At 39.4% G+C, this 144,179-nt stretch overlaps 2 protein-coding genes across 5 annotated transcripts; one reads left to right on the forward strand and one right to left on the reverse strand.

The window, feature by feature from the left end:
- Positions 1–20,546: 20,546 nt before the first annotated feature.
- Positions 20,547–97,270, reverse strand: LOC126335263 (nonsense-mediated mRNA decay factor SMG8). 4 transcript variants are annotated; one of them, XM_049998310.1, is made up of 17 exons: positions 95,208–97,270; positions 93,870–94,032; positions 87,845–87,967; positions 87,614–87,765; positions 80,109–80,393; positions 72,251–72,441; positions 64,507–64,613; positions 63,637–63,876; positions 63,161–63,393; positions 56,825–57,040; positions 56,508–56,629; positions 50,075–50,221; positions 45,369–45,600; positions 27,116–27,234; positions 24,716–24,896; positions 24,441–24,620; positions 20,547–20,828 (listed from the first exon to the last, which is right to left on the reverse strand). In XM_049998310.1, the coding sequence occupies exons 1-17, from the start codon at positions 95,249–95,251 to the stop codon at positions 20,708–20,710; spliced, it is 2,856 nt and encodes a 951-aa protein (XP_049854267.1). In that variant the 5' UTR covers positions 95,252–97,270; the 3' UTR covers positions 20,547–20,707. The 4 variants fall into 4 exon arrangements, with proteins under 4 accessions (XP_049854267.1, XP_049854265.1, XP_049854268.1 ...); XM_049998308.1 differs by having other exon boundaries at positions 50,075–50,236; positions 95,208–95,514; XM_049998311.1 differs by having other exon boundaries at positions 56,825–57,037; positions 95,208–95,501.
- Positions 95,301–95,978, forward strand: LOC126336033 (protein CutA homolog). Its single transcript, XM_049999513.1, has 2 exons — positions 95,301–95,316; positions 95,539–95,978. Exons 1-2 carry the CDS (start codon positions 95,301–95,303, stop codon positions 95,976–95,978), a joined length of 456 nt encoding a protein of 151 aa, XP_049855470.1.
- Positions 97,271–144,179: the final 46,909 nt, after the last annotated feature.

The following is a 144,179-nucleotide window of genomic DNA, read 5'->3' on the forward strand; positions in this document are numbered from 1 at the left end:
CTATGTATGGTTTCCATAAACAAATGGCTTTGTGAGATCACAGAAAAGTCGTGCAGCATTATTTTTCTTGTTTAATGATGTACTTATTTTCTCACTAAAACTATTCACTGCATATATATGGTGTTTTTCCTTCCTGAAAACCAAACTGATTGTTTACAATAATAGAATATTTTGGAATAAAGTTTTGGATTTGGACAACAGCAAGTTTTTGAGATATATTAGATATGACTGGGAGAATTGAGATAGGATGATAATTTCCCCTGGGCTCTCTGGATCCCTTCTTGAAGAGTGGCTTGACTTTAGCATATTTCAGTACCTCTGGGAAACCGCCCTCTTCAGAATATTGATTTATTATTTGAGCTAGTGGGTTCACAATTTTATTGTGTACTGCTTTAATATCTTTGGTTGGTATTCCAACCCAACCTTCACACTTTTTTTGTTTTCTAATCTTAGAATAGCATTTTCTGTATTCTATACAGAAACTTTTCAAAATTTTGTAAAGTTTTTAGAGTTTTCATTTAGGCCAAAGGAATTTACTAGAGACCATCCATCCAATTTAAATGACTCTTTAGTGGAAACCAGAAAGAGGAGGAAGCCCACAAGATAAACAGAGGTATGACCTTACCTAAGGTAAGTGGTTTTCCAGGAATGAATAAAAGCAAGAGCAAACAAAATAAAATCAACCCTTCCCCTTTTAATATACTGTATCACAATGTTCAGTCCTTAATAAACAAGTTACAAGGATTTGAAGTAATATTGGGATCTGACCTAAATGTTGATGTCATCTGTATAACTGAACACTGGCTAGAAAAGCAGCAAATAAGTACTGAAAATATTCCTGGTTTCCTTCAAGACAAGCCATTATGCAGATCTTTTCACAAACAAGGAGGAACAATCACATTTTTAAGGCAGGATTTAAGGTATAGAGCAATCCAAAAACATTCTGTAAGAAAAGGATCTTGAAATATCAATCAGTGAACTTTCTGTCATGTCACTCTATACAGATCCATCAACAGAAATTTTGAAAGACTTCTTATGTAACCTAGAAATGCTCTTTACTCTAGAACCATCCAAAAATAAGATCATATAGGGTGACTCCAACACTTATTTTTGTAACAATCAAATCATAAACTAATGTACATGACAAAGAGTTTCAATCTAATCCCTCTGTAAATACCCCAACAAGAATCTCTTTAAACAATGAACCTGCCCTTTTAGAGCAAATGTTCACCCAAGAAACCTACTACCCATATAACACTAAAGTAATAAATATGGGCTACAGTGATCTTGAAGTTCTGAAGGCCACCTATCAAAATAAGTGAGTGTAGATCCCTCAGTGACAGTGACATTATACACTTCTGCTACTTACTACGCCTCCCCCTGCGGGTTTGGGGGTTAGAATAGGCCCGCGGTATTCCTGCCTGTCGTAAGAGGCGACTAAAAGGAGTCTCAAACTTTTCGGCCTTATATGATGGTCCCCTGTTGGGTTTGACCTCCATCTCTCAAAATTTTCCGAAGAGCGAGCCGATTGGGGAAGGGCGCCTTACTTGGTGCATTGTGTCCATCTTGCGATCAGACCTTTCGCCAGCTTATACACCGTTGAACTGCAGTCCTGTCCGCTCTCCATCTCTTGGGCATGACTCTTTCTGCGTGCAGATAACACCTTGCACTGTGCAGTGCCTCTGTCTGTACCGACGGCGACCATGGACCACATGTTACCTAACATCCAGCACGGTAGCCAGTACGTTGTGGTGGGGCTGCCATGTACCCTGTTGGTTGTAGCCCCCTGACAACACAGGGATCGCTCTACTGACGCCTGCGCCGTTAACTCCCCACGTATGCCAAGGAATAGATGCCTATCCTCCTGGGGTATCGGGACTCCCGACAACGGCCATCCTGCCAGGTGGCTCTTGCCGTGGCTGGGTGGCGCCCGTAGGGAGGGCCCTTGGTCGGAGTAGGTGGCATCAGGGCGGATGACCCGCAATGAAGCGTGGTACATCGTCTCTCGCTGGTGGCCAGCCGCCAGCAGTCTCTAAGTGTTCTCGGGCTCAGTTTAATGCTCAGAAGTACGATCCGAAAACGTTCCCCTCCCTGGCCACACCGTGGGAGGAACTTAAGTCTCAGGATGGCAGTAGCAGTTATTTGCCCCGCTTCTTAGTTTGTACGAGGGCTGATGGGGAGTCTTTTCTCTCCACAAAGCCTCAGTTCTTCGTCGAGCATTTAGAGGACACGTTTGGGGAGGTGGAGGGCTTGTCAAAAATGCGCTCTGGGTCAATCCTGATACAAACGGCATCCTCTGCCCAGTCACGACGGTTACTCGCTTGTGACAAGTTGGGGGATGTTGCCGTTACGATAACACCCCATAAGAGTTTAAATATGGTCCAGGGAGTTATTTACCATAGGGATCTTCTTTTGAAGTCTGATGAAGAGCTGCGCGCCAATTTAGAGCGCCGAGGTGTACATTTCATCCGGCACGTTCATCGGGGTCCGAAGGAAAATCAGATTGCTACTGGTGCCTTCATCTTGGCCTTCGAAGGGGATACATTACCGGAAAAAGTCAAGGTGATGGTCTACCGATGTGACGTTAAGCCCTATATCCCTCCCCCGATGCGGTGCTTTACGTGCTGGAAGTTCGGCCATATGTCTTCTCGCTGTACTTCCAGCCTCACATGTCGAGATTGTGGACGCCCATCACATCCCAATACTCCATGTGCCCCGCCTCCCATCTGTGTCAACTGCGGGGAGCACGATTCACCTTGCTCGCCAGACTGCCGAATTTTCCAGAAAGAGCGTAAAATCATGGAATACAAGACCCTGGACCGACTAAGCTATACTGAGGCCAAGAGGAAATACGACCGACTCCATCCTGTGAGAATGACATCTTCCTACGCTGCTGCTACAACACCTGTGCTAGCACTGTCTGTTTCTCCAATTGTGGCCGGATCGACGAGTAATAAAACTCCTCCTGCCCCCTCGCCAGTGGGGGGCTCTACCCACCGGGTTGCTCCTGCGCCACCTACCTCAGGAGCAACACCATCCCACCCATCGGGGACGTCCATCCCCACTTCTAAGCCAGAGAAGTGTCCAACTTCTTCGGCTTCCCTTGGGTCCCTCCCTTCCCAGGTTTCCGCCAGCGAGAAGCCTGACGACCGACAATGGCGTAAGTGCCCGCAATCAGCTGGTCGTAGGGCTTCACTATCCTCCTCCGTTTCGGAGACTGAATCAGTGAAGCCCTCTCAGCCAGTGCGACCCAAGGAACGGCGTGAGAAACCCAAGAAGAGCTCTCAGCCCAAGGAACTCGCGGTGGCAGCCATCCCACCGCAACCTTCCAGCTCTGCGTCTGACGATGCGGTGGAGATTCTAGCATCCGCTGAGGACCTCGATCTCGCCGGTCCATCAGACGCCATGGAAAGCACTATCACAGGTGCTAAATCGGAGGCAGCAGGTGACCCAGCGGCGTAATCTCCCTTCCCAGTCCCATCAAGCCTTTCTCAGCCATGGACAACACCATCCTCCAGTGGAACTGCAGCGGTTTCTTCCACCATCTAGCTGAGCTCCGCCAACTTATCAGCCTTCACCCTTTCCTCTGCAGGAAACTTGGTTTCCGGCAATGCGAACCCCCGCCCTCCGTGGCTATCGGGGTTATTATAAGAACCGGGCAGCTTATGAAAGGGTGTCTGGTGGCGTCTGCATCTATGTCCTGAACTCTCTTCACAGCGAGTCTGTACCTCTCCACACACCTTTAGAGGCTGTCGCTGTTCGGGTGTGGACGCCACAGGCTGTTACCGTCTGCAGTCTTTACCTTCCACCGGATGGTGATGTCGCGCAACATGTCGTGGCTGCTCTGATGGCTCAATTGCCTCCACCTTTCCTGTTACTGGGCGACACGCCCATAATGATCTGTGGGGTGGGTCAGTGGCAGCAGGTCGAGGCGCCATCGTTGAGCATTTATTGGCGCAGCTCGATCTCTCGATCTTAAATGATGGTGCCTTCACACATTTCAGTGTGGCGCATGGCACATACTCCGCCATTGACCTTTCCATCTGTAGCCCTAGCCTCTTACCGTCTGTCCAATGGAGAGTGCATGACGACCTTTGTGGCAGTGACCACTTTCCGATCTTTCTGTCACTGCCACAGCGTCAGTCTTCTGAGCGCCCTAGCAGATGGGCTATGAATCAGGCTGACTGGGACTTGTTCTCCTCCACTGCCGCTATTGAGCCTCTCTCTAACGATGCCATTGATGCAGTGGTTCAATCGGTCACCACCGGCATCATTACTGCCGCCGAATCTGCCATTCCCCGTTCTTCTGGGTCCCCTCGGCGGCGGACTGTGCCTTGGTGGTCGCCTGAGATCGCTGAAGCAATTAAAGCTCGCCGGCGGGCGCACCAGCGTCACAAGCGACATCCCTCAATCGACCACCTTATCGCCTTCAAACGGCTGCGTGCGCGAGCCCACTGCATTATCCGCCAACGCAAGCAGGAGTGCTGGGAGCGGTATGTGTCCACCATTGGCCTCCATGTCACTCCATCGCAGGTCTGGGCCAAGATTCGCCGCCTCTATGGCTATTGGACCCCTGTCAGTGTCCCTGCGCTCTCACTGAATGGAGCAGTTTGTACTGACTCCGACGTCATTGCAAACCGCTTGGCAGAGCACTTTGCTATGAATTCCGCTTCTGCCAACTACCCCTCGGGCTTCCGCTCCATTAAGGAGCGGATAGAACGTCGGAGTCTTTCTTTTTGCACTCACCATCCTGAATTGTACAATGTTCCATTCAGTGAGTGCGAATTTCGAAGTGCCCTCGCCGCTTGTCCTGATACCGCTCCTGGGCCAGATAGCATGCACTCTCAGATGCTGAAACACCTTTCAGTGGACTGCCAGCGACGCCTCCTCGATCTTTACAATCGCATTTGGGTCGAGGGTGAGTTTCCGTCGCAATGGCGGGAAAGTCTTTTTGTCCCCATTCTGAAACCAGGGAAGAACCCTTTGGAGGTGGACAGCTACCATCCCATTAGCCTCACCAACGTTCTTTGCAAGTTGCTTGAATGGATGGTGAGCCGGCGCTTGAATTGGGTACTGGAGTCTCGGGGCCTTCTGGCTCCGTCTCAGGGTGGGTTCCGTAAAGGCCGCTCCGCCGCCGACAATCTGGCGAGCCTGGAGTCGGCCATCCGTACTGCCTTTGCCCGCCGTCAGCATCTGGTTGCTGTCTTTTTCGACATGCGGAAGGTGTATGATACAACATGGCGTCATCACATCCTTTCTACACTTCATGGATGGGGTCTTTGGGGCCCTCTGCCGATCTATATCCGCAATTTTCTGTCGTATCGTACCTTCCGCGTGCACGTCGCGGCCTCATATAGTTCCTCCCAAGTCCAGGAGAACGGTGTGCAACAGGGTTCTGTTCTCAGTGTGTGTCTGTTTTTAATAGCTATTAATGGGATCGCTGTGGCCGTGGGAAATACTGTCTCCGCTTCCCTGTATGCTGACGACCTCTGCCTTTACTACAGCTCTATTGGCACTCCAGGTGCTGAACGTCAGCTACAGGGCGCAATCCGCAAGGCGCAGTCATGGGCTGTAGCGCATGGTTTTCAGTTTTCCGCAGCCAAGACCTGCGTTATGCATTTCTGCCGGCGACGCACTGTTCACCCGGAGCCGCGGCTTTATCTTGACGGCGAGCTTCTTAAAGTGGTGGAGTCACATAGGTTTTTGGGGATGGTTTTTGATGCCCGGTTGACTTGGCTGCCTCATATTCGGCAGCTTAAACAGGCGTGTTGGCGGCATCTAAATGCTATGCGATGCCTGAGCCACACCAGGTGGGGCGCCGACCGATCTACTCTCCTACGGCTTTACCAGGCATTAATCCAGTCCCGTCTGGACTACGGGAATCTGGCTTATGGCTCAGCATCCCCATCTGCATTGCGGGTGCTGGACCCAATCCTCCACAGCGGGATACGCCTTGCCACTGGTGCCTTCCGAACCAGGCCTGTGGACAGCATACTTGTGGAGGCAGGTGTCCCTCCACTGTGGTTACGATGCCAACAATTACTGGCTGCTTATGGTGCCCATGTTTTTAGCTTGCCCAGGCATCCAAATTATCATGTCCTCTTCCCGCAGTCAGTCGTTCATCTGCCAGAACGTCGGCCCCGGTTGGGTTGTCCGATCGCCGTACGTATCAAACAGCTTCTTTCCGGGCTTGGGTGTTTCCCTGTTCCACCTCCTTTCCGGGCCCCTCTGCGTACACCCCCGTGGTGTGTGCCTTGCCCTTGCCTTCGGCTCGACTTGGCACAGGGCCCGAAGGACTCAGTCCCTCCGGAGGCCTTCCGACGCAGCTTTTATTCCATCCTCGCCATGTATCAGGGCTCTGGCGTTGTCTACACCGACGGTTCGATGGTTGCTGGTCTAGTGTTTATTAGGTTATGCACTAACTCTAAGGGACCATTCTGAACAACGTTCGTTGCCGGCTGGCTGCAGTGTTTACACTGCTGAGCTGGTCACCATCTTTCGTGCCCTAGAGTATATCCGCTCCTGCTCAGGTGAGTCCTTCGTTATCTGTAGCGATTCCCTGAGCGGTTTACGAGCTCTCGACCAGTGTTTCCCTCATTCTCATCTGGTGATGGCTATCCAGGAGTCCCTGCATATTCTCACCCGTAGCGGCAGGTCTGTGGTCTTTGTTTGGACCCCAGGCCATGTTGGTATACCCGGCAATGAAACTGTTGACCACCTGGCGAAAGAGGCCACCAGTGCGCCATCTCTGGAGATTGGCCTCCTGGCGGCTGATTTGTGGGCGGTCTTTCGCCGCAAAGTTCTCTCGTTTTGGGATGCTGAATGGCGCGGTCTGACCACCCCTAACAAACTCCGTGCCTTCAAGGACACGACGACTGTGTGGCGGTCATCCATGTGAGCCAACCGTAGGGACTCAGTCGTCCTTTGTCGGCTCCGCATTGGCCACACCCGACTCACGCACAGTTATTTACTGTGTCATGAGGATCCCCCTCTTTGTCGTTGTGGGGCGTCCTTGACGGTGGTCCATATTCTGTCGGAGTGCGCCCTTTTAACCGTGCTCAGGCAGACTTTTGCAATGCCTGACACGCTCTCTGCTCTTTTATCAGATGACTCTGCCATGGTGGACTTGGTCTTGTGTTTTATTCGGGCAGAGGGCTTTTATCCTTTAATCTGAGTGTTGTTTTTTTTGTTTTTTTTTTTTTTAAGTGTTGATTCTGGCTTTTAGCCTCTGATTTTAAACTGAGTTTTTAAAGTGTTCTTGGTGGTTGGCTTTTCCTCTTTTTCTCTACGGTCGGCCAACCACCGTCACACTGTGTGTTTTAATTTGTTTTGTCTGGTCTCTGTCAGAATATTTCATGTCCTGTTTCGTTTGCTGTCTTTCCTGTTGTTCGTTTTTTATTCTCTTCGGGTGGTTTTAGTTTTTATGGAACAAGGGACCGATGACCATAGTAGTCTGTTTCCATTAATCCCACAACCAACAACAACCAACCAACTTACTACGCCGAGATACACAGGATGCAGTGAACAGCGAGCCTGATACAAATAAAAATTTCAGTAACTTTCATGGTACATATGAGCATTATTTTGATTTAGTCTTTCCAGTTAAGAAGTATAGATCAAAAAAATCTGGTGATAATAGCTAGGATACAACTGGCATAAAAACCTCCAGTGTGATGAAAAGATTCCTGCACTCATATAAAAAATAGAAACCTGTATCATTAGAAATAAAAAAATTATATAAAAATATACAATATCTACCACAAAGTTATTATATATGCAAAAAAAGTGTGTGTGATAGAGAAAGAAAGAAACGTGCAAAGGTCATTGCAGAAGTCATGGCAATTATTTTTTTGTCTTGCAAATGGTAACAAATTAAAAAGTTCTGAAATATGCAAGCAGAAAGTTAGTTCACATGTAAATGTTACATGTAGGGAGACGGATGAACGCACACACTACCATAATAAAGATATAGCATGAGAAGAAAGATGTAAAAATATTCGTTGTCGCAAACATGTATTACTGTCAGTTGCAACAGTACAGGGCAGGGCAGGAACAGAGACCTGTGAAATCTTAAGAGTGCCTCAGAATAGTCTCCCAATGCCCTGGAAGACACCCTACATGTTTGGCCTCACTATGAGTGTATCATTGCATCTCATGCATTACTATTATCATAATGTCTTCATGTGTTCGAAAGCGTGCTCCACGCAATGGCTCTTTCAGGTTTGCTCACATCACGTTACTGGATTCTTGGGGAGACTCCTGGAATGTGAGTAGTTTGTGAAGTACTATTGTGTACTGCTGCAACTGACAATAAAACACATTTGCAACAGCAAACTATTTTTGTATTTTTTCTCATGCTATAACTTTATGGCGATGTGTGTGTTCACCCACCTCCCTACATGTAATGTTTGCACATGAACTAATCTTTCATTTGGATATTTCAAGATTTTTTTATTTTGTTACAGCCTTGGGAGAGCCAGTCCTGACAAAGCTCTACCATCTGGTGAGCAAGATGAATGAGACAGGTGAAATACCCTCAGACTTCAAGAAGAATATAATAATTCCAATCCCAAAGAATGTAGGTGTTGACAGATGTGAAAATTACTAAACTATCAGTTTAATAAGTCATGGCAGCAAAATACTAACGCGAATTCTTTACAGATGAATGGAAAAACTGGTAGAAGCTGACCTTGGGGAAGATCAGTTTGGATTCCATAGAAATATTGGAACACGTGAGGCAATACTGACCTTACGACTTATCTTACAAGCTAGATTAAGAAAAGGCAAACCTACATTTCTGGCATTTGTAGACTTGGAGAAAGCTTTTGAAAATGTTGACTGGAATACTCTCTTTCAATTTCTGAAGATGGCAGGGGTAAAATACAGGGAGCAAAAGGCTGTTTAAAATTTGTGCAGAAACCACATGGCAGTTGTAAGAGTCGAGGGGCGTGAAAGGGAAGCAGTGGTTGGGAAGGGAGTGAGACAGGGTTGTAGCCTCACCCCGATGTTATTCCATCTGTATATTGAGCAAGCAATAAAGGAAACAAAAGACAAACTCAGAGTAGGTATTAAAATCCACAGAGAAGAAATAAAATCTTTGAGGTTCACCGAACACATTGTAATTCTGTCAGAGACAGCAAAGGACTTGGAAGAGCAGTTGAACAGAATGGACAGTGTCTTGAAAGGAGGGTATAAGATAAACATCAAGAAAAGCAAAACGAGGATAATGGAATGTAGTCGAGTTAACTAGGGTGATGCTGAGGGAATTAGATTAGGAAATGAGACACTTAAAGTAATAAAGGAGTTTCACTATTTGGGGAGCAAAATAACTGATGACGGTCGAAGTAAAGAGGATATAAAATGTAGACTGGCAATGGCAAGGAAAGCATTTCTGAAGAAGAGAAATTTGTTAGCAACAAGTATAGATTTAAGTGTCAGGAAGTCGTTTCTGATAGTATTTGTATGGAGTGTAGCCATGTATGGAAATGAAACATGGGCGATAAATAGTTCAGACAAGAAGAGAATAGAAGCTTTTGACATGTTGTGCTATAGAAGATTGCTGGAGATTAGACGGGTAGATCACATAACTAATGAGGAAGTATTGAATAGAATTGGGGAGAAGGAGAGTTTGTGGCACAATTTGGCTAGATGAAGAGACCGGTTGGTAGGACATGTTCTGAGGCATCAAGGGATCATCAATTTAATATTGGAGGGCAGCTTGGAGGGTAAAAATCATAGAGGGAGACCAAGAGATGAATACATTAAGCAGATTCAGAAGGATGTAGACTGCAGTACTTACTGGGAGATGAGGCAACTTGCACAGGACAGAGTAGCATGGAGATCTGCATCAAACCAGTCTGAGGACTGAAGACCACAACAGCAACAACAAGCATTTTTGAGACAAAAAATAGTTGCCATGACTTTTGCAGTGACCCTCATATATCCAAATCAAAAACCAAGACATGGGTCACATTGAACATTATCAGGTCTGAAACAAATGCCATGCCAGTTGTAAAAGTATTAACCTAAATCTGGAAAGTGGACAAGTATCTGAATACACGCTGCGTTGATAATGGAAGATCTCCTAAAGCCTCAATGTTTCTCAAACAGGTCACAAAAGATGAGATCATATTGACAATGAGCTCACAAACGCAACTTTCATATGGTATTGATGATATTCCACAGTGCATTACAATACAAACAGGGAAGTATACTGTTGATACTCTGAGATTTGTTATTAATCACTACTTTTCAACCAGTACATTTTCCAATCTTCTGAAGGTCACTAAGGTCACACTGTTGGACAAAAAGGGGTCACAGACAATATTACAATTATAGGTCTGTAGCACAGCTTAGTGGCTTCTCAAAGGCCTTCATAAACTCTTTTACAATAGACTACTAAAAGTTACAAACAAATACAAATTACTATTGAACCATTAGCATGGCTTCCAGAAATCTAGATCCTCAGCTGCAGCTGTCTATAAGTATGTAAATGAAATGCTGAGAGCCACAGACCAAAAGGAAATAATTATTGGAATATTTCTGGACTTACTTAAGCATTTGACATTATAGATCATGCTCTCATACCACATAAAACAGAAAGTAAGGGTATTAGACGTAACCCAAATGAATTTTATTCTTAAACATGACATACAAACTGGTAACATCATAAGAACAACAACATACTCATTAGGGAAAACTTTCATCAAATATGGTGTGACAGAAGCATCCATATTACGTCCAATCCTCTCCCTTCTGTATATAGATGATCTGAATGACTCTGTTCATCCAAAAGAGAGAACACTGTTTGCAGATAACATTAGAATTTTGATAACAGGATCAAATAAAAATGGCCTTCAGTCATCAGCAGATAGGAAATTGATGAAACTGTCAGTGAGGTTTAATAGAAATAAGCTCATTATAAACACTGAAAAAATTGCAGCCATGAACTTTCATATATCCCATAAAAAGGAACAGAATGACCACCACTTGAAAATAAACAATGAAAGATTAAAAGCAATTATTTGAAATTTTTGGGAATACATCTTCAGGATGATCTCTTGAGCTGCAACAGGGAAACAGTAGTGCAGGTATATCATGCACATTTCCAATCAACATTCAGATATGGAATCATATTCTGTAGGAATTCACCATGTAGCCAAACTATATTCAAAACACAAAAATGAGCTATTAGAATCATCTGCAACCAAAAGAGACAAGATTCATGTCATTCTCTTTTCCACACATGTGACGCAATGTCTTCATAAGAGAATATAAATTCCCAGTGTGTATAAGAAACCAGCTCTGTACATAACCATGAAACAAAAAATTGCAATAATATTCGTACTCTCATGTCAGAACATCTGCCTACCAGAAAAGTGTCTTACAGAGTGTAACACCATTGTATAAGAACCTTTTGGCAAGCTTGTTCAAATAAAGACCTAAACCTGTTTCTGATGAACCACAATTTTTACTCTGTTAGTGAATATCTCAGATAATGACGTGTAACACAGTGTCCCACTCCAATGCAAAAATACTTATCACAGCAAATTCCTCTATCTGAAAAACATAAAATATCAAACATGTATAGTAAACTGCATTTATGTGATCATGTTTGACCGTAATTTTTATAGGAATTATTTGTCAGATGTCAACTACATATGCAGTAAACATTACTAAGACTGAATGTGTAATCATTGTTAATTTCTATTGTCTTTATGTATGCATGTTTTCAGACATCAATTATATATGTGGTAAATGTTACTTATATTGAATGTGAAATTGTGTTGTCCTTATGTGAAAAATTTGTAATGATTGTCTCTGCATTGTATTTTGACTTGTCCTGTATCTATACAACATGTCACAAGACTAAATAAAAATAAATAAATTTTGTATGAGCTAATTCTGGCAATACTGAGTTCCCTGAATAAAACCACCATAGGACATCATCTTGTTTTCCTAGCTGTGGTCAGTGTAGAACACATCTGATCCACTGAGTCCACACGTCCTTTTGTTCTATTATAATGAAGTACTGTATTAGAGGCTTACATGATTCTGGGTCAATTTCAGCAGTATCGTTCCAAGTCGACAAGAGAATTACAGCTTTTTTTTTCATTTCAGTTACAAAAGTTATCAAGGACATGTCGTACTGAAAACCAACTAGTGACAATCCTACTTTATGAGAAGGATCATTTACAAATTCTGGAGGTATCTCTTTTCTATTTGTTTTAAGTGTTCCTAGGAATGTCATCCACTTTTAAGCAAATATTTTGCTAGAGAAATACTTGAGTAGTATTTTCTGTAGTCATGTTGTGGTTAGACATTTTTATTGGTTCACATGTCACTATCCAAGCACGACTCTCGCCCCGTCCTCAGTTGGTAGAGCACTTGCCCAGCGAAAGGCAAAGATCCCGAGTTCGAGTCCCGGCCCGGCACACAGTTTTAATCTGCCAGGAAGTTTCACATCAGCGCACACTCCGCTGCAGAGTGACAATCTCATTCTGGAGTTTAAACTATCATCCTGAGAACTGAAACAGGTTCAGATCATTGGTAAACTAAAGTGAAAATAAGAATCGGATGATAGTGTTCTACAAAGAATTGGAAAAAAAAGTAGAGCAGGTATGTTAAGAACAAATATACAAGTAAGATGAAAGTCAATCAACGTACTGATGCCATGACGGGCCTTGAACATGCCTATATACAAAATGGGAGTACTGGTGTATATATAATATATATATAAACTGTAATAAAGCCTACAACAGCTGAAGCTCAAGTATTAATTAAACCTTATAAAACCACATAGAATGACTGATGACAGCATTTAAATGGACATTATCCATGGACCAAGGATAGGCAAAAGACATATAAAAGATAACATCATTGCTATGTAAAGGAAGCTAAACAAAGTAAGATAAACTGTTCAAAATTTCTTATTCTTAACAATAAATATGACCTCGGTGTAGCATTTACCATGAATAATGTCATTAAGCATCTTTTTATATTTAACAAGACAAATATCTCACATCTGGGAAGCATAAAAATCGGTGCAATGTGTGCCTAAGCTTTTATATAGGACTAACAGGGAGGGCTTTTAAAACTCACTTTCACAAACACTAACTCAACAAAGATGGTGAGAATTTTTATACAGCAACTTTTACAGAACATCTTAAAACTGAAAAATGGACTACCCCCTCTATATGGAAATTTTACATATAGTCAACAAAGGGTTCAAAGTGAACCTTGTAGAAGATGTTGAAAGTAATAAACATTCCCACTTTCACTCCAAGAATTTGCTGAGTGATCAGCTCACACTGAAAAACTGTTTTGTGATTGCATAGCTCTTCTGTTAAATGATTTACAGTGACCTACTTCATGTTCAACTATTGTTGTATCTGATTACACATTCAAAGCTGGCTTTCTCACAGATTTTTAATTAATTTTATTTTATCATTTCTATCCAATAAGTATTAATGTCTTTTATGAAGCACAGTTTTTTTTTTTTTTTTTTTTTTTTTTTTTTTTTTTTTTTTTTTTTTTTTTTTTGACATTGTTTTCTTGCTACAGCCATGAACTACTACTTATATTTAATGTGTAACTTCGCATGCTGGCTTGTTAAAACACCTACCAAGGTGTATTAGCTCTCATGCAGTAGCTTTTACTTAAGAGTCTAGATAAGCTACAGGCATGTTTCCACATCCCAAGTCAACTTCTAGACATGTGCTGAGGTTGGTGGCATCTCTGCTATTGAAGCTCGATTGCAGCTCCCTTACTTGTATTTCCTGCTAACACACATCTAGTGTGCCCAGTGGCCAGCCTCATCTCCAAGATACTGAACTATTCAATGTATCGTTGCTGTTCTAGTGGCCCAAGGCATCACCATAAACTGATAATAAAATTTGAACAGTTTACCTTCCTTTGTTTAGCTCCTTTCACATAGTAATGACGTTATATTTTTGTATGTCTGTTTGCTTAACTTTTGGTCCTTGGTTTATTGTCTTTACAAATGAGTTTGTTAATAATTTTAAGTGACTGAATAGGGTTTAATGCATACTTGTGTCAACCGTTGCAGGCTCTATTACAGTTTACATGTACATTAGTGCTCCCACTTTGTATACAGCCATGTTCAGTGCCATTCATGTCACCAGTATTTTAGTTGACTTTTGTTGCACATATTATGTACGAATTGTTTTGACAGCTCACTGTTTCACTGTTTGCCTCTCACCATGCGTATCATACATTTTTAGTGATGTCACACTGTTTTATTGATTCTGTAGCAAAGGTAAATTGTGTCTCTCAAGCTTAGCTATTTTATATTTGTTTTAACAAGCCTGTTTTACTTCTGTTGTTCAATCTTTGTACATTTCTTTTTAACATACTTGCTTTACATGTATATATTTTTAGCCAATCATTTGTAGGGTACTACCGTCTGATTCTTATTTTGACATCAGCTTACCAATGATTTGAGCCTATTTCACTTCTTCTAAAGATGAGAGTTTAAGCTGTTGAGACTCATGAAGAGAATCAAATAAAAATTGTCTTGTGCAGCTGATGACTGGCTTTTTAGCTTTGTTGAAATATTCTGCAGTTGCTGAACCTACAGCTATGAACAAAATCATGAATTTATTGTTCCTGTAAGCTTGGATAACTTTGGCATGGACACAGTCTGTCAAATGGCTCAACGATTGTCACATTAGGGATACTAGATAAAGAAGATATCGACAGGTCATATGATGACCAGAGCCACAAGCAAACTGTTAATGCAGCAGCATTACATGAAAAAGTAGGTCCCTTGTGAGATAGTGATTGGCAGGCAATGGAAGCTTTCCTACTATGTTTTACAAACAACACTGGTTACCCACAACTGTATAACTATGGCTAATAATGCACCAGTTTACATAAAGCTATACTACATAGCAAAGCGTCATCAATCCGTATAATGCACCAGTTTACAGAAAGCCATACTGCATAGCGAAGCATCATCAACCAAATTATGGAGGAGTTTACAGATCAATAATTAGCAAAAGGTATAATAGAGTCCAATGATAACCCCTGGGGTGCAGATATTGTTATCATTCCAAAAAAGTCATCACTGGTACTAAGAAGTATAGATCCTGTTATGATTACTGCTACCTCAATGTAAAGAACATGATGGATGCATATCCAATCCCCAATTTTATGGAAGCTTTACATAATCTAGGAGAGGGACATTGTTTTTCAACAACAGATCTAAGAAGCGGGTTATACCACAGAGCTAGTTCCAGAAGATAGACCAAAACCCGGCTTCACAGTCCATTGAGACATTACCAGTATAAAAGGATGAAGTTCGGCCTGAAAAGCACACCAACCACATTCTAGAAGTTATTGGATGGGATCTTACATGGTTGAAAACCAAAAACTGATGCTTAACAGACTAGTGCCAGTTTGTGCAAATCCAGGTAAACTAAATAAAAGCTTCTGGTTTCTCACTGACATATGACACTACCACTTTTTTTTACCTAGTTTACTAAACACACAAATCTTTCTACTTGTTTCTGTTGCCTTTTTACTTGGGTAATCATTGTTGCTACAACTGTCTCTTGGTCACTGATGCCTGTGTCAATGATAACATCCTCAAAGAGATCAGGGCTATTTGATGACATTACTTCTAATATATTTCATCTTGAGTGGGGTTCAGAACCATCTGTTCTAACAAGGAAAACTCCTCTTCACACCTCTTCAGATTTAGAATAAAATGGCTCTATGGATAACCCATCAAAAGGCGAACACACATCATGCACGAAAACAGGATGAATGTGTACTAAACTGTGAAAAAAGAAGCAAAATCAAAACAGTGAACGGTTCAAGCTGAAGATGTGCAAAACTGAGTGAATCTGAATAGCCACAGCATAGTGGTTATGTGGTCATGGTGTTCGACTGCAAAGGAGAAGATCCATTTTCATATCTCCCTCGTGCCTAATTTTTTTTTAAAACTTTTTTCACAAAACTATGAACTGTCCATCTGGTCATTGATGTGTCTGTTCACTGAATTCAAATTTGTGTTTGTGTCATGGTGTAACGCACATTTTACAAAAACATGGTGAAGGAGGGGACCTCCGAATGTATGTACTTCTTATTTGTTCTACACAAATACCACATGTTATTACTCTTGTATTATGTAACGGAAGATTTGACTCTTCAATTCCTTTGTGTAACATAGTTCACACCTGTATATTTGTTGTTTTCATTTCAGTGAGAGGTCTATGCAACATCTCACCTGCTCTCACTATTTACTTGCTACAGTAATATATTCTTACCATATGACTCATATTCTATAACCAATGTATAGTATGACAATTGCCAAGGCTACTGAAGAAGAACAGACATGTCAATGACTGGAGAGAGAGAGAGAGAGAGAGAGAGAGAGAGAGAGAGAGAGAGAGAGAGTGTGTGTGTGTGTGTGTGTGTATGTGTGTGTGTTTGGGGGGGGGGGAGGGGGAGGGGATGGGGGATGGCACAGTGGAAAGTTGAACACAGATCTCCCACTCTGCAGTCCAGCACCGTGACCACACAAGCATGATGTCATGATTCTTGCAACTCGCTCAATGTTGCACCCCTTGAGCTTCAATCGTTCACTGTCTATTTTGCTTCTTTTTTCACAGTTCAGTACACCTTCTTCCTGTTTTCATGCTTCAGTTTTTGACAGACTATCCACTGGGCCATTTTACCACTATATCTGTGGGGAATTTCCTTTGTAAGTAGTTTCCATCACAGAAGATATTAATTACGTTTCACAGGATGTATTGGCACACCCACCACTAACAAAACTGTAAATTTTCCAGTTGATTGTTAGGTGAGTAAAGTCTCCATCAATGATTACTGTATGACTGGGAAGCTTATGTACAAGCAAACTGAGGTTCTATCTCACATTTTAGATTACATCAGGAGATGAGTCTGGTGGTTCATAGATTGAACTCCTGTCAATTACTATGAAAAGTGGCCTTTCTAACAAGAAATCACAGATCCAGTCATACAACTGAGATGATACTTTATAAACATGTAATTTTATGAGAAGCTGCTTGGGAGGAACAATGTCAAAAGCCTTCTGTAAATCTAGAAATATCGAATCAAGTTGAGATCCCTTATCAAGAGCATTCATTACTTCATGTGAATAAAGACCCAGCTGAGTATTTCAAGAATGATAACTGTGAACAAAGTTATATACCAGCTACAATTTAATTTTTGCACAGCCTTTTACATAGGCATTACCTCACACCAGATATCCATCTAAATGAATAATCAGTGCCAATCTGTGGCGAAGAACAGAGTTGACCAACTGGTAGCAGAACATCCCTCTGAGCACAATGGGATTGACTTAAATAACTGCTTCATAATGACTGAAACTTCCTGGCAGATTAAAACTATGTGCCAGATCTAGACTCGAACTCGAGACCTTTGCCTTTCGCAGGCAAGTGCTCTACCATCTGAGCTACCCACGCACGACTCACACCCTGTCCTCACAGCTTCACTTCTGTCAGTACCTTGTCTCCTACCTTCCAAACTTCACAGAAGTTCTCTTGCTTGGGTAACTCAGATGGCTGAGCACTTGCCCACGAAAGGCAAAAAGGTCCCAAGTTTGAGTCTCAGTTTGGAACACAGTCTTAATCTGCCAGGAAGTTTCATTTCAGTGCACTCTCTGCTGCAGAGTGAAAATCTCATTCCAGAATCATTCTGGTCTGAGCTGCCAGAGTTGATTGTCATGTGTGTGTGAAGTGTGCCTGCTTGTGTGACTGAATGGTGTGTGTTTCACTTTCTGATGAAGTCTGTGGCCGAAATATTATGTGTAAGTGCCTTTTAATTGTGACCATCTGCAACCTTTCATTATTCCACTGAGGGGAGAGGGGGTTGTATTAGTGATAAAAAGTTTGAAATTATGTGCAAAGTTTGCTGTAAGTCAGTAATTGCTCCCATTATCAAATACTGGATAAATACAGTATGGGTAAGTTGTGCACCATGATTTATGGTGCCTGAAGACACAAACATACTTTTTAACTTTTATACTTGACTTAACAGTGATAAATCTTTAACGTAAGATAGTAGTTATTAATGAGAAGATTATGGCAATTTTTTAAATGTGATCAATAATTATATGACATAACAAAAATCTAATTTTTATTGCCCCTGGAAGCCATTAGATACGCAATTTGCAACTGGCCTGGATGACCGTTATACTATTTAGTAATACAGATTGTTACTCACCACATGGAGAAGTCTCTGAACAGCAGACTGGCGCACTGAAAGAGGACTGTTAGATATTACAAGCAACTCGATAGAGTTCAAAGACCTTCCTCAGATGCCAACAAATGCGCACACAACCCAATTCAGACCTCAGTGCATGGTTGTGTGTGTGTGTGTGTGTGTGTGTGTGTGTGTGTGATTAACTGCCTGCAGCACAGCCTCATTCAACAGGAATCATCAACCCTTCAAGGACCTTTTTAAGGGACTGAAGGCATGATAATTGCTTGGGGAGAGGGCAGGACTAATCACATCATCAACTGCTCACTTGTTGTCCGTAATGGATGAGGCTAGCCTCCCAGACTGACCAGCATTTTCTGTTGAATCACGACCAGCACTTCAACTTCATGCACCATTCCACAATGGCAGTTTTTATCAGACATACTGTCCCACACACATTCTTCTTTTTCTGATGGATGTCTACCAGTGTTTGTCCTCGGCAATCAAGAAAAAATAACAGCATGTTGGCACTGTTTGGACGGATTTGGTAATAATGTCACCACAGTTCACATTCCTACATTTAGCACACATCTGTTGGAAAGACAGGGTTTCCACACTAATTCCTTGTCTACATGATGGTTCCCACATTTAGCACACATATGTCGGAAAGGCAGGGTTTCCCACACTAATTCCTTGTCTACATGATGGTGCTTATATATCCACAACAGAGGCACATTATGTTGCATATAAGCTGCGGCAACACCCTCAAACAGAAACTTTCTAGTTGCACCTTATGTGTAGAAACTTCAGAAGGTAAGTTACACGTCTTCCCTCATTAAGACCATTGCGTGACAGTAGTGGCACACTGTCAGATTTTCCGCAGACACAATTCTGCTGTGGTATGGATAACAGACGTGTCACAGTGTGGAAGCAAAATAGCACAGAAATTTGAAACATACTTCAAAGTTGAAGTATGTGGGACAGTATGATTCTTACAGCTAAAATGTCTAAATTGCACACAGATGCACCGTGAAATTCTTGTGATCAAATACTATGTCAGGTCCAGTCGTAGTGAAATGGTGCCAACAATTTGACCAGGGCCAGACAGATGTGGGTGAAGCTGATGCGAAAGGTCAGATCTTGTGCTATGCGATTTCCATCTTTTTGGCAAGCTGAAAGAACATCTGGGGTGAAAGAGATTTTCCTATGATGACAGTGTGCACACAGTGCTTCTTGAACTGTTCTGTGACCTAGGAATAAATTTCTTTTTTCAACGAACTGAACAACTGCTAGAACATTCCGACCTTGTTTGCAGACTTGGTGACTATGCTGAAAAATAGTGTGATGCATTTGTGTCAGTTTGAAATGTAGTGCAGGATTCAGTAAAAAGGTACTTTTCCTAGCTTAATAAATCTTCAACAGTCTTCTTTCACTAACCCAGTCTGCTGCTCAAAGCCTCCTCTATGTAGTGAGTAGGAATCTGTCCTATTTCATATCGTTAATACTTTTTATAATTTTTGTTTCCATCTGCTCTGACAATAAACACAATACTTATGTGCATGTGAATCTCAGCCGTTAGTAAATTATTACTTATAATCCTTGCTTCAGCTGCTCCTATTGATAAATTGGTAGTCTTCTTCTGGCTGAAATACTGACATCATCCAAAACAAGTTTACATTCAGTATTTTCTAACCACATCCACATACATCACTATATGTGTACTGGCTATACAGGATGTGGTAAAATTTGGTCTGCAAGGACAACAGTGTACATATGAAAATTAAAATCAAACAATGGAAAATTGTGGATGGAATGTAACAATATTGTGGAAAGGGAAGATGCGACTCACAATATAGTGGAGATCCTGAGTCGCAAATAGGCCCAACAAAAAGACTGTCACAAATATAGTTTTTGGCCAGTAAGGCCTTCATCAAAATTAGGCAACATATACACATACACGCAAATGCAACACACACACACCTGAGTTTATAATTTTGGTTTTCGTGTGCTCTGACTATAAACGCAATAATAATGCGCCATATACTTTGAATCTCAAAGTCAATTCTTACTCATAATCCTTGCTTCAGCTGTTCCGTTGATAAATTGATAGTCTTCTTCTGACCAAAATACTGACATCATCATGAACATTTGTGTGTGTGTGAGTTGTGTTTGTGTGAGTGTTGTCTAATTTTGATGAAGGCTGTGATGACCAGAAACTATATTTGTGAATGTCCTTTTGTTGGGCCTATTTGCGACTCTGCATTCCGCTGTATAGTGAGTAACAACTTTCCTTTTCACAATATTGGTATGAAATAAAGAGCAAATACATTTCACCATTCATTTTTGGCAAAATACTGTATATTTTTATTTTGTATGTTCAGTCTGTTGAAAAGTGGTCACAATTTCCAACACACACACACACACACACACACACACACACACACACACACACACACACACAGTGATCTCAACAATGATCACAATACTAGCTGTAGAATCATTTTTCTTCAGGGGTGACTTCTGTGATTCCATAAACATCAGTGAGAAGGCGCCCATAGTTAAGTGGAACTGGTTCCTTTGGTGCAAGGTATGGCCCCTGATCACCAACATACACATATCTGGCAGCAATCAAGAATCAATACATTATTAACAACAGCAGTCTGCAGAAAACATGATAGTGTTTAATGCATAGTTTTACGGTCTTAGAGCTTTAGGTCTAAATTGCAAAATATAAAACACTTTGGTTAACAATATCAAAAATGAATGTTAGCCAATCCATATTAATTTCCATTTTCAAATTATGAAGAAATTTCAGGCACATAAATAAAGATTTTATTGCTTTGGAATACACAATTATTTGTTATTATCTAGGTAATGACATCTACATCTCAAAAACTAATGGAAAGCCCTGGTGGAACATAAATAATTTTAGAAGTACTGCTGAAAACTCAATGAATCGTAGAAGTATTGAGTCATCGTCAAGAAGCACTTATAAAAGACCGAAAACTTCGCTTGCTTCCAGATGAACCTCATTCAGAGCAACACAAATGCGCACACATACATGTGTGAAACAAACACAAACACACACACACACACACACACACACACACACACACACACACACAAAGGCTACAATGTCCCAGCATTAGAGCTGCAAAAATGTAGCCATACAGGTGTGTGTTGGTGGGTGTACATTAATACTTTGAAAAAGAATTCCTCTAAAAGCTAGCAGAGTTCTCAGTCTTTTTTAATGTGCTAAACCATTTATGTTAATAATATTTCCAATATTAAATTAATCAACTGAAACATACGCCCAGTCTTAATGTACTCTAAATTCTGCTGCAGCTATTCAGTTAGATATAGCTGCTGTTTCAAGATTGTGCACTTCTGTCAAATTGCCTGTTGAAGTAATTTGGTATAAATGATGGATAACATCACACATTGTACTGGACATTGATGACAGTTGGGCAACATGTGCATTATCATTGGATTAGATCACGACCAGATCTTGAGTGCTCATTGCAGGTGACACTCCCTTACTGAAGTACTTACTGGGCTCTGTATCTATGGCCCAATCAAGAATGTACCTCAAGTACACAAATTAGGTGAGACCCACCACTGCCACAATCAATCTTCAATTTATTTTATAGGCTTCCTGTTTCAGTGATATTATACATGATCATTAGGCCCTTCAATGATGCATTTCCTGTTGTATTCAATGGCTGCCATTGTCTTCATAAGATGTATTTTGTCACAAATAAAGGTTCAGGTTTGTCTAATTACCTGGTACAACATGTCAAACATAGGTTCATCCATCCTTGTTCAATGTTAAATGTACAGACTGAGTAACAACGATAAGTTACAACCCTGTCTCATTCCCTTCTCAACCTCTGCTTCTCTTTCATGCCCCTCAACTCTTATAATGGTTTACGACAAGTTGTAAATGGCCTTTCGCTCCCTGTATTTTATGTCTGCTACCTTCAGAATTTTAAAGAGAGTATTCCAGTCAATACTGCTAAAAGCTTTCTCTAAGTCTACAAATGTTATGAATGTAAGTTTGGCTGTCCTTAACTTATCTTCTAAGACAAATAGTAGGGTCCGTACTGCCTCATGTGTTCGTACCTTTCTCCAGAATCCAAACTGATCTTCCCCAAGGACAGCTACTACCAGTTTTTCCATTCTTTTGTAAATAATTTGTGTTAGTACTTTGCAACCATAACTTATTAAACTGATTGTTCAGTATTTTGCACACCTGTTGGAAACTGCTTTATTTGGAATTGGAATTGTTACATTCTTCTTGTAGTCTGTCTCATACACGTTGCACACCAGATGGAAGAGTTCTGTCATGGCTGGCTCTCACAAGGTTATTAGTAGTTGGTTGGTTGGTTGATTTGAGGGGGGAGGAGACCAAACTGCGAGGTCATTGGTCTCATCGGATTAGGGAAGGATGTCAGCTCTGCCCTTTCAAAGGAACCATCCCGGCATTTGCCTGAAGCGATTTAGGGAAATCACGGAAAACATAAATCAGGACGGCCGGACGTCGGATTGAACCATCGTCCTCCCAAATGCGAGTCCAGTGTGCTAACCACTGCGCCATCTCGCTCGGTATTAGTAGTTCTGACAGAATGTTGTCTACCAGGATTCTTGTATCGAATAGGTCTTTCAGTGCTCTGTCAAATTCTTTTTGCAGTATTGTACCCCCCTCTCATTTTCATCTGTCTTCTTCCACGTTACCTTAAGTTTATCTCCCTTGTATATACGTTCTATATACTTCTTCCACCTCTCAGCTTTTCCTTCTTTCCTTACGATTAGTTTTCCATCTGAGCTTTTGATATTCATACAGCTGCTTCTCTTTTCTCCAAACACCTTTTTAATTTTCCTGTAGGCAGTATCTATCTTTCCCCTAGTGAAATATGCTTCTACATACTTTCATCTGGCCTCTAGCCATCCTGCTTATCCATTTTGCACTTCCTGTCAATCTTATTTTTAGGCATTTGTATTCCCTTTTGCTGCTTCATTCGCTGCATTTTTCATATTTTCTCCTTTCATCGATTAAATTCAATATCTCTTATGTTATCCAGTGATCTATCTCTGCATTTCACGAAATCTTTGTCTATCATTTATAAGCCTAACTGAAAATGATTTTGTTTCATCTGTCATTGTTTTTAATGAAAACTGATTGTTAAATGATTTAATACATTTTTATGCATATTTTCCCAGGCAGAGCAAGCATTTTTCTCTGTAAATTCAGTCTGTTTCCAGTCTGGCATCCAATATTTTAAGGTTTGTGTCATATTACAATTGATATTTATTTTATCACAAATGAAACAAAATGAAAATGTATCATCATTACACCTCTGTCTATCATCTTGACTTTCCAAGACTGCTTGTAAAAGGTGTTACCAACACGCATTTCGAAATAAAGGTTTGGACACACCCTTGTAAAATTTTACCCAGTAACTTAGAATACTGAACTGGATTTTTAACCCTTATGGTTGTGGTGAGGTTATTGTGACAGTCCATTTTAAGTGATGGTTGGCAATTAGTCATAACAGTCTGTTTACAATGGCATTCTTGTTGGATTTCTGTGAAATAAGAGTTTCTTTTTTCATATTCTTACATCCTCCACCATCTGTTCTGAATTACACACTTGAAAACACCGTTATGAGATGAAAGAGAGGTTTTCCACTGCACATTACATATATAAAATAGCATGATTATAATTAAATAGTTTTCTTTAAATACTTAAAGGAATCAGACATAATTTTTCCTTACTCCACGTTAGATATCTTATTACAAAAAAGTCCTCTGTTTGTGACAGGATAAAAAATGAAACTAGAAAAACCAACAAATAAATAAAATGTGTATACAGAAAAGTATCTCCTGATAGAAACTACAGTCAAGACAGGAAAGATGTACCATGTAACAGGTAACTGCAGGTGCAGACAAAAACAAGTGATGACAAAAATCCTATCTTCCAGAACCAAATATTCTCACCTAGACCTGCTGCATCCTTTGGCCACTTAACTCCCCATGCAATACCTGAAAATTGCAGTTTCTGTCAACTTTTTCTCTATTTTTGGCAGACAAAGCAGCCTATATATTCTACTAATTTATATATTCTACTAATTGTGTCCACACCTGATGTCTCTGCCAGTTAAAACTACTTCCTTTAAAATACTACATCAGTAATAGAAATATGACCACATGAGATATTTATAAAAGGATACGGTAATCGGAGAACCCAATATGCACTTTGTGACAGCCTCAATGGTTGATCACAACCAGTTACAAATATAGGACATGGAGGTGGTGCTGGCTGGACACGTGGATTCAGAGTGACATGTACTGGCGCCTTCGGTGTCACTACATGCACTCGCATCAGTTGTGCTACTAAAGGTTTCGTTGTTCTGAAATAAACACACAGTATGTTGAAAGGTGATTATAATGACATCACATGCTAAAGGGCATATATCAATGTGTAAACAAAACATTTTTAACATACCTGCATGGACAAGGAAAATACAGTGGCATATCACTGCCTGTCACTTTGTTGCCATTATCTTTGACTAGACCAGAACCTGTAGTCTTTAAAACTTTATCTGGAGCTGCACACATAAAACGGTGACCCCTTGGGCATTCGTATTCCACTCCCACAAAGATTTTTACGACAAATTCAGAAAGATCTGCAAATTCATAATATATTATAAATCCATATCTAGTTTTAAGATTATAAAAATATGATGGGAAGCAATAAATAAGTCCTGTTGATTATGTCACATTATTGCTATTTTTCACTACAGGAAGCCAGAGAGAAACAGACAATGATAATGTTCTATATACCAGCAAAAGTGAGCATGGTTTCTCAGAAATACCGAAGAAGTCACTCTGAGAACATAACTTTTCAATTTGAATGGAAGTGAACTGGAAATTAACAGTTCTTATTAATTTGGAGACAAGACTCCTGCCCTTCTATGACCTTCTGCAGAGTGTGCAAGAATATCACATAATTTTCAATGTGATAAGGTCTGCAGCTGTGGTGAATTTTTTGAATGATTTTCTGATACCTTCAGCTGCCATTCTCTTTATTTTATGTATGATTGTACAATTTTGGCATAGACCATTTTCAGGTATCTAAAACAGAATCATTATATGGCTCTGAGCACTATGGGACTTAATATCTGTGGGCATCAGTCTGAAGCATTATACAATGGATACATTAGTGTCACTTGTGATTTTACCATAGGAACATGTCACAAATCGCTAGATATACTAGGCACTTTATAACTTACTTTATGGACAGTGCCTTAGTGGTATATTATGCCATATACATTCTTGCTCACTTAACTGCATGTAATTGTCACAACATAAAATAGACAAGGTTGTTTAAGTATGTTAAACCACTGACCTTGTACATGAGAGCTTTGCAACGAAGCGTCGAAAGTAACGTACTTCTGAATTAGCAAAATACCTTTTCTAATTTATTTTATGTAAATTACCTGCAGTCATAGGAGCAAGGACATACATAGCTTAATATACCAGTAAAGAATAAAATAAGTTATAGCATGCATAGTATACCTAAGACATATGACTTGTTCCTATGTTAAAATATAAGTGACACTAATATATCCAGTGTATAATGCTTCTGTCTTAGGTACTTGAAAATGGCCAAAAGCCGAAACTGTACAATTGTACATAAAGAGGATGGCTGCTGGAGACATCATGAAAGCATTAAAAAATCGCATAATGTAACTGTATGCAACTTATAATGGTGACATTGTGTGGTTTTTCACAGTTTGTACAATTTATTGTTCATTTACACACAAAGCAGAAAATGGGGAAAATGAGAAAAAATGCAAAGTTAAAACACGTTACTGTGTCAAAAACAAATACAATAGTTCTTAATGAGAAGAAAGGGGGGAGGGGGAGGGGGGTGTTTCTACTGAGGAAAAATTAGAACAACACATGCTGTTCCAATAAAAGAGATTATGACTGCAGAAACATAAAGCAAAATAATACAGACCTGTGTTATTTTATTCCTTGAGGAAATACTACTGAGTGGTGCATAAATATGCATCTGTATCTATAAACACTGTAAACATTCGTCGTTACTGAGTATACACTGTGTGAGTGTGATTTGGCCCTCAGTACTTCGTACCATCACCATGCTTCCATTTTACGAGCATGGTCTTATTCTATGCTGCTAAAAATGATGACTCATGTCACATGAAGTACTCTGATTGATGATGCCCTATTGGGTGAAACATGTCATTTTCTTAACAAATCAAGACCATTATGCAACTGTTTTTAATGTTAAGATGCAGTACAGTCACCAAGGATCCGTGCTCCTTTTTCTGCTCTCCGTTTTTAATACTTTGTGCTCTACAGTCAATGAGACTATGATTACTTATCAGCAACGTCTGCACAGGCGGCTGTTGGAAGGGCATGACCTTCACCTTATCCCTTCTAATGTAATACAAATTTGAAAAACCTGTATTTCCCCTGGCCTCTCCAGGGTACCATAAGGACAAAAATATGTAAGTATCACTTCAACTGATGTATAAACTCTATGGTGTACATTCTCTACTACCACCATCAAGTATGGAAGTAATCCCAATTTACTTTGTCTTTCATTTGTACTACACGCTACATAGAATTTATGTTCAGATCACCTATATTTTAATATAGAAAGGCTAAAATAATTTTTCCTTGGGGCCATTCTAATAAAATAAAAGATTAATGAGGGTTGTGAAGCCAACAGTTTGATGAGGTGCTCCTGAAATTAAGCCCACAGATAACAATGAGGCATAAGCAGTACAACTGAAGCAGTTCACTTTTTATAACTATAATGAAATGTCTTATAAATATAATCCAAACTAGTGAAGGTAGGAAAAATTAAAATCACCTTTGTTTCCCCCTTTTGATTTGCGTCCACGTAGAAGGTTGCTGGACATATGAGGACTGGAACATGGATGCTTCCCTCTGTATGAGTCACCAACAGCTGGCCAACCACTGTTGCGATCTCTGAAGGAAAAAATTGGAACAGAATTCCTTTGATACTGCTATATTGCTACTTAAAACTACTAAATGTGTAAAATTTCTTTTGCTCTTTTAATGCCTCACACACACACTTTTTCTTACTTACACTTTTATAATTTACACTGATGCAAAATCTATGCTTCAAGACAACTAGGTATATAGCGAGCCAGTAGCGGTCGTCTAGCACTAGGCAACAATGGGGCATTGCCACGGTGACATAAATAAAAGCTCACAATCTGACTGTCCGTCATGGATGTGCGAAGCACGTCCACTAGGGCTGCGTCAACTATCAGAGCTCTTCTCTCACCGTATGTACTGTGTACAAATTATGTCCAAGAGATGCAGTGTGTACTGTATGATTCAACATATATAAAGTCAAAGCTGACCCCACAAAAAATGTTGAGAGAAAGACTAACAGCATCATGAAGAAAAGTTCATTGTCACAGGAGGCTATCAGGAGCCTTAATTCATACTGTGCTGGCCCCCCTCAGGTAATATGCCATTGAAGAACCATGAGGAAGGAGTTCCTCTTAGACGAATTTTGAATAACATTGGTTCTCCAACACACTATGTAGCAATACACCTTGCTACTCTCTTGCCCCCAATAGTAGGTCAGTATGAGCATCACATTAAGAACTTGGTCGATTTCTTATGTCAATTAGAGGGAATGTGTTTGAATGATTCTGACATTCCGGTAAGTTTCAATTTGGTCTCTTTCTTCGCCCATGTTCCTCTGTCTGATTCATTACTTTTAATTGAAGTCAGGTTTGGTGTTGAATTTATGAACCTATTTCGACATGTGTTGACTTCCACTTACTTTTTATTTAATGACCAGTGCTATATGTAGAGAGATGGAGTTGCAATGAGAAGCCCATTGTCACCTATTATTGACAATTCATTTAGGGAAGACTTCAAGGAATGTGCCTTGGAGTCAGTGGCTTTCAAACCTGCGTGTTTCTTCAGATATGTAGATGATACTTTTATTTTTTGGTCTCACGGCAATGAGCATTTGAATGAGTTTTTAGAACATCTGAATTCAATCCATCCGAATAAGTGTTTCAGGATGGAGGTGGCAAAGAATGACTCACCCCTTCCTTGATGTGTTGGTCTGGAGAAAGGCTGATCGTATGTTGGGAAATGCCATTTATAGAAGGCCTACTCATGCTGACGCTGGCTTGTTATCTGTAGGCTGAACTTACCACCATCTGGTCAGCATGAAGGAGTACTTCATACTTGGCTCACAGGGCTCACGTCATATCAGAACCTGAGAGTTTCTCAGTTGAGTTAGCCCGTCTTGAGGTCACCTTTTATCAGAATGGTTACAGTGAAAGAGAGATCAGACATGTGTTGCACTGTCAACCAAACATGCACCATGTATGTAACGATAATACCAAGGTGGCACCAAAGTTTATGGCCTTTTTGTCTAAAGCAGAGAGCATTTCCAATAGGAATGTTTGTATTTTGTGGAAATATTATGTGAAACATATTTTTCTACCACCGTCTTAAGAGTAGGGTACTTTTAGGTTCCATTAAGGATTATCTTGGTTTGCATACAGTGGGTGTCTACCATATTGCCTGAGGTTGTGGCATATCATACCTTGGTCACATTATCAGGACAGTGTACTGAGCATAAAAATCACACGTTTACAACAGCTCAGCAACTCTGCTATTGCAGAACACTATCTTGGCACCAATCATCGTACAGAATATAACAACATGGAGATTCTGGTATGCACTTCCAGCTATGGGGATAGTGTTATTACGAAAGCAGTTAAAATGCAATTAGCAAGTGACCTTTTAAGTAGAGACGGAAGTTTTTGCCAAAATTCTTCATGGAATCCTGGTTCTCCCCATTAATTTTCACTATGAGTAGCTTTTGATGCTGGCCATCTTACGGTGCCGGCCGCATGTCCCGGCACGGCAGTCAAATAAGAGATACTGAGTTGTTATCATGTAACCAGCTATTGTTTCTAAGTGAGTGTGTTTGAATATCCACACAATTATTGGTGATTAAAGGTTATGAGAGAGAGAGATATATTCTATCAAGAATGATTTAAGCTTGGAAAAAGTAAATAGTTATAGGATTCCTTGCGAATGCGGCCATACTTGTTGTTGTTGTTGTTGTTGTGGTCTTCAGACCTGAGACTGGATTGATGCAGCTCTTCATGCTACTCTATCCTGCGCAAGCTTCTTCATCTCCCAGTACTTACTGCAACCTACATCCTTCTGAATCTCCTTAGTGTATTCATCTCTTGGTCTCCCTCTACAATTTTTACCCTCCACGCTGCCCTCCAATACTAAATCGGTGATCCCTTGATGCCTCACAATATGTCCTACCAGCCGGTCCCTTCTTCTTGTCAAGTTGTGCCACAAACTCCTCTTCTCCCCAATTCTATTCAATACCTCCTCATTAGTTATATCATCTACCCATCTAATCTTCAGCATTCTTTTGTACCACCACATTTCAAAAGCTTCTATTCTCTTTTTGTCCAAACTATTTATCGTCCACGTTTCACTTCCATACATGGCTACACTCCATACAAATACTTCCAGAAACGACTTCCTGACACTTAAATCAATACTCGATATTAACAAATTTCTCTTCTTCAGAAACGCTTTCCTTGCCATTGCCAGTCTACATTTTATATCCTCTCTACTTTGACCATCATCAGTTATTTTGCTCCCCAAATAGCAAAACTCCTTCACTACTATAAGTGTCTCATTTCCTAATCTAATTCCCTCAGCATCACCCGACTTAATCTGACTTCATTCCATTATCCTCGTTTTGCTTTTGTTGGTGTTCATCTTATACCCTCCTTTCAAGACACTGTCCATTCCGTTCAACTGCTCTTCAAAGTCCTTTGCTGTCTCCGACAGAATTACAATGTCATCAGCGAACCTCAAAGTTTTTATTTCTTCTCAATGGATTTTAATACCAACTCCGATTTTTTCTTTTGTTTCCTCTACTGCTTGCTCAATATACAGATTGAATATCATTTGGGAGAGGCTACAACCCTGTCTCACTCTCTTCCCCACCACTGCTTCCCTTTCATGCCCCTCGGCTCTTTATAACTGCCATCTGGTTTACGTACAAATTGTAAATAGCCTTTTGCTCCCTGTATTTTACCCCTGCCACCTTCATAACTTGAAAGAGAGTATTCCAGTCAACATAGTGAAAAGCTTTCTCTAAGTCTACAAATGCTAGAAATGTAGGTTTGCCTTTCCTTAATCTTTCTTCTAAGATAAGTCGTAATGTCAGTATTGCCTCACATGTTCCAACATTTCTACGGAATCCAAACTGATCTTCCCCAAGGTCGGCTTCTACCAGTTTTTCCATTCATCTGTAAAGAATTCACATTAGTATTTTGCAGCTGTGACTTATTAAACTGATAGTTCGGCAATTTTTGCATCTGTCAACACTTGCTTTTTTTGGGATTGGAATTATTATATTCTTCTTGAAGTCTGAGGGTATTTCGCCTGTCTCATACATCTTGCTCACCAGATGGTAGAGTTTTGTCAGGACTGACTCTCCCAAGGCCATCAGTAGTTCAAATGGAATGTTGTCTACTCCCGGGGCCTTGTTTAGTCTCAGGTCTTTCAGTGCTCTGTCAAGCTCTTCACACAGTATCGTATCTCCCATTTCATCTTCACCTACATCCTCTTCTATTTCCATAATATTGTCCTCAAGTACATAGCCCTTGTATAGACCCTCTATATAATCCTTCCACCTTTCTGCTTTCGCTTCTTTGCTTAGAACTGGATTTCCATCTGAACTCTTGATATTCATACAAGTGGCTCTCTTTTCTCCAAAGGTCTCTTTAATTTTCCTGTAGGCAGTATCTATCTTACCCCTAGTGAGATAAGCCTCTACATCCTTACATTTGTCCTCTAGCCATCCCTGCTTAGCCATTTTGCACTTCCTGTCAATCTCATTTTTGAGACGTCTGTATTCCTTTTTGCCTGCTTCATTTACTGCATTTTTATATTTTACCCTTTCATCAATGAAATTCAATATTTCTTCTGTTACCCAAGGATTTCTACTAGCCCTCGTCTTTTTACCTACTTGATCCTCTGCTGCCTTCACTACTTCGTCCCTCAGAGCTACCCATTCTTCTTCTACTGTATTTCTTTCCCCCATTCATGTCAATTGCCACTTCTTCAGTTTTAATCTATGGTTCATAACCAATAGATTGTGGTCAGAGTCCACATCTGCCCCTGGAAATGTCTTACAATTTAAAACTTGGTTCCTAAATCTCTGTCTTACCATTATATAATCTATCTGATACCTTCTAGTATCTCCAGGCTTCGTCCATGTATACAGCCTTCTTTCATAATTCTTGAACCAAATGTTAGCTATGATTAAGATAAGCTCTGTGCAAAATCCTATCAGACAGCTTCCTCTTTCATTTCTTACCCCCAATCCATATTCATCTACTATGTTTGCGACCTTACTTAAGTAATGCAAATAATGTGTTAACTATTAAGGAGGACTATTTTATATAGACACCTTTTGTAGACAAGCATATCCTTAAGTGTCAGTCCATAAACCTTTTTACAGCATAAAGTGGATTACCACAACAATGTGGTATTTTAAACCTCATGCCTCAAAAACACAATCATGAAATTTGTCAGCAGTGAAATTCAGTTGCCATCAATACAATCATCATAAAAACTAATTTCACTACATTATGTCTGTATATACATCTCTTAACAGTATGGAGACTATGTCAGTTTCAGCATGAAGACTATCTACTTTTTTTGTGTGTTAGATGCTGTGAAGGCACTGGTTGGGCTGGAGTTGTGGTTTCCTAGGTAATTAATATTATGTAACTAACATTTTTATGTAAAATGCAGTGATCACCAATGTAACCTGCGATTTCAGCTCTCTGGGAAAAGATGTTGCTAAAGAAAATCAAGTAGTGATTGGGGGAGTTGGGAACAGTTTGGACCAGAACCTCCGCTACGAAATTTAGGATGACATCAGGGAGATCACTGGGAATGCTATTCACATTACTGTGTCAATAGGACAACTCCTGGATGAAGTTTTCTGCTGAACATGTAAAAGCAAAGCATTAGGAGCTGCTCAGCAGATGGGAAAAGATGTTGCTAAAGAAAATCAAGTAGTGATTGGGGGTGTTGGGAACAGTTTGGACCAGAACCTCCACTACGAAATTTAGGATGACATCAGGGAGATCAGGGAGATCAGTGGGAATGCTATTCACATTACTGTGTCAATAGGACAACTCCTGGATGAAGTTTTCTGCTGAACATGTAAAAGCAAAGCATTAGGAGCTGCTCAGCAGAGTGGCATGATCACATCTGAATGTGTCTGATGTGTTGTCCCTCACACAGCATTATCTGTGTCTGAATATATCTGGTAAGAGGTTACTTGTAAATCTAATTTCCAAAAGCCTTCAGTGTAACCAGGGCACTACCTGCCCAATCTTTGTGATTTTCAATAATTTCAGTTGACCTTTTTTAGGGTTAATGTTTTTCAAAGATAGAGTTGTCAGTTTTACACTTTTCCACATACAACTGTTTCCCAATAGGCAGAGAAACAAAAATGGCAACATGGATCAGACAATTGGTAACAATCATAATAAATTTATACTTTTCTATCAAAATGCAATAAGTCTGTTACACAAGAGAGATGACTTCCTCATATCACTACAGAAAACTTAAAGATCTCAAAATATTTCTACAGATGTTGCAGACTTAGCACAAATAAATGGGAAATGATTGTATGTGGAGATTTTAAAATTGTTTTCATAAAGGATAGTTTTGATGAAGAGCATCTAGAGTTACTGATGTCCATACTCTTGTTTCGTCCCACTGAAACAGCCCAACAAGAATAAGAGCTCAGTGCAACAGCGACTGATAATTTATTTATAAACCAAAATATCTCTCATGAAATAGCTGTCAATCCTATAATAGATGGTTTATATAACCATAATGGTCATATGGCAGCAATATAGAACCCCATCAATCAGGTTTAACTGCAAGGGAACAGTACTATTCCACAGAATCATAAATGCTGATCCAAGTACGCTATCAAGAGAGTATTTACAGGATGAACAAGGGAAGTTTCCCATGGACACAAGTGCTTATGAAAATCAGTAAAGCTCACATACACTAGCTACAGAAAGCTGGTTGACACCTGAAATTGATAGCAGTGAGATTTTTGGGGAAAATTTAAATGTATATCAAAAGGATAGGCAAATGAGAAATGGAGATGGCATATTTGTCACAGCAGACAAACTCAAATCCATCAAGATATAAATTGAAGCTGTATGTGAGACTTTTTGGACAAGACTCAGTATCAGGGGTGGGCATAAAATGATAATTGGACCCTTCTATCAACCAGCAAACTCATCTCTTGATGTAACCAAAAACTTCAGAGAAATCTCAATTCACTTGAATAAAAAATTCTTGGGTTTCCAACTGTGTCACGTAATTAAAATTACACAGTCTTTCGGCCAAGCATTCCTTGGCCACTGTCAAGGGGTATGACTACCAGTGGGCTGCTGGTACACCCCTTATACACAATACTTGAAGGACTGTATCGTCACTGGTGCCTGCAGCATTGCCATATGTGGGCAAATGTTGATGCATCATTCAAAACACCTGCTTCAACCATGTGATCACAGGATCCCACATCATGCTGCACCATCTCTAGTTAGGGTTTTATTGGTGATTTTTATTTCAATGCCTTCTTTAATTACACAATCCCAGAAGCCACCTGTGTGAGGCATGATGGATGTTTCGTCAAACTTTATCCGGTGTCCGTTTTCTAACACGTACTCAGCTAAAACAGGTTTCTCAGGATAGCATAGGTGATAAAACCTCTCATGCTTCATTCTGCATTGTTCCAGTGCTTACTGTTTGTCCAATATAAGACTGGCCACATTCACAAAGTATCTTGTAGACCCAAGGCATTCTGAGACCTGTTGATTCTTTAACTTGTCTCAGTGACTGACTGATTTTGGTCGGAGGCCTGAAGATTGATTTGACCTTGTGTTGTTTCAGCAGTCAGCTTATCTTACCTGACACAGAGCCACAGAAAGTCAATACAGCAAGTTTCTTCTCCTGGTCCTCGTCAGTGGCCTTATAAGTCTTGCTTGAAATCACTTCATTTATTTGATTCACATTACAGCCGCTGTTCCTGAAGACCTTGTGTAGGTGGCTCAGTTCATGTGGCAGGTCATCAGCATCTGATATCATTCTTGCACAATGCACCAATGTTTGTAAAGAAGTGTGGTCCCGTGCCAGGTGATGAAGGCTGATAGTAAACAAGTAAAGATCAGTGTGGGTGGGCTTTCTGTAGACGCTGTGGGCAAGGCATCCATTTCGTTTGCGGCAAGTGAGAACGTAGAGAAGATGGTGGTGCACTGTGTTTCCTTGATGCTCTAAGTATTACAATTATCATTTATCCCTATGTAGGCAAGCATCAACAAAATATTTTCATATTCAGAGGATAAAAGGTAGTGATTGAAACTTCATAAGAAGGTCCTGTGGCAACGACAACATCTTTCTTTTAATGATTGCCACCCAACTCGCATATCACACCTGTGACAGTCTCTCCCGTATTTTGTGATACACAAAATGAACTTCCCCTCTTTGAACTTTTTTGATGTCCTCTGTCAATCCTATCTATTGCGCAGCAATACTCCACAAGAGGAGAGAACAAGCACAGTGTAGGCAGTCTCTTTAGTAGACGTGTTGCATCTTTTAAGTGTTCTGCCAATAAAACACAGTCTTTCGTTTGCTTTCCTTACAACATTATCTTTGTGATGGTTCCAATGTACGTTATCAGTAACTGTAATCCCTAAGTATTTAGTTGAATTCGCAGCCTTTAGATTTGAGTGATTTATCGTATAACTGAAATTTTGCAGATTTCTTTTATTACTCATGTGGATGACTTTTCATTATTCAGAGTCAACTGCAGCTTTTCACACTTTACATATATCTTGTCTAAATCATACTGCAGTTGGTTTTGATCAGTAGATGATTTTTAAAAGTTTGTAAATGACAGCATCATCTGCAAACAATCTGTGAGGGCTACTTGGATTTTACCCTTAATCATTTATATAGATTAGGAACAGCAGACAGCCTCCAACACTTCCTTGGAAAACACCAGATATCACTTCTGTCTTACTCAATGACTTTTCATCAGTGTCTATGAACTGTGAACATTATGGCAGAAAATTGTGAATCCAGTTGGACAACTGGGGCGATATTCCATGGGTGTGCAATTTAATTAGCAGTCAGTTGTGGTGAATGGTGTCCAGAAATATGGAATCAACTTGAGATCCCCTGTTAATCACACTCATTACTTTGTGTGTGTAAAGAGCTAGTTGTGTTCCACAAGAATGATATTTGGTGAATCTATGGTGACCTTTTCTCAATAAATAATTTTCTTTGAGATTATTTGTAATGTTTTGTATGTATTTGTACGTTTTAGTACCAGCAAACATTTCAGTACTAAAATGTTGAAAATGCTTTCCTTGGATTATGTGGTAAGTTTACATTGTCCATTTTCCACTATTTGGCACATATTTTCCGCATTCGACTTATGAAATTCATAACCTGACATTAAACCTTTTCGTGACAGGAATATGCATTTCACCTCATTCAGGAGAAGAAATAAAACATGTATTAAAACAAAGTACACCTGCAATGGACCCACAGGGTCTGAAATGCATCGAGTAGTTAATAAAACACGAAAAAGTTGTGACTGAAGGCGTTGTTTAATTCATACCTCCAATGTTGTGAATACAGTCACATTTTAAGCTGCAAAATATGGATAAAATTAAACTGTCCATTTTGTTCAACTGCTCTTCCAATTCCTTTGCTGTCCCTGACAAAATTATAATGTCATCAGCAAACCTCAAAGTTTTTATTTCTTCTCCCTGAACTTTAATTCCTATTCCAAATTTTTCTTTTCTTTCCTTTACTGCTTGGTCAATATACACATTGAATAACATCAGGGATAGGCTACAACCCTTTCTCACTCACTTCTCAACCACTACCACCTTTTCGTGCCCCTTGACTCTTACAACTGCCATCTTGTTTCTATACAAATCGTAAATAGCCTTCTGCTCACTACATTTTAGCCCTGCCACCTTTAGAATGCGAAATAAAGCATTCCAGTCAACATTGTCAAAAGGTTTCTCTAAGTCTACAAATGCTATAAACATATGTTTGCTTTTCCTTAAACCATCTTCTATGAGAAGGCATAGGGTCAGTATTGCTTCCTGTTTTTCTACACTATTTTGTAACCATGATTTATTAAACAGATAATTTGGTAATTTTCACATCTGTTAGCATTTGCTTTCTTTGGAATTGGAATTCTTATATTCTTCTTGAAGTCTGAAGGTATTTAATCTGCCTCATACAGCTTGCTCATCAGACGGAAGAGTTTTGTCATAGTTGGCTCTTCCAAGACTATCAGTAGCTCTAATGGAATGTTGTCTACTCCCAGGGCTTTGTTTTGACTTAAGTCTTTCTATGCTTTGTCAAACTCTTCATGCACTATCATAGCCCTTTCTCATCATGATCTACATATTCTTCCATTTCCATAATACTGCCCTGAAGTACATCTCCCTTGTATAGACCCTCTATATACTCTGTCCACCTTTCTTCTTTCCCTGCTTTGCTTAGGACTGGTTTTTCATCTGAGCTCTTGATATTCATACAGGTGGTTCTGTTGTCTCTAAAGGTCTCTTCAATTTTCCTGTAGGCACCATCTGTCTTACCCTTAGTGATACATGCTTTCACATCCTTACATTTGTCCTACATCCATTCCTGTTTATCCGTTTTGCATTTCCTGTTGATTTCATTTTTTAGATGTATATATTCCCTTTTGCCTGCTTCATTCATTGCATTTTTATATTTTTTTCCTTTCATCGATTAAATTCAATACATCTTTTTTTCTGCTAGCCCTCATCTTTTTACCTAGTTGATCCTCTGCGACCACCACTATTTCATCTCTCAAAGCTATCCATTCTTTTTCTATTGTATTCCTTTCCCGTGTTCTTATCAATAATTCCCTAATGCTCCTTCTGTAACTCTCTACAACCTCTGGTTCCAAAATCTGTCTAACCATTATATAATCAATCTGAAACCTTCCAGTGTCTCCAGGTCTCTTCCATGTATACAAACTCCTTTCACAATTCTTAAACCAAGTGTTAGCTATGATTAAATTATGCTCCATGTAAAATTCTACCAGTCAGCTTCCTCTTTCATTCGTTTCCACCAGTCCATATACACCTACTACTTTTCCTTCTCTTCCTTCGCCTACTATCAAATTTCAGTCCCCCATGACTATTAAATTTTCATCTCACTTAACTATCTGAATAATTTGTTTTATCTCAACATACATTTCCTCAATCTCCAACTTGTCCACAGAGCTAGTTGACCTATAAACTTGTACTACTGTGATGGATATGGGCTTCGTGTCTACCTTGGCTACAATAATGCATTCACTATACTGTTCATAGCACCTTATCCACATTCCTATTTTTTATTCATTATTAAACCTACTCCTGCTTTACCCCTATTTGATTTTGTATTTACAACCCTCCATTCAACTGACCAGAAACCTTTTTCCTCCTGCCAACAAACTTCACTAATTCCCACTATAACTAACTATAGTCTATCTATTTCCCTTTTCAAATTTTCTAACCTACCTGCCTGATTAAGGGATCTGACATTCCAAGCTCTGATCTGTAGAGTGCCAGTTTTGTTCCTCCTGATAACGATGTCCTCCTGGGTAGTCCCTGCCCGGAAATCCAAATGGGGGACTATTTTACCTCTGGAATATTTTACAAAAGAGGATGTCATCATCATTTAACCACACAGTAGAGCTGAATTCCCTCAGGAAAAATTACGGCTATAGCTTCCCTTGCTTACAGCTGTTCGCTGTACCAGCACAGCAAGGCTGTTTTGGTTGATGTTACAAGGCCAGATCAGTCAATCAGCCAGATTGTTGCCCCTGCTACCATTGAAAAGGCTACTGCCCCCATTCAGGAACCACACATTTGTCTACCTCTCAACAGAAACCCCTTCGTTGTGGTTGCTCCTACAGTACGGCTATCGGTATTGCTTAGGCATGCAAGACTCCCCAATAATGGAAAGATCCATGGTTCATGGTTCAGACCCTATCACAAAAGAAAAACTTTTCAGTTGAACCAAAAACTGGGGGGACAAAAAAGACAAATTCCAAGCATGTGAAGGTTGGCTTTACTGGTGCAAAAATTGTCACAGAGTTAGCCAAGTTGCTACTTCATGTGAAAAACTTTCCATTGCAGGTGTGGAGTTTGTTCACAACCAAGAAACCTACTATCCCATGCAACTGTATTGCTAGACAATGCCCCTAGCCACCCCACTAAGTCTGATTTTCAACGAGGTTACAAAAAAGCTACATTACTGCCCCCCTCCCCCCCCCCCCCCCCCAAAGTGACTTCAATAATGCAACAAATGGAGCAGACTTTTACTGAGTGGTTAAGATGACATTACAGGAGGAATTACGTCAGCCCTTTATTGGAGAAAACACAAGAGGGCTGAGATCTTTTTGGAGCAATGGAAAGCCTTGACATAAAAAGATGGAATTTGCACAGTTGCTCATGCCTGGGAAGAACTAAAAAAAAAAAAAAAAAAAAAAAAAAACACTCTACAAAAAGCATGGAAGAAAGTTTGTAATATCCTAAACCAAAAGTAAGAACTTCCAGAACTAATGAGTCAGACACTGCTGGTTTAGTCACTTATTTTCAAACTCTTCAGAATTATATCCAGTGCGCTGATGTGGAGGAAAGGCTGGTGCCGTTTGAAGAATCTGAAGATGATCAGATCACCGATTTTGTTTCGCAACAGAAAAGTGTTGGATATCATACACTATGCAGCAAAGGATGCATTTGAAATTGACCTCAAATATTTGGAACAACAGCTAACCACTACAGATATGGACATATTGTGGGCAAAAAAGTGGCATGATGCAGCCCCCCCCAAAGAAATTACTCTCTCTCTCTCTCTCTCTCTCTCTCTCTCTCTCTCTCTCACACACACACACACACACACACACACACACACACACACACACACAATTTTTAAAATAGATTTTCAGTGTCTAAAATTTTCTGTTTTCATTTCTCTTTATTAGGAATGTAATTTTTTACTTTGATTTATTACATAATTTTGAACTCTACTTTCATTCTCCTCTGAATATCCGACCTTTTTAGTATTCCAACCAGCACCTGGTCCCAAAAGCGACCATTGATCTAGGTTCTACTGCAGTTTATTTGTTGAATACTATGGAAATGCAGTCAATCAACAAGGAAGATTGGTTGTAAATGACATACAGTCCACCCCAGAATGTGGCTCATGTGTGTGGGACCTGTACCAAACAGAACTAACAGTGATATTGAACATACACTGAGGAAAGCAGCACTAATAGTCACAGGTTTGTTTAAGCCATGGGAGAATGTCATAGAGATGCTGAAGAAACTGAACTGGCATGCTTGAAGGTAGACAAAATCCATCACGAGATTGCTACTTACAAAGTTTCAACAACCAGCTTTAAATTATGACTCTAGGGACCTGCTACCGTCCCCTACAAAACACTCCCATAGGAGTGTTGATGACAAGGTTAGATTAATTACACCACAAAGGCCTTTCATTCTTCCCATGTTCCACATGGAAATGGAATGAGAAAAAAGCCCTTATAACAGGTACAATGGGACATATCATCTGCCATGCACTTCACAGTGTTTTTCAGAGTGTAGGTGTACGTGCACAAAATGAAATCTTAATTTACACATAGATCCCTTGCAATGTTCAGACATTCACACAACTTTTCTGGTGGTTTAAACACTGTATCAATACACAGATAGATACCCCTACAGAAATTCCAATCACCATATAAAGCAGACAAGAGAAGTTATCAAAAGATCTGTTACGTTTTCTGCTCCCAGGAATAACTAAAATGTTTTCACTTTTTCATTCTATATCTAATACAGAATGGAGTCTATACCTAATTTAGATGGAAATAAAAGAAAGGTTCATGAGTGGGATTAAATTCAAGGCGAAAGGATATCAATGATAAGGTTTACTGATGACATTGCTGTCCTCATTGAAAATGAAGAACAATTACAGGAACCACTGAATGGAGTGGACAGTGTAATGAGTACAGTATATGGATTGAGAGTAAATTGAAGAAAGATGAAACTAATGAGAAGTAGCAGAAACAAGATCAGAGAGAAACTTTACATCAGAATTGCAGGTCGCGGAGTAGACGAAGATAAGAAATTTTGCCACCTAGGCAGCACAATAACCCAGGATGGAGGGAACAACGAGGACATAAAAAGCAGACTAGCACTGGCACGAGGTGCATTCCTGGCCAAGAGAAGTCTGCTAATATCAAAAACAGCCCTTAATTTGAAGAAGAAATTTCTAAGAAGGTGCATCATTGTATGGCAATGAGAATGCAAAATTTCATTTAACCTTATATTTGAACTGTTTAATCCTGATTACAATGATGCAGCCTGTTTTGCTAGAATCCAAAGCAATTAAAACTTACAGCTAATTGAAGTTATGAATCATCATACAATTAAAAACATTTTGAGCTAATTGGTAGCATAGGAGGACTGTTACCACACATCCAAAAGACAATCCCAACTTTCTGATAACATAGTTAAATTATCAGATATAACTTAACTTGCATTATAACATACATTAAAAGTCCAGATCGTCAAAATTTCAATTGCCTATTTCACTTTAATGCACACAAGATTCGGAACTTCGATGATATATTTTTGTTGCTATATTTTTTCTGAATCAGGCAACTCCTTTCACTAATTTATTCTGTCATTAACTAAGATTTTGAATAATTTGGGATCATAAAAGATTTATTTCAAATGGAAGCCATACTCATAAATAGGTGGTTTTAGATGACAAAAGAATAATAATGTTCTATATACTTTTACAATTTACGAAGTTAATCTGATACATTTGTTCATAAGCCAAATAATAATGAATTCTTAGAGTCCATACAGAAGAGTAAAATCTGATCTAACTGATTTTCAAAGCATTAAGTAGTTTCAGAAATCACATCATACTCTTACACTAGTCTTTAAATAGCAAATGTTTCCCAAAAATAGTCAATCTGCGACTGGTGAGTAACTGAGTGTCACATCCATGATGGATCACATTACAATTTGGCAAGCAATGATGTAACATCTCTCTGTTAGTTCGTGAGAGTCTGCAGCCAGGAAGTAACTGGAAAACATCTCTGTACCTTAGAGTCTGTGGCCAGCCAGCACACAGACATCAAATCACATATTAAGTTCGTGACAGGTAATCACATGAGTGATATCTATGTACAAAAGGTCCACCACCAGTATTCATATTTGCCACAAATATGTCAATTAATGTAAAGAGTTTGCAGCCATGAAAGTTCTTTTATTTTTGTAGCATCTTGTGGGAAATAATAGAGTTCTAACTTCAAAGTGCTAACATTCCACAAACACAGGTATTTACTGGGCAGTGTTATTATTTCTGGTAGACACACTGCAAACTATATTGTTTGCACCATTCATTTCATGTTCCTGTCACTTTATATTACACTGCTGTGAAATTCAACAAGTACCTTGGATCTGATTAATGAGTGGGAGAGTTCTCTTCCGGAGGTGTGTGTGAAGGAAGAGATGTGTGTCTCTCTACCTGTATAAACTGTTATTTGTAAAACCGTAACTGGCCACCAACAATGTTATGGTGCAGATAAAGTGGAATGAAACACTTTTAAAATTCATCTATCATGTGCTGTACATCATTTGGCACTATCCTTCATAGTATCAGTTTCCAGAATACCTTTTCCGTACATCAAGACACGGGACTTCAAGATACGAAAAACTGAGTGCATTGTCAACTACAGGCAAGGGGAGTGTCGCAATCAGGTGAAATGAATCTGTGAACCACAGTACTTGAAAGATGAGCCTGATCATTTAAGAAATGCCTTCAGAAGAAATGCCTACTCTGGGAAAGAGATAAATAAAGCACTACATCCTATAAGGTCTCTACTGAAAAGGAACCAATTAAAGAGAAAAATTTCCTTCCATTGGTAAAAACTGTAACTGACCGCATCAGCAGAGTACTTCAAAAACACATACACTCCTGGAAATTGAAATAAGAACACCGTGAATTCATTGTCCCAGGAAGGGGAAACTTTATTGACACATTCCTGGGGTCAGATACATCACATGATCACACTGACAGAACCACAGGCACATAGACACAGGCAACAGAGCATGCACAATGTTGGCACTAGTACAGTGTATATCCACCTTTCGCAGCAATGCAGGCTGCTATTCTCCCATGGAGACAATCGTAGAGATGCTGGATGTAGTCCTGTGGAACAGCTTGCCATGCCATTTCCACCTGGCGCCTCAGTTGGACCAGCGTTCGTGCTGGACGTGCAGACCGCGTGAGACGATGCTTCATCCAGTCCCAAACATGCTCAATGGGGGACAGATCCGGAGATCTTGCTGGCCAGGGTAGTTGACTTACACCTTCTAGAGCACGTTGAGTGGCACGGGATACATGCGGACGTGCATTGTCCTGTTGGAACAGCAACTTCCCTTGCCGGTCTAGGAATGGTAGAACGATGGGTTCGATGACGGTTTGGATGTACCGTGCACTATTCAGTGTCCCCTCGACGATCACCAGAGGTGTACGGGCAGTGTAGGAGATCGCTCCCCACACCATGATGCCGGGTGTTGGCCCTGTGCGCCTCGGTCGTATGCAGTCCTGATTGTGGCGCTCACCTGCACGGCGCCAAACACGCATACGACCATCATTGGCACCAAGGCAGAAGCGACTCTCATCGCTGAAGACGACACGTTTCCATTCGTCCCTCCATTCACACCTGTCGCGACACCACTGGAGGCGGGCTGCACGATGTTGGGGCATGAGCGGAAGACAGCCTAACGGTGTGCGGGACCGTAGCCCAGCTTCATGGAGACGGTTGCGAATGGTCCTCGCTGATACCCCAGGAGCAACAGTGTCCCTAATTTGCTGGGAAGTGGCGGTGTGGTCCCCTACGGCACTGCGTAGGATCCTACGGTCTTGGCGTGTATCCGTGCGTTGCTGCGGTCCGGTCCCTGGTTGACGGGCACGTGCACCTTCCGCCAACCACTGGTGACAACATCGATGTACTGTGGAGACCTCACGCCCCACGTGTTGAGCAATTCGGCGGTACGTCCACCCGGCCTCCCGCATGCCCACTATACGCCCTCGCTCAAAGTCCGTCAACTGCACATACGGTTCACGTCCACGCTGTCGCGGCATGCTAGCAGTGTTAAAGACTGCGATGGAGCTCCGTATGCCACGGCAAACTGGCTGACACTGACGGCGGCGGTGCACAAATGCTGCGCAGCTAGCGCCATTCGACGGCCAACACCGCAGTTCCTGGTGTGTCCGCTGTGCCGTGCGTGTGATCATTGCTTGTACAGCCCTCTCGCAGTGTCCGGAGCAAGTATGATGGGTCTGACACACCGGTGTCAATGTGTTCTTTTTTCCATTTCCAGGAGTGTATTTGATACAATGTTTAAATGAACAAGAAAGGTGTGCGAATATTTGAACATTGCAATGGACCTATGTCTCCTGCTTGCCACAGCAGAAGTATATAAAATCCTGTCGACTTACAGTCAGGTGTACATAGAAAATACAAAAAGAAGCATTAGAACATGCTTAACAAAAAGAAAAGCAATTCTTGCTTGGACCATATGCGTATATCAGCAGTATCAGATCATGCCTTGGGATGAGGGAACCACCAAATTTGTTTCTTTGATAGTGTGATTTTAGCAAGCTCTAATCATTACTGCACTATGATGTACACAGAGGTCATATATTGTGAATTCGAAAACCCAAAAACGGCTTTAACAAAAAAAGAATGAGTGAATAAATAAATAATAATAAAATAAAACAAACAGCAGTAACTCCTGCCCATTACAAGCTCAATAACTTATGTAGGCATGACTAAGTGATTTTAGGCAGCAGTCTCATGACATCACAATCCAACCATTACATGGATACATATAAAACGTTCAGCTTACTCAGTTTGTTTGAGACTGTAACTACTTTCCAAGTCATTAAAGATTGTCACAATGTCTCTAGCACTGGAAGATGAAATGTTAGGCAAAGAATCATGCCTTGAACCACAGACTAATGGCCATAACATAAAAATCAGCATTTCTTCAAAGATAGCACACAACATAAGTATTATCTCATATTATTCATATTGCAATGGACACAAAAACTGATGATAAAATTTCTAACAGTAATTTCCATAGAAAGAAGTAATGTATTATATGAGCTTTCTGTATACTGGGTCAACCAGAACTCTATAAACAAACGTTCAGAGCTTGTACAGGGTTACTTTGTGAGCATTTTGGTGTAAGAAACCCAAAGTATCTGGTGGCTCTTTACAGAATAGTAATGTAGTTTGTTACCACTGTTACCATTGTTTCTGACAAGAAACCTTCACAACAGTGAAAAAGCATGTAATATGTGATCACCAAAATACACAACACAAAAATCAGGATTTGGTTTCACATAGCTACGTATAGCTGATGTGACTGGTGTCGCTGTTGTGACAGCTCAGTATAATGTCACCATATAGCTCTTCCAATGCATTCAGTGAACCCATACTCTTCACAGGAAAAACATCCGTAGTACTGCTGTGTATCACTGTTAATGCACAGTTAACACTGATGGAAAACAAAACCCTAGACAGAAAAAGCAGTACTGAACGCAAACTTGGGTACAATGAGGTGAAGGGAGCATTAATACTGTCAACAGCAGGAGCCGCCAGTGAATGGAAACAAGACACACAGTGCATACCATCGACATTTGCACTGTCGTTGGTTATTTTCAATGCAATGCAGTTATTTAGCTAAGTGGGCCAAGGAATCAAACAAAATGAAATAATTCTATAACGAGCCACCAGAAACCATGGGTCCCTTACAGCAAAATACTCAGAAGATATCCCTGAACGACCTCTGAAAGTTTTTTTGGTGGAATTCCAGTTCACCCTGTATATAATCAATAATCCATATTGGTGGCAATACCTGTGATGCTCCAGGCGCACAGTAACATCCCATGGAAGTAGATATGCAGAGCCTCCGAGCAGCCCAGCTTGCTGTTGATCCTGCAGACCTAGGTTGTGAGAGTACAAGCTGCTTGGTCCCAAGCATGTCAGGGCCCAAGATGGGAACTGTGGCAATAAACCAGCTGGTGACTCAGTATGTAACATGCCCGGCAGGTATTCTGTTGTTGAAGGCTGCCGTACCAGAGATTTATCTGCAGACATGAATCACTGTATCAATGCATCAGCCTAATTTATGATCGCAGTTTCCATTGTTTCACACCAGTGTATCACACATCAAATTTGGAAGGTAAGAAGAATGAGTGAAAACCATTGTGACCCACTTCTTTGTTGACAGCTACAAAGGAACAAAACATTACATGTACAAAACAAAAAATAAATTAACAGAATAATAAACTGGACCCTCTCTTTTCTTTAGAGCAAAGAATAGAATACTACAAAGACATTTTTAACAACTTCTGTCAGAGTAAAACCTGTGAAATATATACAGAAAAGCATTTTTATTTGCCATCAACTTTATATATTAGATTTATTCTTGAATGGTTTTGATTATTTCAACAGTCGTAAACTGGAAGAAAAATGATAACACCCGTTGGTTTAAAAATGGATATTTACCAAAAAAGAAACTTTAATATACACTTTGGTACACATACGTGCCTTCTAAGAGAAATATGCATTTTTAAACCAGCAGATGTTATAATTTTTAGAACTATGCATTTCTAAACCCACAGATGTTGTAATTTTTCTTCCAGTTGATGATGGATGAAGTAAACAAAATTGGTCAAGAATAAATGTAACATATACAGTTTATGGTAAATAAAAATGCTTTTCTATATTATAAACAATTATTTGGCTAACTGAATATATTTTTGAGAGATGTGTTTAAAGATGTAGTGTTAGTTCGCATATAAAGAAAATGTAAGTTCATTTTTAGCTTACGGTAGTGGCCAATCCAAAGCCATATTTCTACCATATCATTTATCATTAAAAAACTCTAACAGCATTGTTAAAATGTAAGAACATTTATTCCACTCTGTACAAACATGCACCAATGTTATCTTAGCACTGTGCTCATATGCTGAAATACAAACAACTTCAGCTTCCATATCAACGTACTCGGACTCCCACTTAAGAACTAAAGATCTCTATTCCAAAGCGAAAACACTGCCCTATTTAATTCTCATTCTTGGCGAACCTAACCAGAACTCCTTTCAAGGTACTCGATATATACTTGGATGCACATTGCTACCTATGAATTTTTTACTGCTTTCCAGCCAAACATGTAATCACTCCTTCATTTACCAGTTATTACTTATCTAATGAACCATCTCCAGCCATTAGTGACATTTTCCATACACTGCTGTGTATCCCTGTATAATGGTTCTTTTGCTGACACTTCCTAGTTTCTGGTTAAATTTGTGCATTCCAAATTATATGCTCCCAATTTTGTACACTTAGAAATTCTTGTAAAACCTGCAACTTTTTAGAGTTGGCATTCACTGTTTAAACTTTAGCATGCATTATTCAGTGACAATATTATGGAGTGAAAAGCTAATACTTATATGAAAGAGCAGGCCTAATAATAAACAATGACATGAAAATGCAGGAAAAGTACTATGAACGGCAAGTGAATGGGTAACACAGCCAAGGCAAACACAAAGCAATGTCCCATGACAGTAGCAACAGTATGCACGTCTACTTGTGTCACAGAAGAAGAAGATGTTAGAAAAAATATATACATAGAGCTAAAACAAAGTATTCTTCAAATTGAAAGAGATAAAAATTTAATGTTGGGAGGCTGGAATTTCATAGATACAACATAAGAGAAGGAAAATTAGTAGAAAATGTGGACTTGGGGGAGGCGGAAACAAAATAGGAAGCTGTTCAGTGGAATCTTGAATGGAAAACTATATAATCACTGCAAACCATGAAGGCTAAACTGTATTTATAGACCTTGTAGACTTTTTTTTAAGATCTGGGATAAAATATAGGGAATGAAAGCTTACCTACAATGTGTAAAGGAATCAGACTACATTTCTAAGAGGGGAGGGACACAAAAGGATCAATAACTGAGAAGAAAGTGAGAAAGGGTTTTAGCCCAAACTCCTTTTTATTCAGTTGAGTAAGTAGTAAAAAAAAACTAAAGTGGTACACGAAAAACAAGTTCAGAGAGAAGAAATAAAAGCTTTAAGGATTGCCCTGAGATTGTAATTCTATCAAAGGCAGTAAAAAACTTGGATGATTATTTAAACAGAATGGATAGAGCCTTGAAAAGACATTATCAAGAGAATCATAAATAAAAATGAATCATGGCTAATACAGCATAATCAAATTACATCAGGTGATGATGAGCAAATAAGTTTAGCAACTGAGACACTAAAAACAGCAGAGGAGTTTTGTTACGCGAGCAATAAATTAACCGATGCAAGTATGAGTAATAAATGAATAAAAAAACCAGATTGGCAACAGCAACAAAATATGTTCTGAAAAAGAGAAATACTTTAACACTGAATATAAATTTAAGTGTTAGGAAGTATTTTTCTGGACATTGTTTTAATAAATTTAAATGCTTTTTACTTGCTTTAATCTATATTTAGTTATGTTTGCGGCTTGTTTTGCTTTTTACTTTAAGGTGTCTTCAGTGAATTTAATAGTTCTTCATTAGCCTGGCTGAAATCTTTGTTTTTGCTCAACTAGTCAGAGGTTAGAGGTCACACCACAACTTCACTTATAAAACAGCAACACATTTTCACGTCACAATCTTTTGTTTTGTAATTTTCATATTTCATAAGCTAATTGCTATGAAACACCACTACTGATATGGTGATAACTGTGCAACTTTTTTAAGACAGAAGCTGCTCACAGTGTTTTAACAAAAATCTTCAGCTCTTGCTAGATCAGTAGGGGTATTCCATAGAAATTTTCTGAAGAAATATTAAAATTACAAAACGAAAAGATTTTGACATGAAAATGTGTTGATGTTTTATAAGTGAAATGACAGTGTGATATCTACTTTTGACCAGATGGGAGAAACACAGATTTCAGCCGGATAAACTGTAGTACACCTAGGGCTGGACCACTGTATATTCGGCCACCACACTCACGGATATGCTTTGTGAGCAGCGTATGGCCCCTGCTTTACCATGGGAGGTTGTTTGTCAACAGAAGATTTGATGGGCTGTTTATCACCAACCCTCCTGCAGGCTGCCATAACATCTGGGGGCACAAGTCACACTGATATAGGACACTCAGGTCACAGGTATCTAATTGTGTCTATGTGGTCACATGTTCCGTGCCTATTATTCCTCTGCTGATGGATACTTAGGTCACCACTCAGCTCTTTGACAGTGAGTTCCACTCGGTTCCATACCGACCATCAGACCACAATGCCTGCTGGTGCTGCTGCTACCAATCAGACAGTGCCATCTCATGCATTTACCGAGGTCATCAGCCACTGAACCTTTATCAGTTGCAGCTGAAGATCGGATCTGCATCTTGATAGTCCATGAGCACACAGCCACATGATACATGCCAGTCATCATCCTCAGCATCTCCTGGCTCATCACCATTACTGACAATTACAGACTTCGTCACTGTAGCACCCACTACACATCTTCAAGCTGGACTTTTCAGTTGTGCTTGAGTGTGGATTGTTGTCCTCTAAAGCTGTCCTGAGTTGGGTTCATGATTAATAAACAAAGAGTAGTTGTTTCAACATATAAATTCCATCACTGCCTGTTACACCACTTGACCAAGGTTACACCACAAATGAAGAATCATTCACTCCACTGAAGATACCTTAATTTAAAAGGTGAAGAATCATTCACTCCACTGAAGATACCTTAATGTAAAAGGTGAAACATATCTGGAATATAAATAAATACAGATGTAGCAAAAAATGCATTTGTATTTATAAAATAAATATTTACATACCTGCTGTGGAAGATAGTCACACAAACAAACTTGTTATTCTTTTGGAATGTAGCCATATATGGAAGAGAAATGCGGATGCTAAATGGTACAGACAAGAAGAGAATTGAAGCTTTTGAAATATCCTTTCACCACAGAACAATGCTGGCATTACATGGATAGATAAAGTAACTAATGAAAAGTTTGAGACCTAAACTGGGGAGAAAAAAGCTTTATGGAATGATTTGACTAAAAGACGGAATTTGTTGATAAGACATATCTGAGGTATCAAGAAATAATTAACTTAGTAACAGAGGAACACGGGGAGGTGGAGGAGGGGAGGAGGGCAGAGAGACTTTAGTTGAAAACCGAATATAGTAAGCAGGTTCAAATGGGGAAAAAAGGTAGTTACGTAGATATGAAAAGATTTGCACAAGATAGACCAGTATGGAGAGCTGCACCAAAGCAGTCTTCAGACAGGTGGCAGTAACACCAAGACCAAGAACAACAACAACACATGCAGCAGCAAGAAAAATTGTAGTTTTCATGCATAAAATCGACAAATGGAGGTTGCATATCCAAACATAAAAACTGGAACTGGAATACTTTTACACAACGAATTTGTGTTTCTGGGCAAATAGAAAAATAAATGTCTTCTTATCAGTTTTTGGATGCATCTTTTAGGCCAACTAGAATTTTCTCAGCTGATGAACATGCATGTTTTCTTTAGTTTAGATATGAATACAGCAAATAAATTACCTTTATTAGGATCATTATCAGCATCTGAGACTTGTATTACAATCTCGTGTCCGTCACTAGGGCTCTGCTCACGTGGTGGATTTGGATGAGGACTAAGACGGCTGCTGACAATCTCTTCCTGGATCAAATCACTGCCTGCGGACTGACCTGATACAAATCCGGCTGCATGCACAATCAAATTGCCTATACTGGAACAGCTTCTCTAACACTTAGCACACCCAAAATGTGAAAAACAAATTTAATGATTCGAGTGGAAACACAATCGTATCTTATTCTAATCCACTTGATTATTGGTTATAGTTTATTTTTATAAGTTACAGACTGAAATTACATCACTGATGAATCTTGAAAAGACCACTGACATAAAGAGTAAGTTTCCATTCAAACTAAATTAACATTACCTCTCAAATAACAAATGAAAAGACAATAAACAATGCAATGAACCATAAACCTATCCAAAGTGTTAAATTCTAAATCCTTGAAAATTACATATTAGAAGACAATTATCTTAATCATAATCTCCTTCAACTCCAGTTTCCCAAATGCGTGCATATCATTCTGCCATATATCAGTTTCTTCTTCAATCCTCTCTCTGTTTCTTTCTTCAAAGACTCCAAGCATCATTTTCTCTATCGAAATGTTGCCCTTGCCCCTTTAATATCTGCACACAGGCATTTTATAGCTGTTCTAGCATTTTTCAATTTGATTATGTTGCCAATTAACAAAAGGCTACAGAATCAACAAGTATTTTATGGTTAAAGCAATTAATAATTAGAAGAAATTACCTCCAGTCACTGTTGACTGACTGATTTTTCAATATCCAATGAATTTCACACAAAAAACTGCATTCTCATACACAAAATTCCCTTTTTTAGTATTACACCTGCTTTTCATTTTCTTTCAGTCACTGAATACTTCAAACGTCCAACAATAAAAAAACCTCACTACTTACACGTACACTTTTTGTACATAGAGGATTTGACTGACGAAAATGACCATTACACGATGGCTCCAAACAGTGACAAAGAAAACAGATTAACCACTAACAGAAAATAATCAACCCCAAAACTGATAACAATATTGACATAGTGAGGAGGAACTGTAAGATTTTTTGAGTGTAAGACCTGTTTCATTCCTGGAGTACACAGTAATCCATTTAATTTCCTCGGACCACTTTTTTTCCTTCTGTATTTCTTAATTTAAAGCAACATTTAAGAACAACCGTGCAAAAGGCTAGAAACAGATCTTCTTTGAGTTTATCATTTGATTCTTCACTATGATGAATAGAAATGTGAAATGCTTATGCGATTTTCTTTCCCTCATGCCACACTGACTCAAGCCCCAATCTGGATTCTACTGTAAATCATTAGTAAATCACCTCTGCTTTAAAACTCCTCAAATTATTTCAGGTTAATGGTCTCCAAGAATTCACTTTCTTTCTTATGAGGCTGTTGCACAGGCCTCTTTTACTTCACCTGGTTGAAATGCATGTCAACTACTTTTCTTATGACAAATGAGGAAACACACAGAACCATTACCATCTTTCCCCTTCTTTTCATGTAGAATCAGTTGAAAAACTGTCCCTCTAATACTTATAAATACTTTGACACAATATATTAACAAGGTGATACCACATAGGTCTCTGCTCTTCTGACTGTTTCCATTCTTTGAGATAAGAAAAGCATTTGTCAGACTTGTTAACTGAGAGTACTTTGAAAAGGTGTGGTTTACATACAAAATAATTAACCTGAATGTGTGGTTTACATACAAAATAAATAACCTTAGAGACATTTGTGCAGTCCATCCTCCAATAGTACTCAATTGCTCTGGATCCATATAATGTCAAAATGAGTGATGTAATTGAAAATGTTTGGAGAAAAATTGTCTAATTTGTGACTTATTTATATTATGAGCACTAAAGTATTATAGAGAAGCTCAACAGACTTATATGGGAGACTTTACAAGAAAGGATTCTAAAAATGCTATTATTCAAATGCGGTGAATATGTTTTTACAGAAAATACCATACCGTAGTCATACCACCCCCATTGTTCATTAAAGAGGTCCGTCCAAAAAATTCCAAAACTTTCAAAAATTCACCCACAAAATTTTTCTATGCTTACCTTTTACTGGTTTTGTATGGTATCCTTGGAAATATTCTCCTCCACAATTGATACACTTCTCCCAATGCTGTTTCCACTTCCAGAAGCAGTCTCAATACGGCTCTTGCACCATTGCACGAAGTGGCATCTGCAAATTTTCTTTTATCTCATCTATAGTAGCCGATCTTCTTCCTTTCAATGGGGTTCTCATATTTGGAAATAAAAAAAAAAAGTCTGCAGGGGCCATGTCTGGATGATAAGGAGGATGAGGCAGCACAATGCTTGTGTTTTTTGTGCAATAGTCATGCACCACCATGGATGGAGGTGCGGGTGGGTTACTGTGTTGCGCGAGAGCTATGAATTGTCTTGTCACCCTTCATGCCGTTTCCTTCTCACATTTTCTAGCAGGCATCGGTGTCACAACATCACCCGATAATACTATCAATTAACAGTTTGTCCCTGAGGCATTAATTCACGATGAACTACGGCCACAAAGTCAAAGAAAACTATCAGCACAGCTTTGACATTTGCCATGACCTTATGAGGTTTTTTTTTTTTTTTTTTTTGTCTTTGAGAACCTTTCCTGATCCACTGAGAAGACTAAACCTTCATCTAAACATCATGACTGTAGATGCTTGTCTCATCACCGATTATGATTCTCTTAAAGGACATCTCATTCTCATTTGCATGATTCAAAAGCTCTTCACAGATTGTGAGGTGAAGGGCTTTCTGGTCCTGACTCATGAGCCATGGGACAAACTTCACAGCAACACAATGCATTCCAAAATATTGTATCAAGATTTCATGACATGATCCAACTGAAATGTTTCATTCTTCTGCAACCTCTTGGGCAGTCACTCTTTAATTGGTAGGCTCAATTTCATTGACATTCCTGACATGAGTGTCATTGGTAGACATCGAAGGTCATCCTAAACGAGGGTCATCTTTCGATGAGGTTTTGGGATTGCAGCTGGATCGTATTGTTTTACCTCAATATTTTTGCTGGCAACTGTCCAGTGGAAGAGACTCACCTGGAGAGGGCTGGACAGTAGCCCGCTAAAATATTGTGGCAAGAAATCAACATGATCTGGCTGCAATCCCAAAACTTCATAGAATATTCAGTATGTTGGTAAAACTTCAAGAATCATGAAGGTCATCTTTAACTTCTGTCTGGCCATTTTTAAACCATGTGAACCATTCATAACACTGAGTAGGGCTTAAGCATTCATCACCAAAGGCTTCGTGCATCATTTTGTGGGTCTCTGTAAAGGTTTTCTTGAGTTTCACGCAAAATTTAACCCAGACACTTTGCTCCTCTAACTCTGCCCTCTCGAAATTCACAAACTGTGTGACACAATGTTCTACTCAATATGGCACTGAACAATATCTAACAGACAAACAACAATAAAGCTTCTGGTAGTTACACATTAAACACAGGCTTGTGCAGGGATGCCAACCGCATTTCACTCCAACATACCATTGGCGGGAAACTCTGAATGTTCCAGATTTTTTGAACAGACCTCGTACATAGCATGTGCGAACACCATTAATAAAATTAAGGAGATTCTTGCACATACAGAAAAGTAGAGGATCTCTTCCTAAGTGCACTGCATCTGCATCTGCAAATCGGACAGAAAACAGATACCTACTAGTACTAAAACATACACTCCCCATCCATATATAGGTGGGTACATAATTCAATATGTTCAGTCACCTGGAACCTACTTTGATTCCTGATACAACGAATAATCCCAGTAAACACTTCAATTGCTTTAATGATGACTGATGTTTTTCATTTCCTATACTCTGCAGTTTCCTCTGTACCTCTAACAACGCATTTCTGACATTATTCATGACCTGTGTCCACTTTAAAGTCAATGTTACTGGTAGTTCTGCAGTTGATGTTGCAAGTATTCCCAAATAGCTAATAGCTGAAATTGTTTCCTATTTCTTTACTGATTTCTTCCTAGGGTCTCATCAATTTTCTATTATTTATCAGAAGTTCAGGGGTGTTTCCATATTCAGTCATTCCATCTGTTATTTCGTTATTATTTAATTATTTACAACAGTTATTTTTTATACTTTAGTTTGATAGCATAGCACCCCAATATTTACTCTATAGTGACATAACTTTAACATAGGTCCTAATTCTTCACTTCTTGTAACAAGAATGGTTTTGCAGATCTAGTCTTTTTAACATTTCATACATTCTTCTTCCCTTAAAAATTTGAAAACACCTCATTTCATAGTGGAACTTTTTTTGTCTATGTAAAGATACATCTTTTGATTTAATTTATTATGATTTTTTCCCCTCCTGACAATACAAAAATTTCTCAGAGTTATTCAACACTACACTTAACAAAGAGTTTGGGACAGAACTGCTGGCGAGGAGGCAAAATGTGTAGTACTGCCAAAACATACATAGAAAAGTAACTGTGACACACTACCTAGCTTTCGGAACTAATAATGCCTTCCATGCAGAGAAGAGGGAGATAGTTGGGGGAGGTTAAAAACGAAGGACAGGTCATCCAGGTTGCAGGATGAGGGGGACTCACCTGTGGAAGGTATCAATAGTTCCAAAATCTGAATAACAATAACACTAAGAATAATAATAACTTTTACTTTTACATATGTCTGTCAGCAGTACCACACATTTCACCTCCTACTGGCAAGCAATTCTAAATCAAATTTATTAATTTCTTCTATTGAATTTTCCTTTGTATGTTGAACACTATATTTTCCATTCTGTGGCAGTAAGTAGTTCTTTTTTCCATAATATGTATAATAAAGTGATCTCTTTTATTATTTAATTTTTACATGAAAGCTTATTCCATTTTTGCAGACATTTGACTGATTACCAGACACCTCTAACAACAACCAACCATTTTCTTTAAACACCCTATTTTAATACAAGGAAGGAAAACATGATGTTCCCCAAATGAATTTATCACTTTGAGACCATGTGTGCATTGTTGTGGAACTTCTGACAGAACAAAACTGTGTGGCACACCAAGACTCAAATCTAAAACCATGTCTTTTGTGTGTAACACCTGTACTAACTGAGCAATCCAAGCTTGAAACTGTGAAGGCAAGTTGTTGGAGAGTCATTCAGTAAGAGCAATGACCACATAAATCAAGGGTTTGGCTTTTTAAGTTGACAGAGACTCAGTTTTCTTCTGTCAGAAAGTGCCACAGCAATATATACTCTGTCCTGTATTGCAGATTGTGGAAACCACCCTTACTCTGTGAAAATCTACTTTTATCCACGCCCTTAAAAAAACCACAGGAATGCTAGTGTAGAAAGGTGGCAGGACAGATACTATGAAGTTTGGAAAGTACAAATGAGGTACTGACAGAATTGAAGCTATGAAGATACGTCATAGTCGAAGATAGGCCAGAGTCCATGTTTGGGGCACAATCGCAGACACACTTTTTATCTGCCAGGAAGCCTCATGGAAACAAAAATTAAAACACAAGCATCATTTACTTGTGGACAAGAAAATATGCAGAAATTTCTTTGATTCATTCTCGTAATAATTTGCCTGTAAGCCAGATTTCATTATCTTTTACTTCTCTGAAGATTATTCTTCCACCAAAATTGTGATTGTTCACATCATCTCTGTCTTGCCATTTATGTTCACTAATCATGTAGGTCAACACTGTAGGAAAAGACAGATCACTACTTACTGTAAAGAAGACATGTCAAGTTGGTGACAGGTGTGATTAAAAACACTCACATGCAGCTTTCGACCACACACACACACACAAAAGAAAATGAGATGTGCTTGCCCCCCCCCCCCCCCCCTCTTGTGTGTGTGTGTGTGTTTCTTTACTGACAAAGGATATAGCTGAAAGCTACATGTAAGTAAGTAACAATCTATCCCATCCCATTGTTCAATCATGTATGCCAGTCATTTGTTTACCCTTGTCCAAACAATCTCATCTATTCTTTCTCTGTTTTATGATGTAACCTTCTCGCTTTGATTTTCTTCCTTTCACTTTCATTTCCTACTTTGTTTCCTCATTTTCTTTTTCTGCAAAACTCATAACCTCATACACTTTCACTCCCACAAGAAACAAATTAACTTATCTTCTCAGTGTATCCATGTCTGAATTATCGAAACTGTCAGAAAAAAAAATCAAGTTAACGTGTTCAATACACAACAGAGACATCATTTAGATTACAGGCAATTATAATGTCATTTCTATCATCATAATAATATCTTGCTGTAATAAGAGTTTTAGTAGCTAAGAGTAATACTACAGCAGCCAAATTTTATGATAATATGAGTAATTGTTCCCTTCTGATTTGGATTTCTTAAATTACCTTACCTAAGCTGAAAACTTGGGTATTTCCTTGAGGTGTATTAACCGTAAGTTCCTTGCCCTCTACACATTTTGCTGAACTATCTTTCCTTTTGCTGTTAGCACCATTTGAGAACAGTTGTGCAGCCCTGATGACATAAAGATAAATAAATAACTAAATAAATAAATCAATCAAATAAAAGAACATCAAATGCTTTCTTACAATATAGCTTAACAAATGTGAGGCATTATTACAAAATTCAATTCTGAAATATGCATTGTGTATCTTTCAAATAGGATGTACCCATAACAATGCCAACAAAAAATCACAATATTAAGTTCACCTGTAATTTTGAGTGCTTGGCTGAAATACTGGAAAATGAAAACTCTCTAGTTTGTTGCACCCACACTCTTCTCCCAGCAACCTGTAGAAGTCATAGTTGGCAGTTCGTACAGTGAAAGGATCTTCTCTTGGTCCTTGCTTACGGCCACAATTGCAGGCAGACACATAACGTACTCCACTTGAGTGTTCCATCAGAGGTAACTGTGATGGATCTCTTCTGGAGATAAGAAACACTATTTTAAGAACCTTAACATTTATCATGATCATTCACTTTCTTAAGTGCATCAAATATATATCATTTTGAGAATATCTGCAATGTATTTATCCTCTTCATTTAGTTTTAAAATAAACATTAAATTCATATGGGAGAAAAATTTGTGTGAATATTATACATATGAATTTCTGAACAAAAATCATGAACTATTAATAAATGCTTGTACAATTTTCTTAATTTGTTTTGGAATCAAACAGAAAAACTAGTTTACATCTAACAAATGAAAAAGTGTAAGTTGTATAATAAAAATTTATTTGCAGAACAGTTAGCCCACCAAAAATGATTCACAAAAGAAGGTAAAATATAGCAGTTTCCTCAATGACAAGAGAAGGTCACTGACGAATACTGCAAACTGAAGGTGCTGCCAGTATGATGAAAGCTTTGTAGTACATACCTATGTTCCAAGAACAATATCTGCATTATGTTTTAAGATTTGGAAAACTATTGGTCTTACAGTCCTATTGTGGTACCTTCGTATCCCTACAGCAAGAGTCTCTAGTAACAACTTCAGTTCACTAGAGTGACTGTCAGATACAGGAAAATCCCACATATATTCTCCAGCTTTGATAGTCAGTAGCACAAGAACATCATGAATTGCTGTCATCATTCCTGCATCATTGTTAAGTCATTGCAGGTGTTAGTAGAGGCCTTCAACAGCAATTAAACAGTAAGCAATCTAAGTTGGCTACAGTCTAATGTGATGGATGCAAATGACACTTTGATGCCATTTTATATTGTTTTCCAAGTAACTGGCCTCTTCTGTCTATCTAGATCTATAAAAGCCTGGGAAGTATAACTACAGCAGTTTACATTACCATTCAGCTTAGCCTACATTTTATCATACCATCTAATTTTTCCCTTCAGGTTCATTATCCTCAAACTATGACTTCAAATTATTCCATCTTGTCTGACTCCAAGGAAGAATCAAACGGATTATCAGAGATAATCAAAATTGACATACAACACTACTGCACCACATGACTGGCCTGGTGAGACCATGTGATCGATAGCATAGTGTCACATTTTTAAAAAAATGCAATGTCTGAAGGACAAAAGAACAGCGGCCAGAATGAATAAGTTATCTAGACAGCAATTGGAGTGCAAAGGGCATGGCACATGAAGGTCGTTGATTTGAGAGTGGACTAGAAATGTTATATAGACTCTCAAGATATGATGTGAGCACACATGGAGAGCTGCTAGGCATGGCAGTGCATTGACAGTGACCATGGTCACACAAGGCCCCCTGGGCGGTGTCTAGAATTGCCAATGTGGAAGGGGCAACATAGCCTGCCGCACAGACGAAAGGCGGAGTGGCGTAGCCTGGGAGGGAGTTCAGTACAGACAGTGGTCCAGGAGGGACGTCTATGTAGGTCAAGCCTGGGCCCTGGACTTGTAGTATTCACTCTGGCTGTACTCATGCTCATACTTAGGCACGTACATCCCTCCATGGGATTTTGCAATCAGTAGCAGTGTACTTTCACTCAAGTCACTATCCAATTCTTGCTCAAACATACAATTAAAGATTATAGTTATTTGAGTCTTGTCCTAAGTGAGTTCCATAACTCTTTCAAACCTCCAGTTAGCTATCTTGATGGGTGGACTTCTCCAGTCTCCAATGACCTTGAGTATCTAGACCGCTCACTGGATGTGACAACACCACAAAGATGTGTCAGCACCAGCAACTGGCCTCATTTGTGCAGGATCATAATTTTAATAAAATTTTCTTTGATCACCATGACTTGAAACCAGCAAATTTGCTTGAATGTCATCATCTTGACAAACACCATGAATTTAAATCAAAATTTTGTACACCACTACCTGGACATGTTTGAGGATAAACCCATAATCAACTGTCAGAATACCTGCAGAATCATGCTTGAAATCTACTCCATTTGAATGGCTTTACCACCTCACAGGAATAGCATCACTTCCTGTTCCAAGATAAATAGCTGCATATAGGGAAAGAAAGACAGTGGAGTACGAGAAACTCTTCCTCTGTATAGGCATGATCCACAGCCACAAGACTAATATCAGGGAGGAGTTTCCTTTAAACGTCGAATGTACTCAGAACCACAGCTGAAAAAGCTAGGCTGCAACTATGGGGTAGCTATGTTGCAACTATGGAGGGCTATGACCTGTCTTCCCACCAGCTGGAAGAGTTTCTGAAACTTTACATTCTGGTTACGATGAGAAATGGATGACTTGGAAGTCCCTGTATAGACTAAGATCTGGAGATGGCATAGCAGAGGTAATGTTGCAGGATTGGGTTCCACTGATAAAGATGATATTCAGTGTGACTGAAGAGAAAACCAGGCTATTCATCATATACTTCAATGCTAACTGTGTCCAGCCTTCTAGACAGAAGGTGAACTCCATCAAGGAACAGAAAATCCATTATGAAAGGTCAAGTTTTGGGCAAAAGTAATACAAACATAACCTTGTATAATATGTAACATTTACAATTACTTCTTGGGTGTCATGAAAGAAAAACTTATGTAATTCTTACTGCAGGAGATGTTAACTAAAATCAGGTGCAGACATACTGCACTTACATGCCAGTCAGCACACTTCAGTATAAAGCAACATATAAACGTTGATAATTTTCCACATTTGCATGTTTGACTGTTAATAGGTATTGGTAAACATTTATTTTAACTTTGTAATGTGCACTCTATGTGCAGCAACTGCAATTTCTGACTTTGGACTTTTAGGGAATTACCTGGACTATCTCTTCACTTATACATTTTTTATTGTTGTGGTGTTCAGTCCTAAGACCAACTTGGTGCACCTCTCCTCCCAGCTAGTATATCCTGTGCAAGTTTCTTCATCTCTGTACAACTACTGCAACCTACATCCATTTGAACATGCTTACTATAGTCAAGCTTGGTCTCCCCATTCAATTTTTTCTACCAACATTTCCTTCCATTGCCAAACTGATGATTCCTTGGTGTCTCAGGAAGTGTCGTGTCCATGTATCCATTTTTTAGTCAAATTGTATAATAAATTTCCTTCCTACCTAATGTGAGTCAGTACTCCTTCATTAGTTATCCAACTTCCTGCCTAATCTTCAGCACCAAATTTCAATTCTATTCTCTTATTGGTTGTACACTTAATCATCCACGTTTCCTCTTTACTCAAGGCTACACTTCAAAAAAACACTTTCAGAAAAAAAGTACCTAATTCAGTTCTCAACCTTCAGATTCACCTTTAACTTACAAAGGGAAGGCCTGAGATACCATCACCCAATTCATCTCATATTTGGCACATTCCGTACTACATAAACTGAAAGACTGTAAGATACTTTGGCTCAATACCGTATTTACTCGAATCTAAGCCGCACTTGAATCTAAGCTGCACCTGAAAAATGAGACTTGAAATCAAGGAAAAAAAAATAATAATTATTGAATCTAAGTCGCACCTGAAATTTGAGAATCGAAATTCAAGGAGAGAGAAAAGTTTTAGACCACACCTCCAAATTGAAACAAAGTTGGTCCATTGTAATATGAGAGACAATTTAGGTCGAATGAATGACAATACAGCTACAGTAGTTTGGTTCAAGTCGTGAGCTTAGCAGTTAAGCTTTAGCAGGTAGCCATTGCTGTGTGTCAGGCGCTCCGTCCATATTTATACGGGTACCCTTCCTTTTTTACGTGCTTCATCTGGTTTGAATTGATTGCTTATTTTTCTTTGATCTGATAAGTGCCGTTCTCTTTGTTATAGGTGTTTACGTCACTCTAAGCTGAAAATGCATTACTGTACTGTGCCGTGCGTTGTTTGTTGCATTCTGACAATGAGTGTTTACGGCCTGTTGCCACTCGCAGCATGGCTTGCTTTTGCGCACGCTACCGCCGCTTACAATTTTTTTTTTAAAAAAGAGAGGAATCTTCTCATTAGCAGAACAATGGCAAAAGACTGTTATTTGTTGTTACTTACACTGCTGCTTTCTTTGATAATGATCAACAAGAACCAAATAATAGACTGCATATGATAGAAGATGTTCTGAACGAGAGTTTAGCGAAAAAATTTTCTCCATTTGAAAATCTTTGCAGGCGCCTCTTTAGTACATTACGTTCTGCACAGAAATCAGACTCATCTTAGATTTAAAAATCTAGTCAATTGCAGTGCTTCATTTCTGACTGTATCACTATTAGGCATAAGAATAATACGAATATAAACATGACATGATATGTATATTCTTCCGCGTTTGCTGTTGTCTCACTCTAGTTTCGCAGTTTATTAGGCAGACAGGATTTAAATGAGATAGCAGCAAACACAAAACAATACATGGCCAAATGTTTATATTCGTATTATTCTTACGGTGAAGAGAATACTGTATGTGATTCACAATTCATAAAAGTTCCTATTAGCAACCATCTTTTCTCACAGGTAGGAAAAAATTCAGAACGTAGAGTTGGCCATATTGACAAACAGTCTTGCCAGTCGGATTTTCGTAGTACATTGAAATGCTGCTACATTTGAAAATTACTTCTTTGGATAATGTATGAAAATGCAGTGGTCGAAACTCGGGGCGGAGAAAAATGCTGGTCTTCCACCCTTCTTTTAAATTTATTTACTGACGCAGAGGTTTTGGCGCCAGTATTTATCTTTGTGCCTGCAAAGCATGCCTGTGTAGCACTACACACATATAAGTTAGTTGTGGCAGCACTACCAACAATTTTCAGAACTTCCGCTTGCTTTGCACTCGATTCTAAGCCGCAGGCGGTTTTTTGGATTACAAAAACCGGAAAAAAAGTGCGGCTTAGATTCAAGTAAATATGGTAACCCCGATATTTTGGCTCAATACACCCCTGTTTTTAAGGAAACTACCGTTAAAGTTCATGATGAGCAATCAACTCAAAATTTATGAAATCAATGGATAATTGGAAACTGAGCATTTTTATGGGGCCTACAAATGCACATTTTCCTAGAAACTGTGGAAAAAAACTTTGGCAACTGTCATTTATGTTCCGACAAGGTAAATTCTGATCTTCGAAAGCACTGGGAGTGTAATGACCGTACAATCAGTCGGAGAACAGAGAACCTGTGTTCAATTCATAAATGCATTCCACAGTTTCTTTTCATTTATATTTTTTACTGTAACAAAATTGGTAGGAATAGGAGTGTTAATCTGATATCTCTACAATAGATGTACAATACTGTACATCCTCAAACTTCAGAACATGTCCAAGATGGATAATATGAGTGACAGTCTCATGCATTGTTGTTAATTATTGGAATGACTTTGTATATTAAGAATTGCTTCACAACCTGTTTACTCCCTTACGGAGCCCAATTCTGATAGTCATTATTTTCGAAAAAAATTGAAATCTAGTTAAGATTCTTCTGTTACCAGATATTGAAAAGTTTTCTCAGTTGATGGTGAAGATTACATGAGTTACATGGATACTGTGAGCAGAAGACAGTGGATCAAGTAGTACAGAAAATACAAAAACAATAAAGAGGCACAATGAGAGCCTCCATCATGACAGACATTGCTTTTATTGGGGACAAGCTGCAAGCTCATTGTACTATTGATAAAGTGTTTTAGTCGTATGTAGTAGCAAAGATGTGATAATCTACGTGCAAATGAAAGTGGTGTACATTAGCTTGCAACTGGAATATTATTTCATATGATTTATATGAACAAAACTCACAAAAATAAGATATTTTCATCATCAATGTAAGCAACGAGCTATTATTCAATGTAATCCTTTTGTAATATGTATTTCAAATTCTCAATGCAATATACAATTAAAAATTTTCAACATTCTTTACAATGAGGCTGCTGTGATGCTAAGAGAATGTATCCCAACTCACTAAGTTCTACTCCCAGAAGTGAAGACTACTTACTGAAAGTTTGAGTTTCATATATCATCCCTATACACTTGCTTCAGTAAAACAATGTGAAGAATAAAATCATTCATATTTTCACTGATAAATAAGTGAATAACAATGGATAAACTAAAGAATAGTAATAACAGATACCACCTTTCTATTCATATAAGCCTGCCTTGTAGCCAGCGATATGATACAGTTATAATTTTTGTGCTGAAAATCTCTTACGTGTCAGTTACTTCTGAATCTGCTGCTTCTGTGTTAAGTTCTCCACCACCTGCACCTTCCCCACCACCTCTGTGTAGTGGGTTTGTGCAAGGATGGCCTGTCAGGCTTAAAACTTCACACATTTGCCGTCCAGATCTCCAGTGACGTTCACATTCTCTTTCTAACTGGGTTGTGTATTCTTCCACTAGGGGGCCACGTGCTTGGGCCATAAACAATGAGAGAGCGTGGCCAAGCTGAACCACAAGAGAAAGAAAAATCATGTGAAGGTAATAAAACACCAAAACATTAATAATCAAACAAATTGTGAGTTTCACATTTGAATATATAGCTCATGATAAACTGCAAAGTGCAACATTACGAAATAATGCCTGTGCGCTACACTGAACAATAAATAATGTAAGTTTCAAAAATATAGCTAGAAGTAAAAGAGCAACTAGAAAAGTAACAACTGCTATTTCATTTCTGAATATTCTCACCCGTTCTTCATGGTAGTCACGAGTATAATGAGGTGGCAGGTTCTCCTGGTATGCTGCTATAGCCAATGGTAGAACTTTGCCACAACGTCCCTCACTGAAACGTACATCAGTGTCAAGCATTGTTCGCAATGTTGTGAATACTTGTTGTCTTGAAGACTTATCAGGTACAGCATCTGACCCAGGCAAAAACAATGCTATCAATTTGTTTGCTAGTTCAAACCATACACTTGCAGTTGCTACCTGAAAACAATGGAATAATTAGACTCATTAGAAGCAAATATACACAAACATATTATTCCACTTTATAATGGAGCTATTCATACCAGTTTCTCTTGTCAAAAAAGACTACAAAAATTTTGTTACTAACAGAATCTTTTAGTTATTTTCTTTCTGGAAAATTAAGAAAAATCAAATCCAACTAAATTTTATGTTGATTGTATTTGATTTCAAAAGAAGCCACTGTTATGATGTCACATTTATCTATTAAACAGCATAATTCAGATATAATGAATGAGACTGGGAATGAAATGGCACCATATCGGCGTATTTTAAACATCAATGGACACAAAATTTCAAACAGTCTAGGAACATTCTTCAACAGACTAAAATTCAGATGTGAAGTTATGTAACTGTTGTTAAGTTGAGTAGTTTACAGTTTTTTGCCTTATATCCACTAAAATGTTAGAAATTTAAAAATTTCGGTGTATGACTAGGAAAGCCACTAATATATTTATTTGGTACTGTGATGTGTGATGTATACCACACAACATTTTTATATAGTATTAAAATAAAACCGTGTATGTACTTAGCTGTTTACTAGATATGTGTGTAACTTTCTGCTGTAACACAAGAAAGACACCAAGCTCTTACCTCAAAGTAACTTGGTAATGCATGTTTTCCAACATTGTCATCAAAACCTTTTCCAAGGGCAAGGTCAATATGCTGATGCAGAAAGCTTTTAAAGGAGTGACGTGAACCTACAATACAGAAACAAATGTCACAAGAAACTCATTTGTAGTGTATGCACATATGCATATGTGCATTCCATTTCTTATATCTCAATTAGAGGAAGAATGAAACAATACCAATAGTAAATAGACAAATAATTTAAGCATTAAATACAGCATGGTGTTTAGTTAACACATAAGTATAACACTGCTTAGTAATAACAATCTTCTGGTTCCATAAATACAATCTTAATGATGATAATCATAACTGCAAGCTACAAGTGTGATAAATTAAAACTGAAGTTTGTCAGTCATGATGGAAATATTATTGTTTGAAATAAGGAGTCATGTTTTCTCTGTTTACGTAACATGATAATGGAATAATGTCTTCCTAAAACATGTTAAAAAATGAATAAATTATAAATCTGAACAACTCTTGCATCCTAATCTCCATACTGATAGTAGAGAAAATATTGGCAGCAGCCTTAATGAGTATGCCATTTCGGTATGTATTCGGTATTTCAAGAGGTTGAGGAGGAGGGGGGACATTGTAAAATCGTATATTTGAAAAAACTTAATGTCTTATGACTACAGTGTCAATGGTCACGATGTAATCAGGCAAATCATATCAATACATGAGCATAACAACTGGTTGGGAGATGAAATTGAATTATCACATATGTTCCATTGTCAGTACAGAAAGTGATCAAATTTTATTCCAGAGCAGGATTGTCGGTAAATGCAATCAGTATTCAAAGGAGACTGTCTACAAAACAACCTTAAGACTCAGCTTAACATACTGTTCAAATTTGTGGGACCCACACCAAATAGAATTAACAAACAATACTGAATGATACAAGGAAGAATAGTATGAATGGTCACAGGTTGTTCTGACTGATGAGACAGCATCATGGAGATGCTCAAAAACCAAAACTTGTAGATGCTTGAAGATAAACAGCAACTAACATGCAAATGAATATTTACATAATGCCAAGAACCAGTAATAAGTAGAGAATTTAGGAATACTGTACAGCCTCTTATGGATTGCTCCTACAAGCACAAAATCAAGCTTCATCTAATTCTGTGTGTGCAGAGTCATTCTTTCTAAACTCCATTCACGGTTGGAATGGGAAGAAACCTTAATACGTGGTACAATGGGAAGTACTCTCAGCCATTCCCTTCATGGTTGTAGACATTGATCTTTATTATTTCTACATTTTGTTTCTTTACCTCCTTTACATCCATAAGCCAACAAATTATATCTAAACTTCTGACAAAAACAATGCCTTGGCAGTAGCAGGCCATTTTTGCACAGAAATCCTGGAAAGTTCACCTCAGATGACCGCACATCCAATACACAGCTAGCTATAATATATATTCTACTGTACTGTGTATGTCTTATGTCTCCAAAAAAGGCAACATTAGAACACACTGTGTATTGATAATCAATTATCTTCTCAAAGGATGAACATGTTGAACCAGAAATTGGTGCTAAAGTAAAGTAATAATATTAACACTAACTGTCCTTTTTGTATTGTTTGAACCATCATCCATATTTCCCTTAATTTTCATTTTTCAAATTTTAATTTCAGTATTGTTGTTGTGGTATTCAGTCCTGAGACTGGTTTGATGCTACTCTGTCCTGTGCAAGCTTCTTCATCTCCCAATACCTACTGCAACCTACATCCTTCTGAATCTGCTTAGTGTATTCATCTCTTGGTCTCCCTCTACGATTTTTACCCTCCACGCTGCCCTCCAATGCTAAATTTGTGATCCCTTGATGCCAAAAAACATGTCCTACCAACCGATCCATTCTTCTAGTCAAGTTGTGCCACAAACTTCTCTTCTCCCCAATCCTATTCAATACCTCCTCATTATTTACGTGATCTATCCACCTTATCTTCAGCATTCTTCTGTAGCACCACATTTCGAAAGCTTCTATTCTCTTCTTGTCTAAGCTATTTATTGTCCATGTTTCACTTCCATACATGGCTACACTCCATACAAATACTTTCAAAAATGACTTCCTGATACATAAATCTATACTCAATGTTAACAAATTTCTCTTCTTCAGAAACGCTTTCCTTGCCATTGCCAGTCTACATTTTATATCCTCTCTACTTCGACCATCATCAGTTATTTTACTTCCTAAATAGCAAAACTCCTTTACTACTTTAAGTGTCTCATTTCCTAATCTAATTCCCTCAGCATCACCCAATTTAATTTGACTACATTCCATTATCCTCATTTTGCTTTTGTTGATGTTCATCTTATATCCTCCTTTCAAGACACTGTCCATTCCGTTCAACTGCTCTTCCAGGTCCTTTGCTGTCTCTGACAGAATTACAATGTCATCGGCGAACCTCAACATTTTTATTTCTTCTCTGTGGATTTTAATACCTACTCTGAGTTTGTCTTTTGTTTCCTTTATTGCTTGCTCAATATACAGATTGAATAACATCGGGAAGAGGCTACAACCCTGTCTCACTCCTTTCCCAACCACTACTTCCCTTTCATGTCCCTCGACTCTTATAACTGCCATCTGGTTTCTGTACAAATTGTAAATAGCCTTTCGCCCCCTGTATTTTACCCCTGCCACCTTCAGAATTTGAAAGAGAGTATTCCAGTCAACATTGTCAAAATCTTTCTCCAAGTCTACAAATACTAGAAATGTAGGTTTGCCTTTTCTTAATCTTTCTTCTAAGATAAGTCATAAGGTCAGTATTACCTCACGTGTTCCAACATTTCTACGGAATCGAAACTGATCCTCCCCGAGGTCCACATCTACCAGTTTTTCCATTTGTCTGTAAAGAATTCGCGTTAGTATTTTGCAGCCGTAACTTATTAAATTGATATTTCGGTAATTTTCACATCTGTCAGCACCTGCTTTCTTTGGGATTGGAATTATTATATTCTTCTTGAAGTCTGAGGGTATTTCACCTGTCTCATACATCTTGCTCACCAGCTGGTAGAGTTTCGTCAGGACTGCTGTGAAATTTGATGTTAATGGGCTATGACAGCAGACTGATGCGAGTGCCTTTCCTAACAGCATGCTATTGCCAGCAGTGCTTCTCCTGAGCTTGTGGCCATATCAGTTGGATCCTAGACAACTGGAAAACCATGGCCTGGTCCAGATTTCAGTTGGTAAAAGCTGACGATATGGTTCGAGTGTGGTGCAAAGCCCACAAGGCCATGAACCCAAGTTGTCAACAAGGCACTGTGTAAGCTGCTGGTGGCTCCACAATGGTGTGGGCTGTGCTTACACTGAATGGATTGGATCCTCTTGTCCAACTGAACTGATCATTGACTGCAAATGGTTATGTTCAACTACCTGGAGACCATTTGCAGCCATTTATGGACTTCAATTTTTATGGATGAAAACGTGTCATGTCACTGGGCCACAATTGCTCATGACTGATTTGAATAACATTCTGGACAATTAAAGTGAATGATTTGGTCACCCAGACTGTCCGACATGAATCCCAGTGAACATTTATGGGATATAATCGAGAGGTCAGTTCATGCACAAAATTCTACAATGACAACACTTTTGCAATTATGGACAGCAGTAGAGACAGCATGGCTCGTTATTTCTGCAGGGGCCTTCCAAAAAATTGTTGAGTCTATGCTACATCGAGCTGCTGCACTGCACAGGGCAAAAGGAGGTCTGACACAATGTTAGGAGATATTCCACAACTTTTGTCACCTCAGTGTAGTGAGCATATCTTATTTTCCATTTCACATCCTCACAAATTTTTACACCTAGGTTACACCAACTGCAAATCACTTACATGAAGTGAACATATTAAAAACAAAGATTCCAAGACTTACCAAGCGGGAAAGTGCCGGCAGACAGGCACATGAACAAAACACACATGTGCCTGTCTGCCGGCACTTTCCCGCTTGGTAAGTCTTGGAATCTTTGTTTTTAATATATTTTTCCCATGTGGAAGTTTCTTTCTATTTTATTTACATCATCATTAATATGAAGTGAACAGTTTTATATTCCTGAACATCTGAAGCAAATCCCCAGTTTTTGTACAACTTTTAAATTGTATAAATATTTAACATGATATCTGTGCAGTTTTTTTTATCAGTAGTACATCACTGTAGGTAACTGCATCATCTATGAAAACCCTGAGGTTACCGTTAATATTATCTCCTGAGTGATACATACATAACATGTAAAGCATGGGTCACAATACATTTCGCTGGTGGCACACTTGAAGTACTTCTGTTGATGGCTCACCATCCAAGATGTATCCTCACTACCAAGAAATACTTAGTCCAGTCACAAATTTCGTTTGCTACTCCTTATGGGCTTACATTTGTTAAAATGCTGGTGTGATACTGAGACAGGTGCTTTCTGTAAATCACAAAATAGGGTATCCACCAAATTGTCTTGTTTCATGGCTATTGGGATGTTGTGTGAAAAGCATGAGGTGAGTTCTACATGTCCTGAGTTCTAGAAATCCACGGTAGTTGGTATGGAGGAGGTCATTCTGTTCAAAGAAGTTAATTAAACTTTTTTAAGAGTTTAAGTTAAGTAAATGGATGATAGCCACTTGATCTGTTCTGTTTTAGCGACTGGATTATCTTTGACAGTCCTGTTGTATAAAAGGACAATGAAGAATCAAAAAAATTTTGTTCTGCTCAAAAAGAATAATTAGTTTCTCTACTTTGATGTTATATACTGTTTTTCTTTCTATAAATATTAATGTGTGCAATATACCGTTTATTCTATTCCAACAATGGTTATGGACCCAGGTATGCTAGCAAAAAATAGCAAACTGTATTAGCCAATTAAAACTAATATAGTGGCAAAGATGAAATATTAGCCAATACCAAAAGAGTATTTTTCTGCTAGGCATTTTGACAACATAAATTTATGCCAAGAGTTCATGAGTTTCATGGGAAATATGATGTGTTCTTTTAACAACATGATTTGTGTAACAGAGAACAGACACAGCAGTGAGAAACCAATTGGAGTTCATTAAGCTTACTGGGTTGTACTAAATGAAAATGAATCTAACAGATTCTGATTTGTGTCTATAACTGAGTATGGTGAAACTGAATCTAAATTATTTGCCCCAAATAATAGCAAATTCTGCAGTGATGCAAATAAGGCTGAAATAAAATTTGCTGTAAAAGAAGAATTGTGAATTTATGAAACATTACCTAGGACTGATAAACAAAATTGTAGAAGATCTCATGAACATTAGTGATGAAATTGAAGATGGAGATCTAGCAACAATTGATCTACATGGAATCCCAGATGAATGAGATGCAGTAATTACAGCTTTGAGTGATTTGTCAGATTATGATTAGAAGCACGCTACTATTAAAAGACATCCACTCACTGAAGATATAGATGTCATGAATGTAATGAAGATAAACATTCTGCAATGTCCTTGAAAGCTAATACCAGTAATCACAGATACAAAAATGCTAGTTACCCAACAACAGGACAAAGAATAGGAACAAACAAAGAAAGAAGCAACACAATAAGGTAATTTTACTTTTTACAACAGTCACAAAGTCGATCACCTATCCAGAAACTGCCCTGAAATGGAAGAATTTAAATGGGAGGAAAAGAAGTAACAAGGTAGTGTCAATAAGAGGGCTTCCTGTGACAAAGTTACTTTGATTAGTGACAACTGCACAGTGTATTCCAGGACAACTTATCTCATGTTTCCAAATGGAAAATTATTTCCTAGCTGTTGATAACAATATTTTATTTGAAAACATAACTTTAGCTGATGGCAGAAAAAGAGAGGCCAAGGGTAAAGGTACAATATGGGTGAAGATAATTAAAAATTAGAAGATAATTAAAAATTAAGGTTTGATTACAGTATTTGTAGATAAAAATACACTACTCGTTCCTGAGATCGACCATGCAATCTTATCAATGAATCAGCTCACTGAAAATGACAGAAAGGTCATTTCTGATAAGAAGGTTTGCAAAATCTATGATGAATTTGGAAGACTACTCAGTAGTACTCAACAAGAAGGTTGTTTTATCATATCCAGTTTTGTTTTAGGAATCCTTGACTGTTCCAGATGATTTTACCATCTCATTTTAGGATGCCCAACATTTATTTTTTTTCTTGAGGTGTATGTTTGTACACTAATTTAGGTATTCATTCATCTGACATTCACTTAATGTGTTCACGTCTTTTCCTTCTGTATTCCTCTATTTTCTGACCTGTGCCTATGGTGCCCAGTTCATTCTTAATTCCACTAATCTTTATACACTCTATGAGTTTGTAACCAGCTAGTGGTCTTAGGAGTCTCAAAATGCAAAGCTGTGTGTAGATGATAGAAGATCAATAAGATACTGAGAAATAATAAATTTAACACCAAATCGCTAGACTTGTAGCACGTCAAATTGTACACATCAGTAAGAGTACAGTCAACAACATGATAAGACAGGAAGCCGCCCTGATATTAAACTGCAAAAAAGGCAAGGCAAAATACTGTGATGATGGTGGGTAAATTGACACACAAATCCTTTCCAAAAACTGTACCATACAATTCAAAGGAATGAAAATCCATATTAGAGCTTGTTCGTAGTGATCTCATGGGACCTACTGATGTTCCAAGGTTGGGAGGCAACGGATATTTAATACCATCATGGATGATGCAAGCAGATACAAAAAACAGTAAATACTTGAATACTTAAAGAGAATCTGCACTGATGATGGCCTAGAATTCTATTCAAGCACTTGGTTGCAGTTCTCGGAATATGAAGGTCTTCAGCAGGAAGTAACTATGACTTGTACATGCCAGCAACATGTTGTAGCTGAATGCCTGAATAGAACGTTAATAGATATGGGTAAGTTCACAGTTGCTAGGGAGCAACTTTCCATGAGTTTTTTAAGCTGAACTGATGTTCACTGTGGCATACATAAGAAATCATATTACAAACAGCCACAACAATGAAAAGTAACCTTATGAAGCACAGACAGGTAGAAAGCCTAGTGTATGACATATACGTGTGATAGGATGCAAAGTTTTAATTCACATACCCAAAGATGTCATACAGATTTATCGACAAGGGGAGTAAAATGCTTTATTATTAGATAGTATTTCGATAGCTATAGATACAGAATCTGAATGCCAGAAATGAAACAGGTTGTGGAATCTAGGAACTATATTCAAAGAATTTTTGAATGACTAATGCTCAACTGAAAATAGAGAACAGAATTGAGTTTATTAAATTGTACAATGAGAGGAGGAAGACCTAATTATAAGATCCAAAACAAAACAATATGCTTGATGTAGCATATGGATGTGCCACTGCGTGGGCTGTAGTGGCATACTAGATTACCACAAAGAGGCTGGGTACGGGGCTGGCTTTGCAGATCCATACATAAGCAGGGCTGCTTTAAAACCTTATGAAACTGTAGTATACAACCTTTGTACACTCTCCAGGACCTGTCATTAGTATTAGTAGCGTCTTACAGGTCCTTGATTTTAAGCCAGTTTACTATCAAACACAAGGCTCCAGAACCTCATTGATGCCATCACAACCAAAACAACATCCTAAACTTCTTTCCTTCACTATGCATTCTGCTGCAATTACTCATGAAACAAACAAACTGAAACAAAATCTACATATCTCTTTGAATAGAAGATAGTATTCTCAAAAACAGCTTTATACAGACCTGCAGCCTCATCTTGCTTGCTGACAGTAACATTTTTCATTCCCTCAGATAAACGGTCAACAGATACTGGATTCTGGCAGAAGTTGATAAGGGATTTTATCATATGGCTCATGAAGTCCTTTGTAGGGTCCGGTTTCGTCCGCACATACACAAATTCTTGATTTGCTGGTATAGCAAAAAGTGAATTGGTGCTGGAATTACAATTACCACTTAATAGAGATGTAATGCTGCTGAAAATTCACAGTAGATCTTAACATGAGATATGTTGGCTAATTTAATGCTGTGGACTAATTCTAAGATATGAATAACATCTGCCATTAGTAATGACTCACAAACATAGTCAAACTAAGTTAATTATTGTCAACTACTACCATCAGGTAACAATAATCTGTAGGTGGTTAACAAAGTTTTCTTTTGATAGAAACTCTATATTTTTTCTTTTTGGGAAGAGCTAAAACAAATAAATATTGTACACAACCCTATTCCAACTAAAGAATGGTCATAAAAATTCCATGTTAACAATGAAATAATGTGATAAGATTTTAGGTGAACTTAAAAACAGAACTATTATAAACTGCACACCTCCTACATCAGATCTTGGACACCAAATATTTCCCACATTTATAGATATATCTATGCTGCAAAAGCAATCATCTAGTTTATGAGAGTCTTTGACTTCTAAAATCCAGAGTCTTGATTTCTGCTTTCTCTTTAGAGCACCAGAATGTAAGCACACACCATAGAATTAGAAATACGAGGGTTGTAACTTTAATAGTGGCAACTCTAAGCTGGTCATAGATTGTGTTCCAAAAATGAACAGCACAGAGACAGAAGTGATGACACTTTTTGCAGGACCTGACCATCATTTTGCAGGACAATGCTCAAGCACGTACAGTGCAAGCTGTTACTGATTTGTTTGACTGATGGGGCTGCCTACTGCACTCCCCTGACTTAAGCCCTTGTGAGTTCAGCTCTGTTTCTAAACTGAAGGAAACACTTCACGGCATTTGCTTCAGAACTACTACAAATTCATCAGGCAATACACCGCGCCACTTGAACTGTCAACACAACTGGGACTGCTAAGAGTATCTTACAACTTCCACTTCGCTGACAATGGGTTATACACAATGCTGCGGACTACTGTGAAGGTCAGTAAAACTCTGAAACATGTATCTCTTTTGTTCGAGCTGTAAATAAATAGTTGCCACTATTAAAGTTCCAACCCTCGTATTACCCATTTCTTCCTGCTTATTGTTGAGTTCTGTTAATAACTAACACATATTCTATCAGTTGCACAATGATGTATCAAATGAATGACTCTCCTTTCATTTTTGAAAATTATCTTTGTTCCCTGATGTTGATACTAAAATTAGCATTTCAGTATAATATTATTTTTGGTGATGGGCTTTCTAAAAATGTTTGTCATGTTAGACTGTCTACAGGAGAGGTAGTAAACCTAATGTCTGTGGACACCCATGAGGATCTGTATGGTGTTTGCAATTACTCCTAGAAATAACAACACATTGTTCTTAAGCTCGTATTTACTGACAAATTTTTGAACAAATATATTAACATGTTTGATTTCAACTTAGATCAGCTAATTGTTAGTGCTGCTTGTAATGCTCGACGAAGGGAAGTTTTCAAACATTCTAGTCAGTATTTGGAGGGTTTTGTTTGTATACCAGTTCTTCCAATAGTACTCTCCAGATAAAATGTTGGAGTATGAAACAAAAGCTGTGTTGGGTTTGGGAAGTCCTAAGGGTTGCAGCTAACCCTGTGAGATATCGATTCTGAGAGGAAAACTCTCTGTATGATGGAGCCCTGTAATTTCGATAGGCCTGGGACTGGATACAACCTCACAGGTTCACCCCAGTTTGTTGGAATGGAGATACACTAGCATTTTTTGGAAATCAATAGATTTTCTGCAAGAGGGAAGGGAAGGTCAGTTGGCTGGTTTAAGAGCTTTAAAAGGCAAGATGGTGAGAAAACCAAAATTCATACATTTTTACCAGTTTTGAAAGTGAGTTGTAATCATGGAGATGTTTGACTGTTTACTGAAGCACTAGCCAAGGGCTTGTGGTTAAGCAATTTTGTAATTGGCTGATGTAAAGTACAATTAGTATTTCAAGTAAAATAATCCATGATCAATATACAGAAGCATTTCCTTTTCTAACAGCTGCTAACTCATTCTCCTTGTCCCCTTCAACCAGGAATTAGAGTCCAAAGGTTATAGTGGCAGAGCTCGCAAATGGAACCATGATATCAGTTTAAGAAGTACAGCAAAAGTGCTGTGGACAAATTTTATCCTTGGGCAGTGCTAATGATCACTGCTGCTGAGACCTGGAACCAATGTAAAAAGGGTCATAATGCTGTGATGTTGCAAATAAGGACACATAATGTAATCCATTTGATAATCATAAATAAAATATCAGAATTTAACACACCATCATTTGGAATTAGGTTACGAAATGTGCTAAAGCACTTCAACAACCTTTGCTTGCTGAAATTAATAGTAGACTGTACTGGACATCACACTCCTTTTAGACATCTGGTGAAAATGCTGTCATTTTATAAATGCAATGTGACTGTGGTGCTAATAAAAGGAGGGGAAATGGCTGTGTATTGTAGTGTCACAAACTCAACTATGACATACTTTTTCTGCAGCAGCCAACCAAATGTAAGTACTATGAGTTTTAACTAGAGTTATTAAGTTTTAAAATAGTCATATGTTTCTTTTGTAACAACAACAACTCATGTTGTTTCTTTTTCATCACCAGGACAAAATATCATTCCTCCAAAGACTGAGCTGTGTTGAGTGCCTGCTCACAAGCTACAAATGTGCCAAAAACCATTGCTGTTAGAGGAAGCATGTGATTATTATCTTCAGAAATTGTACTTGTTATAAAAACTTGAATCATTAGTTTCCAATTATAAGGTTATGCATACTTGATTGTTCTTGGAGGCAGAGAAGTTATGCAGTTATTACTGTGATCAAGATGAGTTACAATCGGACTTACTTGAAGGATAATATAAAGTATATGTTGACCACAACTTGGCGATACTTACATCTGTGCAGTTAGAGGATATCTGAGAGAAACAGACAGATTTGCCAACATTACTAAGGATATTTGCAAGTGAGGAAAGAATTTTATTATGGAGACTTCATAGCAGTTTTTATATATATAAATTTTTCACCAATCTGAGGCACATATTTGAGTTAACTGACTATAGCATATGTTGTGTAAATTGAAGGTGGAGAGGCAGGGAGAAAGGAAAGGAAAGAAACTACTGATGTCAGCTACATCGGGACTTTATGCAGAATCAGAAGTGGTGAGTGGAAATGTGTGCCGGACCAGGATTCGAACCCGGGATCTCCCACTTACTAGGCAGTTGTGTTAACCACTGCGTCATCTGGACATGGTGTGTACCTCAATTGCGTGGACTATCTGGGTATGCCTTCCAGCCTTAATTGTGCATCTGCACTGAAGGTGGTGGATTCCTTGTTCATTGATGCAAATCAATTATATGGATGTGTGATGTCTGTTCTTTCAGACATGTCTCCCTTCTCCACCTTCAATTTACACAACATGTATCACAGCTGTGGATTCTGCAAGGTGTCTGTTCTTTTGGACATGACCAAAAAAAAAAGATGCCACACATCCATACAATTTAAGAACTTAAGCAATGGCAAAAGAACAGACACCAAGAATTTAAGCAACAGCATTATCCCTGCTTTTCTCCTACTAGCTTCTCTCTCTCCCCCCCCCCCCCCCCCTCTCTCTCTCTCTCTCTCTCTCTCTCTCTCTCTCTCTCTCTCTCTCTCTCTCTCTCTCTCTCTATAATGTTGGTAAAAGAACACACCTGCAACAACATTTTTTTAAAATTAATTTGGAAGTGAACTTGGATAGATGCACAGTGAGAGGATATATAATAAAATTATTGAGTGTCCTTGAAGGATGGAGATGATTTTTATAAGGGTTACAAAAACACAATAATTAAATAGTGTGTACCACCACAGAATGTATCTCTGTGTGATTAAATTTTCTGCTCTGATGAAAGAGAGTTCACGAGTTCACAAGTCTGCACACAAAGTCATTTCTGCAACTCATAATCTCACATTAAAGGTGACTGGCATCTGTTCATTAAATCATTGTTCCCATTATCATAACAATGTAGTTGTATTTAATGGTGCAGACATGTAGCTCTGTGCAATTTTCTTTAAAAATAGTGGACTAACATTCACTGTCTATCACATACAAATGTCATTAGTGCCCCTGTAATTATTGGTGAAGTGCTGACAGAAAATTGCCAGTTTTTTGCACATGTTTTCAAACAGTACAGCGATTCAGACAGGTTCAATGGCTTTTGTTTTCATTAAACGATTCTAACTCCTTTTGAACTCTACAATTTCTACATAAAATATTTTTTTTTGCACCTTCACAATGATCAAAGGAAGGGTTTGTAAACTATTTTGTGAGAGACTTCTGATACTGGAATTATGAATGTTGGGTCTTGTTTTGTCATTCATACCTGTATATCATTTCATTATTGCAATAAGTTGTTGTTTCTGAGTCATTGTCTAAAATTATAGAGGGCGAAAATTTCTGACCTTGACGTTCAATTAATGAGAATTTTCTCTCAAACATTTTGATGGCTTCTTTAAGAGACATCCTGACAATGACTTTGATTTAGTTCAAGGCTTAATTTTCAGTAAGGCTGTAGTTTCTGAAGTGAACTGTTTAAAGGACATCACTTTCCACTCATAAGTGTAAATGTTTCAAGTAACTGTCATTCAGTGTCCATGTGGGAAAAATGACAAAAGAAGTGGATCAGTAGGGAGATGCGTAATCCTTTAGGTTGGTGCATAAGTTCATAACATTTTTGTTTTGCATGTTGGTATTCTGGTTGCTATGGGCTCATCTAATCAACTGTCATTTTTCATCTGTAGGTCACTGTTACTATTTGAGTTTACTTATTGTCATTTACAGGTAGTTAGTGGAGCTGTGGATGGTATAAAATGGAGTGCCAAGTGGAGAAATAAGAATATTTCAGACATATTCCTTTGTTTGAGTTCAACAGTTGGGTGACAGCAGTAGTGGCAATCAGAATATTTTGCGCAGCATGTTGGGATAATGCCATTGGAGGGATAATGCCCTTGGACAGAGCACAGCAAGAGAAGGATTTTCATGTTTTAAGAAGGATTGTTTGAGATTAGTGACTGTCCATGTTCAGGAAGAGCATCGGAGTTTGATGAAGATTGTTTGAGGGCATTAATCCACAATGATCCACATCAGTGTGCTAGAGAACTGCCAAGTGTGATGAACTGTGATCACTCCACCATCATGCGACATTTGCATACAAAGAGAAAGGTTCAAAAGTCAGGTGTATGGATACCACATGCTCTAAGCCAAAATCATAAAATCCAGTGAGTGGACATATGTGCATCTCTGCTTGCTCATCTTCAATTGACTCATGAACAACACTGACCATTCCTATCCTGTATCATTAATGGGGATGACAAATTGTGTCTTTATGCTAATGTAAAGGAAATAAAGGAATTGTTGAGTCGCAACAAAGTAGCAACTCCCTGTATAAAGACCTGCGCTTATCCACAAAAGATAATGTTGTGTACCTGGTGGAACAGCAATACATGGTAAATAATGAACTGTTTCCTGAGTTGTAACCACTGCTGCTGACATTTATTGCCAATGACTGAGATATCTTGCAGACATAGTCCAAGAGCAGTGACCAGGAAGACTGCTTGAAGTGATGCTACTCCATGATAATACCAGCCTACATTCTGCTAGACTCACAGAAAGCACTATACCTAGTGCCTCAGATTTTCACCTTTTCCACTTTCTAGTGAACAACCTCCGAGAGACTTCCTTTCCAGATGAAAATGCATTCTGACCATGGCTCGATGAGTTCTTTGCTTCGAAACATCATGATTTCTACAGATGAAAAGTTAGACCTGTTTCAACACATGACTATTATATTTTAAAGGTATAGTGTGTTATTCTACAGAACAACCTTTAACAAATAACACAACTTTCCTAGCTTCGAAATTGAACACTAGAGTGTACAAGCACAAGCAAACCACCTGTTATGAAGCACTTCTTCTCACACACTATATTTTAAATACATAGCACAAATAAACATGATGTCACACACCACAACAGCATTATGTTACAGATCAAATCAGATGTCCAGTACCAATCAGTTTCATTTCTCAGTACAAGACAATACATCAATATATGATTTTAAATCAAATATAAACAGGATTTTTGTTCGTGAGCATGTATGTCTGAGGACAGGGCCTGCACTTCTAGTATGCTTGGGAGGGTGTCATTAGGAATGTGGAGAGTTGGCCACTCCACGCTCCCAACCAATTTGTCAGAACTGCTCTTGATGGTGGTCCAAAAGGTGATCCCTCTATTGCACAACTCATAATTATAAATTTTCTTGCTCATAAATGACCTCAAGCTACTGAAATTCGTCATTATGGATGAAAACATTTGCATGGTGAAAAACATTCTTGAAGATGATTGATGGGTGAATGTATCTGAAGCTCCAGAACAGCCTGGAATATGTTATGGAGGCTGTCAAGTGGTCATCACAAACAACCTAAAGTACCATAAAGTATGTGCCAGATGAGTCTCTCACCTTTTGACTGTAGATCAGAAGTTGAGATAACTGGAGATCTGTGAGACACTTACAGCAAGATCTGCGAAAGAAGGTGATGTATTTTTGAGTCTGATCATCACCTGCAGTAAAACATGGATCCACCACCACAGTCCCAAGTTGAAAAAGTGAGTTTGGAGTGCCACAGGAAGGAGAAGACAGCCCCGGTGTCAGTTGACAAGGTTCTTCAACCAATTTCTTCAATGTGTGAGGCATTTTGCTCATTGGTTCTTTGCATGAGTGATGCACAAACAATATAGCTTACTACAGAGAGATATTGAATGAGATAAAGGCTACATATTGCCCCAAAAAATGAGATCAACAGATTTGAGAGACCATCCTCCTTCACGATAATACCAGGCCCCATACTGAAGATCTATCGGTCTCAAAACCTAAAGAACTGCACTGGACTCAACTTGATCATTGTCCCTATGGCCTGGGCATCTTGCTCTCAATTTTCATTTGTGATGACCATTTACAGAAGTTTTAGGAGGGCAACAGTCTACAGATGTCAACTTTGATTCCATACAGAACTATTGCGCACAGCTAACGAACATTATTATAAGAAAGAATAGAAACACAGTAATCAGTCACAAAGCCACTGGTATTCTTGCACATTCATTCTTGCCATCTTCAGTGCAATTGAGGGAGCTACAATACAATGAACTCCCAGCAGTACTTGTCACCATATGTGTACCAGTAAAGTCATAAGGTGACATGTACTGCTGGAAGTTTGTTGGATTATAACTCACTCAAATGCAGTGAGGTTGGTTGTCTATAGCTAAAATCTGGATTTAAAAAAAAAAATAAAATAAAAAAATAATAAAAAGAAAGGTATTGAGACTGACTGCTGAGCTCCTATCCTTCCTTATAGTTTGAAGATGACAAGGGTGTGGAGGGACTTATGTGTAATTGGTTCTTGACACAACCAGCTTCAATCTAATATGCTGTGATTGAAATACCTCCCTTCTTGCTGGGAGAATTTACTACTAAAGCAGAAAACTACTTTGGAAAAATACATTACATATGTCTCTTACTTTTCAATAATTTTTTAAATAAAATCCTATTTACATTTGATTTACCCTCACATTATGAATGTTTTCATTTCAGAATATGTGAAACAGTAATGCTGTAGTCACTTGGTATCATATTAATGAGCAGCTGTGACGTGACCTACCTCACATTTGTGATGACACGGCTCTTCCTCAGAATATGGTAGATCTGGTCTTCAAGAGCATGTTCCAGCTTCTTTATACTGAGTTTCGCACTCTTGTTTTGTTCTCCAGCTCCTGCACTGGGCCCCATTCCTGCACCAGCTGTTCCATCCACTTTGAAAATAGATGGGCAAGAGTTGAAAAGAAATAACACACGTGGGGAGCATGGCCGTGCATTGTTAATCCACTCCTTAGGCACACCAGTCACTGATCGTAATATTTCACTCACTGTGCCTTGCATTTTCTGTCTGAGTAAAAAGACATTGTGTAAATTGAACTCCTTGTAAGTCTTACATACAGACATAAACTATATATGAACTTAATACAAAACCAAATCAGCTGCACGAGAGTTAATATATTCAGACCACAGTATAATTAGTAACCTTTGTAAAACTGTGTAGAAGTAAAAGATATCTTTTGAGAATGACAGTTTTACATCCTCCCCATCCCCTGCTAGATGTTGGTTAGATATTTGTCCCATGTTCCATGGATCATAATTACGACTTCTCTTGCTATGATACGGAACAAATCAGTTTCACAGTCATAGTTCGTCTACTCAGTGGAAAATATGGCAACATGCTGATTGTTTATAGATTTCTTAAGTATTCTTCCACATACATACATTGTTTTATACCAAACTATGTTCAATAAATCATTATATCCATATTGTGTGTGTGAGTGTGTGTTTGTGTGTGTGTCCATGTTGCACACGCAAGTATGCAAGCACATTCTTACGCATCCCCCCCCCCCCCCCCCACACACAAATTCTTATATGGAGTAGAAAACCAGAATTATTATGTTTTAAGACAAGTGTGTTGTCTTTATTTACGAGATTTACACCTCCTCAGAGTACATTGCATGCCCAATTATTCATGTGGAACTATCTGGCTTACAGATTATTAATGCATAAAAAAAAGCAGCACAAGCATCATGAACGCAGGGACTGGCAGTGAAAGTTGCCAGATGCTAGGGGTAGCAGTGGATGCTAAGATAGACCAGCAATGGAAAACAACTGTGTTGAGCCATGCCTGAGCACATGCAGTCATCAGCAGCTGCTGCTGCTGCTACTACCCATCCATTAGACATTGCCTAAACTACATGTTTAAAAAAATATCTGAGTTATTCATATTTTTCGATTATGCGTATATCTTTTCTCCTACATTACCCTGCATAATCAGGAGTATACTGTATATCCTGGTCAGTCAATCTGTCTCTTTGCAAATTCAATGAAGTTTTGACTGCATATTTATTTTTATATTATGAAGAACATAGTCACTTAGAACATCTGTATTTAATTATATAATAAATGTTGTAGGAAAGCTCTTGTAGAATGTTAACATTTTTGGATTAAAGAGACCACTCACCAATAAGCAGGCACATTCAGTTGTCAATAGGCACACGCAAAAGAAAGAAAACTTGCTAGTTTTCAGAGTTATCCTTAAACGAGATATAAAAAAATAAATACTTCTTCAGGGACCCACATCACTGAGTATGTGACTGGCGACCACAGGGTCCCAAGCTGAGCCTGGTATGACTCCCACTTACTTATACCAGGCTCCTCTCTTTTTATCTTCTCTATCTGGACATCCTCAGCCTACTCTTGTTCTTTCCTGACCCCGATGCCCTTAGGTCTCAAAGGCTAGGGTGTCTTTCATGTTCCTACCTCTACCTCTCAGGCTGGATGGTTAATGACTTGGAAGATGGAAGGGCATAATCTGTAATGCCTCAACAATGGAAAGGGCAGATGAACTATCTTTTAGCCAAAATAGAAGTTCTACATGGCAACTACAGCAGAGATGGAGATCATTGGTATCGTGCAGTTGCAAGATAACTAAAATTTCAAAAAGAAGGTAGCATCTGTTCTCCAGTGGAGTGGCTGCAAAAGGCATCCATTATACACGTCAGGAGTGGCTTCATGCTGGCGGCAGCTTCTAAAATGCTTGGCAACAGGCTTTGTGACAAGCTGGCTGTATGGCTGTAAAACCACTGTCACATCTTTTGGAAATGCTGGCCCAAGGGTTTGGTACCATGGTTAGGGTGTTCCCCAAAAGCAACACTTGTTGGCAGGGCCCAGTTAGCATGTTAAGTACGTGAGGGTTACTGTCACATGGGCAGCGACAGCTAGACAAGAGAGGCCACACATTCTGTCTCACATCACTGAATGTTGTGACAATGACTGGCCAATGCAACAAACTAGCTAAGGCACTGGAAAAGAGGCATATCAGCATTTGTGCAGTTCAAGAAACAAGGTGGAGTGGGCAAAAGTTATATGAGACTGGTTGTGGTTACAAACTGATATACAACGGAACAAACAGAACAACCAAGACGTCAGCATTTTCATATCAGCAAAATTCAGTGGTTCTGTCTCTGAGTTGTGGTGTTATGATGATCACCTTATGAAAATTGTCTACATTGCAGACAGACGAAAAGTCCACTTCTTCAGTGCCTATGTCCCAAAACCGGCCTGAGTGCAGAAACCGAAGATGTCTTTGGGACAGTACTTTATGAGAAGATGGCTGAAGTCCTAGCACAAGACTACCTCATCATTGTTGAAGACCTGAATGGACATATCAGGCAAAGGAAAGAAGATGATGGTGCCCATGCTGAACATGGACATGGAGAGAAGAATGATGGTGGACAGCAAATCCTCGATTGCCCAGAAACTCATGACCTGGTCACCATGAACACTTGGTTCAAAAAACATGAAACTCACCTAATCAAATACTACAGTGGATCAAATGCAAGTCAGACTGACTATGTCGGTGTAAGATGTCAGTATCTCAAAGTTGTTCCATATGAAACTGTTGCAATATAACACTGCCAGTCATCTGTAAGCTTGGAATAAAACCACCAAGATCTGGGTACTCTGCCAGAAATGGACCATTAAGAATCATATGGTGGCACTTCAGGGAGAAAGAGGCTGACATTATGACAGAAATTACAGTGCCACCAATTACCACAGCAGAGGATAGGTGGACTAAATTGAAGATCTCTGTTCATGAAGCTGCATGCTTTATTCTCGGAAAAACGAAACCGGGATGATGAAGGGATCACAAAGACATGTGGGCTTGGAATAATGATGTCAAAGATGCAATACATAAGAAGAAAAAGTTGTACCATGAGTTTCTAGCAGACAAAACACTATCCTGTTGGAATACTTTCAAAGAAACCCGTAGAGAGGCAAGGACCACTGCAATCGCAAAAGCAAATGAGTACTCAGATCTCTACACAAAACTAGATACACATGAAGGAGAATGCCACATTTATTGACTTTAGTGGCTCCTAATCAACAGGAAGAAAGCAAAGGAATGCTGGCAGAACTACTTTGGGAGAATTTATACCAAGGAATTTCCCCATCCACCAACACCAACCATGTCACCTGTTGAAGGACCAATTAAGGAAATTAACATTGCTGAAGTTGAGGCTGCTGCAAAGAAGATGAAGAGAGGGAAGGCCACTGGCCTTGATAACTTCCAAGGATAGTTATGGTGTTCTTAACAGTCAAATGTGGTAGGCTGAGTAACGGATCTTTTCAACCATATTGTCAAAGAAGCTAGGATAACAATAGACTCACAGCAGAGCATCTTCATAAGGAAACGAAGTCCTGCTGAGTGTTCCAATTACCACCCAATCAGATTACTGAGCCACGCAGTGAAGATCCTTGAACATATTTTTGACAAAAGGACATTTGAAATAGCTCAAATCAGTAAGAACCAAGCTGGAATTGTGAAAAATTGTGGTGCAACTGACACAATGCATGCTACATGGGTGCATATTGAAAAATATCACAAAAAGAACAAGGTATTGCACCTTGTATTTTGAGACATTGAGAAGGCTTTCGATAAGGTACCACATGATCTAATTTGCTTAGCACTTTGGGACCACAGTGTTTTGAAGTACCTTGCTGACTGGGCACGGGTACATCCAAGTGGCAGCAGGGGCATCAAACAACTTTCGCATCACAGTACGAGTCCACCAAGGCTTGGTCTTATCACCATTCTTGTAATGGATACTGTCACTTCAGACCTAAACATGTCACTCCCATGAACACTTCTCTGTGCTGAAGATGTCGTGTTAGCTGCAGAGAATAAGTTTTATCTCCAACACCAAACACAAAAGTGGAATGACCAACTTGTGCGATATAGTCTGTAACTCAAGACAAAGAAAACTGATTACATGACATCAGATCGATGAGAAATTTGGCACTGATGGAGAAAACCTATCAAGAGAAGAAAAATTTAAGTATCCCGGTTCTACATTCTCCAGCAATGGCCACCTTACAAATGAGATCAGCACAAGTTCACAGGCGGTCTGGATAAAGCAGTGAATGACATCAGGCATCACCTGTGATCATTGGGTTAAGGATCGTCTGAAGTTGAAGCTCTACTGGACTCTCACCCATCCTGTTGCTCTCAATAGCACTGTATGTTGGTCAGCTGCAAAAGAGGTAGAATGACGATTGGGGGTCATGGAGACTATGATGATCAGATGGACAGGTGGCATCACTCGGCTGGATCACTTCCCAAGTGACACTATCAAGGAAGATTTTGGGGCACACCAATCCAGAAGAAGATGCGAGAAAGCTGTCAGCAGTTGTTTGGATGTGCTGCATGCAAAGCATGATACCGTTGCAAAGGCAGCATACACAGTGGAAGTCAGGGGTAAGAAACCCGAGGGATGACCTAGACAATGATGGGCCAACACTCTGCATAATGACCTGAAGGCTGTAAATTTTCATCCCGACAGGGGCCACAATCGAACAAAACGGAGACAGCGAATCCACTCAGCACACCCTATTGCCAGGTGGGACAAATGTTAAAGAAGAAGGACAACAAGAAGAGCTAGAACACACACACACACACACACACACACACACACACACACACACACACACAGTGCCCCTACATGTTGCAGCTGAATTAAAGGTGCCAATGATATTTTTGGCAGGCTGACTGGTAGTGTGGGTAGGGGGAGACAGAGATGGAGGGGAAGGGGGAATGGGAGTATGAGGGTTAAGAGGAGAGGCAGGGGGAGGGGGAGGGAAGGAGGAGGAGGAGGAGAAGGGGAGGGGAGGAGAGGGGACAGCAAGGGAGAAGAAGAGAGGGAGAACAGGGGAAGAGGGGTGAGGGAGACGGAGGATGGGGAGGGGAAAAGGGAGAGAGGACAGGGGAGGGGGAGATGAAGAGGGAGGAGGGGAGAGGGAGGGTGGAGGGAGATGGAGAGAGAGGAGGGGAGAGGGAGGATAGAGGGGTTGAGGGGGTGAGGAAGAACAGGGAAAGAGGAGAAGAGAGGTGAGGGAGAGGGAGGATGGGGAGAGGAGAAGGGAGGGGACAGGGGAGAGGGAGGAGGGGAGAGGGAGGGTGGAGGGGAGAGGGCAAAGGGGAGAGGAGGGGGAGAGGGAGAGGGTGGCTAGTGGCTTGGAGAGAAGTGGCTTATTTGCTGGCCAGGAATGCAGGAGGGAGGGTGACAGGTATAGGAAATGATATGTGTGTGTGGCTAGGGCCTCCCTTTGAGTACACCAGTTACCTGGTGCAAGTCTTTTTATTTGGCACCACTTTGGCAACTTGTGTGTCAATGAGGATAAAATGGAAATGAAGACAATGCAACACCCAGTCCCCCTGCAGAAAAAAATCTCTGACCCTGCCAAACCCACTCCCCTCTGTGGCATTTTGTTGTATGGACCACTTAGCTATGGAGACATATGGCAGGTATCTGGGCTGGTAAGATTGCAGTGGGCAGTGGGAAAAGGCACACACTGAAGGGTGATGAGGGGAAGTGAAATGGGAGGTGGTGACAGGATGGATGAAGGGGAAATCACTGGGTGAAGGGTGCAGGTTACCTGAGATTGAGGCCAGGACGGTTATGGGTACAGAGTATGTGATGTAAAGATAACTCTCAACTTCATAGTTCAGAGAAGCTGGTGGGGGAGAGAAGGATCCACATGGCTCTGGTTGTGAGGGAGACATTGACATTGAGCATGCTGTGCCCAGCTGCATGTTGTGGCCCCAGATGGTCAACTTTGTTCTTGAGAATGATTTGGCAGTGGCCATTCATCTTGGTGGACAGCTGGTTGTTAGTCATACTAACATAAAAAGCTGTGCAGTGTTTGCAGCAAAATTGGTATAGGCCATGGTTGCTTTCACAGGTGGCCCAGCCTCTAAAGGGGTAAGATAAGTCTGTGACAGGATCCCCCCCAAGCACCACCACCACCTTCTCTGAGCTATGGAGATGGGAGTTATCCTTAAAAGACACATTCCATTCCAGTTATCATTCTGACCTAAATCTCAGGTAAGGTATTGTCCGCACACCCTCTACTCAACAGTTCACCTTTCTTCCATCCTGTCATCTCCTCCCAACTCACGTTACTATGTTTCCTTCAGCATATGCTGTTTCCCACTGGTTGCTACAGTCCTGCCAATCCATATATCTGACACTCCTTTTCTGACCAGCAAACCAGCCACTACTCTTCGAGCTGCTAGCCACCCGTGTCCAGCCCCTCTCCCTCGCTACCCACCCCACTGACACTACCATCACCCCAACCAGTCTACCTGATGAAAAATAGCTTTGACACTTTTAGTTCATCTAGTGCTGTGTGTGTGTGTGTGTGTGTGTGTGTGAGAGAGAGAGAGAGAGAGAGAGAGAGAGAGAGAGAGAGAGAGAGAGAGAGAGAGAGAGAGAGAGAGTTTTATTCTAGCTCATCAAAGGATAACTCCAAAAGTTAACAAGATTTCCTTCTTTGGTGTGTGCCTATTGACAACTCAACACTTCTGCTTTAACCATACTACAAAATTTAAATTCTTCCTCATAGTTTTAACAACATGCTCATAAACTGCAGCAAAACTGCCTCTGTGAATACTTCTGTCCCTTTCAAGAAATGCAGTGGTATGACATTATCCAAATTGTGCTCAGAGTGAAGATATTAATTTGAAACTTCATTTTCAATTAAAAACAAAAAAAAAAGAACATTGATGCCGCAAATAGACATTCACCATTGCACCTTCTCAGACAGTAACCATGGTGGTCCCAAACTCTGGTATTTTAGAAAGTGACAAGTTATCAGGATTATTCTTGTAAAATGCTAGCCATCACAACACAGTGAGTACACAAGATGTGAGCTTTTGTGACCTGAAAAATGGAGGCCACATTCATATCCAAGGGTTGAAAAGTACAATGTCTATATTTCAGCTCATAAATGAAGCATAGCACAAATTGAGTAAGTCATTCTCATTAGGAAAGTCCAATGCCGTATCAGTTGAGGAATAATTAAAATATAATAAATGTTTAGCAAAGGCAGGGACACACTACCAAGAATACATTTTAAAAATTAAATAGTGATAACCAGATGTGGCATTAAAAACAGCTTTAACATTAGATTAAGGAAAAGCTACCACCCAAATTAATGACAGTTTCTATGCTTCTAATATCATGATAGCAATTTTGAGAAATGGTTCAAGTCTCGAATACTTACCTCACAACATCCAAAGCACGAAACAAATGGACATAGCTGATGTCAAATGTGTGAGTTGGGTGATAAACCACAAGAATATGAGACACAGCAAAAAGAAAAAGCAACGCTCTAGCATAATGATATTTCAGTTCAGCCCACACTGAAAGATAACCCTGTTAAAAAAAGAAATAGTTGTTAGGTGCACTTATTACCAAACCATACACACAAAAGAGCTGTGTATTAATTACATACCTTTTGTTCCATATCTCTTGAGAAAGTATCATACATTTTAACCAAAGAATGAACATCAAAGACTCCTCGTAAGTGAAGATATACAACTCTCTGATTCGTGTCATAATAGCCCTCAATATCACACTGTAATATTTTTAAAAAAACACAATGTTCACAAAATATAAATAATAATGATAAAAATAAATACAAAGATTGATAAGTTATTACTGACAGTAAAAAATTGCAGTAACAAAATTATGACATTTACTATACAGGTGACTTTTTTATAGCCTTTCTGAGCAGTATGTGTTTATTAAGAATCTATCTTATGAAAAGGACAGATTGCTACTCACCATATAGTGGAGATATCGAGTCACCGATAGGCACAATAAAAATACTGCTAAACAAGTACATTTTTGGCCATAAGCCCTTCTTCTAAAGTACACAGCTTACACACAACACAGATGCAAGCACAACTCACACACATATGACCACCGCCTCTGGCTGCCAGACTGTGAGTAACTGTGCATGATGGGAGAAGCAACATGGGTGCTGGGGGTAAGGAGGAGGCTGAGATGGGTAGGGGGAAGGATAGCACGGTACCAGTGTGGGATAGTTAAGTGTTGCTTGTGAGGGCATACAGGTATGATGTATGGAGAGGAGAGGTTAGGGCAGCTAGGTGTGGTCAGGGCATTAGATGGCTGCCAGAGAGGGGGCGTGGGGGGGGGGGGGGGGGGAAGGAGGTGCTGGAAAAGATGACAAATAAAATGACTGTGTACTGCAGGTGCATTGATGGAATAAAATGATTTGTAATGCTCGAATGGGAAAAGGGAAGGGAATGATGGGTGAAGGATAATGACTAACAAAGGTTGAGGCCAGGGGGCTTACAGGAATGTAGGATATACTGCAGGGAGATTTCCCGCCTGCAAAGTTAAGAAAAGCTGTTGTTGGTATGAAGGATCAAGATGGCACAGGCTGTGAAGCAGTCCATGAAGTGAAGAATGTTGTGTTGGACAGTATGCTAAGAAGTTGGGTTGTCCAGCTGTTTCTTGGGCACAGTTTGTTGCTAATCATTCATGTGGACAGACAGCTTGTGCCTTGTAATGCCCATGTAAAATGCACCACAGTAGTTGGAGCTAGCTTGTAGACTACATGACTGTTTTCACAGGTAGCTGTGCCTTTGATTCTTGTAACCAGAATGGAGTGGAAGATGGTGGGAGGATGTATGGAACAATTCTTGCATCTAGGTCTATTACAGGCTCATGAGCCTTCAGGCAAAGGTTTGGGAGCAAGGTTAGCAGGGATGGACAGGGATATTCTTTGGTTTCAGTGGGGGCAGAATACCACTGTGAGAGAGGTGAGAAGTGTAGTGCGTGGGACATTCCTCATTTCAGGACACAACAAGAGGTAGTCAAAACCCTGGCAGAGAATGTGATTCAGTTGCTCCTGTCCTCAGTGGTACTGAGTCAAGAGATGGATGCTCTTCTGCAGTTGGACAATGGGACTTTGTGAGGTGGTGAGAGACTGGAGAGATAAGGCACGGATCTGTTCTGTGCAAGTTTGGTAGGGTAATTTCAGTCTGTGGAGGCTTCACTGACACCAGTGAGACTCTTGGTATACTTTGTGAGGGACTATTCATCACTACAGTTGCAATGGCCACTTGTGGCCAAGCTGTATGGATGGGACTTCTTGGTATGAAATATGTCAAGGCAGTTGAAACAGAGGTGTTGTTGGTAGTTGATAGGTTTGATATGGATGGAGGTACTGATGTAGCCATCTTTGAGGTGGAGGTCAACATCTAGGAAGGTGGTCTGTTGGGTTGAGGGGACCAGCTGAAGCAAAAGCAGGAGAAGGTGCTAAAAGTTTTGGAAGAATAAAACACAGTCAAGAACCTTTCCTCCAAAAGCTGTAGTCTCACTGAAGTATCAATCCTATACAAGGGCCCTACTTTTTGCCCCACTCAAAATTCTATTGTGCTGGACTTGTTAAAGACCTTCTCTCAGTCCTTGCTGTGAAAACACTTTTTCGCCATCAACTCTACCAATCAGTTTCAACCCAAAACCAATGTTGACTCTGCCTGACTTAGTTCACTCCTCCATCCAACCCTGATCTGCCCCCACCCTAAAATCACCCGCTGTTAACATCCCAGGATTTCTTAACCACGAAACCTTGCCTCATCATCATTCCCCAAATCCCTCATCATTAAAACTAAACCTACATCCACAGGAAGAACCACAATTCACCACTTAAAACTGATTTTGACCTTATAATTCTACTTGCTGGCAAAGGTTCTACCACTATGGTTCTGAACCACAAGTATTACCTGGCAGAAAGACTACACCAGCTGTCAGATTTGTCCTGCCACACAGTATCCCTATTCCAGAAATCCAGCAGGATCTCCACTCTCTTCAAATCCTTAGGCCTATCCAAGAATCTCTCCCCAGAGTATACCTCTCTCCTCACCTCTATCACTCCCCACACTCCTACATGCATCTTAATGTTCATAAATTCAACCACCAGGTCATCCCCAGTGGCCAGTTTCTGTGCCCCCACTAAGAGTGTCTCTGCCCTCGTAGACCACAACACCTTCAGCCTATTACATGCAACCTACCCTGCTATATAAAAGATACCAGCTGTTTCCTCCACCAACTCTTCATGTTCCTCATCCTTTATCACACAGTGCCCTGCTCATCACTACTGACTCCACCCCCGTAACACTAACATCTCTAATGTCCATGGCCTTGTCGCTACTGAACACTACCTGGACAACCCAGCTGCTGAGCTTGCCGTCCAACACAACATTCTTCACTTCAAGGACTGCTTCACAGCCTGTGCCATCAGGATCCTTCCTACCAACACCAGCTTTTCTGAACTTTGCAGGCAGGAAATCTCCCTGAAGTATATCCTACATTCCTGTAAGCCCCCTGGCCTCAACCTTTGTTAGTCACTGTCCTTCACTCACCATTCCCTTCCCTTTTCCCATTCCAGCACTACACATCCTTCTATTCCACCACTGCAAAGAAGTGTTTCCACTGAAGGGATTAGAAGAAGGAGAGTAGGTCTTTGACAAGTCAAACATGGTTAAATGTGAGTGTAGGGCTGAAAGTGAGGCCTTTGGATAGGACTGAAATTCTGTGGGGCAGATGATTTAGGTGGAAACCTTAACAACAGTGTTCCAGGATTGTTTCAGCTCTGGTTGGGGTGGAGTGTTAGTAGGAAGTTTTGGAGGATGTGGCACATCGAAAAGTCAGCCAGGTAGAGTCTTGGTGTTATGAGGGATTGACGATGAGGAACACTGTGCGTAGGGGAGGGGTTGGATAGTAATGGTCTGAGACCACAGTAGGATGTCAACAAGTTGGATAACTTTTGGAGGTGGTGTCTCGAATGCTCTTCCAGCTGCTGGAGAGCAAGGGATTCTATTTCAAAGATGTGACGTATGTAGTAGGTATTGCACAGTAGCAATATCTTGTGGTGGGAGTGGAGGTGTTTCTGGGATGCCTGTGACATGGAGATGTGATTTTGCAGTACCAGCTTTGTGAGAGGCAAGGACTAACAGAATCTGATAAGGTAGGATGTCAGCAAGTTGGATAACTTTTGAAGGTGGTGTCTCGAATGCTCTTCCAGCTGCTGGAGAGCAAGGGATTCTATTTCAAAGATGTGACGTATGTAGTAGGTATTGCACAGTAGCAATATCTTGTGGTGGGAGTGGAGATGTTTCTGGGAAGCCTGTGACATGGAGATGTGATTTTGCAGTACCAGCTTTGTGAGAGGCAAAGACTGACAGAATCTGAAAAGGTGAGGGTCATTGTGAAAGGAGGGGTGGGATCCAGAGGAATTTTTAATGTTAGGAAGGAACAGGAAATATGCACTAATACATGAAAATAGGCAAAAATATGTGCAAACAAATATGTAAAAAAATGTGGGAAAAAAGGACAGAATGGATGAGGTATGGGAATATGCATGTGTTTGGATATGGGAAGAGAGGGAGGGGCGGGGGAGAGGTTATTGGTTGGTGTGGGGGGGGGGGGGGGGAGGTGATTGGTTAGATAAGAAGTCTGGGGCAAATATAAGGGCTATTCATAGAAAGTAGGGAACATTTTGGCATAAAAAAAGCTAAGTACAAGAAATACATTTTATTATACACATCTGAAAGAGTGTCTGACATACTACTTTTCCACATAGTCACCAAACACATTGAGGCAGTTATCATAGTGGTGGACAAGATTTGAAATACCTTCGTCATAAAATTCTGCCACCTGAAATTTCAGCCAGTGAGTCACGCCCACCTGGAGTTCCACGTCATCATCAAAGTGCTGCATTGCAAGCCAGTTCTTCATCTTGGGAAACAAGTGGAAGTCACTTGGTGCAAGATCGAGGTTGTAGAGCTGATGAGGAAAAATTTCCCATTTGAATGAATTAAGGAGTTCTTTAGTGCGGTTCGCCATGTGAGGTTGGGCATTGTCGAGCAAAAACAAAATTTTGGCACTTATTTTGAACTGCTCTTCTAAGTCTGTGCAAAGTTTGACAGTACCGGGCAGAATTTATGGTTGCTCCATGTTTGAGAGAATAAATAAGAAGCACACCTTGCCTATCCCAATACAGTATTGCCATCAACTTCCTTGCTGACAAAGTTTGCAAACATTTTCTTGGTTTTTGAGGGGACCTTGTGTGGCCCCACACCATGGACTGTAATTTTGCTTCGCAATTGACATGTTTCACCCAAGTCTCGTCATCGCTTATGATTCAATCCAGTAATGAATTACCATGTTTGTGGCAGGCCTCCAGAAATGGCAACGTTGCCCCCATTCACTGTTCTTTATGGTGCCCTGTAAGCATTTTGGGCACCCATTGTGCACAAAATTTGTGGTAGCCTAGCTTTTGAGTGACAATTTCAAACAACAAAGTCCATGAAACTTGTGGAAAAGAAAGAGAAAGATCAATTATTGTGAAGCAACGTTTTTCACGAATCGTTTCATCAGCTTTAGCGACAAGATCGTCAGTCACAATGCTCGGGCATCCACTCTTCTCTTCATCATGAACATTGGTTCGGCCATTTTTAAACCAAATGCACCATTTCTGGATGGAACATTGACTCATTACATTGTTTCCATACACTTCACACAATTTATGATAAATTTCTATAGATTTTGGGTTTTTTGCCAACAAAAACCGTATCACAGACTGCACCTCACGGCAGGATTTTCGATTGCAGCGCACATTTCAAATTCGAATATCGAAAAAACCAGACATGCAGAGACGTTGCCGCTGTCATGGATGGATGCCAACTGGGCTGCCGAGCACGCACATACCAAAATATACAGGATGGGCATGCGCCTAGCAGCGTCAGATGGAAACGTTCCCTACTATCTGAATAGCCCCACTGTGACAGTTCCAATTTAGTTTTAATCCCATACCCCAGTGTATTTTTCATAATGAATAGCCAGAATTGAAACCTGCCAAAAGAATTTGACTTCTGCAGTTCGATATTCTGAGAAATTTGAAAACAATTTGCAGCACGTAGTGTACCGTCCCTTAGTTCCTATCTCCAATTAGAGTGCTTACATTTTCATCTCTAAATTTCTTTTGTATGTTACAGACATAATCCACTTTTATCATCCGCCACAACATCAATGGACACGACAGGTTGGCTACACTATATGACGTGGAAGTTACAACTTTGATAACTAAGGCTTTTTAATATTTCACTGTGCTTGATGAACCTGAGTGATTTATAGGGCAAAATTTAGTACATAATCAGAAACAATACTCTATTGGGATCAGGAGTACTACTATTATATTTTATGCTAGGAAAACAGGTAAAGATTGTGGAGGAAAATTATCATATAATCACTGCAGTCTACAAAACTATATCAAACTGTTTGCATGATGATCATAAAATATATTGTGATGATGCCTGAAATCACTCTCTAGGTTTACATGTTTGTAATTACAGCAATAACAAGAGTCATAACCACACTAACACTTGTATCTCAAGGGAATAACTATTGCTTTTTATAACATTATAACATTACATGTGAACACTTACCAAATTATTCTTGTCAACATCAGGATCCTCAAGCAATGACTTGTGAAAAATTTGTTTACCTAATATCTCATCAATTAGACCTGCTTTGCAGCCACGAGCAGAGATTGGGGATTTGCCAAAAAATGACACTACAGCAACTTTCTTATCATTCAGTAGTATTTGTCTGAAACAAATACAGTGCATCGGTGTAAATAAGAAACAGTCTTTCCTATCAAATGTTTAGTTTCTAATGCTATATAAAATGCAAGCATAACTCTTGGTTGTACAGTATGTCATATGGCAGCTCATCCCTATCAGATGTAGATTTATCTTCTCCAGATGGTGCTATCACTATTTATGGCATCCCCAACCTCGACAATGACATATTAATATCATTCCCTTTCTGACTGGTAGTCTGAGATGCCATTGATAAGGAATGAGTGACAATGGAACTTAAAGTAATGAAGCCACACAATCATTTTCATTTTCTTACACACACATACACACTTAAAACAGCCATGTAGGGCTATATCAGGATGAGTTCTATCAGGAAGGAAAAGAAATAAAATGGCATGTGCGTCTATGAAATGTCTGCATGATGTTGAAGTACTCCCGTGGCCAGCAAGATTCCCAGATCTATCTTTGATAGAACAGAAGTGGGACTAGCATTAACTCCATCCCATCCAAGACATCAAAAACCACTTACAACAGTTGTGGGCCTGATTGCCTCAGGAGAGGATACAGTGGCTGCATGACACTCTTCCACACAAAATCAGTGCCTGCATACAAGATAAACGAGGTGCAAAGTCATACTGGTAAGTGGCATCATAGTGCCAAGCTGTATGTAAATTTTTCTCATTGATGTTATCACTGAAGTGACAGTATATACTCCTACCACCCATTAAGTTTTATTTCGTTCCAGCTTTCCCTTTTGAGCAACTTCACCTTTTTGGTCACACAGTGTATATCAAAATCAACAGTATCAACAACCTTGCTGATATCAAGCAGTGTTAAATTGGTCACTTCACAATTGTCATGGCATGTTTGATATCAAACGACGCTCTGATTAATTCAGTTGATATGCTATGGTGTTTTTGAAATGACAACGGCTGAATGAAAAGCTAAGGTGTTGAATCTCATTCATTACAAATTACACTACAAATTTAACACATGTTCTTGTTTATAGTCCACAAACAATAAATATTTTTTTTTTACGCTACATCATTTTGGGAAAAACGAGTTCAACTCTTCAAAACCACTGTATTTAATCACGAACAAGAAGTGTCCTGTCTGGTAACTTTTTTTAGAACGAAATTTGTTTCAATATGTTATGAAATAAATTCGAAGACCTGTACTTACTCTTCAGGGGGCGTATATGGTAAAAAAAACTTTGTAGTCCCCATTTTTCACAGCTTAATGTTCGTTACAGAACCTATTTATTTCTTCTAAACCATGTCTAAACTTATTAGTACGGATTAGAACGATTCGTAATGGAAATCAATGTTGTGCAACGTCTACGCATATACATATGCTTTTTTCCAGAATAACGTAACACTTGCAAACTTTTAGACAACTGTCTTGCTATGCCACACTCTTCTGCTATACATGTAAACATAAACATACATTATACACACACATCTTTGCCTTGTTGATAGTGAAAGACTTTGAAGTTTCAATGATAATCAACTAGGCAAAGGTAGTGTATATCAGAGTTCAGAGATGTGGTCGAGATCGAAAGAGTTGTTTGGTGTTGTGAGTGTTGTGTTATTTTTGCCGGGAATTAGAGGTATGGCTGGAACGAACGCTTCTAGTGCATATTCTGCCGTTTTTGTCACAACACCAAATGAAGACGTAGCGAAGAAACTGGCTCACGGACTTGTCAACAAAAGAATGGCAGCATGTGTGAACATTATTCCTAAAATAACCTCTGTGTACTTATGGGAGGGTAAAGTGAATGAGGACAGTGAAGTATTAATGATGATCAAAACGAAAACATCAAGAGTGGAAGACCTAACAAGCTACGTTAAGGAGAACCATCCGTATGACGTGTGTGAAGTTATAGCGTTACCCATTGAAAAGGGTAACGCTCCTTACTTGGACTGGATAAATGACACTGTGACCGAAAAATAAATATAATGTCATGTCACCTAATATCATTGGTATAGTTCCTCACTCTGGCAATTGTAGTGATCTACTGAAACCGTGAGAACTGTTGTTGCATTCCATGTTGTAACCAATTCATGATTCGTTGTCACAGTACAAAACAAGTCACATTTTCTTGTATTCTTTATAGTGTTACGCATAATAACTATTGTAGCTACGTTTGCTGAAAGTAAAATAAATGTAATAAGTGACCTCATGAACGGTTAATGTTTCAACTGTAAAACACGAGTATTGCCATCACTGTTGTAGATTCGTAGCTATGTTTTACACCATTTTAAACCTGTGAGGCACTTGATTGTATACTGTCATGTAGTAGTAGTCACCCTCCTGCAAACAAATTAACAGACACAAATGAAAGCACTAACTATTATTGTAAGACATATTTAAAGAATGGGCTGAGAATCCTGCATGTGCATTCAAAGGAAACAAATTGTAAAGTTCGAGTGGACCTTCCCACTGATGATGAGAATTATGTCAGATTTTTAACAACATAGTGACATAACAAAGTTTAGTTACCATGGGTACTGATCACCTAGTGGTGCACCTCCCAAAAGTAAGATAATGTTGTGGGGAAATAAAATACAGATCAGCCGACTCATCTTTGGTTGATGAGTCGTGCACATTCACGACTCCTTTAAAGATAACTGTTTCATTGAGTAATAACAATTAAGGCAAAATTACGTCATAATTAAGTAAATTGATATCTATTGTAAGCTATCAATTGAAGGTTTCACATCTTTTTGCGTATTTTCTGGAGAAAAGGAAACATTCAACAGGCATGTATTTTCGATAAGGATTTGCTTACATTGTGACATACTGTAAGTTACGTTATTATTTTAATAAAGTAAAGTTTGTGTTGTTAGCGTATTCTTATACGCAAACCCTTTGGTTCTCTAGTAACTAGGCGAAGCCAAAAGTTCCGAAATGAGTGAAAAGTTTACATAGTGTAGGCTCAGCTTTTGTTTCGTCATGTAAGCAATACAGGTTAAATCGTCTTTGTTTCTCGAGAAGTTCTGAAGTAGTATCCGAACTTTGGGGCTAAACTATTGGAATTTGCGCAACTGAATAAGTATTAAGGAGAAAAAGGACATTTTACTAATAACTATATTTGCACATTCAAGAACAAAAAAAATTTACAGCGAACACAACAGAATAATTAGCGCTCACAAAGAGTGTTAGACAATGCTAAAGACGTCTATTTTACGCAGTGCACTTTGCGCCGTCACACACGAAATAAATTGTTCACACAATTCCAACACCCCTCCTTGAACTTATATTTTGTGTGTTGCTTCCACAAGATAAACCAAATAGGCCCACAAACTTCTCCCTTTGCAAGGGTTCGGTCAGAAGGTCAGCTAACATGTCTTCTGTGCTCAGATAGTCCACGGCAATGTTCTATCGCTCTGTGTTCCCGAATGAAATGGTGCTGTATATCAATATGCTTTGTCCTACCACTAGTAACATCATTTTTAGCTGGGTTTATGGCTCCCTTATTGCCACAGAAGATGGTTGTAGGTTCCTCATTTAAATTGGGTTCTATTTCACTTATTAATGTTCATAGCCATAATGCTTCCTGTGTGGTGTAAGATAGTGCCATATACTCGGCCTCCATGATGCTCAATGCAACAGTTTTTTGCTTTTGACAGGACCATGATGTGAGGCCCCCCATTAATTTAAAACAGCAGCCAGTGGTGGAGTATCTGTCTCCCAATTCACGCCCCCTGTCCGCATCGCTATATCCCTCTAGTTTTGGGTTACCATCTCTATGGTATTTTAACTCGTAGTTTGAGTTTCCTCTTAGGTATAGGAATATCCTCTTTACAGCTTTCCAGTGCTTTTCCTTTGGGTCTCTGCAATATCTGCTCACTGCATTGGTGGCAAAAGCAATGTCGGGTCGTGACGTTTGAGACAAATATAACAGACTCCCTACTGTTTCTAAATAAGGAACATTCTTGTCACATTCCACATCAGTCTCATTTACACTTAACTTTTGACTTCTCCCAAATCATGCACCTTAAACTTGGTTTGCAGCTGTTTCTTGAAAATTCTCATTTGGCCTTCACTTTCAGTCAGGATAAAGAAATTGTCCACCCATATCGCCATTATTATTATTTCTTCTTTTCTCCCTTTATAGTAAATGCTGGGATCTGCCTTGGATTGCTTCATATTCATATTTATTAGAGTTTCATGTAGACATCGATTCCAGCAACATCCACTTTAAGTCCATAAATACTTTTTCTCATATGCCAAATCTTTTTACTTTCTGATTTGGTTTTTATGGCTCCCCTTGGTGGAATGACATATATCTCCTCCTCCAATTTCCCATTTAAATATGCCGTTTTAACATCCATATGATGAATTATTAAATTTTGTTTTACTGCCAAGGCTAAAAGATATCTCAATGATGCATACTTGACTTCAGGTGAAAAAGTTTCTTCGTAATCTACCCCTTGTTTTTGTGAATATCTTTTTACCACAACTCTTGCTTTGTATTTTGGTGATGAGCTTTCAGGGTTCTTCAAATTGAATACCCATCTTGCCTGCAGTTGTTTCTTATCTCCTGGCATATCTACCCATTCAAAGGTTTTGTTCTGATATAAAAATTCTAATTCTCTCTTCATCGCTTCTTTCCATTCTTGAGAATTTGGGCCACTCATTGCTTCTTCTGCTGTTCTTGGCTCATCATTAAAAGACTATGCTGTATACATCTCAAAATCTGGATATTCCTTCGGTTTTGGTACACGAGAAGAAAGCCTTACATTGTTTTCTTCATTTTTTCATCCTCTAATTCATTGTCATCATAAATTGTATCCATTTGTCCTTGGCTGTCGTCTTCCTCTTCTTCACTTTCTATTTCCTCACACAAAGTTTCACCCTCTGAACTAGGTGCAGTTGACTTAGTGGTTTTGCTCTCTTTAGAGTCCTTTCTATTTTCAAAGAATATTACATCTCTACTTGTGACAATCTTTTTAGTCAATGGATCCATTAATTGGTAGCCCTTTGAATTTTGACAGTAGCCTACAAAAATATACTTTTTAGCTTTCGGATCCCATTTTCCTCTCAGATGTTTTGGAATGTGTGCCATTGCATCACACCCAAAAACCCTTATATTGCTTAGATCAGGTTTCTTTCCTATCCATATCTCATAAAGGGAGTTCTATTCCATAATGCTTTTGTAGGTGATCTATTGTTCAAATATACAGCTGTTGACACTGCCTCTGCCCAAAAATCATTGGATAATTCAGCGTCAGTCATCATGCTCCTTGCTTTCTCAACAATGGTCCTATTAGCCCTCTCACCTGATGATCTTTCCCGTCCAGCTTCCAATCATATTGCAATATTCCTCAAAGGTATCACTTGGTCTTTAGAACTGAGAAAATAAACATGAGTATATCGTGAGTAAGCATCAATAAACGTAAGAAAATAATTACTCCCACCTATGGATTCACACTCCATCGGACCACACACATCTGTGTGGATTAACTGTAAGACTTCTGTGGATTTACTCTTACTAGTCTTGAAGGGTAACCTTGCTTGTTTTCCCTTTATACATGTCTCACAAGGATCCTTGGACACACTAAAATTCTGTATTCCCTTTACCATATCTTTTATTATAGACATACTCTTTCTATTAATATGTCCAAGCCTCCAGTGCCATAAAAAACCTTCTGCTGAATATACTGAATCACTAACATTTTTATGTTTACTGTAAATGGTATCCAACTTAAAAATACCCCTTTCGTTACTTGCTGTAGCTATAACTTCACCACTTTCACTGATTACTCTTGCACCCTGCATGTCAAAAGTGACTGTATTTCCTTTCTTGACAATTTCCTTTACAGACAGCAGGTTAGTTGCCACATTTTTCACATAATGAACATTGTGTGCTGTAACCATACCTGATTCACCATTTACACTTACATGTAGATCTAGTTTCCCAGCCAGGTGACACTGGAGCTTGTTGCCATCAACAGTAGATATTCCCATATGAGTCTTATCTTTGATGTCATAAAGAAGTGATTTATCTTTAACAATATGCACAGATGCACCTGAGTCTAAAATCCATTCCATATCACGATTACTCATCCTACCAAAAGAATAAAAACTTGAGAGTGCCTTACCTTTGTTATTGGTCCTTCTCTCTGGGCTATCAGTAACATATCTCTTTTGCTGAGTGTTTGACCTTGGGCTTACTTTTTCTTTGCACTGAGACGCAATATGTCCCATCTTCTGACATTTATAGCACCTCACCAATTTCTTCTTTTTGTTTTTTGAGTAGAGAGCAGACGCACCTTCCTTCTCCAATGTACAACAGCTTGGAGCACTCTTTACGTCCTGCAGGATTTTCACCTTAACACTGTCGCCTGTGATTGGTATACCTGAGCTTTCAAGTCCTATAATCATAGGTGCATACATTTCGGGCAGTCCTGCCAACAGCAATGTTCCTATCCATTTGTCAGCGATCTCGAATCTGATGTGTCTCAGTCGGTTCAACGTGGTTATTATTTTGTTAACGTATTCGTCTACACTCTTACATTTGTCCAGACGAGTGGTAATTAACTCGCGTAAGAATCCTACTTTTCTCGTAAGACCAACATCCTCGAATGCACTTCATAAATTGTCCCAGATTTCTTTCGCTGTAGCAGCTTTTTCAACGTGAACATAATTCACCAGATCAATCAGTAATATCAATTTTGATTTTGCTTTCCTATCCTTACTTGAATAATTCTGATCTGTGGATTTCATTGTCCCATCTACCACGCCCCATAGGTCGTCTAAACGTAAATACGCTTCTACTGCGAACTTCCAGGTTGCATAGTTTTCGCGACCTATAAGTCTTTCAATCTGTGGAATTTTGCTTTTGTTGATGTTCATCTTATATCCTCCTTCCTTGTGTTAGCTTAGGGGAAAACAATTTTCAAAAGTGGAGGTAATTTATTAATGAATGCTTTGCATTTTCCATTTGAGTCAGAAGTATTGTAAACATCTATCCAGTTCATGCCTTTGAGCAATTTCCTGAATCTCTCAATTTTTGGCTTATTTATTACTCTCCTGTACTCAGATTTAATAATTTTTTCATCCTACAATCATTCTTAACGGTAACTTGCTTTTTATTGCCGTAAAGAACACCGAAAAATAATGCGGAAAAAAAATTGCGATCGTCTTGTAAGGATAACTCGCACTTCACGTAAATTGGAACTTTTCCAATACTTTCTCCCTACTATTTTTATTGATTTACTTATTCCAAATGCAGTCTGGGCCCATAACATATTGGAATTTGCGCAGCTGAATAGGTATTAAGGAGAAAAAAGGACATTTTACTAATAACTATATTTGCACATTCAAGAACAAAAAAAAATTACAGTGAACACAACAGAATAATTAGTGCACTCAAAGAGTGTTAGACAATGCCAAAGAGGCACTATTTTACACAGTGCACTTTGTGCCGTCACACACACAATATATTGTTCACACAATTCCAACATAAACTTTCTAAGAAATTTAATATATTAATTTAGTAGTCTAGGAAGTTATTCTTGCTTTAACTTATATTAAAGCTAAAATTTCCTTGCCACGTGTGAGAAGTGTATGACTTGCCTTAGGATTGATTGTTGTGGGGTGTGGTGTGAGGGTTGTTGCAGTTTCTTTCATGTGGGTGACTGTAGCGGTGTGGGGATTGGGGAAATAAACAAGGCTCACTGATAGTGTAGGATTTGCTGTAGAGGTAGGAAGATTGCTGCCCTTCAGGCAGAACTAGATAAAGTGAAACAAGGTCTGGAAAGGTTAAGGCTAATAGCAAATAACTTTAGGGGTTGGGGGGGGGGGGGGGGGGTGTTGCACTGTCACAAGTGGTAACGTATGAGTGGTTACAGGTGACAAATCAGCAGTTGTTTTTTTAAAAAGGGGGTAAGGAGGGAAGAAACGAGATGTTCAGAGAGAAGCTGAAAATGACATTCCCATCGATAAAACAGGCAGCCAGAAAGCAAATTTTAATGCACACTATTAATGCAGACAGCCTTTGATTGAAACTAGGGAAACTCAAACATTGGCAGGAAAATGGGTTCATCCAGTTGTAATTCACCCAGTGCACAAATTCCGTTATCACTATTGCATCAGAATATCTTAGGACTATGGGGTAAGCTTAAAAGTTGCTTATTTGTGTTGAAGAATTAAGAGTTGAGCAAACCAGTTGATATAATACGCCTCTCTGAACATCATGTGACCACTGGTATAGATATGTTACAGGATTCAAGTTAGATTCTTACTTCTGTAGAGAAAATTTGGAGCAAGGAGGAGCTACGAGATTTGTCAGAAACTATTTTTATTTCAAGAATATTGATATTAATAAATTTTGCTCAGAACAGCGCTTAGAAGCTTGTGCTCAGAAGTAGTCTTTCATAAGAAGTCCTTTATAATAGCAGGTATATACACATCATCTTCAGGAAATTTTAACTGCTTCATAAAAAATCTGGAAGCTCTGCTGCCACATCTCATGGTGAAAAACAAGGAAATGTGGTTGTTGGTGATTTTAACGTGGATTTATTGGAAAGCTCTGCCAGTGAACAGTTACTGCAGTCAGTAACACTATCATTCAATTTAGTTCCTACTGTGAACTTTGCTACTAAGGTATGCTCTGAGATTGCTATTGATAATATCTTTGTAGACATATCTACGGAAAAAAGCCATATCACAAAACCAATAGAAAATGGGCAATCTAATCATCTCATGTAAAATGTTGAAACTTGTCAGGATGAAAAAAATTATTAAATCTGAGTACAGGAGAGTAATAAGTAAGTCAGAAATTAAGAGATTCAGGAAATTGCTCAAAGGCATGAACTGGATAGATGTTTACAATACTTCTGACTCAAATGGAAAATGCAAAGCATTCATTAATAAATTACCTCCAATTTTGAAAATTGTTTTCCCCTAAGCTAACACAAGGAAGGAGGATATAAGATGAACATCAACAAAAGCAAAACGATGATAATGGAATGTAGTCGAATTAAGTCGGTTGACGCCGAGGGAATTAGATTAGGAAATGAGACACTTAAAGTAGTAAAGGAGTTTTACTATTTGGGGAGCAAAACAACCGATGATGGTCGAAGTAGAGAGGATATAAAATGTACACTGGCAATGGCAAAGAAAGCGTTTCTGAAGAAGAGAAATTTGTTAACATCGAGTTTAGATTTAAGTGTCAGGAAGTCGTTTCTGAAAGTATTTGTATGGAGTCTAGCCATGTATGGAAGTGAAACATGGACGATAAATAGTTTGGACAAGAAGAGAATAGAAGCTTTCGAAATGTGGTGCTACAGAAGAATGCTGAAGATTAGCTGGGTAGATCACATAACTAATGAGGAAGTTGTTGTTGTTGTTGTTGTTGTTGTTGTTGTGGCCTTCAGTCCTGAGACTGGTTTGATGCAGCTCTCCATGCTACTCTATCCTGTGCAAGCTTCTTCATCTCCCAATACCTACTGCAACCTACATCCTTCTGAATCTGCTTAGTGTATTCATCTCTTGGTCTCCCTCTACGATTTTTACCCTCCACGCTGCCCTCCAATACCAAATTGGTGATCCCTTGATGCCTCAGAACATGTCCTACCAACCGATCACTTCTTCTGGTCAAGTTGTGCCACAAACTTCTCTTCTCCCCTATCCTATTCAATACTTCCTCATTAGTTATGTGATCTACCCATCTAATCTTCAGCATTCTTCTGTAGCACCACATTTCGAAAGCTTCTATTCTCTTCTTGTCCAAACTATTTATCGTCCATGTTTCACTTCCATACATGGCTACACTCCATACAAATACTTTCAGAAATGACTTCCTGATACATAAATCTATACTCAATGTTAACAAATTTCTCTTCTTCAGAAACGCTTTCCTTGCCATTGCCAGTCTACATTTTATATCCTCTCTATTTCGGCCATCATCAGTTATTTTGCTCCCCAAATAGCAAAACTCCTTTACTACTTTAAGTGTCTCATTTCGTAATCTAATTCCCTCAGCATCACCCAACTTAATTCGACTACATTCAATTATCCTCGTTTTGCTTTTGTTGATGTTCATCTTATATCCTCCTTTCAAGACACTGTCCATTCCATTCAACTGCTCTTCCAAGTCCTTTGCTGTCTCTGACAGAATTACATTGTCATCGGCGAACCTCAAAGTTTTTATTTCTTCTCCGTGGATTTTAATACCTACTCTGAATTTTTCTTTTGTTTCCTTTACTGCTTGCTCAATATACAGATTGAATAACATCGGGGAGAGGCTGCAACCCTGTCTTACTCCCTTCCCGACCACTGCTTCCCTTTCATGTCCCTCGACTCTTATAACTGCACAAATTGTAAATAATTCTGTACAAATTGTAAATAGCCTTTCGCTCTCTGTATTTTACCCCTGCCACCTTTAGAATGAGGAGGTATTGAATAGAATTGGGGAGAAGAGGAGTTTGTAGCACAACTTGACAAGAAGAAGGGACCGGTTCGTAGGACATGTTCTGAGGCATCAAGGGATCACAAATTTAGCATTGGAGGATAGCGTGGAGGGTAAAAATCGTAGAGGGAGACCAAGAGATGAATACACTACGCAGATTCAGAAGGATGTAGGCTGCAGTAAGTACTGAGAGGTGAAGAAGCTTGCACAGGGTAGAGTAGCATGGAGAGCTGCATCAAACCAGTCTCAGAACTGAATATAACAACAACAACTCACATCACACAGAAGTCAAAAAATAATGTGGATTACACAAGTAATAAAGATATAATGCGTGACAAAAAGGAAAGTGTATCTACTGTATAGGAACACCTCTGATGTTAGAATTGTAATGCATTACAAAGAATACAGCTAAATATAGAAGCAAGTAATCCAGTAATCGAAGCAGCTCTATTATGAGAAAAATATAATTACATCAGGCAACAAAATAAAAACTGTGTGTGATATAGTGAAGGCAGAGAGAGGTGGGGCCGAAAAGGGAAAGGAACAGATAGCTCTAAAAATAAATGAGACTTTGGTAACAAGTGCATGTAGTGTTTCAAACGTCTTAAACAAGTTCTTCATTTCTGTTACTGACAGCTTGCGCACCAGGGTTATCATGTTTGGTACACAGTGCAGTGGAGTGTCTGAGGCCAGGCTTTAAAAATAACTTTAGTAAAATGGAAATGACACTCATGTCTCCCAAAGACATAGCATCAATCATAAAATCTAAGTATTCCAGTGGGTATGATAATGTATCAACGAAGTTAATCAAAGAGTACTCATGCGAGTTGAATTCTATCTTAAGTTATTTATGTAATCAATCTTATCAGCTGAACATTTCCAGACTGGCTAAAATATGCTGAAGTTAAGCCTCTTTACAAGAAGGGGGATAAAGAGATACCATCAAACTATAGACTAAATGTCACTTTTGCCAACTTCCTCAAAAGTATTTGAAAAGGTTGTGTTCTAGTGTCTCCTTAAGCATCTAACAGCAAATAATATATTGTCCAAGTCACAGTTTAGATTTCTTAAGGGTTCCAATATAGAGAAAGCTATTTACACTTACAGTAAGAATGTACTTAATTCATTAGATAATAAATTAGAGGCTACTGGCATTTTCTGTGACCTGTCAAAAGCCTTTGACTGTGTGAACCACAGTATTTTCTTATGTAAATTAGAATATTATGGTGTCACCGGCAATGCTGTGAAATGGTTTGAGTCTTATCAGTCTTACAGAAACATAGGGTGTCAATGTGAAATACCTGTGCAGTAAGCAGTCAGTCTTCATCTGACTGGGAATTAATTACATGTGGTGTTGCTGAAGGTTCTTTCTCGGGTCCACTGCTTTTTCTTGTGTACATAAATGACCTCTCATCTGTTACACTGCCAGATGCCAATTTTGTTTTGTTTGCAGATGATACAACCACTGCAATAAGTGGCAAGTAAAGTACACATTTAGAAATAGCTGCTAATCAGATTTTCACTGACATTAATAAATGGTTTTAGAGCTAATTCACTGTCATTAAACTTTGAGAAGACATACTATATGCAGTTCAGAACCTGTAAAAGATTTGCTTCCAGCATGTGTGTAACATAAGAAGACATGCAGATCGAAGAGGTTGACACTGTTAAATTTCTGGGATTACAACTCGATAATAAATTCAGTTGGGAAGAGCATACCACAGAATTGCTTAAGTGATTAACAAGTGTGTGTTTGCAGTGAGGACTTGACTTACTTTCATTCTGTCATATGGGATCATATTGTAGGGCAACTCATCAAACTGAGCAAAAGTTATTAGGGTGCAAAAAATTGTGATAAGAATAATTTGTGGTGTAAATTCAAGAACATCATGTAGAAACCTGTTCAAGGAACTTTGTATTCTAACCACTGCTCCTCATTATATTTATTCCTTAATGAAATTTGTTGCAAGTAATTCATCTCTATTTCCAACCATTAGCTCAATACATAGTATTAATACTATGAATAAGAACAATCTACATAAAGACCTAAAATCACTTACCTTGGTCCAGAACTTCAGGAACACACATTTTCAATAAGCTGCCAGCTACCATTCAAAACTTAATTTCAGATAAAGCACAATTTAAACAGAGTTTGAAAAACTTTTTGATCAACAACTCCTCCTACTCTACAGACTGTTAAGCCATCTTAAATAAAAATGTCTTTTAGATTTCAGTTTTGACAACACTTGGTCACAACAGTCAAGCTGAAGTATTTTGTACCTGATAAATTTATTATTAATGCATGACAGTGTGTTAATTCTGTAAATATTAGCTATTCCAATTTACCTCATTGTAATCATGTATTTCGACAATCTCCTGACAAATGATCACGGTAGTAAGTAGTAAGTATTATATTCAAATGTTTTATGTTATACTTTCTGACATGTTCCACACCCACAAGAATCATCTGATTTTTTGGAACAAAAACTGAATCTAATCTAATATAATAGAACATTCACCTACAGGCTACTCTTCTAGGGTTGCCAGTTGCAAGTAAAAAGTCAGGACTCTTCAAATGTTAAGATAGTGCTTAATATATTAAATGTGTAATGCTTACTAGTGTCCATCAGTTTTTATTTACCCACCAAAACTAAATTGAAAGTACTGTACATGACACTCTAAGTATTTAAAAGTTCAGTGTTTACCGTGTACATTGGTTAAAATCAGTGTGGCTGGAACTTGCAGCCATATTTGTCTGATGTAGTGGCCTGTAGAAGTTTTTTTCTCGTCAAGAACGTGCTGACAGAACTCCGAGCAGCTTATACAAGGTGGAGAAAAATTGTGTCACTAAATTTTAACCCTGGATAGCTGATGCCAGTAGGAACCAAAATTACTAATGTTGTGTAGGTCGAAAATGCACCATTTTTAAACCATGGAAACTTGGTGCCATGTTCTCTGATTGGCCTTGGTATTGCCCTGTTGCTGTTCATCAGTTGACAGGCAGCCCTCTGGTTGTCGGTTCACACAAACAAAGTTATCACATTGAGGCAGTGACAGGGTAATCCCATGGACAATTGGAGCGTGTGGCCCAAGTTTCAGTATTTAAAAATTATGCGTTGTCGACCTACACAATTTTAGTAATTTTGGTTCCTGCTGGCATCAGTCTATCCAGGGTTAAAATTTCGTGACACAATTTTTCTCCACCCTGTATAGTTTTATAAGAAGATTACCTTCCACAGAGTTCACCTTAACTTTGTTTCTCTCACCAGTCCACAAGTTATTCATCAGTAAAAACACTCAGTCTACATGTGTGAGCTTGTATGAATAGAAAACACAAATTCCACCATCTTGTAATAATTTTGAGCCTGCAGTTTTACTCAAGAAATAAACCCACATTTGCTCTGTTTGTAATTTGAGGTTTTAAAAATTTCAGTGACACTTCTTAACACCACAAATTCACTGTACAATTTGTTATTGTTTACTTTTATGCTGTGGTCATCTTCATCCTCACCTTTCACTTAAATCCATATTAAAGAGGTGGTTTCCTCACCTCCTCGAGATAGAAAATATGATTGAATAGCTTCCAAGTGTCTTAGTACAGACAAGGACAACCACTGTACAGGAATATAGTGTAAAATTGCTGAATATTGTTTTTCAACAAAATGAAACTTTTTTTTGTTCATGAGTTTTTTTTACCAAGAGATAGAACTTGTAAACTTTAGTACTAAACTGTTGATGTCAAATTTCATCATTTTGCATGCAATATTGGCCATATTATGAATAGCCTGACAGTCAAAATTAGCTTCAATTACATTAACTACCATTTTAAATTTTGAAAACTGAGTTGTCATGTCCATAGTTCACTGCTGCATTGCTTGCACCAAGGCTTGGCGTATTGTAAACTCCCACACAGCATTTATCAAAAATAAACTAAAGTTTTCCTAAAAAAAATCAGCTGTTTCATTAGTATTGTCATAGCACCATAGTAATTTTGCTTTCACCCAAAATACCTCAGAAAAATGTTTTATAACATACATTTTGTTGACCCACAGCAAAGTTTTGGACTTTGAGTCTGAAAATTGTGTTCATAGCTTGATACCAAAATCAGTAGAAGCATAACTATGGTTGTGCATAACTCTATGATATATGAGTGACAATTTGGCTGCTGAAACTTCATTGTCTATGTTTTAAACTAAAAGTAATTGGCAGTTTCTTTACTTTTGGAACTTGATGCAAGAGCAAATATCTGTTTCTCTTTTTATGAATGCTTCTGTGTTGCCCCAAACCCTCACTTTTTATTGAGAAGGTAGCAGGTCACACTGTCCATTTTGCTGTCCCTTCATTACCACCTTTAGCCAACCAACATTGGAGCTGTTTATCTTCTAACCATTCATTAAAAAATGAGCACATTCTTTTCACTTTTTTCTTTCAAGTTTCATTCTGACTTTCATAACTGTCATCACTACACTCACTACTACTGTCATTTGTGTTTTCATGTAATCTACTGAGCAGTTTAAATGTGAAGTGGGTTTTGGAAAACCCTAAAATCACTGCAACAGCAATAGTGTTTTGATCTTACTGAACACTGAAAGTACATACTGTCAATACTCTTTCAGTTGGTCACTCCATAAACACAACTGCCTTTTCAGTATTAACTATTATGAAAATTACAGCAAAATAGTTGACACTTTGGCTTTGGCTAACAAAAAGAAGATTATAAACTTAAGAATATGAACAGATGAGATCCATACAGAATTGGAAAGGGTGGCAACCCCATACACTTCACAGATGTGGGACGTCACAGTTGGTCAGTAGGATAACAAGGGTAGGGCCAGTAATGTATCTGTTTATTCTGCACTCTTGCCAGAAAGTTTTCACAAATATCAATTCAGCTGTTGCATATTGTACATCCTACAGTGAAAAGGTGCAAGTTTTAACTATTATTCCAAAAACATTTTCAGAGAAAACAATTTTGAACCACATTCCATCATTATTAAAGTACATGGTAGATAAATCAAGAAATGTAAGGTCAGTAAAAGGAGTCTTTGGAAGACTAGATCCCTATTATGATCATCCTGTAGAAGCAGCTCTAGTTCAAATAGTGCAGTCAAAGAGCAACTCTTCGACTTTACATATTGGAAGATCAAAATTTTATGCACTATGACTTAAGTGGGTAGTTCCACACCCACCTAGAGATGTCTGTGTTTGTGTGTACTGTGTGAATTTTGAACTTTGTGTGGTAACTGAAGAACTTACTGGAGCATGTGACATATAACACCTTGCTTGGGTGTGACGTAAAGTAAGAGACTTGTTTGTTTCAAGAATGTGGTGGCTACCCTGTAAATGGAGGACTGTCTCTACAGACACTTGGCCTGGAAGATGTAGCATGTAACTCTGCAGAAATTACATATGCGATGAGAGGAAACTAAACTAATTAAGAAAACTGTTGCCTTTGACTGTTTCATTGATGAACTTGCTAAATGATGAGTGAAAGCAGTAACAAACCAGAATCTGAAGAAATTTCAACAACACATTGCACAAGTGAAAGGTTTTGTACAGGCTGAAAAACTATGTTTATAGCTTCACTGTGATTTTACTGAGAACTGGTCTGTAATTCTCCCACAAGAAATACAAGAGTCTCATCAGAGTAATGACTAAGTTTCAATTTTCACAGGAGTGACATATTTTCAAAACAATACCACGAGTGTTGCAGTTATAAGTGATGACACAGGACATAACTCACCACATGCTGTACTAACAATGTGCAAAATTCTTCAACTTCAAATGGGCAGAAAATATCATCATTATTTCTGATTGTGCTCCTAGTCATTTTAAAAACCGTTACCAGCTGTTTGAAATGAGTAAGTTGCTTGTGCCAACTGACTGGGTATACAGTGCTACTGGTCATGGGAAGGGGCCTTGTGATGATTTAGGAAGCCTGCTGGAGCACCATGATACAAAACATAATCTTTCCAGACCAAATACAGCTGTGATTCAGAATGCTGAGGATTTTATGAGAGTCATGAAATCTTACCCGTCCACAGTCCTCATGATTTTGCCCAAAGGGGAAATTGAAGAAATCCATGAGCAGAAAAAAGATGAATGGTCCAAACAAACTACTCCTGTGAAAGGAATTCAGAAGACACATTTTTGGACTCAAAATGTTGGGTGAACTCATATTACAAGCACTTTAAAGAGCAAGAAAGAAGAAATTTTGTTCATTCAGCTAACACCTCAAAACAGCAGGATAATATTCAGACTCACAATGTGAGAAGGGGGATGCTTGTGGCACGTGTGTATGACTGTGACTGGTGGATTGCAGAGATTATGGACACCAGTTACGAATTAAACAGAATTGTAGTGAACTTTATGTTACTACATGGACCAGCTGCTGGATATAGGTCTCCAGCTGAAGGACTTCAACAACACCATCAGTGCTCACTTCCTGTTCACAATGTTTTGAAGACTGGAAATGCTCCAGTTCCTATTAGTTCAATAGGAAGGCATCACTCAATATCAGAGGAAGATACTGAAGCAGTGGAACACATTTTTAGTTCATTTACTGGCTAATTTCAGTACAAAACAGAGTGCACAGAAGTTGTATAAACTGAATAAGTCTTTGGACTTTTCACATACATTTTGGAACCATTTAAAATGCTTTAAAAACGAGTCTCTTACTCGTCTTTCAAAACTAAAGTTATGATTTTTATGAGCCTGTTACGTGATACTGTGGTAATAAAACAGGTTTTATGTATGGCAAAAATTTCATTTGTTTATAAAACCTGTTTAATCTAAAAGTGGAAACTCTCCTTTTCAGGCAATATAGAACTATATGGTACTAATCAAAAGAAAAAATCAAAATTTTATGAATTGGCATTTTTGAAAAAAAAAATCCCATAAATTATTAAAAAAAAGTTCAGAATGCTATAGTAAAAGAACTTTGACAGACAATTCCAAATGAAGGATTTCTTTGTAATCATAAACCAATTATCCTTTAAAAAAAAAAAAAAAAAAATTGAACTGTTCCAGACATACAGCATTTTAAATTTTTTCCCAAATTTCACATCTTCAAAATGGTATGCGCAGTGTCATCTTTAGAGGGCTGTATCTTGGAGCAGAATTTTTTTTTTTAATAAACAAAAAAATGTGTGTTCCTTACTTAGTCCTTCATTTTAACATATTCCAAATTAAAGAACATCCGAGACTTTGAAGGTAAGATTTCTTCCTAGCCTGCCTGAATTGGTATGGACTATGCCTGTAGGATTTGTCACCATAATACAGTGAAAATAAGCACGTCAGTTACACACATGGAATATATAAGCATGTTTTTAGAAAGATAAGGTAAGTTGTTGACCAAGGGCTTGCTATAGGAGCTATCCGAGCATTTGCCAAAAATGATTTAAGAAAACCAAAATCTGGATTGCCATACAGAACAAACTCCTGAACATGAGGTCAGTGTCTTAACAGCTGCTCTGCGTGAGTCTGTTGGTCCAAATTTTACAGTGTTCTTTTCAATATACACAATTTGCACAGGAGAACTTATAATATCAAAAATAATTTTGCACTGTTTCTTTTGAACATTCGGTTACAAGAACAGGTAGGGAACACTACTATGTATCTGTAAAAGATCTTGGCCTCAGATCAATACAGCCAAAAAATACAGTAAAACCTTGTATGAAAAGGACAACACACTAGAAATCTACAGAAGTTCTTTCTCAAAACACAGGCCTTTTATTGGAAATTACGAAACTGAGAATTGAAGGAAGTTTAGGCCTTTATAGAAAACAATGTAGCTGCCAAAGTTTCCCAGTTATAGACATTGTATAAACTTCATATTGGCCAGACATCTCCAAAGTAATTCACTTCTGCTGCAGTGTCCAAAGAAATCTAGTACATTGTAACAAATTTTAGAAAATGCTCTCAGGCTTTAAAACATTCTTTCCCATAAAAAGGAGGGTCATAGTGAGCAGGAAACTTTAAAGACAATAATTTTTAATACCAAAACCAGGCAGGATGTGTAGCCAAGTAAATATATGGTAGAACAGAGTGAATAAATTCTTTGTTGGATTCCAACTGATTAGGGTAGACTGATACAACTGTATAATAGATGACACTAAAAAACATTCAAGGGTGATATTAATGCATTTATCTGATGATCCTAATGCACAGAAAAGCTTGAAGAGGTCTTTATCCAGTTGATGGCAATGAAAATGGCTCATAGCAAAAAGTGTCATATAATGACAAAATGGTATATATACAGGGTGTATACGACCCGGGACAACTGGGAGATCCGGGAAAAACCCGGGAATTTTTTCATCTGGGAGAAAACTGGGAAAACCCAGGAATTTTTTAGGATTCTGGGAATTTTTATTGTTTTAGTTTGCAGTTAAATTTTTGTAACTTTGACTGGTAAGAACCAATACTCTACCAAAGGATATTACTGTATCTCTCTAATCTACATCCATACTCCACAAGCTACCTGATGGTGTGTGGCGGAGGGATGATACTGAAGCAATAAAACATGAACGAGAGAAAAAAAAATACGAAAATAAAACTTAAGTTGCAAAGGAAATGTGCCATATACTACAACAAAACTCAGTGCTCGTACAATCGTCTGCCAACAGCAAATTGTGTCAAAGGCTTTAGGTAGACTATGCAATGCTTCATAACATCTAATTGCCTCCTATGAGCTTGACGTCACAACTGCAGTTGTGTTTGAGCAGTTGGGAGTGAGCTCATGTGCATGTGCTGTAGTGTCGCATAAGAGTAGTATCTTCTCCTGCTTGTGGCTACAAAAGTGTGGCAGTTACCTCTATAAGCAATGGTAGGAACCTGCAAGATGCTACTCGGAAAAATTTTACTGGCGCGTCTAAGCTGCCAGATTCACGCATGGGCAACAGGCTCGGATCTAGGGGATGTGGGGCAAACCAGGGTATCTTCACTGGGTGGCAATTTCAGGGGAGGGAGGGGGAGGGGTGGTGCCAAATTCATATTCCTGAGGAAAAAGACCTTGTTTCACAAAACATCTAGCATCCAGCGCACATCGGTCTATAAATTATTCATACGATTTTGAAACACATCCCTGTTAGTTTTTGAACATTTCTGAACAAATTCTAAGTTGATTCCTGAATGAATTGTAATTTGATTTTTGAATGTGTGCGTAGTGTATGTGATGTCTCTGCCAGGGGAATCCCTGTGGCATCTAGCAATAAACTTTCCTGCCAACAAAAGGGGACAGGGCTATACGAGTTGAGCAGAATAAAGCCGAATGAGTGAAAGCCAGTGTGGTTGACTGGGTTTGAGAATGATCAGCACTGTTATAATTACTTGCAAAATCCACAGATTTGGACTACCAGAGTGGAAATAAACGTTTAACAGGAATAACAGGTAAGAAATGTAATGTATTATCTTTTCGGTTTATCTAAGAAAATGAAATTTTGACAGAAAATATTTGGCCAGACAGCTACACTAGTAAAGGCCAGTATGACAGTCCCCGCTTAGCAATCACTGAAGTTCTATTCTGGGAGTAGCATGGAAAACGCTTTGTACAAACACCTAATAGTGCCTAAATGAAGAATAAATGCGAGATAACTAAACCGGTGATTGTGGCAGGGTTAGTGAAGGTAACTGGAGAATATGTTTTGACACTGGTGGGAATAGTTACAGAATTAGTGATGAGAAAATTGTTTATTAGAAAGAGGATGGAGAAGAAACTGGGGCATCACACAAATTTAAGGAAGAATATGATGATTCCAAATTTATATAAAAATTTCGTACTACTATTCGATCTCATGCTTCAGAAGCTAGAGCATCTGAATGAAATGTGAAACTATTTCCTAATATAAAACTTTTTGCTTGTAGTAGGCCTAATAGACATTTGATATTGGTACTTCGTGAATTATGTAGCATTATAAAACTGACCATTTGTGCCAAAACTGTCTTGTTTATTTGGTGTGTGTTACAATTGCTGCAATATTTGGTAGGCCTGTTTTGTTTTATTTAGCAGACAGTGAGAAAATACATGTAATCAGATCAAGAAACCACACCAGTCTTGGATACTATTTGCTTTAACTGCTTCTTCAGTATTAGACTATGACATTTCATTTTTTCATGTAGCAAAATGTTTGATGAATTTTGTTGGGCTAATAGATCCTTTCCCAGAAAGGAAAGAATGCCATGTAAACCTATAGCAAGATTAGAAAAAAATGCTATGACTTAAGGATTCAAGAAATGTGTACTGCCTTGCTTGTCTCTTGTTTTTTACTGGTTTTATGTATCCTATATTTAATTTGATGTCACACAAAACAGCAAGTTATTTGCTAATAGGCAATAAAGAGTGCAAATTTTCTGAAGAGTTGTTGTTCTCCCAGTTCCAATTAATCCCATCTGCTATCAACTGCGAGGGTGCTTTTTTTTCCTCTAAAAAAATTTAAAAAAAAAAGAAAAGAAAGAAAGAAAAAGAGAGAGAGGAACAGGATGTCAAACCCGCCGACTGGGAGCAGTAGAGGCACCACAGGACATTTAATTTCCACTGACCTGAATATAGTTTGATGGCACCCATTACAAAATATTACACGTTTGAGTTCCACAGAGCAAAATACAGTGACATGCGATAGAAGACTGCTGTGTGGAGAGGTGCGATTTTGCACTTTGGTACACTTAAGGCCAAATAACATATCTTACATTTCCTCAAACATATATGTCTTCTGTATCAGACTCTTCAGAAAGAAGTGTGCTACAGAATGAACATATTTGTGAAAAGTAGATTTTTTTAAAATTTTTGACATCCTACCTCAAACACTCAATCAAGGGGGCAGGGGGCGCCACTATGTAGTATTGCCCCGGTTAGGAAATATCGCAGTCTGAGTTGTAGTGCAGAGGTGGATAGTCATCACGTGACCCATGTTTACATTCAGTGACTTTGCTGTTTCCTCTTTGTTTATTGTTGTCACGTCAAATGAAAACAAAACAGATTTCTATGGCCAGGAGCTATCAGGTGAATTAAAATAAATTCACGTAATTACGGAAGGCTAAAATAAGATATTAGTTTCAGATTTTATTTTATTTCCACCTTTCTTAGAGTCAAGCGTTAATCGCCTTGCAGAACACTGAAGTTATTTTTGTTGGTTTGCTAAAGAAATTTGGCTTTTATTAATCTTTTCCACTGAGGCAGTCCATTTATTTGTAACAAAGTGTTTAGTTCCACACAACTGGCTAGTTTCAACTGTTCGCTGCATTTCAAGTGCACGTTTTCATCTTATAGCACGTATCGCATTATGCCATAATAAAGAACCAAACATGAGATAATACAGTAGTGGTACTCCAAGAAAATTCACATCCGACTTGGGACATACGAATGTGCATTAAGCTGAATTATGCATTTTTGTATGGTTCACGAAATTCCAATATCCTCTGATGTCTTGTTTCTTTTATGACATAATGTAAGATCTTCTAATGGTTTGCACATATGAACATACAGGTTTCCTGCATTGTCATAGCTCTGCAAGTGTGGTGACGCCTATTATCTGGCACTCTCTGGCAACTGCTGAAACAAACCTATTTCTAACAGATCACAGGAAAATATTGCGAATGGTGGTTTTAAAAGCGTGACTTTCAAAGTAAATTTCCTTTTATACAGGATAACCTATGTGTGAGAATGTATGATGAATTTCTTAAATCACAGAGCATTTGACTCTCATTTAAAAATAAACCCTTTGTGGATGACCATATAGAATAATTTTGAGCCCAAAAGATAAGACATTTATGTCATTGTTAAAAATTTTACTGGCACATTTGTGTGATGTGTAACACACTCAAAAACGATCAACATTATATGTGAAAGCTTAGCTTCTCTTGCAGCTTATTAATCTTAGAGACCAATATTATATGTGAAACTTTTCTTGTAGCAACACTATGTATATTAATTTAAAGCATTAACTTCCCATATTTGTGTGTCCTCGCTACTTAACAGTGATGTTGCTATTGGCTGACTACATCACATGCCCTATGCTCTGAATAGCCACTATCATAAGCTGGCGAGATCACGTGACATGAGCTATGACTGGCTTACAATATGCATTGCAAACTCGATTTCAATGCTTCGGAAAGTAACATGCAGTGTTTGGTGGAATTCGAATTTATGCTTTTGTAATATGAAAATATGCTGTGTACATGTTGCTGTACATGAGACATCTTTCCAAAACTTGTTTCTTTTCCCTGAATTTCATTTTTTAAAGTGCTGGGAAATTCTACCGCGGTCTATAAAACCATAACCACTCAAAGGACTGATAAGTTTTACAGTTCCGAGGAAAAGTATGCTGTCACTTAACACGGGAAAGTTTATTTTCATCTGGGAAAAAGTGTATATCTAACAGGGAAACCCAGGAAAAATCCTGGATTTTTTTTCCTCGTCTGTGTATACACCCTGATATAGCAGAAAAGGAAACCAAAGTGGTCTCAAAGGTCATAACATGAAGAAAACCCAAAGAAACATAATAACTTGCAGGTATATATAAATAAAGGATCCACAAGTAAAAGCAAATTTTGTTGGTGAAAACTTTTCCAGTTTTGGGGGTAGTCATCACAAAGGTTAACAAAACATATGTTGCAAATAAATAAATACATACATAAATAAAATAAAATAATGCAGCTAGTACAGTTACGTTACTTTGTGTAGTCTGGAATCAGGAAAACTACTTGAGTATGATGATGATGAAGGGATGACCGCTCATGATGAGACATGACTGAATAATTTATCATTTTGATACTGCAAAGCCCTTGGTGAAATACAAATAATGAAAGGGAGAAGATAACTACTTGCCACATAGCTGAGTCATGAGGAGACTCAAGAACTGAGCTGGAGGGAGAGGGTGAGGGCTGGAGAAAATTAAGCATGATTTTTTTTACAAAATACTTAATACTGCTGTAAAACTGTGTTTATTAAACACTGATTCCACCAGTTCATAATAGGTATCTAATAAATACAATATATTTAACTGAGAGAGTAAAGTAGGATGCTAACAACTGCTTGTCAGCTCTTTTCAGCATAAAAACTCTTCTAGGCTTCTTAATAAATTTATTAACTTCAGTAATCATTGTGGCTGTGACACCGTGACTGCTAATCCCTGTCACTACACTATTACTGTTGATAAAGACAGGTTTGTCTGTAGCTATGAGGCCTAAAATATTTACATTTCATGCTGTATCTTTTAGAGAAAGTCTGCGCACAGTAGTGCAGAAATACCCCAATCATGCAATATTAGTTGGAGGTGACTTTAACCTACTGATTATAAACTGGAATGATTACAGATTCCTTGCAGATGGTACTGACAGACAGTCTTGTGAGGTATTATGAGAACATTTTCCAAGAACTCTCTTGAATAGTTAATTCAACATCCCACACACGCAGTGGAAGTATTTTAGACCTTGTAGCTTCAAACAGGCCTGACCTGCTTGAAGGTGACAGTCTAGAGACAGGGATTACTGATTTTGACGTCGTCATAGTGATAATAGTTACTAAAGTTAATAGATCCATGAAGAAGGGTGGGAGAGTATTTTTGCTAGAAAGAGCGGATAATCAGTTGTGAGCTTCCCACTTAGAAAATGAAGATACATCATTTAGTTTCACTATGATGGACATAGAGGAATTATGGGCAAAACTTGTCGTGGAGAAGTATGTGACAGGTAAGCGGATTAAGGACTGAAAAGACCCACCATTGTTTAGTAACAAAATACAGAATTTGCTGAGGAGGCAGAGACTGTTGCACTCTCAGTTCAAAAAGAATGCGTAGATGGCACCAAGCAAAAGTTAGTAGAAATTCATGTGTCTATAAAAACGCTGATGTGTAAAGTGTACAACTAGCACCGTCATACCTTTGCAAAGTCTGTAGCGAAGAAAATTCTGGTCCTCTGTATAATCGCTAAATGGGTTGAAAGCTTCTATCCAGTCACTTGTTGATCAGTCTGTTGTGGCAATAGAAGACAGAAAAAGGAAAGCCAGAGTTTTAAAACATGGGTTTAAGAAATCTTTCATGCAGGAGGGTTGTACGAACGTACAGACTCTTGTATCGTTGACACAGCAATAGGCATCCCTGGCACAGAGAAGCAACTGAAAGAGTTGAAAACAAATGTCACCAGTTCTGGATGGAATCCCAGTTTGGTTTTACAGAGAGTACTCCAATGCGTGGGTGCTTATCTTGCATTTATCGCAAAACTCTTGCCTTGTGCAAAGTCCCAAGTGACTGTAGAAAAGATCAGCTGATTCCTGCAAATATGAAGGATAAAAGAATGGACCAGCAAAACTACAGATCCATATACCTAACATATGTTTGCAGGAGAGTCCTTGATCATATTATCAGTTCAAACACAATAAATATCCTTGAGAAGGAAGAGTTTTTGTCCGCAAATCAGCACAGATTTGGAAAGTATCACTCTTGAAAAACTCAGCTTGCCTTTTTCTCACATGATATCTTGAGAAACACAGATGAAGGGGAAAAGGCAGGTTCCATATTCCTAGACTTCTGGAAAGCACTTGACATGGTGCCCCACTGCAGACTGTTAATAAAGGTACAAAGATACGAGATAGGTTCCTGGATATGTGAGTGGCTCGAAGACTTCTTGAGTAATAGAACTCATCATGTTATCCTAGACAGCAGGTGTTCTTCAGAGACAAGGGTAGCATCAGAAGTGCCTCTCTTATTCTCTACACATAAGTGGTCTGATGGATACAGCGTTCAAATACTGCATTAAGTAGTGTATTGCTTGATACAGTTATGCCAATTAAATAAATGTATGTAACATTGCAAAGTGATATGAAATGGAATGAGCTCAAAAGGACAGTTGGAGGGAACATGAATGGTTGACTTTAGTTATTGGTTCGTCTGTAAAGAAGACCATATGTAGAACACTGCTGCGAAACATTCTTGACCACTGCTGGAGTGTTTAGGATCCCCACCAAATAGGATTAAAGGCAGACATCAGCATAAAAGTACACTACTGGCCTTTAAAACTGCTACACCAAGAAGAAATGCAGATGATAAATGGGTATTCATTGGACAAATATATTATACTAGAACTGACATGTGATTACATTTCCATGCAATTTGGATGCATAGATCTCGAGAAATCAGTACCCAGAACAACCACCTCTGGCTGTAATAACGGCCTTGATAGGCCTGGGCATTGAGTCAAAAAGAGCTTGGATGGCATGTACAGGTACAGCTGCCCATGCAGCTTCAACACGATACCATATTTCATCAAGAGTAGTGACAGGCGTATTGTGATGAGCCAGTTGCTCGGCCACCATTGAACAGACATTTTCAATTGGTGAAAGATTTGGAGAATGTGCTGGCCAGGGCAGCAGTCAAACATTTTCTGTATCCAGAAAGGCCCGTACAGGACCTTCAACATGCGGTCGTGCATTATCCTGCTGAAATGTAGGGTTTCGCAGGGATCGAATGAAGGGTAGGCAAAAAATGACGTTTTGCCATTCATGCACCCAGGTTCATTGTTGAGTACACCATCACAGGCACTGCTGTCTGTGATACAGAATCAAGGGTAACCACAGCCACGGTCTCTGAGCTGATAGTCCATGCTGCTGCAAAAGTCACCGAACTGTTCATGCAGATGGTTGTTGTCTTGCAAACGTCCCTATCTGTTGACTCAGGGATCGAGATGTGGCTGCACGATCTGTTACAGCCATGCGGATAAGATGCCTGTCATCTCGACTTCTAGTGATACGAGGCCTTTGGGATCCAGCACGGCATTTTGTATTACCCTCCTGAACCCACCGATTCCATATTCTGCTAACAGTCATTGGATCTCGACCAACGCGAGCAGCAATGTCACAATACAATAAACCGCAATCGTGATAGGCTACAATCCTACCTTTATCAAAGTCAGGAACGTGATGGTATGCATTTCTCCTCCTTACACGAGGCATCACAACAATGTTTCACCAGGCAATGCCGGTTAACTGCTGTTTGTGTATGAGAAATTGGTTGGAAACTTTCCTCATGTCAGGTAGGTGTCGCGACTGGTGCCAACCTTGTGTGAATGCTCTGAAAAGCTAATCATTTGCATATCACAGCATCTTCTTCCTGTCCGTTAAATTTCGCATCTGTAGCACGTCATCTTCGTGGTGTAACAATTTTGATGGCCAGTAGAGTATTATGGAGATGTTTTGTGAACTCGAGTGGGACTCACTGGAGGAACGACATTCTTCAAGCAGAACACTACTGAGAAAATTTAGAGAACTGACACTTGAAACTGACTGTAGAACAATTCTTTTGCTATCAATGTGTAAGGACCACAAAGATGAGATAGAAATTAGGCTTCACACAGAGGCATATAGACACTCATTTTTCCCCTTTCTATTTATGAATGGCACAGAAAAGGAAGTGACTAGTAGTGGTACAAAGTACACTCCATCATGCATCATATGGTGCCTTGTGTAGTATGTATGTGGATGTAGTTTGTCATAAATGTTATTCAAAACCTTATTCAAAGAAAGTGCTCAGAACTACTTTTCAAGACTGTCTGTACTACCTGCAATGAATCCACTGACATCCCCAACTTTACTCAGTATGCTTAAAGTCACTTCCAACTACTACTGCATGATCGGGATACTTCAGTGCTACTCAGCGTAGAGTATCTTTGAATGATTGTACAAGTGTTACAGTGGAATCAGGTGGCCAGGAAAAACATCCAATGATTAATTTTGTTTCCCCTAGGCCAGTTACATCTGAATAAATTCGTAATCAGCCTCAAACTTCAACCTCGCCAGATATAACACTTCTATTGATTGCACTGAATCTCCCCCACCTTATGGTGTCTCATCTATCATCTCAATATATTTTCCATACCTTCCTAAGTATTTCAGGGTTGTCTACCATGGTTTCATCCAGATTTTGTCCAGACTATGATTTCAGTGCAACAGCTTCCCTGGTGGGTATAAATTTTGTTTCTTTAGTACAAATACTTTTAGATAAAGACATATGAATATATACACATATTTAACAAGGAGAGGACAGATGGTAGGTCATAGCTGTGCCCTTGTTGAAGGAAATATCCCAGCATTTGATGATATTCAGTCTGGAGACAAATGCAGCTCCCCACATTGGTGTATCCTGTGCAATTCTCTTCATCCATGAAATAACTACTGCAACCCACAATTCTCCCCCTCCCCACATACATGCACATGCTCTTCCCCTCTCTCTCTACTCTCCCTTATCACGTTGGTGATTTATTGATCCTCAGAATGCGTCATATCAACTGATCCCTTTTGTGATTTATGAAAATCTAAATCACGATAGCCGGAAAGAGCAAGAGTCTTCTTAACAAATGCACTTCCTCATTCAGTTACACCAAATACGCTGGGTGGGGCAAATAAAAGTGGCTCCCAGATAAAGTAATCACACACTGACAAGTCAGGTGACCTGGGCGGTGCCAGCTAGCGTGTGACCAGGCTGACTTCTGCTAACAGCTTTGTTTGGCATGAAGAGTGCATTAATGTGCTCCAATGTTTGGCTGGCTGTATGGGCAGTTGCTCCATCCTGTTGGAAATAATTGTAGGTCTTTTTCTTCTCTGCCGACATAAATATTTTCAAAATGTTGACAATGTATAGTATGGCATGCACACAATGTACATAAACCCCAACCTCCTGATCATGCAATAGTGCTTGTGGAAGTTATGAGGATTCTCTTTTGCCCAGAACCTGTGATTCTGTGAGTTGACATAATCATGCAATTGAAACTAGGCTACATCAGAAGTAAAGAACAGATCCATGTCAAAGCCATTCACTGTTATTTCAAAACAACCATTCACAAAAGAGAATCTGGCTGGAGGAGAGCTTGCCAATGGAGTGGAAAACGGCTATTATGTGCCCCATACATAAAAAAGGAGATAAATTTAACTGCCAGAATTACCTAGGAATATCCCTGCTAAATACTACATATAAAGTGTTCTCCAAGATCATAACTAGGAGGCTTACCTCCTATGTGAAGAGAGCATTGGAGACTATCAGAAGACTTTTAGAAGAAATAGATCAACTGACCAAATATTCACATTACACATACTACTTGAAAAATGTTATGAGCATCAAATAAACATACACCAGCTTTATATTGATTTTAAACAAGCCTATGATAGCATCTCAGGAGTGACATTGTGGAATGCCATGGAAGAGGCAGGAATATCTAAGAAGCTCATTTAACTTACTATGATGACCCTCAGTGAAACCAACTGTAAAGTAAAAATACAGGGCGAAATCTCCAGAGAAGTGAAAGTGAAGAAGGGACTGAGACAGGGTGACAATATCTCCTCTCTGCTATTCACCCTCTGCCTAGAAAAAGTCATGTTAGATAGAGATATATAGAGGAGGAACCATTTTTAATCAGTCACTGCAGTACCTGGTCTATGCAGGTGATGTGGCATTACTCGCACGAAACACTTCTGTGCTGGCTGATGCCTTTCAACAATAGGAGAGAGGTGCAAGGGAACCTGGCCTCGTAGTCTATGTCGAAAAAACCAAGTATATGACAATGATCAACCAGTAAAACCTACCAAATCTCAGGATAGCTGATGAGGAGTTTGAAAGTACCTTGGATTGACTATCACATAGACAAATGACACCAGCAGTGAGGTGAAAGCTAGAATAGCAGCAGGCAACAGATGCTACTTTGCCACACTACCCATGCTTAGGAGCTCACTTCTATCACAAAAGTCTAAAATCCTCATTTAAAAAGCAATTATAAGATCAGTTGTTATGTGTGGTGCTGAGACATGAACCATAACTGCAAATGAGGAAAGGGTCCTTAGCATTTGGGAGCGAAAGGTTCTGAGTAAAATATACGGCCCAATATATGATCAAGAAGGTTAGTACATCTGTACAAATGCAGAATTAGAACAACTTTTTGAAGAACCTGACATTGTCACTACCATTAAAATAAGAAGACTGTGATGGGCAGGACATGTGGTCAGAATGAAGGAAGACAGAACATGTAAGAAGATTTTTGATGGCAAGGCTGGAGACAGACAACAGAAGGGACATCCCAGAAAGAGATGGATGGACAGTGAAAAAGCTGGGTGTCAGAGGATGGAGACGGAAAGCCATGGGCCAGATTGAATGGCAGGATATTGTGATGCAGGCCAATGCCCTCCAAGGGCTATAGAGCCGAAGAGTAGAGTAGTCAGGTTGATTTGGTAGGACTCCGAAGCATTTTCTGTTGAACTGCAGCTACATTTTCTGCTGTGCGGGCATGTTTCGGAATATTTTTCCACTTGGTTAGAACAGATCCTGACTGATGCCATTTTCTGATTAAGCATTGCATGCCACTCCTTGCTGGCCTGGCACTATGATGCCATTAAACTTCTCAGCAAACAACTGACTACACCGTTTCCACAATTTTGCTGTCACATAACTTTCCGCAACGAACACCTGCTGATCCACTGAGAGTACCACTGTCCCCGTTTCACTGCTCCACTCACGCTGATGCAGCCCACACTACACTCTGAACTAGTGTGGATCACAGGGTGTACATGTGGTGTGCATATCATGGGGTGTGGTTATATGCATACATTCATATCCACTTGTCCGGGCCACTTTTATTTGCCCCACACTGTACAATTCGATTAGGTTTCAACATATTTAGAACGAGATAACTTGACAACATGACAAATGGTTATATACAGCTCATCTACTCTCTCAAGACATATGATGAATTGTTTGTCATGACTGCTACTGTAGTATCCTTAATGAACATAAACCATGTTGTGGATGCTGCACTGCACTTACAATGCATCTCTTACAGCCTACTATATTAAGATTTATGGTTTTCTTTGTGGACCCTACCATCTTTTGGATCCTGTGACCACACAACTTTGTTGTCTCCACAGTCTACTTGTTTACTAAAACTTGTGATAGAAGATACATGGTCCACTAGGTGTTATTTACCAATTTAATTTTCTCAGTCTTCTTTTGTCATATCCGTTAGTACAGAAGGTACTGTGGATCTCAGTCATTTCTCCATTGACTAGAGTATGGCAGTTTTCTTGGCAAAAGTCATAGTTTGTGTTTTGCTGACACAGACAGGCCCAACAAGAATACTATTAAACATTGAGCTTTCGGCTAAAGCCTCCGTCAGTAAAGAAAACACACTCACATTCACACAAGCTGGCACACCTCACGCACACATGACTGCTGTCTACAGCCACTCAGCCTGCAATGTAACTCCCATGTTGATCGAAAGGAGCAGTCCAGTCTGGGGTTGGTAAGTGGAAGGGATAGCAGGGTCCAGGTGGGGGGGGGGGGGGGGGGGGCGGGGAGGAGAGAAGTCAGGACTGTCTAATGGAGCATGCAGGGACAAGCTGATGGCAAGACAAGGCTGTCAGGCACTGTGTCGAGCATTGGGGGAGGGGAGGGGGGAATAGGGAGTGGGAAAGAAGGGGAGCAAAGAAGGAGAAAAGACATGTGGGTGCACTGGCAGAGAGTGGCACCAATGAGGGTGAGGGGGTGTGAATTGGGAGGGGGTGATAGGACAGAGGGGATGGAAACTGTTGGGTGGAGGTTGTGGTGGCATTAGATTACCATAGGTTGAGGCTGGAATAATTTTGGGAGTGGAGAATGTGTTGTAAGGATAACTCCCATCTCCACAATTCAGAAAAAGAAAAGCTGATGGTGTAGGGAAGGATCCATATAGTTCAAGTTGTTAAGCAGCCATTGAAACGAAGCACATTACGTTCAGCTGCATGTTTGCCACAGTGTGGTCCACTTAGCTCTTGGCATAGTTTAGTGATGGTCATTCATCCTGGAGGGCAGAAGGTTGGTGGTGATACCAACATAAAAAGAGATGCAATGATTGCAACAGGGCTGGTCTGTGACATGGCTGTTTTTAGAGGTGGGCTGTCTTTGATGGGGTAGGATAAGCCTGTGGCAAGACTGGAATAGGAACTCCTGGGTGGATGGATTTGTCAGTTTCTTGCATCTGAGTCTTCTATTTGGAACTGGGAGGAGGTGATAGGACAGAGGCAGTGGAAACTGTAGGGTAGAGGGAGTGAGAGTAGGGTTGGTGCCGGGATAATTTTGGGAGAGGAAAATGTGCTGTAAGGATAACTCCCATCTGTATTCTGGATGGGGATACCAATAATGTGTGTTTGAGGTGTGCCTGCCTATGTGAGCATGTGTTTTCTTTTCAGAAGAAGGCTTTGGCAAAAGCTCAATGTTTAACAGTTCTTTCGTTGTGCCAGTCTGTAACTCAAGAGTGTCATCTTCACAGTGAGTAGCAAACCATCCTTTTCATGAAATTGTTGATACTCCATCCTGGACTTCCCATTGTTTGATGCTTTGTGTTTTCATATTTATAGTCTCTGAAATTCGATAAACCTTGTTGAGTGAGATGTAAATGTAACAAAATTAAAATTTCCTTGTTTGTTCATGCCATAATTTTTTCATGAATTTCAGCGTACAGAAATATGCAGGATTCTAAGTAGTTCAAGCATTGAGCATGAACTGAGCCCAGAAGCTGCTGAAAGGCACATAACATGTATTTTAGCTAATACGTATTTCCCATTGGCATGCTTGTCCCAAGTGGCACATGCCAACAGATACTACACTAACTGGCAAGGACAGTGGAAAAATGGTGCTATGTGGATGTGCCTTAAGCAATAGCCTTGCCCTGTCACTCTTGATCTTATACCCCTACCATTTGTGTTACATCCCTGTGGACACCAGGGTGCAAGACCTGTCTCATAAATCTACCCACCACCTGTTCAAGCTCTGTTACTGGTACTTCTACCCCATCATTGAAGGCTAGTTCTGAAATTAGCTCAGTTCTACTAATTTCTCTGCAGTTAGTATACAGTGTTCTACTCAAATATTATCTGGAACCAACTATTACCAAAATGAACTGTGCCCAAGTGAAACTTCATTCAGTAGTTGTGCAGCATGCTGCTCAGCCTAATATGGCTGGTTTTAATGGCTTCTACACAACCTGTACCATCTGTTTCCTCTCCACAATACCAGCTATTCTGAATTGCATAGGTAGAAACTCTAACACAACCTTCAGTCCCCAAATCTCCTGGCTGGAATCTCCAGTAGTCTCCCTTCACTATGTACCTAAACACCACTCCTGTTGCCGTATTATTGCACCTTCCTGTCCCCACATCAACCCCACACTTACTGTAGCATTTCACTATCCTACTGTACTGCACCTGTACCCAACTTTTTCTTATTTCTCATCCTTACTCCAGATGCCCCATCCTCATGCAGAAGTAATCCAGATTTGTGTTTTTATAGCTTCCCAAAATCACTGAAATATACTTCTACAGAAATGCCTGCAGTTACTGTCTTTTTGTATTAATATATGAACTGAATTGTTCCACGACCATGAAGTTCTCCATCAGGATGGAATTTTTGGAACACAGTGTGTGAATGAATGAATGAATGAACATTGTGAAGTATTCACACTTATACATCCTATGAATAATTTGTGAAACTTATTAAACTTGCATATTAAAATATGTATAAAGCAAAAATGTATAATGCAAAAATTAAATGTGTGTCAACTTCCAAACATGGACATTCACTTATTGCTGTTAACATGTAATTTGCTGATAAACATATGTAAAAGTTATACACTACTTACCTTTCCTCAGGGAGGAGAGAAGGATAGGTTTGGGAAGGACAGAAAGGAAGAGCAAGTATGGGAGTAGAAAAAGCTGTATGTACTCCAGTGTTATAGTTGGATTTAAAATGCTGGTTTACGGCATGATTCTTGTTGATAATTATGATTTTATGTGTATCTGATTAACAATGACACATTACACCTGAATATGCTCTGTTTCTGACCAAAACCAGCTGGTTACTAAAGTGGCAATCCAAATGCGTGCAAACGGTGATTTTCCAAACTTTTATACGAATGTATTGACATTATTAAACATTTTACCATCTAAAGGTAAATAGTGGCCAGACATTCTATCTCATAATTTACAAGTTTTCTTGACTGAATTTTCCTTTGTTACAATACTGTTACTGTAGAACCATAGGCTATAATTTTCATTTGAATATTTTATGAAATTGCTTTGTGAAGCAAACTGTTGGCGCATTTTCAGTTACTTTTACGTTATTTCACTTTAATTATTGCACTGTAGTACACTGATACATTCTTTATTCTACTGCTATCTTACTTGCTGTTTTTTCTTTAAATTCATTCACCATTTGCAAGGTTATGTGTTGCAGTATTGCTATACTTCATGTTCTCTCTGGGACTGTTTAAACTGTGGACTGTTCTTTTTCTTTTTCTTTTTTTTTTTTTTTTTAAAAAAAATAAAGGTAAATATGATCTCCGAATTCCTCAACTGCAGCAAGCCTGCTTTCAGCAGACAGAGTCACACTTAAAAGAAACAGATACATATTTTAACTTCTTTTGTTACACAATTTAAGAAAATAATCACCCATGATCAATGTAGGAAAAGATACATTGCTTTTAAGTTGCCAACAGGCACAATTTAAAGACACTTACACAGAGCTTTTGGCCACAGCCTTCATCAGCAAAAGAGAAACACACACCATTCTAACACACAATCAAGCACACAAATGACTGCCAGTGATGGCAGCTTAGGCCAGAATCCAACTATCACATGGAATGGCAGCAGCAATCTGGAGGGGAAGGGGAATGAGTAGTAGTGTAGAGGGGGCACACAGGAATGCTGTCTGGCAGAGTGGGCAGGGTCTAGAATGCCATGGCAGCAGCAGTCTGGAGGGGAAGGGAAATGGATACTAATGTAGAGGGGTCACACAGAAATGCTGTCTGGCGGAGTGAGCAGGGTATAGAATGCCAACAGGTGTAACGTCAGGAGCTTCTGGGGCATGGAGGTAGGGAAAAAAGAAGAGGTGTGGGGAAAGATGGGCAGGTGCATTGGCAGAGGGAAGTGAACAAAGAGGCTGTGAGATGAGAATGGGGAGGAAATGATTGGACAGAGCAAGAGGAAACTGTTGGGTGGAGGTTGTGGGGCAGTATGTTACAGTAAGTTGAGGCTGGAATAATTAAGTGAGCAGAGAAAGTGTTGTAAGGATAACTTCCATCTGTGCAATTAAGGATCCAGATGGTTTAGTTAGTGAAGCAGCCACTGAAATCAAGCATCATATCCCCAGCTGCATGTTGTGCCACAGGGTAGTCTACTTTGATCTTGGTCAAAGTTTGGCAATGGCTATTCATCCTGGTGGACAGCTGGTTGGTAGTCATACCAACATATAAAGCAGTGCAATGGTTGCAGCAGAGCTGGTAAATGATGTGGCTGCTTTCATAGGGTGCTGAACCACTGATGGGGTAGGATAAACATGTGACAGAACTGGAATAGACAGTGCTGGGTGGGTGGATTGGGCAGGAAGTGAAGGAAGTGGTTGGTATCTTTGATGTGGGAGGCTAGATTTTGGGCAGTTGGTTGAAAGTGTTGGTCAATGAGGACCGAAATTCTTTCATTAACAAGCCGCAATGGGACATACAGCATTTTTGGGTCTATGGATTTTGGAGAGCATGTAGAAGGTGGGTGTGCAGGTTGCCATAGGGGTGAGGAGGGAGATGGATTCAGGGGAAAGGTTCTGGGAAAGGCCTAAGACTTTGAGCAGGGATTGAAGTTTGTGTTGGATTTTGGGATGGGATAACTCTGGAAGAGTTAATAGGTTGAGGAATCAGATAATTTTCAGAGGTCTTCTGCCGGGTAGTGATTGTGATTAATTATAACCTTTGTTTGCAGAAAGGGTGATTAGGTCAGGATTTGTTTTGAGGTTGTGTAAGGCTATTCTTTCTTCTACAGAAAAGTTGGTATTTTGAGGAAGGGACAAGATAAAGGATGGTGAGGCTAAGTTGTAGGAAAGGAATTCCTGGAAGGTGAACAGCGAGTGGTTATGTGGGAGGGGGGGAGGATCATGGTTGGATGGTGGCATAAACTGGTGAGGCAGGGTTCAATGTTGTAATTAGGTAGGCTTTGGTTGGAGGAACTGGTGGTAAAGAAGTGCTTCCCTTGCACAGATCACAGGAAGGAGAGTAGGTCTGTGACAAGCCCAGAATGTTTAAATTGAGATGTAGGGCTAAAGGTGATATCTTTCAAAAGGATTGAAACTTCTATGGAGCTGAGGGCTTTGGTGGAAAGGTTAACAACAGTGTTACGGGAATGTTTTGGCTCTGGACTTGGGGGAGTGTTGGTAGGAAGTTTTGGGGGATGCAGCAAGTTGAAAAGGTCAGCTAGGCAGGGTTTGGATGTTAGCAGGTTGGATAACATATGGAAGTGGTGACTGGTGAATGCTCTAGCAGGTACTGGAGAGTAAGGGATTCAATTTCAGATATGTGATGTATGGAGCAGGGACTACACAGCAGTAGTGCGGGAGGTTGTTCTGTGATGCCTGTACCATGGAGATGTGGTTTTGCAGTACCTGGTTTGTGTGGGGCAGGAACTGGTGGAATCTGAAAAGGTGAAGATCATTGTGAAAGGTGGGGTGGTGTCCAGAGAAATGAATTTTTATAGTGAGGCCTTTTGGGGGGATTCCATGGTTTAGGCAGAATTTGAAAAATAGGATATGGGACTGGGTTTCAGCCAGGGAAAAGGATACTTACCTGAACTGGTTCAGATAGATGGAGCAGGGATCCATTTTGACAGAAATGGTGTAAAGGAAACAGGAATGATGCGGAAATGGGCAAAATAGGTGTTGGTGGTTGTGAGAGGAAATGGATACATCTACATTTATACTCTGCAAGCCACCCAACAGTGTGTGGCGGAGAGCACTTTACGTGCCACTGTCATTACCTCCCTTTCCTGTTCCAGTCGCGTCTGGTTCACGGGAAAAACGACTGTCTGAAAGCCTCCATGCGTGCTCTGATCTCTCTAATTTTACATTCATGATCTCCTCGGGAGGTATAAGTAGGGGGAAGCAATATATTTGATACCTCATCCAGAAACGCACCCCCTCGAAACCTGGCGAGCAAGCTACACCCCGATACAGAACGCCTCTCTTGCAGAGTCTGCCACTTGAGTTTGTTAAACATCTCCATAACGCTATCACGGTTACCAAATAACCCTGTGATGAAACGCGCCACTCTTCTTTGGATCTTCTCTATCTCCTCCGTCAACCCGATCTGGTACGGATCCCACACTGATGAGCAATACTCAAGTATAGGTCGAACGAGTGTTTTGTAAGCCACCTCCTTTGTTGATGGACTACATTTTCTAAGGACTCTCCCAATGAATCTCTACCTGGTACCCGCCTTACCAACAATTAATTTTATATGATATTTCCACTTCAAATCATTCCGCACGCATACTCCCAGATATTTTACAGAAGTAACTGCTACCAGTGTTTGTTCCGCTATCATATAATAATACAATAAAGGATCCTTCTTTCTATGTATTCGCAATATATTACATTGTTAAGGGTCAGTTACCACTCCCTGCACCAAGTGCCTATCCGCTGCAGATCTTCGTGCATTTCGCTACAATTTTCTAATGCTGCAACTTCTCTTTATACTACAGCATCATCTACGAAAAGCTGCATGGAACTTCTGACACTATCCACTAGGTCATTTATATATATTGTGAAAAGCAATGGTCCCATAACACTCCCCTGTGGCACGCCAGAGGTTACTTTAACGTCTGTAGCCGTCTCTCCATTGATAACAACATGCTGTGTTCTGTTTGCTGAAAACTCTTCAATCCAGCCACACAGCTGGTCTGATATATCGTAGGCTCTTACTTTGTTTATCAGGCGACAGTGCGGAACTGTATCGAACGCCTTCCGGAAGTCAAGAAAAATAGCATCTACCTGGGAGACTGTATCTAATATTTTCTGGGTCTCACGAACAAATAAAGCGAGTTGGGTCTCACACGATCGCTGTTTCCGGAATCCATGTTGATTCCTACAGAGTTAATTCTTGGTTTCCAAAAACAACATGATACTCGAGCAAAAAACATGTTCTAAAATTCTACAACAGATCGACGTCAGAGATATAGGTCTATAGTTTTGCGCATCTGCTCGACGACCCTTCTTGAAGACTGGGACTACCTGTGCTCTTTTCCAATCATTTGGAACCTTCCGTTGCTCTAGAGACTTGCGGTGCACGGCTGTTAGAAGGGGGGCAAGTTCTTTCACGTACTCTGTGTAGAATCGAATTGGTATCCCATCAGGTCCAGTGGACTTTCCTATTCCTTGGACACTTATTTCAATGTCAGCCATTTTTTCGTTTGTGCAAGGATTTAGAGAAGGAACTGCAGTGCGGTCTTCCTCTGTGAAACAGCTATGGAAAAAGGTGTTTAGTATTTCAGCTTTACACGTGTCATCCTCTGTTTCAATGCCATCATCATCCCGGAGTGTCTGGATATGCTGTTTTGAGCCACTTACTGATTTAACGTAAGACCAGAACTTCCTAGGATTTTCTGTCAAGTCGGTACATAGAATTTTACTTTCGAATTCACTGAACGCTTCACGCATAGCCCTCCTTACGCTAACTTTGACATCATTTAGCTTCTGTTTGCCTGAGAGGTTTTGGCTGCGTTTAAACTTGGAGTGAAGCTCTCTTTGCTTTCGCAGTAGTTTCCTAACTTTGTTGTTGTACCACGGTGGGTTTTTCCCGTCCCTCACAGTTTTACTCGGCACGTACCTGTCTAAAACGCATTTTACGATTGCCTTGAACTTTTTCCATAAGCACTCAACATTGTCATTGTCGTTTTGATCTGTTAGGTAGTCTGAAATCTGCCTTCCTCCCTTTTTTTAATATTCCTATTAACTTCCTTATTCAGGGATGCTGGAATGGCCTTATGATCACTGATTCCCTGTTCTGCACTTACAGACAAAAGACATGTAAAAAATACATAAAGATGCACACATGATACCCACAGATATGCAAAAATATACACAATTACATTAAAAAGTTACAAAAACATGGGAGAAAAGGATAAAATGAGGTTTGGGAGTGTTTGCATGATGCAATAGGGGAAGTGAGGGGGAGGGGGGATGGGTTAGATCAAGGATCACAAGTTTGTGTGGCAGGGCAAGTGTGAAAAATAAGATTGCTATAGTATTTAAGTATGAGTGATGAAGTGGAATCAATAGGAATAAATATAAGTATTGGAGGAAAGAATCTGGGGAATCAGATGCTGCACAACAATCTGTGCACTCAAGAAGCTTGTGCTGTGCACAAACGATTGTTGATACAGTGTGGCTCAGAAGTAGGTGAGGTTTGGAAGGCAGTGAATAAACACAGGAAAGAAGAAGAGGAAGAAGAACAAACATTGAGAAGAGTAATGCTATGGAGAAGAGTAACAAAGGAAAACATGACAGGGTTACAGGATGGAAGAAAAGTTGTTCACCAAAATCAAGCAATGGAAACTCCACATCAACAATGTAGAAGAAGGTAGATTGCTATTTGCAGGAAAGAAGACATATTAATTTGCAGACAGGCACAATTAAAAGACAATTACACAAAGCTTTCGGCTACAGCCTTCATTAGCAAAAGAGAAACATGCCAGCAAGCATACCTCGTGGACACATGACTATCAACTTCAGCAGCTTAGGCCAGAATGCAACTATCATGTGAGATGGCAGCAGCAATCTGGACGGTATGGGGAAAGGATAGTAGTGCACAGGTGTGGGAAGAGATGAATGCTGGCTGGCAGAGTGTGGAGCAACTAGAAGGCCAACAGGCACAGTATTAGGAGCTTGTGGGGCAAGGAGGTGAGGAAAAAATGAGAGGAGTGGGAAACAATGGCCAGGTGCATTGGCAGAGGGCAGCTAACAAAGAGGCTGGAAGACAAGAATGGGGAGGAGACGATTGGACAGAGGGGGCAGAAAATTGTGGGTGGAGGTTGTGGGGACATATGTTACTGTAGGCTGAGTCCAGGATAGTTACAGGAGCAGAGAATATGTTGCAAGGATAACTTCCATCAGTGCAGTTCAGAAAAGCTGGTGGTGTAGGTGAGGATCCAAATGGCTGAGTTAGTGAAATCATTTCATCACTGAAATCAAGTGTGTTTCATCACTGAAATCAAGTGTGTTATCCTCAGCTACATGTTGTGCCAGAGGGTGAACCACTTTGCCTTTGGCCACAGTTTGGTGGTGGCAGTTCATCCTGGTGGACAGCTGGATGGTAGTCATACCAATTACATAAAAAGCTGTGCAATGATTGCAGCAGAGATGGTAAATGACATGGATGTTTTCAGAAGTGGCCTGGCCTCTGAGATAGGATAAACATGTGACAGGACTGGAATACAAAGTGCTAGGTGGGTGGATTGACCAGGTCTTGCACCTGAGTGTTCTACAGGTATCTGATCCTTGTGGCAAGGGACTGGGATTGGGGGTGGCATAGGGATGGATTAGGATGTTGTCCCTGGTGAAGGGTGTGGTTCAGTTATTCAGCAGAAGAAATAATTGTCAAGCACATCCTCAAAACAGATCCTGACCTAATTATCCTACCTTTAGACAAAGGTTCCAACACTGTTGGTATGAATCACAGTGACTATCTGGCAAAATTTTCTGATTCCTCCACCTATAAACTCTTCCAGAGTGATCCTATCCTAAAGTCCAACACAACCTCCAATCCCTGCTTAAAGCCTTTGGCCCTACCCAGAACACTTCCCCTGACTCCATCTCCCTCCTCACCCCTATAGACCCCACACACTTCTTCTACATTCTCCCCAAAATCCACAAACCCAAAAATGCTGGACATCCCATTGTGGTTTGTTATTGTGCCCCCAATGAATGAATTTTGGTCTTCATTAACCAACACTTTCAACCAGTTGCCCAAAATCTAGTCTCATATGTGAAAGATACCAGCCACTTCCTTCACCGACTCTCCAGCATCCCCACCCCTTTACCTCCTCAATCTCTAGGCGTCATTGTTGGTTCAGCTCCCTATATGACAATATCCCTCATGCCCACATTCTTACAGGTACTGAACACTATCTTTCCCACCGACTATCAGACTCCAAACCTACTACCTTGTTCCTTATACACCTTATTAACTTTATCCTAACCCACAACTGCTTCTCCTTTGAAGGGGAAGTATACAAACAAATCTAAAACAGAGCCATGAACATCCGCCTGGCACTTCCTATGTGAACCCTTTTATGGGCCATCTAGAGGAGACATTCATAGTCTCCCAAAATGCCAAAATCTTTGTGTGGTCCAGTTTCACAGATGATATATTCATGATCTGGACTCAGTACCAAGACGCCCTATCATTATTCCTTCACAACTGTACCACCTTTTCTCCCATCCTTTTTACATGGTCCTCCTCAACCTAACATGCAACTTTCCTAGACGCTGGCCACCTCTTCTCTGATGGCTCCATCCCCACCTCTGTCCACATTAAACCTACCAACCACCAAAAGTATCTGCATTTCCACAACTATCATCTCTTTCATACCAAAAAATCCCTTCCATACAGCCTGGCCACCAGGGAATTGCACATCTGCAGTGGCAAGAACTCCCTTGCTCAGAATGCTGAGGGTCTCACCAAGGTCTTCACAGACAGTCCCTATCCCCTGAGACCCAGTCTGCAAACAGATTTCCTGTACCACTCCCCCTCACACCCTCCAATTCCCCCACCACCACAACCATCAAGAACTGGCCACAGAGAGGTGCCCGCTTTGTCACTCAGTCCCACCACAGGCTGGAACAAATGAACCACACCCTTTGCCATGGTATCAATTAGTTATCATTGTGCTCTGAAATGAGGGCCATCCTACCTGAAAGCCTTCCCATCTATAGTAGTGTTCTGCCCAAGAGTAAAGGAGACCACCCTGTGGCACAACATGCAGCTGAGAATATGATTCTTCATTTCAATGGATGCTTCACTACTCAAGCCATCTGGATCCTCATCCTCCACTCCACCATCAGCTTTTCTGAACTGCATGGATTGGAGTTATCCTTACATCACATTTTCTGCTCCCATAACTGTTGCGTCTCCCATACTCTTTATTTACCACCCTCTGCCAACACACTCACCCATCTTTCACCATTCCTTTCCTTTTTGCTCCTTTTTTCCCCATCTCCATGCTGCACAACCTTTTCCTCTGTCCTCCCACCCACACACTACTACCCCTTCCACTTCCCCACCCCCTCCCAACTGATGAAATAATACTCCGACAACTTTAAAATTAATGCAAGTTTATTTACACAAAATCAAATCCCATTATTTGCCATTTTGGTTAACAAAGTTATTTGTGAAAAATAATGTCATCAAGGTGATGTCCATCATTTCAAATGCAGGACTCAAGTCTCTTCTCAAAATCCTCCATTACAAGGACTAAAATCTCTGCAGGGATGGCAGCAATTTCTTGGTTTGTGGTTATAAACACAGTTCTTAAGGTACCCCCACAGATAAAAGTCACATACTGACAAGTTGGGAGACCTGGGAGGCCAAGGAACATTGCCAAAACGTGAGATAATCCGGCCAGGAAACATGCGTCTAAGAACTGTCACTGAAGTGTTTGTGGTGTGCAATGTTGCCCCATCCTGCTGGAACCAAATGCATTTTAAAGGGGTTTGTCATCTTCTTAGTTCTGGTTTCAAGAATGTTTCATGCATACGAATGTAACGAACTGAATTAACAGTAACTGTGGCCCCATTCTCTTCAAAAAATAAGGTCCAATAATGCCAACAGAGCCAAGATCACACCAGACTGTAACTTTTTCTGAGTGTAGAGGATGCTGGTGGATAAGGTGTGGATGCTCTGGAGCCCAGTAACGTAGTTTTGCTTATTCACGGTCCCGTTTAAATGAAAATGAGCTTCATCGCTCCTCAATAAAATTTCATTTTCATTCGATCCCAAAATCACTTGCATTCTGTAAGCGAAGTCTTCTCGTACAGCAAAATCAGTTTCCTTAAGTTGTTGGACAATGAGCATTTTGTAGGGAAGGAATTTTAATTCTTTATGCAAAATTCACCTAACTGATTCACGATTGATTCGTAGCTCACTAGCATGATGTCTAGCTGACTGTCCTGGGCTTCTGAGTGCTGCTTGCCTTACCCTTTCAGCATTTTCTGGTGTTGTTACTCTGCGTCTCAGGTCAGGATGCTTCTTATCTAGTATGTTTCCAGTTGATCTGAAGTTTTCCACCCATCTGAGGATTGTGTTACGGCTCAAAACAGCTCCATGTCGATTGACATTAAACCGCACATGAAACAATTGCTGCTTAGCAATAAGAGACTCACCACTTTTCACGAAACTATCATAGATAAACACTTGATGTTGCAAGTCCCACTGCTCCATAGTGACAGTAAATGAAATGGCGTCTTGTGTGGATCAGAACTATCCCCACCACAACCGCCTCCCACCACTGTGCCCTCAGTACTATGCAGTTCAAAACTGTCCATCTCCTGTGTGTCGCCCTTCATAAAGTAGCTATAGCTGATTCAGGCAAGCATTGTATACAGCCGTGGACATGTGGAACCACACAGCTCACAGACTGCTCCTGGCTTGTCTTGGAAATCACGTGAATATCAGTCATGACCTCTCAATTATATTCTGAGAGAATAGGAACTAATGCAAAGTAGGAGGCACCCTTCATGTTGTCATTGGCAACCTCCATAACCAGCTCCATGCTCCATGTTTACATACGCTGGCCATAGGTGTGCCTTGGTGGTGTCCTCTCTAGTGCTGTGGTCTGTCTCCAGAACTGGCTCAACATTTATGTCTTCTGCTTCCAGTCGGGATACAAGGTTCCTCTCCCCTTCACCTGATGCATATGGCTACTAATGGCCAGCCCAGCACCTGTGCTAGGATAAGGGGCAGACGTTTCTTGTGTCTCAGCTGAATCTACATGGATGTTGGAGCAGTTACAGAGGACCTGACTTGCAGACGAATGGGTGGTTTTGTTTGTGAGTGGTTAGTCCCTGCTGTTGGAGGCTGTACTTAGGTTGGTTCTGCCGGGACTTGAAACCTGGTCTCCATGCTGTTTGCGATGATGGTTCTGGGCTGCTGGGAGGGCAGGTTGTACTGGGTTCTTATGACATCCAGGCAGAGGAGAAGAATTGGAATCCCGTGGCATCCAAGTTCTGGCGACAGCAGAGTGGCTTCACAGGACCACACTGGTTGTGATAGTGCACTATCTGGGAGTCCTCAGTAGAGATAACTTGACTGTTGCCAGAACTCACCTGCAATTACACTTGAATGTGTGAGCCTACACTTTGGCCCCATTTGGCAGCCCAGAGACATGAAGTGCATTCTTGCAGCTAACTGTGATGGTGGTGAGATCAAGTGTTGCAGAGTGAATAGTTATGAGCCATGGAATACTTCAGCAAGGCTGAGACCTTTGACTGGCATTGTTCTGCAAGTCCTAAGAAATAAGGTTTGCCCAGTGTCCTTTGACATCTCTCCCATAATCTTTGAGATTTCTTTTTTGAACATGCACACCATTCTTTTTACCTCACTGTTAGTCAGGTGGAAAGATGCCACTGTGCTGGACAATATGCCATTCTTGGAACAGAATTCTGTGAATGTTTTGGATGAAAATTTGGGGCCGTTATCCATGACTCGTTCACTGGTGATCACTCTTTTTTTGGGAACTGTTCATTTTTACTCATGCACCATTCATTTGTGCATGGTATATGGTTTTCATGAAAAATTGAAAATTAGTAACGTAAGTGACTGAAGATGGAAAGAGCCGAAAGGGGGCACTTGCCTCCCCCCCCCCCCCCCCCCTATAGTACAGAGTTTTTATTCATTACAGAATTCTCACACACTTGTAGAAGTAATTTTCGTGATTCTGCAAAACCTCTCATTTAGCCAACTGTAGCATTAAGTGGCTGATCGCAGTGAAATAATATAAAGTGGCACACGAAAAACTGGCCCCGAGTACAGACTGCTCGCCAATTACGCACAATTTGTGACCACTATGAGCAGAATAGATAAACATGTGATAATTAGGCAGTAAAGAAATAAAAAATAAGCTAATGCAAACAACAATTTCAAAACAATAAATAATATTGCAGAAGATATCATATTCTTTTTACAAAATGTGACACCAGACAGTTTACTATGGAGTGCGGGCTTCATTTGGTTATAAGTCAGCCTGCCTTCCATAACAATGAACATGCTGTTTTACCTTGGATTAAAAAAAAAAAAGACAGAAAATCGCCACTCATGTATGCAGTGCCGACTTCTTTTTCACATGTAATAACAAAAAACCTGCCTTTTCCTAAGCATGTCATCTGTTGTTTATCGAAATATTGAAGTAAGCTGATTGCCCTTTTGTTACCTAAAAGATATATGTATCACATACCACATAATTTTAATGTAATTTATGTAACTATAAAATACATTTAATTTACTAGTAAGAACCAGAAGTCCAAAGTTCAAAAAAGGTTTGAAACAGATCTAGAATGGTCATGCGCAGCGAATGAAATGCACAACCACTCAACATTGAACTAACTAGGAGGAGCCGGCAGTGGAACCGCAACGAGTGGCCACACGAAGAAGGACGAGTCAAGCCAAAAGAGACTGAGACCAAGACCGAGACAGAAGGGAACGGGATCGATGCTTGAACGAGACTGGCCAACATGCTGTTGCGGGAATGAGACCAACCGTTTCCTGTTCCCTGGAACTACAAGTAGAAAGCCGCGACTAAAGTGAACTATGAAAGACCGGTCCTTAGAATTCGTTCCTCTTCATTCATCTTGGTGAACTGTTCGTTTGGACCCGTTAGTTCGCAAACAACCTATCTCTACTAGGAAGGGCTCCAGAATGCAAGTGCATTTATGGTGTCCTGAAAGAGGACCAGTCCAGTGATGCGTTTATGAGTCACGGAACACCAAACGCCAACCTTTTGATCATGCAGTTGGGACACCTTGAGTTCATGCAGATTCTCTGTTGTCTGCACATGACTATTCTGGCTATTCATGTAACCGGAGAGGTGAAACTGTGCTCATCCATGAAAAACGTTGTGTCTGGAATCCCCTCACCATTGTCCTGTAGGAAGGACAGAAACCAGTTGCTAAAGTTCACACATGCTGGGCATTGGTGTCTCTCAGTTCATGCATGACCAACATTTTGTACAGGTACTTGGTCAGTGACTTCTGCAGAATCTTGTTAGCAGAACCCATGGACCTGTGGGCCTACCGAGCTAGTTGTCTAACTGATTTCTTTGGACTTCACAGCATAATCTCTTGCACCTATGCCACCTTCTCTTCGAATGTGGATGTGGATGGCCTGCCTCATTTTGGAGCATTATGAACACTACCGGTCTTTCGAAACTTGGTGATGAGGTTCTGTACAGCATTGTGGTTCGGCATCTTCACTCCTGGGAACTTTGCTGCATGGACATGTGGGCCTACCAAGCTAGTTGTCTAACTGATTTCTTTGGACTTCACAGCATAATCTCTTGCACCTATGCCACCTTCTCTTCGTATGTGGATGTGGATGGCCTGCCTCATTTTGGAGCATTATGAACACTACCGGTCTTTTGAAACTTGGTGATGAGGTTCTGTACAGCATTGCGGTTCGGCATCTTCACTCCTGGGAACTTTGCTGCAAATGCAGCTTCTACATCTGAGATAAATGTATCTCCATTGAAGAGCACAAGCTCCAATGGTCAGTATGGTGACCTGTATCACAATGATGTCACACAAGACATTGGTCTTCAATCAAACTAGACCTGTGAACAAATACAAATAGCTGATTGAATATGGTTCAAATATGTATTAATAATTGACAATCATATCAGTCATTACTTAGCACACCCCAACATGGCACTGTATAGTTACTTTCTAAACACCTAGTAGTATGTCCACCAGCTGGTGGTGGTGGTGGTGTTCCTATTGAGCTGCTAGTTGTCATAGTTGAGGCATTTGAAGCTGTTGTAGTTCTTGAAGTCCTTTTTTGCTCATCACCAATTTTATATTTTAACTAGTGCTTGCTGTATGCTCACCATAGTAAACAAAACAATAACAGAATCCAACAGTGATCCAAAAGAGAATCCAGAAGCAGCAGTTGCTCATAAGTTTGTTTATAAGCAGAGTCTGTATGGCAATCTGGGGCAGAGTCAAGAGGATGGAAACCATTCATTAATCTGAGGGTTAATCCATAAGCACAGCCCAGGTCACAGCAATATCAATGATGGTGTACGAAACTTAGAGGCAGAAAGAGCACAGTGGAACTGAAGTGCCTGTAGCTGATTGTAGATTGATTGTAGATTGTATTTTATTGGTCCTGTTGTCTACATAGCAGCTTATGCACGAGACATTGGACAAGTCAAGTTATAAATATACAGGCTGAAAGTCATTTCAAGGAATACATATTTAAGCTTACAATAATACACTTTACACATAAGTATTTATATAACTCATTTCATAATTTTAAATATTCTTCAATGGAGTAAAAGCAGTGATGCTGTAAATATGACTTTAGGGATTTTCCAAATGTATTGATCTCAGTGATAGCTTTTATGTTTTCAGGAAGTTTGTTATAAAGCTTAACTCCCATGTGAAAAGTACCTTTTTGCCACAGTGCTGTTCTGATTTGAGTCATATGTAAGTTCCCGTTTTGTCTGATAAAGTGCTCATGTATATCACAGTTTTTTTGCAGTCTCTGGTCCTTGCCTATTACAATTTAAAGAACAAAAGGGTTTCCACAATGTATACACATGTTAATGGAGTAACACCAGATTTCTTAAACAGTGGTTTACAAGAGTCTCTAGGCTTGCACCAAAACAAGATTCTAATGGCCCTTTTTTGTAGTTTCCCCAGAAGGTGACCCCATATCTAAGACGAGAGTGAAGGTACGCATGATATGCATTCAATACTGTTTTCTCACTACAGCATTATTTTAATGAACAAAGAAGGTAACATGTTTTGCTCAGTTCTGCATTGAGATATTCAATATGCTTATTCTATCTGATGTTACTCTGCAGCCAAAGTCCTAAGAATTTGATTTCAGTACTGTTACCAACCGATTCGTCATTGATAGAGACTGATGGGATAAACATGTCTTTGTTAGGAACATTGTGGAATTCTAGAGCAAGTGTTTTCTTACTGTTTATTACAAGCTGATTACTCTGTACCCAGCTGCTAAGTTGTTTCATGACCGTGTTTACTGTCTGCCGTAACTGTTCATCGTCGTCTCCTTTTAGTAGAATCATGGTGTCATCTGTAAATGTGATTGTTTTGTGTGCATCAATATTTAAGCTTAGATCATTTATGTACAGAAGAAACAGAAGGGGTCCCAATACTGATCCTTGGGGTACACCACATTTTATTTGTTTATAGCCAGATAAGTGACTAGATACAGTTTTTAGTTCAATATTTGTGTGCTTGACACACACTGATCCACTTGTTGGACAGACCTCGAATACCATATCTTTCTAGCTTTGATAGCAGAATTTTATGGTCCACCATGTCAAAAGCTTTTGTCAAGTCAATAAAGACTCCTATTGTTTCCTGTTTTTTGTCCATCAGGTTTAGGATGGAATTGATGCACTCATAGACAACAGTTGTCGTTGACCTCTTATTTCTGAATCCATGTTGTTCATTACATAGGATGCTGTTTTTATTTATAAATTTCATAAGTTTCTTGTACATAACTTTTTCCTGTACTTTAGAGATGCAGGAGGAAATTGTGATGGCTCTGTAGTTGTTTACATTGTCTTTATCCCCTTTTTTATATACAGGATTAACTTTTGATGTTTTCAACACATCAGGGAAAGTGCCTGCCTGAAGAGAGCAGTCGCATAAATGTGTGAGTACTTCAATTAGGTTTGATGCGCTCTTCTTTAACATTGTTGCAGGTATACCATCAATACCTGCCAATTTGGAATTTTTACTCCTTTTATTGCTTTAGCTACTTCATCTTGTGAAACTGATGTACATTGATCCTCTACATGCACTTATTTTACATTCTTTTGCCTGGGTGCTCTTAAAGTTTGATTGTAACATATTTTCAGCAACACCTGTGAAAAAGTTGTTAAATGTGTTGGCTACTTGTAAGGGGTTTCTTACTTTTTTATTTTTATGTGATAGTGTTATATTTTTGCAAGGTTGTCTGTATTCTCCACATTCTTTTTTTTATAACACTCCACATAGCCTTTGATTTATTTGCTGAATTATAAATGATTTCATCATTATGCATTATTTTTGTTGCTTTTATTACTTTTCTTAATATTTTGGAGTATTTTTTATAGTATGCACATACTACAGGTGAGGAATTTTTTGAGTTACATATTTCATGAAGTAGTCTTTTCTTCTGGCATGAAACCCTTATTCCCTTTGTGATCCAGCTGTTTGTTCAAGAGTTTCCCCGTATGGTTAATGTTTTCAGTGGGAATGCAAGTTCAAAGAAATGGGTTAATGTACCAATGAAAGTGTTGAATTTTTCATTTATATCATTCATTTTGTACACTCCTAGCCATTTTTCTTTCTGTAATAAGTTGTTGAAGTAGTTCACATTATGCTGATTATAACTTTGATATGCTGTTCTGAAAGACATGTTGTTAATAATACTGCCTTGTACTTTTATGCTTAATATTTGAGCAAGATTATCACTAAAACCTGCATTGAAAAATTTTAGTGAGGTGTTGTGTAAACTCTTCTTGACCAGAAACTGATCAAGAGCTGTTTGGCAAGTTTCTGATACTGGCCATCCTTATATACAGCCCGTAAAAATCCCACTACCAATACATATATTTACAAGAAATTGAAACACGAACTTTTTAGGTAAGTTGCAATTCTGTCAAGTAATTAAATGAGATTATTGCAATATCTTAATACTTTTGAAACATGATTTCTTGTATACTTGAAAAAATCAATGTTGCCTACAATTGTTGAGTGTAGCCATTCTTCAGTCTATTTCACAGAAAAAGTCCAGTATTTTCCATTTCTGTAATTACACAAATGATTGGAACACATTTTATACTTTTCAAATAACTTTTGACATGCGTGTTACATAATTTCTTCTTTTTATTACCAATTTTGACTACCAAACTTGGTATCATGGGTGGGCATAAACTTATAATCAGATCCTTCTATCAATCACCAGACTCCAAATGTAACCAATAATTTTAGATGAAACCTAAGTTTACAAGTATGTAAGTTCCACTATCATACTCTAGTCATTGGAGGAGGCTTTAGTCATCCAGCAATCACTTGCAAAACTTACAGGTTTGCATGTAGTGAGCATACCAATAGTCTCGCAAAATGTTACTAAATGCCTTATCTGAGAAATGTCTAAACTAGATTGTTTGGATATCCTCTCATGAAGGAGATATACTGGATCTAATAGCAGCGAATAGATCTGACATCTTTGAGGATGTCCACACAGAAACTGGCCTCAGTGAGCATAAGGTAGTTGTAGCAACAGTGGTTACCAACATAACTAAAACAACTAAAACAAGTATAAGGATTTATATCTTCAACTAACTAGGTAAAGAGGCAGTGGCATTGTATCCCACTAAGTCCTCAAAAGATATAGCTGTGGAGCATGTAAAAGAACTGTGGCTTAGGATTAGAAGAATAATGGACGGATCCTCCATGGTATACATCGTTACAAAGAAACTTCTAAAGAAGCAGACTACTGCAGAATAGGTGTGAAACAAAGCAGAAGGCTAGAGATAGGGAGATACTGAATGAAGCACATTTGGCTATCAAGAGGCAATGCAGGAAGCCTTCAATGACTGTTGTAGCAGGATATTGTTGGAAGATCTCTCACAAAACTCACAAAAATTCTAGTCATATGTAAAGGTTGTTAGAGGCACCATGGTT

Source organism: Schistocerca gregaria, chromosome 2, assembly GCF_023897955.1.
Source record: "Schistocerca gregaria isolate iqSchGreg1 chromosome 2, iqSchGreg1.2, whole genome shotgun sequence".
Classification (NCBI taxonomy): domain Eukaryota; kingdom Metazoa; phylum Arthropoda; class Insecta; order Orthoptera; family Acrididae; genus Schistocerca; species Schistocerca gregaria.

Coding starts and splice junctions, on each gene's coding strand:
- LOC126335263 (XM_049998308.1), bottom strand. CDS start 95,251: ATGGGGACTACAAAGTTTTTTTTACCATATACGCCCCCTGAAGA. Junction 80,394..87,613: donor CGTGCTTTGGATGTTGTGAG/GTAAGTATTCGA, acceptor CTTTTTACTCAG/ACAGAAAATGCAAGGCACAG. Junction 63,877..64,506: donor CATTACCAAGTTACTTTGAG/GTAAGAGCTTGG, acceptor CATTGTTTTCAG/GTAGCAACTGCAAGTGTATG.